This window comes from Piliocolobus tephrosceles, chromosome 14, assembly GCF_002776525.5.
Source record: "Piliocolobus tephrosceles isolate RC106 chromosome 14, ASM277652v3, whole genome shotgun sequence".
Lineage (NCBI taxonomy): Eukaryota > Metazoa > Chordata > Mammalia > Primates > Cercopithecidae > Piliocolobus > Piliocolobus tephrosceles.
This window is the reverse complement of record NC_045447.1, coordinates 31,689,163-31,833,341: the sequence shown is the minus strand read 5'-3', so window position 1 is coordinate 31,833,341 and position 144,179 is coordinate 31,689,163. Positions and strand designations below refer to the sequence as shown.

General features: G+C 40.3%; 1 protein-coding gene across 1 annotated transcript; it reads left to right on the top strand.

Annotated features, from left to right (window-relative positions):
* The first annotated feature begins 86,001 nt into the window (after positions 1 to 86,001).
* Positions 86,002 to 134,513, top strand: RAD23B (RAD23 homolog B, nucleotide excision repair protein). The gene is made up of 10 exons (XM_023202269.1): positions 86,002 to 86,544; positions 102,932 to 103,013; positions 104,816 to 104,895; positions 109,010 to 109,278; positions 113,944 to 113,999; positions 120,935 to 121,062; positions 123,837 to 123,972; positions 125,795 to 125,922; positions 126,728 to 126,898; positions 131,842 to 134,513. Exons 1-10 carry the CDS (start codon positions 86,479 to 86,481, stop codon positions 131,953 to 131,955), a joined length of 1,230 nt encoding a protein of 409 aa, XP_023058037.1. The 5' UTR covers positions 86,002 to 86,478; the 3' UTR covers positions 131,956 to 134,513.
* The last annotated feature ends 9,666 nt before the right edge of the window (positions 134,514 to 144,179 follow it).

Sequence of the window (144,179 nt, the reverse complement as noted above, 5' to 3'; positions counted from 1 at the left end):
CCAAATTTTAACTTTAGTCATTTACTGAAATTTATCTTAAAAATATTCTTGAAATCTTAAATAAATTTCAGAATATTCTGTTAAAGATAGGAATAATGTATAGCACTTCTCCCCTTCTATTAGAAGCAAAGAACACTTGCTAAGTGAGCAAATAATGGTATTTCTATTATCTATGATTTTGAGTACTTTCTGTCCCAGGAGTCTAATTTAAATTATCCTTTCAAAAGAAAATATCAGAATGGTAGGGAACCTGGAATTCACACCCAGTGGAAATGGCTCTATGAACCACAACAGGTTGATTTGCCCCCTGAGGAGGTGTCCTTGCAACCCCAATTATCCTTTAATTGATGCGAATCCTCTGATTTCTTCTTTTAGGCTTTTACTCAAATTATCAGGATCATTCATTCATTCATTCACTGAATAAATACATTTGAGCATCAACTATGTGCCAAGTGCTCACTATGGAGATACAGCAGTGAATCTTAAAAATTTGCTTCATGAAACTTCATGGAATTTTCAATACAGCAGGAACACAGGCATTCAACAAATAATTCAAAAACGAATATATCATTACAAACTCTGATGACTAGTTGTAAGGAAAAATGTAAGAGGAAGATAAAACCCTATGGTTATCATGGTTATTTTAACTATGGGGTGAAAATTGTGAGTTTGAACATTTTCTCTTTATTACTATTCCTACAAATATTGATCAGGAAGACATCTAGACTCCCAGAAAATGAGAAGGGCAAGTAGGAATGTGCCCAGGGGTAGGGAATCCACTCATCCCTTTCAGGGATTAAAAAACAGGTCAGCTGGTAATATGGTTTGCCTATGTTCCCAACCAAATCTCATCTTGAACTGTAATTGCCATTATCCCCACATGTCCAGGGAGGGACCCAGTGGGAGGTGAATAGATCATGGAGGCAGTTTTCCCCATGCTGTTCTTATGATAGTGAGTGAGTTCTCATGAGACCTGATGGTTTTATAAGTGTTTGGCAGTTCCACCTTCACATGCTCTTTCCTGCCACCTTCTGAAGAAGGCACTTCTTCTTCACCTTCCACCATGATTTTAAGTTTCCTGAGGCCTCCACTGCTATGTGGAACTGTGGGTCAACTAAATCTCTCTCCTTGATAAATTACCTAGTCTCAAGTATTTATAGCAGTGTGAAAATGGACTAATACAGCCGGTGATAATAACCTACCACTCACTTCACTGTAACTGGAACAAGTCCTACCACTCAAAGATCTCTACTTCCCAATATTACTTGCTGTATCAATTTTTGTTACAAAGTCAGCTAAAGGAGAAGTATTTTTTCTATCTATGGCCGTACCACCCAGAACATGTCTGATCTCAGAAGCTAAGCAGGGCCAGGCCTGGTTAGTACTTGAATGGGAGAAATACTTTTTCCCACTCTGAATAAAAAGGTAAAGAAATCTACTTTGGATATACTTAATGCCCATTAAAATTATATATGAAAATCAGGAGTAGCTCATGTTTAAATATTTACCAAACATGGATAAATCTTAGATCTTATATAGAACAGTATAGTGCATGTCAGTTTATTCATTCTAAAATAGGGATTCTCCATCATAATTACCCAGGTAAAGTCAGCTACTCTCTAAAACCTTCCTTAATTTCCCCAGGCACAGTTATTAATAGTGTTATGTCCTCCTCTCTACTCCCACAAGACTTATATTACAGCTCATTTTTGTATGATACCATCAATATCTTGAGGTCTTTAAAGTTATTTTTCTGCCTCTCTTACTCAACTGAGGCCCTTAAAGAGAGCAACTTGGTCTTACTCATTTGTGTGCCCTTAGCACCTAGCAGAGTGCCAAGTTTACAGTAATGAAATAGATAAAAGTTTGAGTGAAAAAAGAATAAAGTTTCTACAAACTAAGTCTCATTATGATGAATAGAGGAGGATGACTTGACTTTTGACTCGGGACCTGAATGAGGAGACAGACATGCAATATCTAGGCAGGAATAGCAGTCAAGGGAGAACTGCAAGTGCCAAGACATGAGGCAAGCAAAAATGATACAGAAAACAGGCACCTGGGGATAATAAAAGAGAGTGGAGAAGCTGAGATCAGAGTAGAGAGGTAGAGGCTAAATAATGTAAGTCAGGATAAGAAGTTTGGAGATCCAAAAATAAAAATAAAAAATAAAGAAGTTTGGTAAGTGTATTATATACAAAGGATTCATTTTCAGCAGAAGAATTACGTGATACAGTTTATATTCTGAGAAGATTACCCTGGGTATTGTCTGGCGGATTCATTTCAGAGGTGCGTGCTTGGGAGCAGGGAACCCCTAGGATACTGTGGCAGATGTCCAGGCAAGAGGTATCGATGACTGGTTCTAGAGCAGTAGCAGTTGAAATGGACAGAACTAGCTGGACTTGAGATATCTTTTAGAGGTAAAGGCAACCAGACTTGGTAAGTTAGACACGAACAGGGCTATTATTTAGCTGGTGAATCCCTAGAGAGCTCTCCCAGTTATCAACGTATTGAAATATTTTTATACCTTTTGGAAAACAGTCACAGCCAAGGGCCCCCAAGTGGGGCCTCAATTGCAACACCCCAATACTCCTAGGTTTCCCTACAAGCAAAAACAAAAATATTAATGCCTGGCATGGTAGAGACCCCTCTAGACAGCTCTATTCCCTGCCTCTGTTCCAATTGATGAATCTCATTCTGTACCATTAGCTAAAGATCACAACTGGCTTTAGAGGAAAAGAAAAAGGAGGAATGAGGAACACCCAGGGTTTTGGCTTTGAGCTGTTAGACGCATGGTGTTGCTATTTACTGACATGTGGAGGAATTGGAGAGTCACAAATTTGGTAGGGGGAAAATAATAATTCTGTTAAATTTGATACTTATTAGACATCCTAATGGAAAAGGACAGAAAGACTTCATAGGCCAAGTGAAGGTTTCCAGTCACTACCCACACCAGCAAACCTCAATGCAACAGAACTCTAAAACAATAAAACTGTCAAATGACCTTAAGAATCATTTTACTGCAAATAAATTTAGAATTTACTACAAATAAATTGGTAATGCTCTGGATTCTAAGAAAAACCATGAAGTACCTCCAAACCCTTTATAAATCCAGGTTCTAACAATCCATTTGGATAGGTGTAGTAGGCTGAATAATGGCCACCCGAAGATATTAAGTCCTAATTCTGGTACCTGTAAACATGACCTTATTTGGAAAAAGGGTCTCTGTAGATGAGATTAGGAATCTTGAGATGGGTCGATTGCCCCAAATTATACAGGTGGGCCCTAAATGCAATCACATGCATTGTTATAAGAAGGAGGCAGAAGGAGATTAGAGCAGACAGAAAAGGAGAAGGCCATGTGAAGACAGAGGCAGAGATTGAAGCGATGTGGCCACAAGCCAAGGAATGCTGGCAGCCATCAGAAGCTGGAAGAGGCAACAAACAAATTATCCCCTAGAGCCTCCAGAAAGCAGTCAGCACAGCTGACACTTTGATTTTCAGCTCAGTGATAACAGATTTCAGACTCCTGGCCTACAGAACTGTGGGATAATATGTTTCTTTTGTTTTAAGTTGCCACACTTGTGGTTATTTATTACAGCAGCCACAGGAAACAAATGCACCTACCAAAGTAATCAAGAAGAAAGGCAGTGTGGTATACCTCTTATAAATGAAAACCCAGAGATAGTGATGCTTATGACACTGTGGTATAAACTCACACTACTACTACTCCCCACAGCTAGATGTGGCTAGACGGCTTTCCCCAGAGCTCCTTTAAAGCCTTTATTTAAGAGAAGACTTTCCCTGACCAAATTTTAGTCAGGCTCCTCTGAGCCCTCCTTTCAACTAGGCCCCAACCTTGGCCCCTGTCCTACCTTCCAGCTGTCTAGCCAACTTTTAGAAAGAATCCTGCTGTTAACTGAGAGAGAATCTCTCACCCTTAATATCCAATCACCCTTAGTATAAAATCAAGTTTCTTACCCCTGACCTTTGATGTATATGTCCATAACCTGCCTTCAGCAAGAAAAAATTCCCCTACCCCCATCTTAGAAATTTTGCATTCATTGACCCCTTTACCCTTCTCCTTGGCAATAAATATCCACTTGTCCTTGTATTTGGAGATGAGCTTGATCTCTGTTTTCCACTGGAATAGAGTTAACCCCTATTGTGATAGTCTAAATAAAGTTTTCCCACTATTTTAGCAAGTGTCAGGATAACTCATTCTTTAATGGAGAAAGCATTGCTAGCTTATCAGTTATTGACTTTCAGACATTGGAAACTTCAAATGACTTTCCTTTCTAGATGTGATGTTTGGTGCTGCTGAAAATGTCACAGGTGAGCAAGAAAAGGAACTATCCCAGTTCTATTTGGATATACTTTGTCTTTAAGTTGAAACTCCTTGTAACTTTTGTATTCCAAAGAAGACATAAATGGGCCAACTCTTTCATTTAATGTCGTTTGCCTCCTTCCCTCATTTCCTTCCTTTTCTTCTTCTTTCCTTTCACCCAATTATTCATTCACTCATTCAGCAAACATTTGCTGAGGCATGACTGTGCACAACGCTACATGCTCTGGGCCATAGAGCTGGAAACCTGTAGATGTGATAGTCACCACCCCCAAAGGAGGAAGGGAACCACAGTAGAGCTCCGAGCCCGCACCTGGTATCTAGCTCTATTCTGGAAATTTTCACATGTATTGTCACATTTAATCCACCCACAGAACCAGAGAGATGATTGTTATTATTCTCTTTTCCCCCAGCAGATGATGAAAAACTGAGTCTTAAAAGAAATTGAGTATGAGGAGAGATGATTAGAGCACAGACTATTTTTAGGGCAGACAAAATATCCTGCACAATATCATAATGGTGGATACAGATTATTATACATTTGTCTAAACTCATAGAATGTGCAAGCCCAAGAGTAAACCTGATGTAAATTTTGAACCTTGGGTGATAATTATGTGTCAACATAGGTTCATCACTTGCAAGAAATGGGCCGCTGTGGTGGGGGATGTTATAATGGGAGAGGCTATGCCTGTGTGGTAGCAGGAGGTATAAGGGAATCTCTTTATCTTCCATTTTTCTGTGACCCTGAAACTGCTCTATAAGAATGAAGACATTTTTAAAAAGAAAAAGAAGAAAAATTGAGCAGCTTACTCAAGACCATACAGTTACTCTTTTTTTTCTCACTGTGCTGCAACAAGATATGCACACAAATAACTATGATACAAGGTAAAAGGGAACAACTTTGCTACTCTAGAAGAGAATAGGTAAAGCCTTTTAGAATTTGAATAACTTTTAAAACTCGGAAAGAACTAATTATTGTGTGTCTGGTATGTGCTAGGCATTTCACCTTGCATATCCACATGCATAATCTTTATGGAAGCAAGAACATGTAATATGAGCTCTACCCTCTTTATAAATTTTCAACTGTGCAATACAGTATTGTTGACTACAGGCACAATGTTGTACAGCAGGTCTCTAGAACTTATTCATGTTGCATCCCTGAAACTTTATACCTGTTGAACAGCAACTCCCCATTTCCCCTTCTTCCCCGCTCCTGGTAACCACCATTCTACTGTCTGCTCCTATGCATCATCTTGTTCAGTCCTTTCCACAATGCTATGATGAGTGACATCTCACGTTCAGCTGGAGAGACTGGGGAAATCATCAAGGAAAAGGCAATTCTAATTTTGGGCTTTGAAGGGTGAGGAAGGTAGAGCATACAGAATTGGAGAGAAGTCACATTCCAATGGAGGAGACAGAAAAGTTCTAGAAAAAGAAAAAACATTTTTACAAAGTGGTTGTTGGTGAAATTGGCTGGAGTGGTAAAAGCACAATAGGAAAGAAAAAAGGTAGAGAGCCTTGAAGGCCACGTTCAAGTATTTGGGCCTTGTTCAGTGAACCATGGGAGCTCTTGATAGGGAGGCCAGGGCTGAACTTGAGGTAAAGTGTGTCATGGAGGATGAATAGGAAGGATGAAGGGAGAAACTAGGGTCAAGGGAACCGGGTGGGAGGCTTTGGAAATAATATAAGGAGTGGTTGTAAGACTCTTCTGAGGCAAGGGACCGGCTGGGAGGGAGGGGGAATCACACAGTGAGATAAAAATCGACATCATTTTTCAAAAAACGTATTAAAGATAAGAAAAAACACAGCTTAAAATACCTAGTTCTCTTTTGTAAAAGAGGCAGCAATGGGCCAAGGATATTTTCTCTTAAACCTATGTTTGTTTGATGGCAAGGGCAGCAGCTGGCCAGTAGTAAATTGCTCCTTATCTCTAGACCTAGGCCATTTCACTCTTCTACCCAGAGTCTGAATAATAAATGTTCTGTTCTTCCAAGAAAAACAATGTCACTGAAAGAGGTGGAAATATCAGAAACAGGATGGTTTGTTTTTTATGGACAAAGTTTCATACACTGTGTCAGAAGTCATCTATTTCTTTCCCAGTTGACCCAACTGCCCAACCAGCTGACCTTGAAAAGTCATTTTCTCTTTTCGGTTCAGTTTTAAAAATCAAAGTGTTCTTAGAATTGGAGAGACAAACCTAGAAACAAGGTTTGAAGAAAAGTAAAAAAAGGATAATCGATCTATTCAAGAGTTCTCCTGATAAGACTGAACAGTGAAGGCTACGGATTATGCAGTGATGGGGAAGGAACTAATTTACTGGTGCCTGTTACTCCTCAGCTTGATGCTATGAATTTAACAATGAACAAGACAATCCCTACCCTCAGTGCACTCACAAACAGATAGAAGAATTACTTGAACAACTAGTTTGGAAGGGAAATGTCCAGAGGTATTCAATGGGATGAAAACTCGGGCAATCTTGTGATTTATGGATCACTTTCTGATCAAGTCTGATGGCCACCTATACCTGCAAACACAGTATACATTCAGTGATCAAAAAGTCAAATCTTGTGTAATAATACTCAAAGCTGCCAAATCATTTGAAATTATGACTCTCTTCTCTTCCTAAGAGGAAGGGGCAGAGACTGGAGAAAAGGGGAAATGTGGTCATTTTCTCCACCTACCAATGTTCCCCTCCCCAGCTGGTCAATGGCAGTTCCTGATCCCCTCAAGACTGGGTTAAGGGCATGGTTGGATAGGTGTCAGTGGTAGGAAAAAAAGGCAAGGTAACAGATAATGTCTTCCCTGACTGGGTGTATTGTAAGCAGTTTGGGCCATGGGGATGGGAAATGTTAAAGCTGCTTTCTAGGGTAGCTCACTGATAAGCTTCCACAGGCTATGCCCTTAATCGAAGTAAAAATCCACTGATCCAGCATTACTCACTCCCTCCTCTGCTCCTAGGAATCCAGAAGTGCAACTTACCCTCTGTTGAGGCCATTTCTCCCACTTAATAACCCTATTGGATAAGATAATAAGATGACCCCACCCAGCGTTGCAGATAAACTATTCTGTCTTCGTCCAGACAAAATCTGAGAGTGAAGACTAATCCCCAGCAGGAACAATTCTCATCCTCTGATATCCTGGGTGGAGTCGGGGAATGGGGGTCAGACAACAGGCCTGTGTGTTCCCCTAACGGCTCTCTGCATGGTCCCTTTGAACTCCTCTTCCTTGACAAGGTGAAGCGGGAAGCTCCCCCTTCAACCCTCCTCCTCAGATGGAGAAGGAGGACTCACAACACGGCCACAACTCTTTCCAAAGAAATCCCCATAAATTTTTCCTAAATCTGCACTCTCTCAACCCTATTATATCCTGGGTATGGTGGGGGTTTGGCAAGCTATGGTTTTCAGTTTATCTTCTCTAGAATTTCTGCATATGACCTAAAATCTACTATAGAATGTATGGTGTCACATAAACTGAAACCTCCAATATGATATCCTGTTTAATTTTCAGAGACAAAGTTGAGAATAAATTACAGAATTTATTAATAGCAGTAAATGCTTGATGCTCCTATGTAAAGCCCCTGTAAGAGAATAAAAAATACAGATGAGACCAAAGCCTCTTATTTCCCAATCATTGACTCTCTCCCTCTTCCATTCCCCAAACACAAAGTTGGGAGGCTATCACTGCAGTGCAAGGGAAGACGGACGTGAAGCAGCACCCCATGACTACCAGAGGAAGTGGAGCATGTCAAAACACTAAAAAAAGTACATCTGACCCCAAATCAAGTGCTTGCGTAATCCAGGCATCTTGGCGCAGAGTGAGAACAATGAACAGGGTCAAGTTGTCATCTGGGAGAAAAGAACACTGATTAGAGATGAGTAAGTGTCTTCCATCACAGTAAAGGACCCAAGACCTTTAACCAGTTCTTACAGCAGGAAGTAAAAGAAGAAGGGGCAGAAGAGTCTACCTTGCAAAACCTGAAGAAGTAACAGAGAAAGAGGTTGGCTTGGTTTCTGCCACTGGGTAATCGAAAGCCTTCTAACTGGCCAAGTTATATGTCATGAATAGGCTACAGTTGTGCCACAAGACCTTCAATCCATACATCTTTGGGGCTGCCGGAGACCCTGGATGGGTCACCTCTGACCATGAGCAGCCTTATTTGGGGCTCTTCAGAGGGTGGCTCAATATTAGTGGGATCAGTCTGCATACCCCACAGTCACTGTAGGCAGGAGCGTAATAAGCACCACTGTGCAACAATGGCTCAGCTTCAACATACTGAGCAGAGCCAAGGAGGAGCCTTTCCATCCAGATAGCCACCAGCAGCTAAATGTAGAGCCCGAACAGCTCATCATGGACAAGTGGCCCATGGGGCTTATAGACAAGTTTGTGTTCCTGATGTCCAAGGTCTATAGTACACAGACCAAGGTGCCACCTGTCTGCATTGAAAGAGAGGGACGTCAAGCTCCTGAGGTGGCCTGCCAACATATTTGGAATTTCTGGTCATTTGTCATTGATGTGCCCTTTAATAGCATTCAAGCCATCTGCATGGCAACTGCTCTAATGATATGTGAGAGTTCTGTAAATTACAGTCACGTAATTATTTTGAAGTACCAGATATGACAAAGTTAATTAGATTTGAAAAGCATTTGCAGTATCCTAAGAAATTTCAAAAGTAAATTCGTCAATAAAAGGATGGGCTATTATCATCCTAACTATAATTTCAACTATTATGAGTTTTGGAATTGTTGTAAAACAATGGTCTAAATACTATTTTATGACATCCTCATGCAAATTTTCTCACTGATGCTGAATATCCAAAATCTGAAGAGATCATTGTTAAAAAAGTTTTGATCAGGAATTCAGTGTAGCCATTTCAAGCATCAAACTTGATATTAAAAAGTTGGATTTCTAAAAGTAAACTCTCATTTTTTAAATTGACAATACCCTATTTAGATGTTTTATGCAAACATATCTAGTATCTTTCTCAATTTTTATTTTCTCATAAGAAATTGGCTTCAACATACATATTTTAAAGTTTTGATGTTTTATAAAGAATATATTCCTTGTGTATAGCATCCAAGGACTGTTCCATAAAAAGTTTGATCCTCAACTATGGCTCTCAGTCTTCAAGATTCTAGCATGAACCTCTTCTCCTTTTAAGAGGAGGGCTCACAGCTACCTCATTCTTGGGACCCTCCTTCCCATGAGAGGAAATAGAACAACCTGGGCCCTGTGTTTTCCCAGGTGTTTTATCTTATTAAGTCACATTTTCTTATCACTTTTTTAAATAAATATTTTTTTAAAAAATTTTTTAAAGACACATGGTGGAGATTCCTTAAAAATAGAACTACCATTTGATCCAACAATCCCACTACTGGGTATCAATCCAAAGGAAAAGAAGTCATCACACGAAAAAGATACTTTCACACACATGTTTATAGCAGCACAATTTGCAATTGCAAAAATGTGGAACCAACCCAAATGCCCATCAATCAATGAGTGGATAAAGAAACTGTGGGACATAAATACGATGGAATACTACTGAGCCATAGAAAGGAATGAATTAATGGCATTTGTGGCAACCTGGATGGGATTGGAGGCTATTATCGTAAGTGAAGTAACTCAGGAATGGAAAAGCAAACATTGTATGTTCTCACTCATAAGTGGGAACTAAGCTATGAGGATGCACAGGCATATGAATGACACAATGGACTTTGGAGACTGGGGGAAAGGGTGGGATGGGGGAGTGAAAGATAAAGACTACAAATTGGGTGCAGTGTATACTGCTCAGGTGATGGGTGCACCAAAATCTCACAAATCACCACTAAAGAACTGAGGTAACCAAACACCACCTGTTCCCCAATAACTAATGGAAACAAACAAAAAAAAATTTTTAAGACAATTCAGTCTACTTTTAGCGAATGCTTTGGCTAATTTCAATATTTTTGTTATTTTTTCTTTAAAAATATTTTCTCTACACTTCTAACTTATTTATAATATTTTATCTTTTTTCTCCTGGCCCTACACCATTGTAGAATGGGCAGATTGGAGAGGTGAAGGTCCTCAGGGACTATTTTTTTTTTTTTTTTTAAGGCGGGGTCTTGCTCTATTGTCAGGCTGGAGTGCAGTGGCGCGATCTCAGCTCACTGCAACCTCCACCTCCCCAGTTCAAGCGATTCTCCTGCCTCAGCCTCCCGAGTATCTGGGAATACAGGTGTGCACCATCACACCCAGCTAATTTTTGTATTTTTACTAGAGACAGGGTTTCACTACATTGGCCAGGATGGTCTCGATCTCTTGACCTCGTGATCCGCTTGCCTCCTCAGAGACTTTCCAGAAAAGGCATCATAGAAGGGAGCCAGGTCTGAGAAAAGGGTTATTCAGCCAGGCCCACTCCTCAGGAAGCCTTGCTGAATTTCTCCTATGTCATCATTCATTGTTCACCTACTACCTGGAGGCACATGCACATGCTTTTGCTAGTCATCACAGTGGCTCAGCAGCATAGGTATTAGTAGGTCCAATTTACAGAGAAGGACACTGAGGCTCAAAGCAATCGCTTAGCAATCACCCAAGGGCAGCAGACACATCTTTAGTGAGAAGGTGAGTGTGTCAGGAGTTACAAAATCTGTTTGATTTTGAACCTGTGCTCTTTCTGCTCCTCCAGTGCTTCTCAAACTTTAATGTGCTTACCAATCACCTGGGCATCTAAAAATGCCAATTCCAATTTAGCAGGTCTGAGGTGGAGCCAGAGATTCTGCATTTCAAATAAGCTTCTAGGTGAGGCTGAGGCTGCTCCCCTGAAGACCACACTGGAGCTGAAACGTGCACGTGGTCTTCACCAGACCCCTCTGGGTACACCAGCATCAAGGAGGCGGCCCAGATAGTGCTGTCGAGGTTATCATTTACAGCAGGTTTCTCCTTTCGCTGACTGGCTTTGATCAGGGTTCCAATGGATGGCTAGCAAGAGCTAATTACAATCCCAACTAATTCACTGTGTCAGTTGTTATTCATTAACAAATTATGTTCCTGACAAACTGCTCTAGTGTGGTACCCTAAGTACTGTAATTAAAATCTTAGAAAGTTGCATGTGGGCCTAATTGATTTCCTTAATGTATTACTCAGACTAAACATCCCATTATTTTGTGTCTTGATGTTTATGAAGGGGCGGAACTGCCGCTGCCACCCAGGCGGCAGATAGATCCATCTCTGAGTTAATGGGGGAGCTTTTCTGCTCCTGGGCCCCACTCAGTTCCCCAGCAGCACTGCCCAAGCATTCAAATGACAGTGGCGTTTCTCTCCTCCAGAAATGTTTACATAGAAAGGGATGACGGGCAATTGGATTTCTGTCTATAATTTGTATTTCCTTCTTGGGTTTCCAAGCTTTCGAAATGTATGATGACTTTTTAGTGTTGCATCCCGATGCTGTCATGATCCCATGTCCTATAGCTCCCCTTTTGCCACTGAGCACCATGGGGCAGAACAGGAGATGGAGCTGGGGACAGTATCTAAAAATGTCTGCGCTTCATCCAAAGCCGTGTGTGATGCAGGCAAATCCAAGTGTATCTGGTAAATGTGGAATGTTATGAACAGCCAATATATATACTGCAGTTCACTGAATTAGACTACATTTATTCATTCATTCATGTATTCAACAGCCTCTGAATAAGCACCTAGCATGGGCCAGGCCCAATGCTAGGTTTAAAAAACATATAAAAAAATAAAAATAAGCACAATCATAATAACGGCAAACAGTTCTATATTGTAAGCCAGGCACTGTTCTAAGTGCTTTAAATATGTTCACTCCTTTTATTTTTGCTTATTTCCTTTGAAGAAAGTACTCCTATTATCCCTATTTTACAAATGAGAAAACTGAAGCAAAGGAAATTTAAGGAACAGACAGCCAGGATTCAGGTCCAAACAGTCTGGCTCCAAGTCCTTGCTTGAACTACTATGCCATACTGCCTCCCTTCAGTATTATAATAATAACAGTGGGTGAGCACTTAGTATATCCTCATGAATAATTTTATACTCACAAACTCACAAAACCCTAATGAGGGCTAGGCATGGTGGTTCACACCTGTAATCCCAACACTTTGGGAGGCCAAGGCAGGAGGATCACTTGAGCCTAGCAGTTCAAGACCAGCCTGGGCAATATAGTGAGACTATGTCTCTACCAAAAAAAAAAAAAAAAAAATTAGCCAGGCATGGTGACATGGGTCTGTAGTCCAGTTACTTGGGAGTCTGAGGCAGGAGGATTGCTTGAGCCTGGGACATAGAGGTGGCAGTGAGCCGTGGTTGTGCCACTGCACTCTAGCTTGGGCAACAGAGTAAGATCCTGCCTCAAAGAAACAAACAAAGCCTAATGAGATAGGTCTTTATCCCCATCTCAGAAATGAGGAAACTGAGGCACAGAAGGGTTGCTTAACTGCCCCGAAGTCTTGGGTTGTAAGTGGCAGAGTCAGGATTTGAGCCCAGGCCTGGAACCTAACATTTCAATCTCCATGCATCCTATGTAGAACTAGCAGAGATCTGAGAAATCAAATAGGGATTTGGGGCCAGCACAGTCCAACCAATTTAAATAATCAAACTACAGGTATCCCTGCCCTAGATCTCCAGCAAATGAAGCTACAGCCCAGGTGGAAAAGTGTAGAGCTGGGATGTGAAGCCGTAGGCTGCCCTCTGCCTCTGCATTAGAATATCTCTTGCACAGCCCTAGTTCTCTGAAGCTCCTTCCTGTGCCCTCTGCCCTACTCACCTTCACTCAGCATCCAAGACAATGCAGGTGGATCACATGTGTCCAAGGATAAACTTAACAGGCTCACTATACATTGCATGATATGCTACCTACTGTATGTTAAACTAAAATGTGCTTAATTTGGGGGCATCCCTTTTTTTATGAGAGTGTACATCAAAAATGCAAATTATGAAAGACAAATATTTCTCATGGTTTCCTAATTCTTAAAAAAAAAAAAAAAAAAAAAAAATGCCAGCCGTGAGGTCTTTTGGAAGAATTGGACTATTTTGTTTGCTAGAGTAGGAAACAGGACTTCTTCAATAGGTTATTTCTCATGCTGCATGTGTGCATTAAGCGAGGGTTCTCACTTTCTATTGGCTGCCCCAAGAACGATGTGGTTCATTAGTGTGTTCAAGCCCTTTCCTTGGTTCTGGTACTTTACATGAGTCAACACCATTACCCTCTGAGTCATTTCCTGTAACCCTGGTTCACAGGCTTCCGCATCACAAGTTGTATTATTTCTGCTTCTCTTCAACAAGTGCCGTTGCCTACACCCAATCCAGCCTCTCCAAATCACTTTTCTCCTAGATTTCTGCCCCAGGCATCACAAATTCCTTTCCCTCTGGTTTCTGGGAATGATCTTATTATGCACCATCTTTGAGCTCCTTTCAGTAGTTCCCACTCATGGTTAAGCACTTTCTCCCCCTCAGCTAAACCAACTGTGTATCCTTCCATTGGGATGTCCCACTAGTAGAACAAACTGGTTTTTCATTCATCACTCTCAATGCATGGTGTTCTTAAACTTTTTTTTTAAATGCATGTGTGGCCAGGCGTGGTGGCCCACGCCTATAATCCCAGCACTTTGGGAGGCCGAGGTGGGCAGATCACCTGAGGTCAGGAGTTCGAAACCAGCCTGTCCAACATGGCGAAACCCGTCTCTACTAAAAATAAAAAATTTAGCCAGGCGTGGTGGTGGGCGCCTGTAGTCCCAGCCACTCAGGAGGCTGAGGTAGAAGAATCACTGGAACCTGGGAGGTGGAGGTTGCAGTGAGCCGAGATTGCACCATTGCACTCCAGCCTGAGCAACAGAGTGAGACTCTGTCTCAAAAATAAATAAATAAATAAAATTAAAATGCACGTGTGTGTGTTAGCAGTCAATACCACAAATTTGTATTCATATTACTAAGCAAAAGCTAGATTTAAGAAAACTAAATTTAAGTTGAAAATATCACGTAGATATATTCCTCCCAGCAAATTCCATTGTCAATTCTTACGTAGGACTTTGTAGCATTGATGACTTGGCTAATAAAAATGCTGTCGGAAGTTAAGAACCACTTCTGGGGTAGTGCTCCCTTTCAATAAGAGTTCTTAAAAACACTTGACCAAACTAGGGAACTTGGTTATGCATTACAGATTTTTCTCTCTATACAAGCCACCATTCTTAAGCAAAGGAGTCAGTGCAATTGTCAGAAAAGTGTCAACCATGCTCTCCAATTTATTTGATATTTTTTTAAAAATCTGGTTTAGGGTATATGTTCAGAATACAGAGTATTTGTGAGGCATGATGCTGGTACCTGGTATTTACAGGATTTCTCTTTTTTTTCTTTGTTTTTACTGAAATGGCCATTGGGATGTCACTCAGAGTTTTTAGTTTGGGGAGGCTGAGAGGCTCTCAGGTTCTTTGGAATGAATTTGTTTTGTTTTTGGAAAATTACCAAGATTGATCCCATAGTTACATAAGTATAAAGCGAGTACCCATTTCTTGTCCTTGGAGATAGCAGTGAAGTCACCATAAATCTGAATGCTGATGGTGCAGATTAAGATGCCAACTCTTTAGCCCAGTGATGTAAGTAAGTATCTTTAGCCAGGACCATGTCCTTGAAGAGGAAGAGAAATGTATTGTCCAAATGTGAATCTAGAGCATTGGTATCTAAGTGGTATTTGAAGAGTAAATGATACCAACCTTGTGGAATGTATTTTCAACAATTCGGGTGCTTTCAACTTTTTTTGAAGCATAGTTTTTAAAGACTTTTTAAAGGATATTTTACATTTTACATTGTATTCCAGTAAACACATGCAACAAATATCTAACAGTAACAAAATTTCATTAAGCAATACTTACCTTTATTATGAGTAATGCTTTCTGCTATGTCTATATATTCCTATTTCATTGATTTTAATGTTGGTCATGTCCCATTGAATTGGTATTACAACCTGTTAATGGTTCATAATTTGTAGTTTGTAAAACACTGAACTATTGTGATTGCTTTGTCTGGATCCAGTGGTCAACCACATCCTATGAAGGGGAGTGGTAGGAAATGAGTAAGCCTTCTACTGAGCAGAAGGAGCACCTTCTCCCGTCTGTGGAGTCCAGGAGGTTTGGGGCCTTAGGCTTTGAGGTTTGAGGACCTGTAGTGATGACAGCAATGTACTATAAAATACTTCAACGTGGACAGTGAGATACTACATATGTGCCAGTTAGTTGCAGCTTTAATTAGGAGCGGCCAGGGGTGGTCAGCTGGCACTTTCACCTGGAGTCCACCCACCAGTGCTTCTGTTATCTGCATCTCAATCAATAGTCAAAGCTTCATCACTGAACATCTTACACACTGAATATCAAAAATGGGTTTTTATTGGCCGGGTGCGGTGGCTCACGCCTGTAATCCCAGCACTTTGGGAGGCCGAGGTGAGTAGATCATGAGGTCAAGAGATCGAGACCACCCTGGCCAACATGGTGAAAACCTGTCTCTACTAAAAATACAAAAATTAGCTGGGTGTGGTGGCGCGCACCTGTAGTCCCAGCTACTCAGGGGGCTGAGGCAGTAGAATCGCTTGAACCCAGGAGGTGGAGGTTGCAGTGAGCTGAGATCACACCATTGCACTCCAGCCTGGTGACAGAGCAAGACTATGTCTCAAAAAAAAAAAGGGAGGGGGGTTATCATGCAAAATTATGCTCTATTGATTCACTTAACAAATTTCAGAAATGATCTTTTATTGGTAAAATTAGAAGAATTCTTAATGTGTGGACTGGCTAAAATATCTCTACCCTCATCTAATCAGAGTATTAGAATCCAGGGAAACTGGTAGCTTACTACCCTGGGAGACTTGATTGCTAAAGGGCTCTATGTGCAGCCATTGGTGTGTAGCCATCGATACGGAATATGCTTGCTATCTGATGTTGACTGTAAGGGTAACAGAATCCTGTCTCTAAAGTATTGACTTTTGCCTCCAGTGAACAGAAGTTCATGCGAGGTGCTCATCAGAGCATCTAAAAGGCCAGACAGGGGCTATGACTTCATCAATCCTCCAGAATAGGCCATGTGAGCCATTTTGTGCTCACTTGCTAGTGAATGTGTATTTAGCAAATGTCTGCTTGTGTAGCAGAATTTGGTCTGAGAATTGCTTTCATTGTAACCCAGTAGTGAGGTTGTATGGGAATGGCAAACTGTCACCCACCTCACACTTTGAGTGGTTTGTGTTATCTTAAAAATAATAAAACCTAAGAGCTGTGATTATCAAATTGATTATATTCAGTTAGCCTACAGGCCCCTTCCTCACTTGCAGATCTGTGTGGAGAGTGAAGGATGCTGGAGAAGCAGATAACTTGGGGAATGAATGGTTGATAAACATGCCCAATAGCAGAGGTGTGTGGAGCATGGGAATGATCCCTTGATTCCCAGAATTCAACTGTGGAGGAAAACTCAACAGAGGAAGGGTGTTCAAAGGATGGAGACTCAGGACCATATTACTCTAGATTGTAAAAGGAAATATGACCTTATTTGGTAGTCAGAGGCTGGTGAGGACTGGAAATCCACAGGTCATATTTGAAATCACAGTCTACAACAAGAAGACTTTTATTGGCATTCCACTCTATATAAACATTAACATTTTAGTTACGAAGTAGACTTTCTCAGGGTAATATTGTAGAGGGAAAGGTGAAGAGACTCCATGTGATCCTAAGATGCACACACTGCTGTGTTCCAGGCCTTTCTGACAAGTCAAACAAAGGGAAAAGCCCTAATGGAATAACCATTGAGGAAGGGGCTATCTGAATTTTGGGGCTATTTGGAAGGAAGGTAGTAGAGAAGGCTTAAGTAGCATCTGGGAAAGATGAAGATGGGAGGAAGAGCTTGAGATCTGCATTGCCTATCGCTCCCTGGCCCAGCTCCATGAACTAGGTCTGATCTGTCTGGGCCATAGGCAACATCAAAAGGAGACACTAGGATGTTTCTCACAGTGCACTGGGCCTCAGAAACTAAGTATAACTCCAAAGGGGAGAGGAAATTTTCTTTTATTGCTGTATGGATCCAACACAGAGAACATCCAAGAGATTGCAGCACCATTTATGAGCTTGAGAGTCAGGGTCTGCATCCTGGGTGTCACCTGGAGAGTGCAGACTCAGCACAGGCATCAGCATTGTCACCCAAGACATCAGTGACAGTACTGAGGCACGACTGCCATGGAGCGTTCAGTGGACATTAACCGTGTAAGCCAGAGAGGAAGAACTTCAGATTAGGGTCATGCAGTTTGGAGCAAGAGCCAAGAAATGTTTATCTTTACCCTCAATGTGCCTCCATTGTACCCAAAAATACAGATAAGACTTGAAATTTGAATTACATTGGAGAATCTTATTGGAATCATGATGATTTTGGATTTTTCCACAAAAGTAGAGCCCAAGATAAGGTTTGTGCCTGTAGTTTATCTGGAAAATAGTCCAGGAAAGAGAGGATAAGAGGGAACAGTACTGTAAGGGGACAGTATCACGTGGGTCACTGCTGTGTGACTAGGGCTTGACCCCACTAAGACCTTCTGAGGAGCCATATAGAATATGCCTCATTTATCCATCATTTATCTATCAGCTCTCAACCCCCATTAGAAAAGCGATGCCCTATCCGGCTTTAACTGCCTGCCCTTTCAAGGTGCACATGCCTGAGTGGGTTTCCACAGCCATCTCACAGCACAGCATTTGAGAAGTCCCAGGGCAGAAAAATGTGATGCAGATGAAGTGAGGCACTGTCAGAATATATTTGTGCAAAACTAGTTGCTGCAGCAGTGACTGGAGTTAAATGTAAACTGAGAAGCTGTGAAGATGTGAAGTGGTACACACAAGGTGTCTGACAGAGTACATCTCCTGCACCGCTCAACTCCACTCATGCCCTACATTATTAAATCCTGTTCACCAGAGAGCTCAAGGTGGCAGCCAACTACAGTCTCTACAAAGGATTTAATACAGAAATCTTCCTGAATAAAGCTGTAGTCCCTATTGCTGCAACTGGTGGAAGGGGATTGATGCAATCAAACTGTTATTAGGTGCCTGTTTGGTCTCTTCAAGTGATGGGGCCGTTTAGAGGATTAATATCAGTCTCTGTAGTTGCCAGGTTAGGCCCTCAGCTTTAATGAGATGGAACCCAATGCCACTGCAGTCATGTATAACTTCCATCCTTGTACCATAACCGGTCTACCGTAAGTCCATTGCACAGAACTGGAGTGGCTGACTCCATCTATTGCATAATTATTTGATGTCCTATGGTGAGATACTCATTCTCTATTAGGAGCCATAACATGCCAGGAGGTGCTCTTCAAATGGAGACAATTTCCCTGCTCCAGAAGGCATGTCCTTGCCCCAGAACCCTACTAATGTATATTACGATGCTCTTATTGGAGTTTGCAAGAATGTCCACACACCTTGTTTATCCACAGCAGACTCCTTTAGCATCATTAACCTTGTTGGTTTATATCCAACCTGGACCTGCTGCAAAGCTCTCTCTTGCTCTGGCAGTACTCCCAAGGGCTTCCCTCCAAATTCTAAGCAGCTTACCAAGCACCATGACTCTTTCTCAGTGGTAGGAGGATGCAAAGTACAACTATTTGTCACTTATCTCAAAGAGCATGTCCTGGTAAGTCCCAGACCATTGAACTTCTAAAATGTTCATTGACTTGGAAAGCCCCTTAATCTTCATGGGGTTGTCTCCTGCCCTCTAGCATGCATGTGTCTTATTAGAACATCCAGACTACTTGTCACTTCCTACTCACCAGGTCCAATTAGCATGATGTTACTAATGTAGATGATCCTCATGACATTCTGTGAAATGCCGTAATGATCAATGTTCTTGAAGACTATATTATGGCAGCAAAAAGTAAAATAACATATCTCTGTGTCAAGGTAGTGAATGTATACTTGCGTCCCTCCCACATAATGTAAACTTACTTTTGAGCCTCCTGAGTCATGGGTATTAAAAAGAATCCATTTGCCAGATTAATTACCACATACATTATACCAGAATAATGAAAGCTGTGCTGATCCTAAGATGTACCCACTGCTGTGTTCCAGGCCTTTCTGACAAGTCAGACAAAGGGAAAAGCCCTAATGGAATAACCATTGAAGAAGGGGCTATCTGCATTTTGGGCTTATTTGGAAGGAAGCTAGTAGAGAAGGCTTAAGAAGGGTCTGGGAGAGATGAAGATGGGAGGAAGAGCTTGAGATCTGCATTGCCTGTCGCTCCCTGGCCCAGCTCCATGAACTAGGTCTGGTCTGTCTGGGCCATAGGCAACATCAAAAGGAGACACTAGGATGTTTCTCACAGTGTACTGGGCCTCAGAAACTAAGTATAACACCAAAGGGGAGAGGAAATTTTCTTTTTTTGCTGTATGGATCCAGCACAGAGAAAATCCAAGAGATTGCAGAGCCATTTAGGAGCTACGGTTTTTCCCAGCGAAAAACTCCACATTTCTCCACAGCATCTGTAATTGGGGCCATCATCTGCCATAACCCTATGGCTTTTATAAAAGTCATAAAGTTAAATCAATCAAATAGGAATACGATAAGGACCACCATCCCTACAGCCTTTAAATCTTTAATGATGACATTAGATTCTGCTATTCCTCCCAGGGCATGGTATTGCTTCTGAGTTACTATCTCAGTCACAGAAAGACACATGAGGGTGTTCCCACAGCTTTAGGGCGTTCTACTTAGTCCTTTCTTCCCTGATGGCACAACACAGAATATGCCATAGTGTTTTCTGCCCAAGGAATGGATGGAGGTAGCCCTTGTCCACTGGCTCTTATCTCCCTATTCATCAGGATTGCCCCTGATCTTCAATCCCTCAACCCTTTCCAGATTTTGCATGCATGAGAGCTAAGTAGCCACCATATCAGTGATGTCCCAGGGCATAAGAACAGATGCAGCTGAAGGGAGGTACTATCAAAATACACCTGCACAAAGCTAGTTGTCACATCTGTGGTTAAAGCAAATGGTGGCCAAGAAAATGTGAGGTGGTGTAACAAGTTGTCCTATATAATGGTGCACTACCAATCTTTACTTCTTACAAATTAGTTATGACATCCCCCATCCCCATTCATTACTAATTAATTGCTACCTCTAGAATAGCACAACATTGGCTTGCCCAACTCCTAACTTCATAATGCCATTAAGTAAAAGACTAGGCCTTCCACCAATTGTCTTGGTCCTTAGAGTTTTCACATACCTCCCAAATAAAAAAGAAAGTGGGATGGGCATAGTGGCTCATGCCTGTAATCCCAGCACTTTGCAAGGTCAAGGCAGGAGGATCACTTGAGGTCAGGAGTTCAAGACCAGCCTGGCCAACAGGGTGAAACCCCATTTCTACTAAAAAATACAAAAATTAGCTGGGCATGGTGTCACGCACCTGTAATCCCAGCTACTAGGGAGGCTGAGGCAGGAGAATTGCTTGAACACAGGAGGCAGAGGTTGCAGTGAGCTGAGGTCAGACCACTGCACTCCAGCCTGGGCAACAGAGTGAGACTCTGTCTCAAAAAAAAGGAAAGAAAAAAAGAAAAAGACAGTGATTGACTATTCAATTTGCCAGTCTGCGTCTTTTAATTGGAGCATTTAGCCCATTTACATTTAAGGTTAATATTGTTATTGTGAATTTGATCCTGTCATTACAATGTTAGCTGGTTATTTTGCTCATTAGTTGATACAGTTTCTTCCTAGCATTGGTGGTCTTTACAATTTGGCATGTTTTTGCAGTGGTTGGTACCAATTGTTCCATTCCATGTATAGTGCTTCCTTCAGGAGCTCTCGTAGGGCAGGCCTGGTGGTGACAAAATCTCCCAGCATTTGCTTGTCTGTAAAGGATTTTATTTCTCCTTCACTTATGAAGCTTAGTTTGGCTGGATATGAAATTCTGGATTGAAAATTATTTTCTTTAAGAATGTTGGATATTGGCCCCCACTCTCTTCTGACTTGTAGAAATTCTGCCGAGAGATCTGCTGTTAGTCTGATGGGCTTCCCTTTGTGGGTAACCCGACCTTTCTGGCTGGCTGTCCTTAACATTTTTTACTTCATTTCAACTTTGGTGAATCTGACAATTATGTGTCTTGAAGTTGCTCTTCTCGAGGAGTATCTTTGTGGCGTTCTCTGTATTTTCTGAATTTGAATGTTGGCCTGCCTTGCTAGGTTGGGGAAGTTCTCCTGGATAATATCCTGCAGAGTGTTTTCCAACTTGGTTCTATCCTCCCCATCACTTTCAGATACACCAGTCAGAGACAGGTTTTGTCTTTTCACATAGTCCCATATTTCTTGGAGGCTTTGTTCATTTCTTTTTACTCTTTTTTTCTCTTAACTTCTCTTCTCACTTCATTTCATACATGTGATCTTCAATCACTGATACCCTTTCTTCTAGTTGATCGAATCAACTACTGAAGCTCGTGCATTCGTCATGTAGTTCTCGTGCCATGGTTTTCAGCTCCATCAGGTCATTTAAGGACTTCTCTACACTGGTTATTCTAGTTCGCCATTCGTCTAATCTTTTTTCAAGGTTTTTAGCTTCTTTGCGATGGGTTCGCACTTCCTCCTTTAGCTCAGAGAAGTCTGATCGTCTGAAGCCTTCTTCCCTCAACTCGTCAAAGTCATTCTCCATTCAGCTTTGTTCCGTTGCTGGCCAGAGCTGCGTTCCTTTGGATGGGGAGAGGTGCTCTGATTTTTCGAATTTTCAGCTTTTCCGCTCTGTTTTTTCCCCATCTTTGTGGTTTTGTCTACCTATGGTCTTTGATCATAGTGACATACAGATGGGTTTTGGTGTGAATGTCCTTTCTGTTTGTTAGTTTTCCTTCTAACAGTCAGGACCCTCAGCTGCAGGTCTATTGGACTTTGCTGGAGGTCCACTCCAAACCCTGTTTGCCTGGTATCAGCAGCGGAGGCTGCAGAAGAGCCAATGTTGCTGAACAGCAAATGTTGCTGCCTGATCATTCCTCTGGAAGCTTCATTTCAGAGGGGTACCTGGCCCTGTGAGGTGTCAGTCTGCCCCTACTGGGAGGTGCCTCCCAGTTAGGCTACTCAGGGGTCAGAGACCCACTTGAGGAGGCAGTCTATCCGTTAGATCTCAAACTCTGTGTGGGGAGAACCACTGCTCTCTTCAAAGCTGTCAGACAGGGACATTTAAGTCTGCAGAGGTTTCTACTGCCTTTTGTTTGGCTATGCCCTGCCCCTAGAGGTGGAGTCTACAGAGTCCCGCAGGCCTCCTTGAGCTGCAGTAGGCTTCACCCAGTTCCAGCTTCTCGGCCTCTTTGTTTACCTACTCAAGCCTCAGCAATGGCAGGGGCCCCTTCCCCAGCCTTGCTGCTGCCTTGCAGTTCGATCTCAGGCTGCTGTGCTAGTAATGAGCAAGGCTGCGTGGGTGAGGGACTCTCCAAGTCAGAGGCGGGATATAATCTCCTGGTGTGCCATTTGCTAAGACAGTTGGAAAAGTGCAGTATTCGGGTGGGAGTGACCCGATTTTCCAGGTGCCGTCTGTCACAGCTTCCCTTGGCTGGGAAAGGGAATTCCCTGACCCCTTGTGTTTTCTGGGTGAGGTGATGCCTTGCCCTGCTTCGGCTCATGCTTGGTGGGCTGCATCCACTGTCCTGCACCCACTGTCCGACATGCCCCAGTGAGATGAACCCAGTACCTCAGTTGGAAATGCAGAAATCACCCGTCTTCTGCGTCACTCATGCTGGGAGCTGTAGACTGGAGCTGCTCCTATTTGGCCATCTTGGAACCCCATCAAAAATTGGGCAAAGGATGTCAACAGACACTTTTCAAAAGAAGACATTTATGCAGCCAACAGACACATGAAAAGATGCTCATCATCACTGGCCATCAGAGAAATGCAAATCAAAACCACAATGAGATACCATCTCACACCAGTTAGAATGGCGATCATTAAAAATTCAAGAAACAACAGGTGCTGGAGAGGATGTGGAGAAATAGGAACACTTTTACACTGTTGGTGGGACTGCAAACTAGTTCAACCACTGTGGAAGACAGTGTGGCGATTCCTCAAGGATCTAGAACTAGAAATACCATTTGACCCAGCCATCTCATTACTGGGGATATACCCACAGGATTATAAGTCATGTTGCTGTAAAGACACATGCACACGTAAGTTTATTGCAGCACTATTCACAATAGCAAAGACTTGGAACCAACCCAAATGTCCATCAATGATAGACTGGATTAAGAAAATGTGGCAAATATACATCATGGAATACTGTGCAGCCATAAAAAGGATGAGTTCATGTCCTTTGTAGGGACATGGATACAGCTGGAAACCATCATTCTCAGCAAACTATCACAAGGACAAAAAACCAAACACTGCATGTTCTCACTCATAGGTGGGAACTGAACAATGAGATCACTTGGACACAGGAAGGGGAACATCACACACCAGGGCTGACGTGGGGTAGGGGGAGGGAGGAGGGATAACATTAGGAGATATTCCTAATGTAAATGACGAATTAATGGGTGCAGCACACCAACATGGCATATGTATACATATGTAACAAACCTGCAAGTTGTGCACATGTACCCTAGGACTTAAAGTACAATTAAAAAAAAAGAAAATAATTATAATAATTAACATTTTTTTAAAAATAGTGATTGAAACTTCTCTGGTGGAGCATTAGAATTCCTGGAACAGGTATATTCTTTCTAACTGGGTTAATCAAATCAAAAAAGAAACCTAGTCCATAGGCTCCCTTGAGAAGTGTTAGATGAGGCAGGGTCCTGAAAGATGTCATGAAGAAGCTAGCCTCTACATTCAATTATAAAATTTAAAAAGTAAAAACCTAGTTTTTCGTAAGCTAAAAGGGAATATATGGCCCACTTTATGAGAAGTCCCTTTCCTTCCCTAACTGCTTGGAAGAAATCCCTTGGCAACCGAGTGGAGGCCCTAGGATAGGCAATTAGGTGAGCAATGAAGCCTGTGACAGAAGTTTCTTGATTCCCAAAACAAAGACTGGGGAAGGAGTAGTGCCAGACCCTGAAAAGGAAGCTTAGGAATTGTCCCTGGATTGAGGTTCAGCAGGGCTGCGGTGCTGGTTCCCTGAACAACACAGAGAAGAGGAAGTTTAAAAATCCACAGGAAGAGCCTCAGTTAGGTACAAACGATAATCCTTATATTCAGAGGGATTAACAGTTCATGAAACTTTTGCCTCAAGGTTTTCTTCTTTTGGTTTGATCTTAACTACAAGGGAGCAGGGGGCCTACCCTGTAGCCTCTCCTTCTGATCCCCTTCTGATGTCTAAACCTTTAAATTTGATTTTCCTTTTTTGGCCCTGAACCCTTGAAGAAGTAGAAAATTAACACCGTGTTTCTAAATTTGTCCAGAACAAATAGTCACTGCTGCTGTAAGGATTCTCTTCCTACTCAGGTGTAAAGCTTTCAACCCCTGGATCAAAAGTTGATATGTTGTCCCTTTTGTGCGTATCTATTTTTTCTAAATTTTCTATAATCAACATGTTCAGGCAGTCCTTGCTTTGCACAAGTTCCTGTGTGCACAAATTTCAGTTACCGTGGTTTAAATAACACCAGTCCCCCAGCAACACGGTTCAAAATTCCAGTTTCCATGGTATATTAACTGTGAAACTTCCCTGCTTGCTCTTGAGTACACAAATCACTACATAAATAATGGATGTACATCATCATCAGTAGCCAACCACGTCCCTTCTTTCAGTTCGTCCAGGCTCGGTCACTGCACATCTGTTATTCAGTTCACTCACAGATGGCAAACCAAGGGGTTGTGCTGTCTCCTTGTCTCCCAGGGATAAACCCACATGACAGTTTACAAAAACAGGTAATAAGAGGCAATGGCCCAGATGAAACACAGCAAAGGAATGAGAAGTGTTAACACTGGGAGTGAAATTCGAACCAAATGTAAATGGAGTGATCATAGAAGTAGCTGACTGTATGTGGATACCGCCTGTATCCGCAGCCAGAGAAGCTTAAAGAAGGTGAACTTACTGACACCAGTTAGAAAGTGACCGTGATGAAACAATGAAGATGCTCTAGAGGAAGTGACACCAGCAATAGGAAGAAAAAAAAAAAAAACTCTCCCATTGAAGGAACTCTCGGAGATATTTCATGACATGAAAGGCACAAAGGATACAATACTGGCAGCTAATCAAAACTTAGGATACGACAGTTCACCAAGGCGTAGAAAAAGATGTTCGCACTATCATAAGTTACAGAATGAGAAGAAGGTAAGCACCATTCAAACTATTTTCGATGAGTTTTTTACACAGAAAAAAAAAAAAGTTAATTCTCTCAGTACTCCCAACATTCTAAATTACAGAGTACTAAATAAATGTGAGCTTTACTATTTTTTCATTCCTCTCCATATTTAGAATGAAGACTAAGAGAATATTTAATGTTACGACAAAATTTGTTAAAGCTACAGGACAATCATAATTTTTCCCATTGATTATGAAAATAACTGCACAGTTTCAGCTTGTGTGGTCATTTTTATTGTTCCATACTACTGGCTAAAGGGATTGCATGAGATGAAAAAGGTGCTTTTAATATGTGTTTTTGCTGGGCACAGTGGCTCATGCCTGTAATCCCAGCACTTTAGTAGGCCGAGGCGGGTGGATCACTTGACGTCAGGAGTTCAAGACTAGCCTGGCCAACATGGTTAAACCCCATCTCTACTAAAAATACAAAAATTAGCTGGGTATGGTGGCACATGCCTGTAATTCCAGCTACTCAAGAGGTTGAGGCAGGAGAATCACTTGAACCCGGGAGGCGGAGGTTGCAGTGAGCCAAGATTGCACCACTGCACTCCAGCCTGGGCGACAGAGTGAGATTCCACCTCAAAAAAAGAAAGAAAGAAAAAATATGTGTTTTTAAAAACTAACAAGGAACAAGAATGTTTTTCTGCTACCTAACTACTAGTGTGTCTCTAAGATGAACTATATTCTTAAATAGCAAACGTTTGAGAATTGATCGACTTCCGCATACACAAGAATCGTAAATATCCAACTGCATGTGTGGTACAGGTAAAATAATCTGTGGCATAATTTTTACCATTTTTGGTGTAACAGAGATGGAAAAGTAATAGCTTAGGAATTAGCATATTTAATCTATCATTCAAAAAACATATCATCTAAACTTTTTCAACTGAACTATTTTCGGTTCTCAAAAAAATATGGAAAAACATTTCCCTAAAATGTTCTCTAAACTTTCAGGTAGGTAGATTCTGTCTTTGACTTTGCAATTTATTTATTTATTTACAGACGGAGTCTCGTTCTGTTACCCAGGCTGGAGCACAGTAGCGTGATCTCGGCTCACTGCAACCTCCACCTCCCAGGTTCAAGCGGTTCTCCTGCCTCAGCCTCCTGAGTAGCTGGAATTACAGGTGCGTGCCATCACGCCCAGCTAATTTTTTGTATTTTTAGTAGAAACAGGATTTCACCATGTTAGCTAGGATGGTCTCAATCTCCTGACCTCATGAGCCACCTGCCTTGGCCTCCCAAAGTGCTGGGATTACCAGTGTGAGCCACCGCACCTGGCCTGCAATTTATTTTTTTAATAGATATCCATCCTAGTGTTTTCCAGGACCTGAAAGCTTTCATGAAAAAATACATGTATTAAATATCTTCTATGTTTGAGGAGCTGTAATAGATTTGGGGAATGTAGAAATGTTGCAAATGCTTAATTTTCAGTCTAGTATCCTGTAAAATGTGGTGCTTCTGGTAATGCTTGGGAGATTTTATCATTTTGGAAGTGCTTTTGCTTACTTAGATTTTTCTAGTGTTCTAGGAGCCAAGCATTCACAGACTGCACTTTTAAAGGGATGATATTTTCACATTTCCTTAGTACAGTTCTTTTAGTAACAATATTTATATAAAAATTATTATGACATGTCAGTCATAACATTTGTTTTAATTCTCAAATTACCTGGTAACCACTGTTAATAGTTTGGTATATAAACACTAAGATAGCCAGTAAGTAATCTGTTGTATTTACATTTGTACTTTTCTCTGTGCTATTACACACACACACATACACACACACACACACACACACACACACACACACACACCTCACATGTACATAAACAAGTTAAAATTTATATTCTTTCTTCCAAGGAAAATGGGACTATCCTATAGACAGGTGTCTGAAACTTGCTTATTCACCTGTGAGTACATCACAAGTATCTCTTCAAATTAATACATGGATATCTAAGTCACTATTTTTAATAGCTGCAAAATATTTCTCAGTATGGAAAGAATGTAATTTATTCAATGATCTCACTACTGATGGACATTCACATTTAAATTTTGTCTGGTTTTTTTTTAACCCCTATAAACAAAACTACAATAAACATTCATGTGTACACACACGCATGGTATATTTTTGTGGATAGGCTCTGTAGCTGACTCTTCAACATCCACTCCCAGATCGTCAAAGCCAAGGATAATTCTATCCCTTTGTTAATGATTGGTAATAAATGGACAAATGTCCATGATAAATGGACCCAGTTCTGGACAGTGAATGTGAGGGGAAGTTGATCATGGAAGCTCTGAGATGTGATTCATAAAACTGCTTCAAGGCTGATGCGGTGGCTCACGCCTGTAATCTCAGCACTTTGGGAGGCCAAGGTGGGTGAATCATGATGTCAGAAGATCAACACCATCTTGGCTAACATGGTGAAACCCAGTCTCTACTAAAAATATAAAAAATTAGCAGGGCTTGATGGTGCACGCCTGTTATCTCAGCTACTTGGGAGGCTGAGGCAGGAGAACAGCTTGAACCTGGGAGGTGGAGGTTGCAGTGAGCTGAGATCACACCACTGCACTCCAGTCTAGGCAACAGAGCAAGACTCTGTCTCAAAAAAAAAAAAAAAAAAAAAAAAAAAAAAACCTGCTTTCAAACACCCTGCTCCAACTGAAATATAAACATGACAATGAGGATCAAGAAAAGAGAGAAAGAGCCAGTACTCAATGACATTTTGGCACACTGAATTAACCAACTTTAGTGTCTACTCTGTTTTCTGGGCTTCCTTTCAGGTGAGAGATACATTTCTTACCATTTAAGCCAATTTAGTTTTTCTGTTTGTTATAGCAAAGAGCACATCCTATCAGACATGCCTCATGTATAGTTTTATTTCTGTGACAAAAAAATTCCAAAAGAGGGTTTGCTGTATTTTTATTGTATTTGAGTCTGACAGATTATAATCCAAAAACACTGTAACAATGCATACTTCTATCAGCAATGGTATATGGGAATGCTTATTTTCCCCATGCTTTCACAAGGAAAGGAAAGTATTAACTATATCAATTGTAATTCAGTTTCAAATAATAGGTAACTAACCCAAAGGGGCTTAAATTTAAAAGGGAGTTTATTTGGCTCACATAACTGAACAGTCCAAGAGTAGATGTGTATCCAGATAGGGCTTGGTTCACAATATATGTGAATCAATCCATAGAACAGAAGAATTAATGGAGGGCAAGAGAAAAGAAATATATATATTATATGTATTGTATATGCATATATTATATTTATTATATATGCGTATATATTATATATATATATGCATGTGACACAATATTTTAATTTTTTCCCAATATATGAAAAATATGGCATTTTACTAGCATTTTTCTAACCAAAGTTGGCCGAAGTGAGATTTGAATACAAATCAAATGACTCAGAAATTATTTTGCCAATACCCTGTACTATATCCTTCACATCCACTCCATTTGAAATCCTGAACTATAGAAAGCCATGAAAGAGATAAAATACTGTCTAGCAGTTCTACGAAGATAACAAAAGATTTAGAAATTCTGCCTGGGAAAACTTAGTGATGTGCTAAATTTTTACAGCCTATAAAATAATGTATCTTCTCAAGAACAATTAAGGGTTTAATTGTTGCCTTTTGTTGAGGAAGAATCATGGAAAGATACTGAGTAGCAGGCAGAAGAAAGGAATCAAATTAGAGTCAGAAGGAATCAGTTTAGTCACAAAAGTTATATTTCTCAACAGAAAAAGTCCCATAAAGGGCTGGGTATAGTCGGTCTGTGTTGCTTGTCTGCCCTGCACCCTCCTCCAGTTCACACAGTCCTGATGGAATTGTGAATATTACATCATCCTCCTCCCAAATCGAGAGCCATCGTGTGACCCAGGCCAGCCAATCAATATGCCCCATCCCTCTGGTCATGGTGAACGGTTCTAAGACGGGCATGTGACATAAGTGGAGCCCATTAGAATCCTCCTTAGGACTTTTCTGCCAGAGTAATTAGAAGAGAATATCTCTTTCCCATTGGGGTTGATAGCCTGTCATCTTCATGAAGCCAGCTGTAGCCCTGAATTTCCAACTCATGTGGTCAATACATTTCCTATTTTGCTTGGGCTGCTTTGTTCAGTTTTCTGTTTTCCAACAAAATGTTTTTAAGCAATATAGTGGGTCACTCACAAGTCTGTTGTAGCTCCTTCTTCTGAGGCTATTAGTATGAGAGAACTTATGTGCAGAAGGAGGATAGTCAATGACACCTCTACAGGTTGGTTGCATCTCATCAGGGATCTGTCTGATGGTGGATGTAATGGAAATAAAAGAGAATGCAAGGCTGGTGTGATTCTCATTTCAAATTCTGAGAAACGCATTCATTGATCCCACATTCTCTACATATGATTTCAGAACTCATAGGTGAGATACATTTAAGTGATTTATAATACATAATGAATAAAGCTATAATCTTTTTTCCTTTGTTGCATAAGAAAAGAAAAGTTGATTCCTATTTACAATTATTCACACAAACCAGATTCTAGACCAAGTGTCAACTGCTGTATGATTAGCCAAAACAGTACTTCTTAAACAGTCCTTTCTAAAACTCAGCTAGTAGAGCCAATTTGTCCATCATGATGTGAGTTGGAAGCCAGGCTATGATGGTTGGAATCATAGCCAAGTTAAAGCCTTTCTGAGAGCCTTTGTAGCTTGGGGTTTGAAGGGAACAGAAGGAGCTGAATTGAGCTCTAACCCGAAGGTGTTTAGATTCTATGGAGGAGAATAACGTCAGGCTATAATAAGAATGGCCACCATTTGTGGAGCTGCTTCTACAGGCTAGGTACACTGCACGTGTTATCCCATTTAATCCTCAAAAATATTTGGTAAAGGAGGCATATTTAACCCATGAGTATTCACATGGAGAAACTGAGGCTCACAGAAATCAAGGTTTGTCCAGAGTTACCTAACTGGTACATGCAGGATCTAGGAGTCATGACCAGTTCTAGCTTGTCCCAGATCTGTGCCTTGGGTCTCTTCCCTAAACTCCATGTTTTCTCACAGCGTTATGTGGCCATTTACAGCTAAGTATATTAAGTTTTGACTTAAGGCATTCCTTCCAGAACTAGACTTCTAGCCAAGACCTCTGAAGGAATCAAATTGCATCCACAGTTACTAGAGTATTTCTTGGTCTTCTCTTCCAGAAGGGTGTTCTTCTAGAGCAACTGTTTACTGCCTTGAAATGCACTTATAAAATCTCAGTTCAAGGGTTGTGTATCTCCCAGGAAACAAATGGCTTTTTTATTCCTTGCCACTAGCTTAACACTGCATTATAACTGCTCATAACAAGTCATGGTATGCTAATTTATGAGTCACGTGACACACTCAATTCATATTATAGACATTGCCCTGATTATATATGTCTCCTTAACTGAAATGTTTACATAGTTGTGATGGAATCAATTTTATTAATTTTGCAGCATTCACAGATTTCTCCTCTTCCCAAGACTGCCAGAGAGATCCTGTAATTACCTGCCCAGTTTTTCTTCTTAGGAAACATGAGAAAAGAATAGAATTCCTCTAATTATTTTCTGCGTGTTTGTGCCTCTGTAAATTTGACTCTTCTCAGAGATGAAACCACCTGGGACACAGCTTCTTTAGCGTTGCACAGTGACACCTGTGAATAGTTAGCAGCGCAGCAGGTACAGAAGCACACACACCTGGTGACAGGGCAAGATGGGGTGATTCCTGGAGCCAGATCATCCCTAATGTGTTCCTTGCAGTGTTATCAGGGGGATTACAGGAAATCACATACACAAAAAACTGTTTCTTAACTGCAAAGCGCTGTGCAAACGTGAGCTGTTAAGCCAGGTGGTGTGTGCAATGGAGATTACCTTTTGCCGGGGGGTAATCATTTCAGTTTATATAACACTTATCACTCCAGGAGCCCCAAGCCCTTGTGAATAGCATCCTGAGAAATATCACTTGAAATAAAATGCACATGCATAAACAGAGTCTAGCAAGTGGAGGCACCAATTATGATGACAATGACGAAGGTCTTAAATGAGAACATAAACATTTTGACATGTCAGTTCCCAAGGATGTTGCCACTGTAGTCACAACACCTACTGAGGGAAAAATCAATTCGCAACGTTAATGTTTCCCATGAGTGTTGACTGTTCGGGGGACGGGGGAGGAAGAGGGAAACAAAAGTGGAAAAACATTTTAAAATATGAATTTTATTTTCCATAGCAGTATATCAGAAAACTTAAATATAACTCCACAACTCTTTCAAGAGTTTCTTTTTGTTTTCCAATGGTAACGGGAGAGAAAATAAGCTGTCATTATCGGAATGATCAAACACAGAGAGAAAAGAGGCAGAGGTAAGTAAAACACCAATTACAGCATTGCCAATCTGTGTGAATTGGGCTTCTTCCAAACAACAGTGCAAATGGATTTGAGGACGTGGGGAAGGGGATATGGAGGGGGCAGGAAAGAGAGAGCTGCCAAAATACAAGACAGGGAGGCTTAGAGAAATTGCCCCTTGGCGCTCTGGCAGCAGTTTAATCAGCCAGAGCCCTGTCCATTCCCATGCACCAATTCCATTGTGTATGTTCACTTGCAGATTTGGCTTCTGGCTTGCTCTCTTTGTTTGGGTAGCTAGGCTTGAAAAAGAATCATCTGCAACCAGAGCTCAACTTAATTCCCAGTTCCTCTCTGGAAACTATCTGTTGGCATCATGAAATGTTCTTTGTAAAAGCCATGCTTTGACTGATCAAAAGTGGGATTTCAGACCCTCCACCAGAGTCTTTGTGGATGAAGCTAAGCCAATTCTCGGAAAGTGACAGAACAGCCCTGAACCTCTGGCATAATTTGCATCTCCCCAGCATCTCACTGTTCCTGCCAATGACAAACAGGAACCCCCGACAATTTTTCCTCTCTCTCCTGGCAATGCAATGATGGCCCAGCTGTTTTCTCACTATAAAAAGACAGTCACTTCTCTCTATCACTCCAGTCTATTGCAAAAGGTCTACTTACATTACTGATTGAATGACCATGTATCATGAGAAACCACAGAAGAAATTCACAGGAGAGGCTCTAAGATTTCTGACCATTTTATCCACATCCCAGCATCTACATCTGAGCATGATGCTCAGTAGACATTGAATGAATGAAAGATGAGAAATTTGGAAAAATACTGCATTGTCTACTGTTTTCAGAAATCTTTATGCAGGGTAATTTTAATGTCTGCCATTTTCCCTTGGGTCAGGGAAGCCACTGTATGATATAACTGCTTTGATTTGTATTGTGTACCTACTAGGTTCAAGACACATTCAGGAGTGTTCTGAAAAACATAATAGAAATTGACAGAAAAAAAATGACTGAATAGACTTCCAGTAAATATGAAAGATGTAATACAGAAGTTTGCTTTCCCTTTTCCAAGCTCCTCTAAAATGACAGGAAAAATAAAAATAACACATGGATCCTCAAAACAAAGGAAACAGAGAGGGAAATGACCACAGACGATAGACAGCCACCAAATTTTGGACATGGCAACCCAAGAGGGTAGAGGGATGGGGCTACGGGAGGAGGAGTCAACCAGAAGAAGCAAACCAATTTATGCCTCAGAATCCCCAGAAAGTGTCAGGAATTGAGGATGCCAGCTGCCTCTGAAGGCAAATTGAAAACAAGACAGTCGATTAAAAATCTTTGTAAGGAGTAGGCAAATTCCAAGGTCTCCTCATCAACCCTTTGTGGCCAGGTAGCCAACTCTTCCTACTCCAGCAGAACACAAAAGATGTCCTCCCTGGAGATGTGGATGAACAGGTATTCCAGACTTGGGAACACCAGACACAGCTAAGGTACCACAATTAAATGGAGCAACTAAGCAAAAAATTACATCATAAACAAAAAGTCTGACCCAACTTCACCCTCTTCTTTATGTCAATTCTCAGAAATACTGCATTGTCATTAAAGCTTAAATCCATAGACAGGAGAGAGAAAACTAGTCATAAACAAGTAGAAATTAGAATAGCATAATCTTCTCAGTAGCAACAACAGCAGCTTGATCTCAATTTACTCTGATTCAATCCCACCCTCACATACCTCCAAATACTTGGTTTTGTGGCTTTGACTTCATACATAGACTCCTATAAAATACTGGTGTTTGCCTCTTAAAGCATAGCATACCCATCCAGCCCCTGTGACCAAAGAAATGGCCTTGGCTCTCATCCTAAAGAGATATTAAGAAGCAGCCTTAACAAAGGAAAAGACCAGCATGATTGTACCCCTAGACCTTCTATTTGGATAGTACTTTACTCTTAATTCCCTGTTCTCCTCTTTTGATTATAAGCTAATTGGCAACTGTAGCAGCCAATCCCAGATATGTTCTTGATTCCTGCAATGTAGCCAAAGGCTGATTTCATCACATTCTCCTTTTTTTTTTTTTTTTTTTTTTTTTTTTTGCTGGTGATGGAAGGAGCAATTGGATCATGAGCTTGGTTTGATGATTAAATAAATGACTTGGTGACATTTGGAGTGGCAGCTTTCCAGATCTGCAATCACCACAAAACTGCAGACACAGAAAACGAACCTGGGGTGGAGTTGCTGGGTTCAGAAACCATAGATTGGATATTACCTCACCATTAGAACATCAGTCTTGATTTCCCTTTCTTGGCTGCGTTTAGGGGCTAGATGCCAGCTCCTCCACAACTATGTAATGGCGACAAGAAGGTGATAGAAAGAAAGTCCACCACAGTTTATGGAGCCTGCAGAAGCCAGAGTTCTTGACACATACTGTCATCCTGTTGTTACAAGTATTATTTTTATAGTGGAGGAGGAGGAAGAAGAGGAGGAGATCAAATTTTTTTAAAAATGATCTCATCTTTTTAGGTGAGAAGATGGAGAAGATGATTACATTTGCTTTCAGCAAACCAATGGAAAAGTCAATTCGCATGATCTGAGAAGGAAAATGAGAAGCTAATTATTCTATACCAGGCTGAATTTAAGAAATACAATTCCTAAGGACTCCAGTGGATACAGCTCTGGTTCCTGGACTTCATGTTTTGGCTTGGTCTTTCTGCTTTTTCAATTTTGTCACTGGTAAGACTGGTCCCACTTCACCCATGAGGAGGAAATTTACATACACATTTCCAAGGTTAAAATGCTGAGTTAATTAGAGAAAGTGGTGTTATTAACTGAATGGCAATAAAGAAGCAGCAAAATTGAGGGAAAGGAGATGATAAGTTTGTTTTGGTGCATGGTGAATTTGAGATTTCTTGCACAACATTCACATTGAGGTTCTGATGAGCTTTGAAGTTGTCACATGTTAACTAGAAAACAGATCTCCCAGGCGCGGTGGCTCACACCTGTAATCCCAGCACATTAGGAGGTCGAGGCGGGCAGATCACTTGAGGCCAGAAGTTCAAGACCAACCTGGCCAACATGGCAAAACCTTGTCTCTACTAAAAATGCAAAAAATTAGCCTGGTGTGGTGGCAGGCGCCTGTAATCCCAGCTACTTGGGAGGCTGAGGCACAACAATCCTTTGAACCTGGGAGGCAGAGGTTGCAGTGAGCCAAGATCACACCACTGCACTCCAGCCTGGGCAACAGAGTAAGACTCTGCCTCAAAAAAAAAAATAAAAGGAAAAGAAAACTGGGATCTAAGCTCAGGGCATCAATCAAGTTTAGTCTGGTAGATTTGACTGGAGGATAAAACTAAAGCCATAATCTTTGGTAAAACCATCGTTGGATAAGGTGAAGAGATTTAAAAAAAAAAAAAAAAGGCTGTTTCAGGGCACAGCTAGATTATGCTACATTAACAACCCCAAAATCTCAGTGACTTAATACATGACAGGTTAATTTCTCATCTATTCTTTATGTCAAGAGCTGACTATGAGTTCTGCTCAGCCTCATCTCACCCTGGGATTTGAGCTGATAAGCAAACCACCCACCTGGAACATTGCTAGTTTCTACAGCAGAAAAAAAGGGGGATCTCACGCTGGCAATTAAATGTTCTAGCCCAGATGTGACAGACATTATCTTGCTCATATATCACAGGCCAGAAGTCATCACATAGCCCCACTCAACCATCAAGGAGGCAGGAATTGTCATCCAACCATGAGTCTGGAAAGAGGCGTGCTGCTATCAGTGAGCCACGTTAATAACTACCTTAATGCCCAGGGCAGAATTCATATAAACATGCTGCTTCAGAGATGTAAGAACTAAGAGCATAGAAAGAAGTTAATGAAAGAACCATCAGACATAGGAGGAGGACCAAGAGAGCAAGAGTCATGGATGAGCAGGAGGAAGAAGAGGCAGTAAAGAAAGAGGCAAGTGATCAATGCAGTAGTTTCTGATAGGAAGGTGTACCCGGCCCAGTAAGACAGACAGATTTAAGAAGGCCAACCAGTTATCTCATAAGGAGAGCTTCAAGATGGCACTCATCTCCTTGATGGATTTCTCAGGAGCACAATTTCTTTGCCTCTGCCCAACCCTAACACCACATCTAACCTTAGTTATTATGATGCACACATGGGGTTGCCTGTTGCCACTGAGCATTCTAAATGTCTAATCCAAACCATCTTGCTCTGGTGGCATTCTTACTAAGCAGACTACTGCTTATGGTTTGGCTTCCCTTGACTATCTATCTTCTGTAAGAGAAAATGTTAGTCATACAGACTTAGAGCATTTCAGACCACATGACAACTCCACCGTTAATTGGGTAAGTTTAAAACCCAGTATTCTGATACTTCAGTGTGATGAACTTGGTATATATGAGTCTCCAGCCAAATGGTTCCACCCCTTATATGCAGGCAATTGTAAGGCCCATGAGCCTTATGTGTAATATTTGATTTTTCTGTGAGCACTTAGCAGTAAAGAAAAGGCCAGTAAAGGCAAATTTCCTACTGAAGAGAGACAGAGTGGGGAATAAAAAGAATTCAAGAAAGGGGAGAGCTGGATAACAAGGAATTAGGCAGTAAACGAAATAGGGAAAACAGAGACCATGGGTGGAGATGGCAATTTCAGACATTGAAAGAATTTGGTGGACTTTTTGTTTTTGCTGAATTTAAAATGGGACTGCAGGCCCAGCGTGGTTTCTCACGCCTGCAATCCCAGCACTTTGGGAGGCCAAGGCAGGCAGATCACTTGTGGTCAGAAGTTCGAAACCAGCCTGGCCAACATGGTGAATGGTGAAACCCCATCTCTACTAAAAATACAAACATTGGCTGGGCATGGTGGTGGACGCCTGTAATCCCAGTTATTTGGGAGGCTGAGGCAGGAGAATCACTTGAACCTGGGAGGCGGAGGTTGCAGTGAGCCAAGATTGCACCACTGCACTCCAGCCTGGGCAACACAGCAAGACTCCATCTCAAAAAATAATTAATTAAATAAAATAAACTGGGACTGCAGTTGTTTATAGACTATGAAGTGAGTATAATTTGGCAAAACATTAAGGTTATTGATGGTGGCATGAAAATACCAAACCTGATTATATGCCAGAAGCCAAATATATATCAGATTTTTCTATTTCTAAAAATAAGCATGCTGGGAATTGCTACATAAATTATATTAGGGCAAGATTATATACTACAATACTGTATACAATGTGCATTATAATAAATTATAACACATTATAAAATGATACAATACACTTCAGTCATCAAAACTAGATTGTTAGTGATTATTACATGACACAGGAAAAAAAGATGGCTGCTATATAATGTTCAGGGAGTAAAACAGCAGGATTTTTTCGAAGTATGCCCACTATTTTATCAGCTTTGAAAAGTAGAAAAGACTGGAAGATCTCAAGAATGAGTATGGAAGTGATAGTGTGATTATGACTGATTTTTATTTTATTCTTTATACTTTCCTGTGATATTCAAATTTTCTATAATGAACTTAGAGTTCTTTTATGATAATGTAAATTATATAGAGAAGCATGCTTCCATTAGCAATTCTGTTTTTCAATTATTTTTGCTAGTTATACTGGAATTAAAAACTCATTCGATACATTAAATGTAACATTCTTAAATGCTGAGGGTATATATACTCCCAACTGCTTTTAAAATGAAGTTGTAATTAGATGGAATAAGAGAATTGAGACTAGAAAAGCTCTCTGAAGGTAATAGCAAAGGCGTAAAATATCCTATTTCAAATATTGTGAAATACCATATGAATGGCAATCTTTGGGATGTATTTTACAAAATACCACACATATAAATTAAAACTTGACTTTAGATCCACTCATAGGTTTTAATACAAATAAGCAAACCAATAATGAAAATAAGATTATAGAGGCAACAGTGTACCTGCCAAGAAGAATATACTATTTTCTTTTCTTTTTTCAAGAAAGGGTCTCGCTCTGTCACCAGGCTGGAGTGCAGGGACACAATCACAGCTCACTGCAGCCTCGACCTCCAGAGCTCAAGTGATCCTCCTACCTCAGCCTCCCAAGTATCTGAGGCTGTAGGCACGTGCTGCCACACCTGGCTAATTTCTTATTTGTTTGTTTGTTTATTTTAAGGACAGTATTTTACTATGTTGCCCAGACTGCTCTCAAACTGCTGGACTCATATGATCCTCCCACCTTGGCCTCCTGAAGTGCTGGGATTACAGGCGTGAGCCACCACACTGGGCCTATACTATTTTCAAATAGTGGAGCCATGCATTACATACTTGTAACATATGTGTAAACTAACAATTAATGCTCTAAGTATAGTTCCAAGCTCCATTTGGCAACATAGAATAAATGGAGGGTTTGCTCACATCTGATGATATGACTTTCTCTGTGAAGACTGAAGTAAGATGATCGGAGTGTAAGGAACCAGTGTGAAGCTCAGAAATTAAGGAAGCTAGAGATGCTTAAGGTAGCTTTGCAGAGAATAGGAGAGCATGTCCACCAGACAAATGTTATAGGATTGCCAAGGCTTAAAGGTTGAGACCTAGCTGTGGATGATTGAGACGATTCAGGTATTTAATGATACTAATAGAATGATCCCCGTGAGCAAGCTGGACTCCTAGGATGCAAAAAGAAAATACATTTATTCTTCACCTCCAACTGCCCATTAGAATCTTCTTTTGGGCCAGTTCTTTTCCCCTCCCGGACTTCAAATGAAATAATAGAAAGGTCTTTGGACTCTCTGATCATCTCAGATTATAAAATGCCCTCTGATCACTTCAGCTCCAAACCACAACCTCGGTTTATAAGTGAATCTGCCCAGAAACTCCCAACTTTTATTGCAGGCTTGGCAATGCTTTAGACTAAGGGGCCTATAGTGGGGAATGAGATACCCATCTCTGTGTTGCCTTTAATGCTACTTCTCCCTGACCCTGACTTTGTTTCCCCAACACTTAGCTACCAATGGGTCTTCCAGGATGGGAAGCAGAGACAGCAGGAAGGGAAGAGGAAGAAAAGTCTTATTTGACCTTCCTTCTAAGATATGAGCTGGTGTAGCTGCCCTCTGGCTCTGGCTGATGTTTCAAGCTGACTTTTATGCTCTTATTTCGGTATCTGTGGCCTCCTTAGACACTCACCTTCTGGACCTGTCCAACTGGAATTCCTTCACTCAAGTAGTTCCTCTCCTTTAAGCATCTGTTTACAATCTCCCTCTACTTCTCTGTCCAGTGAGACCTTCATCCTCTTTTTGTCAAGGACACCTCCTCCATTCCAGGAAGCCCTCTGGGTTAAAATTCCTTTTAAAACAACTCAGACTCACATTCCTACTGTGGATTTTATTTGATCCCCAGAAAAATACAATTTTGGCCTGGCATAAGCCAAAAAGTGCTTACATCCTAAATGCAGTGCTCTGCTGTGCTGACAGAGTTCACTTCAGCCAGCCTCTCACTCAAAGACTTTCTCTTTTGGCATGAGTCAATGCCTGCCTGTGTCTCCAGGTTTCAAAAGATACCTATCAAGATCTCTTTGAAGTTCTCACATGGTGGAGGGTCTGGGGGCGGGGTGGTAAGGAGTGTCATATACGGAGAATTCACAGCTAAAGGTAAAGTACAGATCACAAAACCTGTTTTCAAACACGTTCTTTAGAAGTCATTGATAGATGGGCTAATACTTTGCCTTGGAATTTGACAGCATTTGGCATCTTTGGTTTTGGGGCCTCAGTGAAAACTAGAACAAAGAGTTCTATTTTAATTCTATCTTCCTTCTATGCAGTTTCTCCAGTGCTGCTCAGCCTCCTAGTAGAAGAGAAAGATGGTTGGGCTCAAGTTGTGTCAAATAGAAATGATAAAAAATAGAGCAACAAGGGTCTTTGAGCTCTGGCAAGAGTGACTGAATTGATGCATCATAGAATCAAACTGGAGAAGGAAGAAAGGAAGAAGATCAGTGGCCTAAAGGGCTCAGAAGGTTGGAGAATGTAGAAGAAATAGTTGAGTAAACATTCTGGAAAGATACCTTAACAGTGATTGGCTAAAGGAAAGGGAGACAAGATACAGTGGAATGGTCTTTGGGGTTCAGAGCCTTGTGGATGAGACAGATTATGGAATCATTCACAGGATTAGAGTACTGGGGAGGAGAACTGGTTTTCAGGGCATAAAGATGAACTTCATTTTGAACAAACTGAACAGGAGAGGATAATGAGACATCTAAGTGGCATGGTGGGCTGGAGTTCAGAAGAACCACAGGATTCAAGATAGACCTTTCAGAGTGAAGACCAGAAACATTACTGGGGGTCAGGATTCAGTGACACCTCCAAAGAAGAAAGTGAGAAGACTGAAATGCAGTCTTTGAGGACCATTTTGTTAAAGGAAAGGGTATAACAAGAACCTGTTAACACAGAAGAAATGGAGTTCTCTGTCATCCAAGACAAAGAGCTACATCTGAGTCAAGGTAATCTGCTCTGAATAGTGCTTCATCCAAAAATATCTCCCCTTTTTTCCCCAATCATCTTTATTGTCTGGTTATGCAAATAAACCTTCTACCTCTTAAGCCTCAGGTTCCACACCCATAAAATAAATACAATATTAGTATCTACCTTCCATGGCTGTGACGAGGATATAGTGAGGCAAGGAGTGATATGCCTGGCACAGAATACAAACCCAACCAACGTGAGCTACCCTTATCATTGTCGTTATTATTATTCATCAATTTGCCTCTGTTTAATCAATTCCTTTACAAGATAAGTATCCCAAACTTCCAAATACTTGGTCATTTTTTTCACTCATCACTTAGCCTTTCTGTCTGATGCAAATGGCATGGAGAAAGAGAGAATGACTCAAACATTCAAACATCACAGATTGCTGTTACCCTGGCATGGTTAAGATAAGTATGTTGCTGTCAGGATACTGGTTTGACTCTCAAGTCTGATGTTCAGTGGTTACTCTTTCCTCTTAAGGACTATGCTTAAGGTTTAGAGACATCGCCATCATCTAGATGATGGTTGTTCAATTGAAACATTTATTTGCTGTATTGGTTTTCTATTGCTGTGTAACAAACTTAATGGCTCTAAACAACACCCCATGTATTAGCTCACAGTTCTGTAGGTCTGAAATCTGGGCACTACATGGTCGAAATCAAAGTGTAAGTTGTGCTGTGGTTCCCTGAGATGCAAGGCCCTCCTACAAGCTCATAGTTGCTAGAATGCAGTTCTTTGTGGTTGTAGGACTAAGGTTCTGCTTTCTTAATAGCTGTTGACTGGGGACCTGTCTCAGTTCCTAGAGGCTGCTCCTCTCCATCAGCAGGTCACTACGTAGCTGTATGCTTTCTTCCAGGCCAGCAGTTACATTTCTTTCTGATTTATTCCTCTACTAACAGTCAGAGAAAAGGCTCTGCTCTTAAAGGACTCACCTGATTGGGGCAGCCCACCCAAGACAACCTCCCAATTGCCATATAGCATCATAATTAAGAGACCGATACCTCATCAGATTCCTGTCTTCCACCCACACTCAAAGAGGAGGGGATTACATAAAGGCAAGGGTCGTTGGAGGCCATCTTAGAATTCTGTCTACCACATTTACTTATGGAACAGTGTTTATGTCCTAGGCATTGCACAAAGCACTGTAGGGGCAAAGATACATTACAGTTGACTTTGAGATGTTCATGCTGTAGTCCTTTAACCACATGTGGCTAATGAGCATTTGAAATATGATTGATCTGAATTGTGCTGTGCTGTAAGTGTCAAATGCACAGAGGATTTCAAAGAATTAGTACCCAAACAGACTGTAAAATATCTCATTAATATTTGTGTAATGACTACATATTAAAGTGATAACATTTAGGATATGTTGATCTAAATAAAATATATTATTAAAATTAATTTCATCTGTTCTGTTTACTTTTGTAAAGTGTCTACCAGGGAACTTCCAATCACATAAGTGGCTTTCATTATGTTTCTGTTGGACAGTGCTGGTCTAGATCAAGAAAAGCAATAATCACTTCAGAGTGTACTATGTGCCATGACAGGAGAAGCCAGCAGTGTTTTGGGGTCATGAGAGGGAGTGGTCAGTTTAGCTGGGGAAGAGAGTGAAAATAGGAAAGACTTCAATTGTTTGGTTTCCTATTCAGCAGACAAGGTAGAGTATGATTTTCTATGCAAAAAAAAATCCTTTCCCAAGAGACAGAAATCCTTTATATAAAACTGCAGAATAATTACTAGAGACTTTTTATTTTAGAAGGCACAATTCAGAGCAAAATTTTAAAACAAATACAAATGCCCAAATGCACATTAGCACTTTTCTGACAAACCTTTAACTGCTCTGCCTCCACCTGCACCTTTCTTGTCTTTCTCTTGGACACCAGCACACACAGCTAATTCCCTCTCTCTGAGCTACTTTGTAGGGTCAAAAGCTTCCAGTTGCTCATCACCAAAAGCAGCCTATCTTCAAAATTCCTCATAAGCAGTGATTCTCTGGCTTTTGATCTCTCTAATAGAGGGCAGCTATTACCAGTTTAATTGGAGAGTAATTACCTTCTTGGCCCTCCCACTTAGTTCAAACAGCTCTCTTTGGCTTCCTAGCTTATGACAAATCAGAAAAAGAAAGAAATATTGAAATGTGTTCTATAAAACTTTTTTCTAGTGGCTTTTTGTCCCATTAGGAGTTTCTCTATCAATTATTGTTGTTGTTGTTTTGGACTTGGCCATGCTTCCCGGAAGGATCCATGTGAATATTTTGTACTCATTAGACAAATACTTTTTCATGCAAATGGTTAATACTTGTTAAGTACATGCTATGTATTAGATGCCTTGCTAAGTACATTTAATTTTTCAGCTCAAAAAAGTGACAATAATAATATAACACTAAAAGTTAGAGTGCTTGCTATATGCCAGCTACTTTTCTAATCTCCTTTTATTTGTGATGAAGTTAATTTAAGGAGTTAAGGCTCAAGTGAGTCAAGAGATGGGAAGTGGTAAGAATAGTGTCTAGCACTAAGTATTCAATAAATGTTAATTAATATTTAATCCTTACAAAGACCCTGTGTCATAAAAAATATTGCTATTATTCCTATTTTACAGATAAGTAAACTGAGGCTTAAAGAACTTAAGGTCCTTGCCCTAGATCAGTTGTTCTCTTTAATGTGCCCCAAATATCATCTGGAGGGTTTCTGAAAACACAGATTGCTGGGCCCCACCCTGAGATTCTCATGAAGTAGGTCTCCAGCAGGCCTTGGGGATTTGCATTTCTAACAAGTTCCCCAGTAATGCCCATGATGCTGCCCAGAGGATCTCACTGCTCTGGATCATTGAGTTAATAAAGATTTCACCCCTGGCCGGGCACGGTGACTCATGCCTGTAATCCCAGCACTTTGGGAGGGTGACGTGGATGGATCACCTGATGTCAGGAGTTTGAGACCAGCCTAATCAACATGGTGAAACCCCATCTCTACTAAAAATACAAAAATTAGCCAGGCATGGTGGCAGGTGCCTGTAATCCTAGCTACTTGGGAGGCTGAGGCATGAGAATCGCTTGAACCCTGGAGGCGGAGGTTGCAGTGAGCCAAGATTGCGCCACTGCACTCCAGCCTGGGCAACAAGAGCAAAACTCCCTCTGAAAACAAAACAAAAAAAAAACAAGATTTCACCCCAGCTCTTCATACTCTGCACCAGTATTCAACACTCTCTCTTTGTCATGTTATATTAATGGAACTTGAAATGTCTAACATTCAAGCTAATGTCAGAACTTAGACAACTTTAAGTAAAGCATAAAAGATTTTAAAGAGACAGTAGAAAATGGCTGGCTCGCATTAGATAGGAAAAGTCTGAACCAAACAGAGCATCAGCTCTCTTTCTAAGGAGCATACCATTCATAGATTCTCATGAATAAGGGTCTTTTGCTCACTTCCAGCATTGCTATTTTTTAAAGTTTTCTGTTTTAGCACCTCATAGATGAGTTTTAGCTACCCATGTATGCTGGCAAAGCTGAGTAATATCTGTCCTGGATAGGTATGTAGAGGGACCTTGCCACGCAACTTATGGCTTGTTTGTGTGGAAGAGTGATACACAACACCTTCATGAGAAGCGTTTTCTGCAGAAAGGAAAGGAGGGCTGTGGGATCGAGAGGAATTTACAATGCTTTTAATTAAAAACCAATGTTTGTGTTCTTAAAGAAGTTTTTGAAGCAATTCTAGCAAAAATTTTTGAAGCAATTCTAGCAAAATGTTGGGATTTGTTAAAACTGACCAGTAAGTACACAGGCATTTATTATACTCTTCTGGATATTTTTCTAAATCTTTGATATGTTTTCTAACTACATATTTTTCAAAGGCCCAATGCCTTCTATTTACTAAAAACAAAAACAAAACAAAACAAAACGAAACAAAAAACAGAGAGCACAAACAGATACAGCCCCATCTCCCACAGGAATTACTGCCCCCTAAAGCAAGTAGCCCATAATCAAATAATCATAGACAGGCATGTAGTTACAAACTGCGATCAGTTTTACAAAGCTAAGGGCTAGAGTGCTATGAAAGCTTCTAACCCTGGTACCTGACTAGGACTCTGAGTCAAGGAATGCTTCTCCGAAGAAGTGGAAATTCAGCTATGAGCCGAAGGCTACATAGGTGTTAACTAGGACACATGGGTTAGGGCACAAAAAGAACTATAAAAAGGCCAGGTAAGGCCAGGCACAGTGGCTCACACCTGTAATCCAGCACTTTGGGAGGCTGAGGCAGGGGTATCGTTTGAGGTCAGGAGTTCAAGACTAGCCTGGCCAACATGGTGAAAACCCGTTTCTGCTAAAAACATAAAAAAATTAGCTGGGCATGGTGGTGCACACCTGTAATCCCAGTTACTCAGGAGACTGAGGCAGGAGAATCGCTTGAACCCAGGAGTCAGGGAAATAAAAGAAAAAAGAAAAGAAAAGAGAAAGAAAGGAAGGAAGAGAGAGAGAGAAAGAGAGAAGGAGGGAGGGAGGGAGGGAGGGAGGGAGGGAGAAGAGAGAGAGAGAAGGGAGAAAGAGAAGGAAAGAAAGAAAACAGAGTGGAACTACAAATGTTAAACTTTGAGTATTAAGGATCTGTTCTATAGCCAGTGTCACAATGGCAAACTAGCTCTCCAAAATAGCTCTCCAAAACATGTAATTAAATCAGAAGAAAACTATGATTTCAATCTAACCTTGAGTTTATAAATCTCATTCATCCTTTGCTTCCTTATGCATAGAATGAGGAATCCCTTGAAGGGATAAAATGATCATTATTTTATGAAATGAGGTCTTTTTATGATCAAGATTTAACTTATGCTCATTAACGGTTATAGCTTTCTAGTTTCATTGTCAGGGTGTGGGGACACAAAACATCTGCCATCTGCTTGCTAGTGGTTGCTGACTCGTAAAATGGCATTTTCCCTCTTTTTACATAATCATCACTGACACTGGTTAAGTGATTTGACGTTGCCTTTTTAACACCTAGACCTGAGCCCACTGTAAGGAGTCATCTAATAAGTCAAATATCTGTATAACTACCGTAAGCATTTTTTATATTCCAAGTTTTTTCCTCCAGGACCTAAGATTAATTCTACCATTAAAATTTTAGGTACTTGATTTTCTAGAGCCACTCTAGGTACTGGCTTACTGTATGTAATTGTCTGAGGTCCTCAGGTATCCCTGGCTTTCTCAAGAAGTTTAAAAGAAAAATAATAATAATAATCAAGGCTGATGCTATCTCACGAATCCCAGTTTGGTATACCACAGCTGTTTTCAAGCTTTTATGCTTCAAGTTATACAGAAAGTAGAATTTCCCAATTACAAAGTTTTGTTTTGTTTTTAAGACTGCAATGCAAGATTGGTCCCTCTGACAAAGGGTGTTAGGCAGAATCTCCCAGCGTCATTGACAATGGGCCACAATAATTTCTCTTCTAAAATATTCCTATATGATTCGTTTATTGCACTAAATAAAAGTGAATGGTGGCACATGCTCACATGGAATATCATTTGAAATCTCTCCAAGGGCTTCTTATTACTTACACCCCATTACAGTAATTTACTGTTATATCTTATTCACTCGTGCTTGCTTCCAGAGCTGTAATTAGAACCTGGAGAGCCATCCAGGAGCACATGGCCATAGGTTGGCCATATTGCTCCAAGAGACTCTCTAAATTTTTATTATGGACATGAATTTTCAAACATACCCCAAATTAAAGAGAACAGCAGAATGAACCACCATGTACCCAACACTTAGCTTTGATAATTATCAATTCATAACTTTTCATGATCTCACCCCCTTTCCATTCACTCAGTCATGTTTTAGATTCCAGAGAGGCTTTCAAAGGAAGTCATGGAATCTTCTGTGGCAATAACAACCATTCACATTTACTCCTGGAGCTGTAGACTTTCTTGTGGCCTTACAGTTTGATCATAGCCATCAAAGGAGGAATGAACACATTCCCCGAGGCACTCTATTTACATACTCAGGGTTTTTCATCAATCATGTAAAAGAAGGTTACATTTTCAGGTCACACCAAAGTGACTCATCAAGCCAGAGGGGTGAGTCATGGAAGACATATGACGCTTTCCAGTTTAACCTGCTGTGCGACTGTGAACACCTGTAATAGTCATCTTACCATAAATCTCTCCCTGACCTTTCTGTGACCAGAGAAACTGCTTACCAAATCCTGAATCCTACCTGTATAGTAAGAAATGATTTCAGTGTTTATTGCAGAAATCCTCTATTTGGAGAATTTACATTTAAATCAAATTCAGAGGCAAATTCATATCTTACTTTAGAACTAAAGCAAATCACTGGGAAAAGCACTGGGGGAGAGAGACTGAGATATAGAAAGAGAGATTCTCTTTCAATCAGCAATTCTGTGTCTATTAGTTTTTCTTGAAGAAATAAGCAAGTCTTGAAAGATGTATATATTGGGTGTTTATTGCAGTAGATTGAATATTAGGAAAATATTGAAAACAATTATCCAAAAATTTAAGACTGTGAAACTAAATTATGAAATATTCATACAATGAAATACTATGAAGTCTTGAAGAATGATAGGAAAATGTGATATATTGTTTTAAAAGTTGTATCTTCAATAAATAGTGAAAAGAAGGAGATATCAGAAAAACCTACAGATTAAAAGAGACTTATAAAACATTTTTTTTTTTTTTTTTTGATGGGGGAGACAGGTTCTCATTCTGTTGCCCAGGCTGGAGTACATAGTGTGATTAGTGTGATCATGGCTTACTGCAGCCTCAACCTCCTGATCTCAAGTGATCCTCCTGTCTCAGCCTCCCAAGCAGCTGGGACTATAGGTGCACACCACCGTGACCAGCCAGGGAACATATTAACCAGGTGCAATGTGCTGCACTGCCCTCATAAGTCTAAGCATGTACACATACAGAATATTGAGGAAATGTAAACACTGACCAGTTACTGAATTATACTATGGAATTTTTATAATTATTTTTAAATGTGATAATGGTTTTTTTTTTTTTTTTTGAGTTCTATATTTAGAGAAAAAAAATGCTATGCTGATTGGGGAATGTAAGGATATAGATGAAACAAGATTGATGAAGTTTGAAAGTTTATTATACATTTCTGTCTACTTATATACATGTTGAAAATGATCCATTTGTTAAAAGGTTTTTTAAGCTATAAAACAGTATGTATACTGTGACCCTATTTGTTAATTTATTTTTGTATCTGTTTTCTTCTTCTCCTATATAAAACATGACAATATTTTGATGTAAACATACTTTTTACTTATTCATGTATTTATTTTTTGAGATAGGGTCTCACTCTGTCACCCAGGGCTGAACGCAGTGGCATGATCTTGGCTCACTGCAGCCTCTGCCTCCCAGGTTCAAGCGATTCTTCTGCCTCAGTCCCTGAGTAACTGAGATTACAGGCGTGTGCCACCATGCCTGGCTAATTTTTGTATTTTCAGTAGAGACAGGGCTTCACCATGTTGCCCAGGCTGCTCTTGAACTCCTGACCTCAAGTGATCCGCCCGCCTAGGGCCTCCCAAAGTGCTGGGATTACAGACATGAGCCACTGCGCCTGGCCCAAACATACTTTTTATAATAAATAAGTAATTTGACAACTTGAACTGATTTACACTAGATATTAATCTCTCAAAATTTGCTGTTTTCCCATTATATCTAATATACTACTGAGTTTACAGTTCGTAAACTATTAAAAATGACAGCGTGAGATGGACTCACATGTGATCTCAAATTAAGATCTATTATCACAAGGCCCGTCCATCAGTTATGAGGTGATTTTTATCCTGTGACCAGGGAGCCTGATAATTCGTGCCTGGGGCAAGCAAGCAGATCAGGACAACTCACGCGAAACCCCAGACTTTCCAGTTTTCATACAAAGCTGGACCTTCATAAACAAAACAAGGAAGGAAACTGAGCATCTTAACAGGTGAATCTAGGGGAAAAAACAAACTAACAAACGAACAAAAGAAACTCTTTTATATAAATGATTTGAATAATTTAGAAACATTTAAGGGCCATTTTGCCTAAATCAATAAGAAAATGTGATTGCCCCAGTTACCAATTTTACTCTTTCAAGATGGCTGGATTTACCTCAGCTCTCAGAAAAAAACCAAATCACCACACCATAACATTTTCACACTCCTAAAAGAAGCTTTAAATTTTATTTATTTATTTGTTTATTTTTGAGACAAGGTCTCTCTCTTTCACTCAAATTGAGTGTAGTGGCATGACCATGGCTCCCTGCAGCCTCCAACTCCTGGGCTCAAGGGATCCTCTCAACTCAGCCTCCCAACTAGCTAGGACTACAGGCACGCAATACCTAAATTTTTTTTATTTTTTGTAGAGATGGGGTCCCACTGTGTTGTCCAGGTTGGTCTCAAAGTCCTAGATGCAAGTGATCCTCCTGCCTCAGCCTCCCAAAGTGCTGGATTACAGGCATGAGCCACCACACTCGGCCAAGTTTTAAGTGGGCCTTCCTGAAAGTAAAAGTGACTGTGTGCGTATACAGTAGGACTGGAATAAATTAAATTGTAATGAACTTCTCACATCAGCCTCTGTTGATGGGTGGGCTGTACTATGTACTTACTCTTGCTTAAAGACCCAAACACACAGCCTGTGTGCAGGAAAGACAGCAGTTTGGAAATTGGAGGACTGTGATCCTGCTCGTGCCCTCCAAGGCTCTAAACTGTTTGACTAGAAAATTCTGCTTTGCTTCTGGTGTTCGTCTCCCCTTGCTAGGTCTCTCAACTGCAGGCCCCAAGCCCTATCTCAAGTAACTAAGTTCTGCCCCACTCAACTTCTGAATCCAACTTCATCATCTGTCCAGAGTGAGTCTTTGCCACACCAGAGTGGGGTAGAGCGGGCCTTGCTACCCTGCCCTGTAGCCAGATGGGTAGTAGGTCTGGAGGCTTCTCCCCTGACCCCTTGTCATTCACAATAGCACCTTGGGACTTCAATTTTGGTTTTCTGAATGTTCCCCTGGCCCATATCCAGGGAGAAGCCCAGAGTCTCAGCCCCCTAGAAGTAGCCCCTTTTCTTCCTGTAATAACCACAGGCTGAGGTCTGGCTCTCCTTGTAAGGGACCACCTGAAACCACACTGCCCCCTCCTGGATGCCATTCCTCTTGCTATGACATCCATGCAAGCAACTGGCCGCCCCTCTCCACATGAGACACCCAAAATTTTTCTTGGGATGGGATTGAACTCTAATTTGCTATACTTGTAAAACATAATTAGGACCGTAGGGTATGCCTCAGTGGTAATACAGAAGCAGGAGCCGACTGATAAATTTTCAGGATTTTTGCAAGTTGGACTGTTAAACACCCCAAGTATTAAAAATTTGAGTCATATAAATTTTAATTAATCTATACTAAAAATAAAGGTCATAATCAAAACTCATCACTTCTTCCTACATTTTACTACTGTCTATGCTCTAGGTTATTTACATTGACTGTAGTGTTACTTGTATGGTGGAAATTACTCCACTTATCAAATCATGGTTGAATTGCAACCATTGGTTGGCTATGGAGATAAGAGTTCAGTAAAAATCAATGAAAGCATTCTGTGAGAGTCAATTGGCCATATGGGACTTAAAGGGTACTGCATATTTTATTATTATTTATAAATGGCATGCTACTCCTCCTTTTTTGTATCAATAAAATTTATACGTTGATGTATTTCTTTTCCAGAGAACCCATTGTTAAGCATTTCCCAGAACCCCACTATATACCATCTACCAGACTGTGAGCCCAGTTCTATAGTCTCATCCACTCCTTTGGTTCTACTCACCTCCCACATTGACTTTGAGACTGTTGGAGAGCAGGAGGCTCATACCACTCTTGATTTATCTCATCCATGTGGCGGGCCATCCATTAGCATAACACACCTGGCTTCAGCTCCCCACCACACTCCTCTAGGCAAACTGACTTACCCGGTTGGTGAATTTGGAAGAAAAACTGTGTCATATATAGCTTAGCTCTTTTCCTTTTCTTAGAAGCTACCCACAGTAGGGGCATCTTTCTCCAGAGGCAAGCCTGCCCCGTTCTGGTGTTGCCTGAGGCTGATGCGCAAGTCGGTCAAATCCCAAAGTTTAGTTGATAAGAACTGCACTTGCTTGAAGATAGAAGTTATGCTTTCCTAAGTAGCATTAATCAATAAGGAGCTACCCGTGGGTAGTAGGTATGTTGGCCTCCATCTGCTGACTACTTTATTTCTCAGTTGGCTCAAAAATTGAATGAAGAAAAGGAGTGCTCTTTATTGGCCCCCTTAGAAACTCCACAGTGGTCCTCTCCCATCAGCCTTTGCTCCTGAGGTCCCAGAATGCCTTGTGGCCATGCCCATGTTTCTTGGCACACATAAGCTCTTCCTTCCCCCCCCGCCCCCCTTGAAACAGAGTCTCGCTCTGTTGCCAGGTTGGAGTGCAGTGGTACAATCTCAGCTCACTGCAACCTCCACCTCCCGGGCTCAAGCAATTCTCCTGCCTCAGCCTCCCGAGTAGCTGGGACTACAGCCGCGCGCCACCATGCCCAGCTAATTTTGGTATTTTTAGTAGAGACGGGGTTTCACCATGTTGGCCAGGATGGTCTCGATCTCTTGACTCGTGTCCATCCACCTCGACCTCCCAAAGTGCTGGGATTACAGGTGTGAGCCACTGTGCTTGGCCATTAGCCCTTTCTAAAAGAAGAAAAACTGACTAGCAATTTATTTTATTCTAATCCCTTTATTCTCAATATGTACATGTAATAATCATAATGTTTACATAATTGAGCCCCTTTTATATGTTAGATATTGTACATACAAATGGCAAATAGGCCTTGGAAAACAAGCATTATTATCACTTTACAGATGAGGAAATTATGTCCTAACGTGTTTAAGTAACTTGCTCAGGGTCACAAAGTGACTGAGCCAGTTGTTGGATGCCAAGGCCCTTGCTCTTTCCATTACAATTTCTCTCCCTTCCCTTTCTCTTTCCTCCACCCTCATTCCACCATCTTCCTTCCTCTTCTCTTCTCTCACCCTCTCGGCCTCCGAGCCATCTATGACTACCTTTCCTCATTGCCACATTTTCTAGCCCTTTAACACGTCAGAAAATTGAAGAAGTATTTGAAACCTCAGATATTTCAGTATATTTAAAAATATCTACAAAATCTTACCCCAGCAGCTGGGCCCCCAAGAAGCCTGGCAACAAGCAGTAGGAAAACTGTGGCTGTCTTTTTAATATCCTCCTCAGGTTTCTCAGGAGGAATGTCCAGCATCCCATTCGAGGTCCTCGGGGAGAAGGTCACAAAGAAACCAGTACATACAGAGAGAGAGGCCACAGGACTTCATCAAGCTGGGGTCCGCCCAGGCATGACCTGGGAGCTGGGCCCTGTGTGAAAAATGCAGCCTTTCCTCAGATGGAATGTGTGCCCGTTACTTCTGAATCAAGGTTTCTTTCCCTGGGGTCAACAGTTGTGTAAATAGCTCAGGGACTGAGCAAACAGTTTAGCAATTACTTGGGGGAATGACTGAGAGAAGAAGAAAATATGTACATATCATGCATTCTTAACCAGGTAGTACTGCCCCCAGTGGGGTGAAAATTGGTTCTTGGGAACTCAAAAAATCCAAAGCATATCTACGATACTAAAATTTCATAGAGGGGTTGATTAAGAAAAATATGTCTTAACAGGCTCCTTAGGAGAGCAATGATTTTTTTAATGGTTGAAAAATATAAATGTATATAAAGAACTTAACATAGCATGTGACACATAGTAGGTATTCAGTACATGAGAATAGTTTCTATTATAGTCATCAGTTGTTATTATGATTGTCCTACAACCTAATTAGAGAAATCATCCAGACCCATCATAGTTGGGGCAGAGAACGTTGTACTGTGCCAAGTTTACAGATGAAGTTAGCTTTTGGTGGATTTTGCCTGAGCTAGAGGTTAGAACTGCCCAGGGTTCTAGAAAATAGAAAGATTTTTGCACACTGCCGGGATGAGCAGAAACATTTGTGTACACAGTGTTAAGATAAAATTTTAAAAAGGGGTCATGGCATGAATGTTTAGGCTGTGTTCAGACTTTCACAATGCCTGCTATCATCCTCTGGGGAAAGGACATGATTAAGGAATGAATGTAGGGTTGGGGAAAATGCTGGGCAACTTCTCATACATGCTGCATGTGCTCTGTAGGTTTGTAAAAACCTAAATATCCAATGATTATTAGTTTTTTAGTTTTTTTTTTTTTTTTTTTTTTTTTGAGACTGAGTCTTGTTCTGTCACCAGGCTGGAGTGCAGTGGCATAATCTTGGCTGACTGCAACCTCTGCCTCCCAGGTTCAAGAGATTCTACTGCCTTAGCCTCCCAAGTAGCTGGGACTACAGGCTCCCACCACCATGCCTGGCTAATTTTTTGTATTTTAGTAGAGACAAGGTTTCACCATGTTGGCAAGGATGGTCTCCATCTCCTGATCTCATAATCCACCCGCCTCGGCCTCCCAAAGTGCTAGGATTACAGGCATGAGCCACCGCGTCTGGACCCCAGTGATTATTCTTAAAACCTATGTTTGTATGACTCTCAGTGTGCAAATATACACTTATTTAAGTGTAAATTAATTAAATATAATTAAATGCAAATTTAAAATGTAAATTAGTTCAAGAATTGTGGAAAGCAGTGTGGTGATTCCTCAAAGAACTAAAAACAGAACTACCACTCAACCCAACAATCCCACTACTGGGTATATACCCAAAGGACTATAAATTGTTTTACCATAAAGACACATACATGTGTATGTTCATTGCAGCACTGTTCACAATAGCAAAGAATCAACCTAAACGCCCATCAACCGTACTCTGGATAAAGAAAATGTGGTGCATACACACCATGGAATGCTATGCAGCCATAAAAAAGAACGAGATCATGTTCTTTGTGGGAACATAGATGAAACTGGAGGCCACTAGCCTTAGCAAAATAATGAAGGAACAGAAAACCAAATACCACATGTTCTCACTTATGAGTGGGAGCTAAATAATAGGAACACATGGACATGTAGAGGGGAACAACAGGTACTGGGGTTTACTTGAGGGTAGAGGAGGGGAGAAGGGAGAAGTTCAGGCAAAAAAAATGTTGGGTACTCGGCTTAGTACCTGATTGACAAAGTAATCTGTACACCAAACCCCCAACTCACAAGTTTACCTATGTAACAAACCTGCACATGTACCCCTAAACCTAAAATAAAAGTTAAAATATCTTTTAAAAAGTGGTTTCACATATGATATCTTATGAAATCATCACAATAAGCCTTCGAAGTCAGTATTAGATCCCTATCTGAGGGATGAGGAAGCAGAGGCTCAGAGTCCTCTCAGTTATTTGTTCTTTTCAGCTACCCAGTAGTAAGTATCAGAGCAAGCTTTATTTCTACTGTACTCCACCACATCTTTAAAATTCCTTTCCCACAGAGGAGGAGGACATAGGAAATGGTAAAGCTATGGAGCAAAAGTCACATATTGGGACTTGGGGACTCCCTGGTAAGAGATACGGTAGTGCCTGTAAATGGACACAACCAAACCATGTAAGAAGTGGCTATTATATTCACAGAGTATGAATCTAGCATATAGCAGAACCTGCTGAGGCTGGTCAAAGTCATCTACTGCCAAGTTATAGGGAAATGAAAACCCATTGAAATAGAATATGGAAGCATCATAAGATGCTGTGAAGCTCGGGACATAAAAGACTTAGGAGCCCAAACATTGAGAATAAAAATACAATATGAAAAATCAATGACTAGGTACACAGTTGGTGCTGGATTTTATTTTAAGGCCATAGCTTCAAATGTAGGAATGACGGCTATTTGGCTAAAAGTGGAGAGAATTTTTCAAAGACTGAAAAGAATGTGTTTAGTCAGAGACTAACTCATCTGGCCAGAAGGGCTGTAAATGGAAAACAGATGGGAAGGGAGAAAAAAACACCTAGATAAAACTGAAACAGGTTTCCATGGATGATATTAAGGAGGGCCTGGGAAGAATTTCAACAGTGAGGGAGGTGCCGCGTAGTTCAATGAGAAAACAGTTGGGAAGGACATCAGAAACGAAACATAGACAGCAGATGTCCAGATATCATGCACAGAACATGAGCAACGTGGTAACCTTGAGATTACAGCACAGGGTGACAAACAAGACCTCATAGATACCACTGAGAGTTAGCGAGCTGGAACAGATCCATGGGAACATAGCGATAGAAGGGTGTGCTGTGTACAAAAGACCTGTTGAGAGGAGGAGAAGCGGCACTGTAGGCTGTGATAACAATAGATTCAGAGGAATCCCTGAACACTTGGATGAAGATGAAAGGACAGAGGAACAGAAGTGATGTTTTTGTGGAAGCACTGCTGAGCCACAAGGAGGAAAGCCACAAAATTGGCACAATACCCACGATTAATGAGGATAAGATTCAGGGTACTTCATTCAGATAAAAGCAGAGGTTTTCACTTGCCTCTCTAATAATTTTATGTCCTAGAAGATAGAGGAAGAAATAAAAATAACTGTGCTCTGACTGATTCGAATACATAGGAAGAAGTCACGTAGCAGAGTGGAAAGGATGAGAACTAGAGAATGTGCCTGTCATCTTCAGGAGAGAGCCTGATGGAGCTAGAACAAAGGTGCATACAGGACTTCAGGAAGTTAGACTCCAAAATATTTTAAGAAAATATGGCATAATTCCACAAGTTTCTAGAAAAGAAAACAATAACAACAAGCACTCAAAAACATAGCTTTGGATAATTCCAATGAGAAGAAAAGAGAGAAGGGGAGACTCTCAAAGAAACTAGTGATGGCATAGAGCCCTTTAAGCAAGGATGTAGAATGGAAGTTCAAAAACATGGAGGTAGATGATCACTGCATGAGAGTGGCAAAGAACAACAGAAATAGTAGCAGGGATGTTAAAATCCTGGAAGGATCAAAGCATGCAAAAATGGGAAGGATGAGAGAGTGTTATGGGGCCAAGGGGATTATGATAATGGATGGTAGAAAGTATGAACTATTTCTCAAATGATGTCACATTATTTTAGGCCCTGTCAAGAACTGTGATTGTAGGACTAAAAAGGTTGTATAAAAGTGAGTAAGAGTATGTTGAAATCCAGGTTTGGGGAAATGTTACTGATACTCCTTGAAATCTAATCTAGGATCAAAGTTTCTGGTCCACAATCTAGGAATCAAAGAGTATACATTTGCTGATTTTCAAACTTTCTTATTCCTAAGTATTATGAATTGCATTTCAGCAAGTTGACCTTCAAATTCATCTTGCAGAAGCTTGGGAGTGAGCTTGGGAGTGTAATTCATTTGGGTGAGAAGAACGGATTCCATTTTTGGATCATCTGCATATTCTCTTTTATTATCAGAATTTTTCAATTGGATATGTCCAGCTTAAAGCTTAAAATTAGCTAACTAGCTGCAGAAGGACAGTTTCCGAGGTCCTCAGCAGGATGCTGTGTGTATCTTTAGGTAAAGAAATGTTACTTAATTAAGATATTCTATAAGAAAGCAAATTGCAATGTATCAGAGTTTCTTAAGAACTTTTAGAGTGGCTCTTCATGAAAGAACTAGTAAAAGTGCCTTTTATAATGGTTATGGAATTTTCCTCTAATTAGTACACTATTTCATAAAGTTCAGAACAGGCAAAACTAATCTGTGAGGATAGAAACCATAATAGTGGTTGCCAGGATAGTTGGGAGGGAGTGATAGAAAGAAAAGGAACACTAGTGAACTTCCTAGGATAATGGCATACTCTTATTTTTCTATTGGGGTATTGGTTACATGGGTATATGCATTGGTCAGATCTCATTATTGTATGTTAAATTGTCACTGTATGTCATTACACCTCTGTAAAAATACATACAAGTATGTAAATCTGGGCAGTGATATGAAAAGAAAAGAATGACTTTTCTCCCATGACTTGACGGTAAATAAATGAAGTTAGCATAAACAGTTAAGGAATCAGATAAAAGCAGAATCTCCAAGTTTGAAATCAGCAGTGTTCCCTAAGTAGATCTGGGAAAATGTAAGTCTTACCAACACCCTCAAGTTGTTAATTTTCTATTGGCAAGGTCTTCCATATGGAGAAGGTTGTGCATTGCTACTTTCTATCCTGGTTCCACTGGCACTAGGTACCAGTGATTTCCAAACTTCCATGCACATATATATCACCTTGGATACTTGTTAAAAATGCAGACTCTGGGTCCATACCTGGAGATTCCTGTACAGTAGGTTTGGCTGAGTGTCTAGGACTTGCATTTTAATGATCATCCTTGATGAGATTGATGTAGGTGGTCCATGGACCTACACTTGGAGAAACATTTCATTAGACAATCAAATCATAAAACTACCACCTACTTGCTCTAATTTCATGCTCTCCAGACAACCCTCCAATAATAAAGGCTTTTTCCATGGCTTCATGGAGAAAATATGTTGCTTATATCAACCTGTATTCCAGCCCGTGTGCTAGCATTCTTTCTCATTCTAAATAATAAACAGGCATTGGCTTTGTATCCCAGTCTGATGAGCTTGCTAAATACTGGTTTGTCCCAATAGATGGATGTGCTTACTATGTGATACTGAAAAATCATGCCTCTGGGCTTGCATGACTTGTGCTAAATTTACAGAGATAAAGAATATTTCCAAAATAGGATCTCTTTTTAAAAACTCTATGCCTATACTATAAAGACACATGCACACATATGTTTATTGTGGCACTATTCACAATAACAAAGACTCAGAACCAACCCAAATGTCCATCAATGATAGACTGGATTAAGAAAATGTGGCACATATACACCATGGAATACTATACAGCCATAAAAAAGGATGAGTTCATGTCCTTTGTAGGGACATGGATGAAGCTGGAAGCCATCATTCTTGGCAAACTATCACAAGGACAAAAAACCAAACACTGCATGTTCTCACTCATAAGTGGGAACTGAACAACGAGAACACTTGGACACCGGAAGGGGAACATCACACACCAGGGCCTGACGTGGGGTAGGGGGAGGAGGGAGGGATAACATTAGGAAATATATCTACTGTAAATGACGAGTTAATGGGTACAGCACACCAACATAGCACATGTATACATATGTAACAAACCTGCATGTTGTGCACATGTACCTTAGAACTTAGAGTATAATTAAAAAAAAAAAAAGAAAAAGAAAATTGAATGTTAATACTTAAAAAAAAACAAAACTCTATGCCTAACATCATAATGACTATTACATTCTTTTTAAAGTAATTGGACTTAACAATAAACATGTATATATAATATAATATTTTCATTTTAAACAAATCAAATGAATCTTTTAATAATGTATATTGTGGTTTATTTTTATGATTCAAAATAAATGTTCATTATTGAAATTTTGGGAAAATGGTAATGCATTTTTAAAAGATCACCTGTTCTACTACCCTGAGCTAACCATGGTTAACATTTTAACTTTTTTTCTTCAAGTTATTTTTCTATATCTTTATGTGCATGCATTTATTGTAGTAGTGGTGGCAGCGGTGGTTTATTACTTTACAAACCTGGGATTATGCTTAATAAGTATGTCCTAACATGATACAATTGTATCATGTCTTAACATGATTTGCTCTCCTATGATCTAATTTTATTTTTCTTCTTGGGGCACTTATCACAAAAGTGATATATTTGTTTGCTTATTTATTTTTTGTCCTTTCCTGCATGTGTGCTCTGGAGAACAGGCCTTTCACTATGAAAACCAGCACCTTCAAGGCCGGGCGCAGTGGCTCACGCCTATAATCCCAGCATTTTGGGAGGCTGAGGTGGGTGGATCACATGAGGTCAGGAGTTCAAGACCAACCCGACCATCATGGTCTACTAAAAATACAAAAATTAGCCCATCATGGTGGTGGGCACCTGTAATCCCAGGTACTCGGGAGGCTGAGACATGGGAATAGCTTGAACCAGTGAGGCAGAGGTTGCAGTGAGACGAGATTGCGCCATTGCACTCCAGCCTGGGCGACAAAGCGAGACTCCGTCTCAAAACAAACAAAGAAAAAAAAAAAAAGCACCACACAAAACCAGCACCTTCCACAGTGTCTAGCATATGTTAGTCACCAAAACAGGTTTGCTGAATGAGCAAATGAATGATTGGCATTTTACGTGTCAGTAAATATGCTTCAACATCATGATGTATGATGAGTAAGCAACTCTATCAAATGAATATAACATAATTTGCTGTGAACACATAATTTGCTGTATTCTAGTATTGAACAGCTGGACTATTTCCATATTTTAATTTTTAGTATTATGTTTGAGTATGATATATAAATCTTGTTTATAAAAAAGAGTTCATATTTCTGAATAGCTCCTTAGGATTAATTCCTAGAAGTAGAGTTATTATGTCAAAAACTGTAACAGTTCTAAAGACCTTTTACACATATTGCCAAATAACTTTCCAGGAATACTGCCTATTTATATGTCTATAAGCAGCACAAGAAAATCTCCATCTCTTTGTATCTTTACTTACATTGAGTATTGCCACTTTAATACAAATGCTGGCCAATTAAATAAGTCAAAACCTGTATCCCTTTGATATTTGAACTGATTAGCAAGATAACAACAAAGAGTATCATCTTACTATGTTATATATGAAAGATTATTGCAATTAAAGTAGTTTTTGCTTTTTTATTTTGTTTTTCAAATAGGCATATTATAGATGTTGATGTTATTAAGTCTTTTTTTTTTGAGACAGAGTCTCCCTCTTGTTGCCCAGGCCAGAGTGCAGTGGCTCAATCTCAGCTCACTGCAACCTCCGCCTCCCGAGTTCAAGTGATTCACCGGCTAATTTTTTATATTTTAGTAGAGACAGGGTTTCATCACCATGTTGGTCAGGTTGGTCTGGAACTCCTGACCTCAGGTGATCCTCCCACCTGGCTTCCCAAAGTACTGAGATTATAGGTGTGAGCCACTGCGCCCAGTTTAAGTCTTTTACTATATAATTTATTCCTTATTTTTGTGCTTAGAAAGCCATTCCTTATCTTGAGATAAGGTAAATATTCACCTCTACTTCTTGCTAGTTGTTTAAAGGTTGTCATTTTTCACACATAAATCCCTCATCCATTGGGAATGATTTTAGTCTATGGTATAGGATAGAAATCCAGCTGATTTTTTTTTTTTTTTCATTTAACTAATGGTCCCAATATAATTTAACCAAGTAATCTTCCTTTTCTTTATTTGGTTGTCACTTTTGTCACATAGTCTTTTTCAGTATTCAGATTTGTTCCATTTTGTCAAGGCATCACCTTGTTTGACATCCTTCAACTTCATATGAAGGTTAAATATTTAATTAGGCATATTGCCTCAAATTATTTCCTTGTAAGTTTCACATGTGATAACTAATATGTTGTTATCACTTCTGTTACGTTTGAATACTGGTGAAGTGGAATGCTTTTTTATTTTTTGTTTATTTATCTATTTGAGACAGGATCTCGCTCTGTCACCTAGGCTGAAGTACAATTGGACGATCATGGCTCACTGCAGCCTCGACCACCCCAACTTAAGCGATCTTCCAGTCTCAGCCTTGGAGTGCTTTTGTTTTTCTTTTCTTTTCTTTTTTTTTTTTTTTTTTTTTTTTTTTTTTTTTTTTTGGGGGGGGGGGGTGGATTCTCACTCTGCTGCCCAGGCTGCAGTGCATTGGCACGATCTCGGCTCACTGCAACCTCCACCTCCTGGAGTCAAGTGATTCTCCTGCCTCAGCCTCCTGAGTAGCTGGGACTACAGGTGTGTGCCACCACTCCTGACTAATTTTTGTGTTTTTAGTAGAGATGGGGTTTCACCATGTTGGCCAGCATGGTCTTGAACTCCTGACCTCAAGTGATCCGCCCGCCTCAGCCTCCCAAAGTGCTGAGATTACAGGCGTGAGCCACTGTGCCCAGAAAGAGTGCTTTTTCAAATGTGTATTTATTGACCACTTGTATTTCTTGTTTGTTCGTTGTCTGTCCATATAATTTGGCAGGTTTAGGGCACTCAATTTTTTTTTTTTTACTGATTTGTAATCACACTCTATTAACTGAACATAGCACGTGGTTTATCTTTGTCTTTATTTTAATTTTTCTTTACATTTTTATGCATAAAGGTAGCTGGAACATTTGACCCACCTATAACTGGCCGAATTTCTGCATTAGAAACTTGCTATCATTGCAGCAACCATTCTTTTCCCACCGATTTGAAATGTCACTTTTATCGCCTTGTGTTTATAACTCTTAAGATCAGGCTGCTGCCGTTCATACACCACAAACCTCTTTACCACAGTTTTCTGTAAGGTTGTGAGTGAATTGGAACAGTGGCCTTTAACACATGCTAAATGGCAAATAAGTGATAACTCTTATTATCACAGCTAAAAGATCTCTCCCATTGTGGTTTTGTTTGTTTCCTCTTCCTCCTTTATTTGTGAGAAAAACAAGCTCAGTAAGGCTCAACCTTTGCTCTTTGAATCGGTTCAGTTACTCAGCTCCCTAGAGGCAGTTTAGAAACTCCCTCAAGTAGAATAAATGAAGCTCTCCTAATTCTTTGTTTTGATGTTTCTGCTCACACCCACACTCCCGACACTGTCAAGTATTCCAGCCTCTGCCTTTGGGATCCTAAGAGATGCTGTGGGATGTTACTGTGTGTTTGGAGGAACGGAGGCAAGATGGTGCACTTCCGGGTTCTTCATCCCCACCCCCAACTCTTCCCGCGCGTGCGAAAATGCAGCCGGCGACCCGGGAAGGTGCAGACCAACTGGGCATGCGCCAGGTGACGTCAATCTGAAGAGACCAAGATTTACCTGGTCGCACCTGCGGAACGCCCCTGACACGCCCATGCCCCCCCTATTGCCCTCCCACTCCTAGAAAAGCCGCTCTCCGCCATTGAGCCACGCGGACTTCTCACAGCCCGGTGGACTTCCCAGCTTCCCAGTCCTGTCAGGATGTCGGAACTCCGTCTGAGAGCTTGGGGGAGGGGAACTCTGCCGGCCTTCTTTGCCGGAGGCCGACAGACTTCTTCTCCACACCTTAGGTTACTAAAATAAACTAGCAGTTTTGCGCCTGACCTTTGCCTACTTGCTGGTTCTTTTGTGCTCGCTCTGGTGATCTTAGAAAAACAAGACAGATGGTGCCGAAACCCGGGAGGAGACCCCTCCTCAGGGCCCCCAGGGTCCGGGGAGCCTCCTCCTCCTCGTTCCACGCTGCGGATGGACCAGGACCTGAGATCCGCTTCGCTCACTCTCACGGCCTCTCTGGGGTAAGTGCCCTTGTCTCCTCTTTACCTCCCTCGGCCAGAAACCCTGTGCAGGTCCGAGGTCCATTTTGAGCCACCAAGTGGCTTGGGAGAGCCTTGCAGGACGGAGACGTCTGCCTGAAGGTACTCTCCACTTTGGCTTCAAGAGCCTCCAGTCTGTCTCTGCTGGTTCCAAAGGACGCTTTGAAGCCAGGCAGAGATCCACTTCCATTTCCATTGTGTCCATTGTGTCCCTCGGCCAAAATCCTGCGCAGGTCCGAGGTCCCTTTGGAGCCACCAAGTGGCTCGGAGACCCGTTCAGGACGGAGACGTCCGCCTGAAGGTAATCTCCACCTTGGCTTCAAGAGCCTCCAGTCTGTCTCTGCTGGTTCCAAAGGACGCTTTGAATCCAGGCAGAGATCCACTTCCATTTCCATTGTGTCCATTGTGTGTCGGTAAAGAGGAAACAAATGGGAAACCCCCAGTCCAAATTTCCAAAGAGCACCCCCTTAGGGTGCCTCCTAGCCAATTTAAAAACCTTACAGCTTGAACAAGACCTTAGGAGGAAGCGGTTAATTTTCCTTTCCACTGTGGCGTGATCGACCTCAGCAATTTCTGCCAGCGGCTAGGCAAGTGGTCCGAAATTAATTTACATACAAGGCTTTTGGGCCTTAGGCTCTCGTCCCTATACTCCTTCTCTCCCTGCTCTCCCCACCCCCTCCCTTCCTGCCCAGACTCCTCCTCCTCCCCCCATCCAGACTCCTCCTTCCTCCTCCTTATCTACTAGTAATCCACTCGGTCCCGTGCCTCCTTCGGGGCCCCCAACTGGCTGTCTTGAGTCCCCTATCTCTGCCCACATCCTCCTACAGTGTTAGCACCTTTGCGAGAGGTGGCTGGGGCGGAGGTGGGTAGTCAGAGTACATGTCCCTTTTTCATTGGCCGATCTTTCCAAAATTGAGCGTCTTATTTCATTTCTCAATCAGCTCCTGACATTCGTAAAAAACTTCAAAAGGTAGAGGATGGTCCTCAGACACCAATACAAGACCTAGTTAAATTAGCCTTTAAGCTCTATAGCTCCAGAGAGGAGATGGCAGGCTTGCCTTGAACAGAAGTTACAGCTCCTAGCAGTGGCTTTACAGCCCAGTCGTAACCCCAGACCAGAGAGCACACACCCCGCAGACTCCAAAGCTACAAAAGGAGCCTGCCTGCTATAAGTGCGGCAAGGCAGGACACTATGCCAACAGGTGTCCGCAAGGTCCCTGAGTCCCAACGCAGCCTTGCTATAAGTGCAAGGCATCAGGACATTAGGCCAGTGAATGTCCTAACCCTCGTCCACCAGCAACCCCCCTGCCCTGCTTGCCAGCAGGGAGGAAACTGGAAGTCTGATTGCCCCACCCTGAGAACAGGTGCCGCACCTCTACGTGACCCCCTTTCCCAGGATCCTGGGAGCTCCTTCCAGCTCCTACATCTGGACGATGACAACTGAAGGTGCCGAGACTCGGGGACCCCCATCACCCTCGCCAAGCCGTGGGTAACTCTCCTGGTAGTGGGTAAGACAATTAATTTTTTAATCAACAGCGAGGCTACCTATTCTGTTTTGCCGTCCTTCTCTGGACCTAGCCTTCCATCCAATATCTCTGTAGTAGGAGTAAGTGGAAAGCCATCCACTCCACGAAAAACTCCAATCCTTAATTGCTGCCTGGCCAACAAGTACTTTGCGCACTCATTCCTCATTCCCAGCTAAAAAGGGCCCCTACCGAAAGCAATCAGTGGAAATCAGTTTGGCTTTCCCCCACTCGCCTCAAACTTACTAAATTTTCTTAACTATCTCATACTCCCCAACCTTGCCAGGACTATCCTTCTGGGTTTTGCCCATATTCCAACAAATGCTTCCATTCCTCATTCCTATACTAATACTGTGCCTTATTTTATTTTTCATCCGTGCGTCCAAATACCAACCATAGGCTCCGACTTTAACAACGCCCCTTAACAGCAGGAAGTAGCCAGACAGACCACGGCGCCCCTTTATCACTATTATCAATAAAAGGTTGGACTGTTTGGACGAACGGAGGCAAGATGGTGCACTTCCGGGTTCTTCATCCCCACCCCCAACTCTTCCCGCGCGTGCGAAAATGCAGCCGGCGACCCGGGAAGGTGCAGACCAACTGGGCATGCGCCAGGTGACGTCAATCTGAAGAGACCAAGATTTACCTGGTCGCACCTGCGGAACGCCCCTGACACGCCCATGCCCCCCCTATTGCCCTCCCACTCCTAGAAAAGCCGCTCTCCACCATTGAGCCACGCGGACTTCCCAGCTTCCCAGTCCTGTCGGGATGTGGGAACTCCGTCCGAGAGCTTGGGGGAGGGGCACTCTGCCGGCCTTCTTTGCCGGAGGCCGACAGACTTCTTCTCCACACCTTAGGTTACTAAAATAAACTAGCAGTTTTGCGCCTGACCTTTGCCTACTTGCTGGTTCTTTTGTGCTCGCTCTGGTGATCTTAGAAAAACAAGACACTGTGGAGGTGACACACTTAATGTATAACGGCCACCTGAAGGGGCACTGATCCCACTGAACTCCTTAGCGCCCAACTTAGGAACTGACTGTGGCAAATCTCTTAGTCAGCAAGTACATCTAGCACAGCGAAGGCTAGCAATTTCCGAAGTCCTTCAGTTCACTTCCCAGCCCCTAGTTCTGTGAATTGCCTCAGGGCTGGCTCTTGACAGTCTTGCCTGGGCTCTGAGCTTGGAATTTTCTTCTTTGAACGCAGAGAAAAATTTACGTGTTTTCTTTTTTTTGTCAATCTATTTCCAGATGCTTTACAGCTTTCAGAACTATAGCTGAGTACAATCTACCAAAGACGTAGTGGTTTAAAACAACAATTTATTATTATCTCATGAGCCTCTGTGTTGACTGAGTTTAGCTGAGCTGTTCTTCTGGTCTCACTTCCGGTCTCTCATGCAGTCATAGACAGCAGCTAGGACAGCAGTCCTCTGGAGGCTCTGCTGCATGGAGACATCCAAGATGACTTCTCTCACATGTCTAGCAACTTGATGCTTCCCCACATGGCCTCTCTCCTCATCCGTAGGTATATCTCATCCTCCAGGGTTTCTACACATGACCTCTTTCTACAGCATGATAGCTGGATTCATGCATGATGGCCTGATTTCATGAGTGCAAAAAAGAAAGGTGCCAGGCCTTTTAAAGGCTTAAATCCAAAATAGCACAGCATCACTGTCACTGCATTTTATTGATGAAAGTCCACCTGCAATATGGGAGGAGACTACACAGAGGAATAAGTACCAACAAGCGTGGTTCATTGGGACCATTTTTGTATAACTATCACATCACTTTGTTTTGATTTACAGAGCTGTTGTGTTTTGGGAGGTTTTTTAAAATTACTTCAAAAAGATTTAGAGGTGAAAAAAATGAACTCTAGTTTTAATTCACCATCTTAAATTGGGAATCCAGTATTTGTTTTGAAAATGGCTATAGAAATTATTTTTTGGTATTTGTGTTATTCTCTTTTTACTATGTGCATTGTAATACAACATATACAGTAATCTCATTTTCTAATCCTGTCAACATCACTTAATTGAAAAACTATGGTTTTCTTTGAAAACAATATCTCAGAATAAGAATATATTCAATTCTTTAATTCAATAAACATTTTTAAAATATCTCATATGCTGGGTCCTATAATCAAGGTGCAGAGTGACTAATATTTTCAATTTGATTCAATGATTAGTAATCATAAAGCATTCTTTTTTTAAAAAAGTATATTAAGCTCTTATTAAATGTATGGAACTATAGGGGTATAAAGGATTATAAGGCAGTGTTGTCCTCAGGGGGCCTTAAAATAGGAAAAGTTATTAAATGTAATAAAAATGAACATATGCACACACAAAAGGCATTCTTGGGCCCTTACCTAACACCACATATAAAAATTAATTCAATATGGATCAAAGACCTGAAGATCTAAAACTAAAAAACTTTTAGACAAAAACATAGCATAAAGATTCATGACATTGGCTTTGACAATGATTTCTCAGATATGAACAAAAACCACAGACAACAAAGAAAAAAAATAAATCAGACTTCAAAATTTTTGAAATTTGGACATCAAAGGACACTGTCACCAGAGTGAAAAAGCAACTCAAAGAATGGAATAAAGTATTTGAAAAATCACATATCTGATAAGGGAGTAATATTCAAAATTTAGAGAAGTTGTAAAACTCAACAACAAAATAAACAACTTAAAAATGAGCTAAGGACTTGAATAGACATTTCTCCAAAGAAAATGTACAAATAACCAATAAGCACATGAAAAGGTGCTCAATATCACTCATCATAGGGAAAATGCAACCCAAAGCTACAATAAGATACCACCTTACACCCATCAGAATGACTACTATTATTATTATTATTTTGAGACAGAGTATCCCTCTGTTGCACAAGTTGGAATGCAATGGCGCAATCTCAGCTCACTGCAACCTCTACCTCCCAGGTTCAAGTGATTCTCCTGTGTCAGCCTCCCTAGTAGCTGGGATTACAGGTGCCTGGCACCACGCCCAGCTAATTTTTGTATTTTTAGTAGAGACGAGGTTTCACCATGCTGGCCAAGCTAGTTCCGAACTCCTGACATCAGATGATCCACCGCCTTAGCCTCCCAAAGTGTTGGGATAAAATAGAAAACAAGTGTTGGTGAGCATGTGGAGAAATCAAGACCTTTATGCATTGACGGTGAGAATGTAAAATGGTATAGCCAGTATGGAAAACAGTATGGCAGTTGCTCAAAAAAGTAAACATAGAATTATTATTTGATCTAGCAATTCTACTTCTGGGTATATACACAAAAATATTAAACGTAAAGATTTAAATAGATATTTGTAGATCCATATTTACAGCATTGTTATCATCATCGTCGTCATCACCATTATTGCTACTTGTGAGACTAAAGAATCTGATGATTTAGGGATTTTTTTTTTTGTTTGGTTTTGTTTTTTTCTTCTAAATACAGGATCTCACTATGTTGCCCAGGTTGGATTCAAACTCCCAGGCTCAAGCAATCCTCCTGACTCAGCCACATGAGTAGCTGGGACTACAGGCACATCCTCACTGCTCCTGGCCACAACAGCATTATTCATAAGCTGAAAGGTGGAAATAACTCAAATGTTCATCAACAGATAAACAGATAAATAAAATCTGGCATATTCTCACAGTGGAATATCACTCAATTTTGAAGGAAATTCTGATACATGCTACAACATGGATGAAACTTGAAGACATGCTAAATGAAATAAGCCAGACATAAAAAGACAAATATTGTATGATTTCATTTCTATGAGGTACCTAGAACAGTCAAATTCATAGAAAGTAGTACAGTGTTTACCAGGGCTGGGGAGATGGAGAAATGGGGGGCTATTGTTTACCGGGTAAGTACATTCACACTTATGTGTAACCAACAACCATGTGACTCTCCAGAACTTTTCTTTCCGAAAAAGTTTGTTCCTTCTTCAGAAAAAATTCTGGAGATTCATATGGGTGTTGGTTGCATGTAAGTGTGAATATACTTAATTCCACTGAACTGTACATTTTTTAATGATTGAAACGGTAAATTTAATGTAATTTATATTTTGCTATAATAAAAATACATAAATGTATTCACACATAAGATCAATGTACTTAATTCCACTGAACTGTACATTTTTAATTGATTGAAATGGTAAATTTAATGTAATTTATATTTTACTACAATAAAAACATTTGTAATGAACACATAAAATAGAAAGTGATAAATGCTACAAAACAAGCACAAATAATCTTTTCCAGAGTTTTCTTCAGACAGCCTGTCTAAAATTTCAATTATATTCCCACCCTGATACTTCTTATCTTCTATATCAGCTTTATTTGTTCCTCATGGTTTATTACTATCTAATATTCTATAAATGTAACTTTATTTTTAGTGTTTGCTTTCCTCCTTAGAATGTAAGCTCCAAAAAGGTAGAAACTTTTGCCTGGTTTGTTAATTGCCTTATCTTAAGTGAATAGAACACATAGTAAATGCTCAATAAATATTTTTGATTGAGTGGATAAAACGCCAAGGGAAATGAGAGGAAGGAAAAATGACTTCCCGAGCAATTGAAGGAAATCTTTAATGACAATGTAGATTTAGCATTGCCATTTTGTTCATTGTGTTCTAGTTGTTTGGCAGAATCGTTGTTCCTTTCTTCCTCTCTTGCTGGCTTTTTAAAAATAATTTATAAGTTTTTGCCAGTTGCGGTGGCTCACACCTGTAATCCCAGCACTTTGGGAGTCTGAGGTGGGCGGATCACAAGGTCAGGAGATTGAGATCATCCTGGCTAACATGGTGAAAACCTGTCTCTACTAAAAATACAAAAACTTAGCCGGGCGTGGTGGCGGGCACCTGTAGTCCCAGCTACTTGGGAGCCTGAGGCAGGAGAATTGCTTGAACCCAGGAGGCAGAGGTTGAAGTGAACTGAGATCACGCCACTGCACTCCAGCCTGGCTACAGGGTAAGACTCTGTCTCAAATAATAATAATAATAATTTAATAATTTTTAAAATAATGGTATGCTTTGATTCCTTTCTCTTTACCTTTTGTGTATTCTCTTTATCTTTTGTGTATATCTACCATAGGTTTTTGGTTTATAGTTACCATGAAGCTACTATAATATTGAACAGTTATACTAGTCTATTTTAGGATGATAACAACTTAACTTTGATCGTGAATAAAAGTTCTGTACTTATATACCCCCCATTTTATGTTTTGATGTTTTACGTAATGTCTGTTTATATTGTGTATCTGTTAACAAGTTGGTGGAGTTATAGTTATTTTTAATACTTTTGTGTTTCAACCTTTATTCTAGAGTTGAAAGTGATTCACATACCATCATTACAATAGTTGAGTATTTTGAATTTGACTATTACTTGTCTTTACCAGTGAATTTTACATTTTCATATGATTTTTTGTTACTAATTTAGAGTTCTTTCATTTGAGCTTGAAGAACTATTTAACGTTTCAGATCTAGCAGTGATAAATTCTTCAGCTTGTTTGTCTTGGAAAGTATTTCACTCTCATTTTTGAAAGAAAGTTTTTTGGAATAAAGTATCCTTGGTTGGCAGCATTTTCTCTCAGCACTTTGAGTATAACATCCTACTCTTTCCTGGTCTGTAAAACTTCTGCTGTGAAATTCACTGATAGCTTTATTCAGATTGCCATGTATGTCATATGCTTCAAATAGAGATTGAATGTACTTTTAAGAATGTATAGAATTTGAATTATTGAGAGGCAAGAGTTATTTGCTCATCAGAGAGGCAAAAAAGAAAAGTATAGAACCTATTAAGTATTGGCCGGGGGTAGGGGAAACTGCTACTTTCAAATAGTTTTGCTAGAAGTGTACATTAATGCAGCAATTTGGATGGAATTTTAGTCAAATATATTAAGTTTAAAATATACATTCTCTATGACCTAGATAGCTCACTTTTTTGTGCCTGTCATGGAGAAATTTTTAGACATATGCAAAGAGGAAAAAAACTGAGGCATAAAAAGATTAACTTGATAAGGGTTATTTCATAATTGACACGAGGGTTAAAAGTTAATCTGTAAGACATTTAGAAGAGGCCTTGGCACATAATAAGTACTATGTAAGCATTTGCTCCCATTTTTATTTATTAGTTAATTGTACTTTATTAATAAATTTTCTGTGTAGTTTTTCTGCTTTGCTTAGTTGACTCTTAATGCTTTCATTTTCAAGCTGCAGGAATTTTGTATATTAAATATGTTAAATTTGTCATATGTCGAAAATAGTGTTCAGTTGCATGTTTTTTATTTTATAGAGTTTTTTTTGTTTTTGTTTTTGTTTTTGTTTGAGACAGAGTTTCGCTCTTGTTACCCAGGCTGGAGTGCAATCGTGAGATCTTTGCTCACTGCAACCTCCACCCCCCAGGTTCAAGTGATTCTCCTGCCTCAACCTCCTGAGTAGCTGGAATTACAGGCATGCGCCACCACACTTAGCTAATTTTTTGTATCTTTAGTAGAGACAGGGTTTCACCATGTTGGCCAGGCTGGTCTTGAACTCCTGATCTTGTGATCCACCCACCTCAGCCTCCCAAAGTGCTGGGATTACAGGCATAAACCACCATGCCCAGCCTCTTTATGTTTGATTACATAATGAGATATTAAACTTTAATGAAGTCAATTCCATTATATTTTTTAAACTAGAATATTTGCTGCCAATCAGAAATTTTGCAAATATGTACTTATTTCTTCTGTTTTCATAGTCTGACTTTTTACATTTACTAATTCATCTGGAATATTTATTTATTTATTTATTTATTTATTTATTTATTTATTTATTTTTAAAAGAGAGGGTCTCAGTCTGTTGCCCAGGAGAAAGTGGGAAAGTGGAGTGGTACAATCTTGACTCACTGTAGCCTTGACCTCCTGGGCTCAGGTGATCCTCCCACCTTAGCCTTCCGGGTAGCTGGGACTATAGGCACACACTACCACACCTGGCTAATTTTTTGTATTTTTTGTGGAGATGGAGTTTCACAATATTGCCCAGACTGGTCATCCATCTGGAATTTACGTAAGTGTACATGAATAGGTTTTTATTAGTTTCCTAAGGATGTCATACCAAATTACCACAAACTGGGTGGACTAAAACAAAAGAAATTTATTGAGTTCCAGTTCTGGAGATTAGAAGTCTGAATTCAATTGTCAGCAAGGCCATTGGTCTCTCTGAGGAACGATTCTTCCTTACCTCTTTCTAACTTCTGGTAGTTGCTAATAATTCTTAGTGTTCCTTGGGTTGTAGCAATGTTACTCCAATCTCTGCCTTCATCATCACATGGCATGCTTCTTTGTGTCTGTTTCCGAATTTCTCTTCTTATAAGGATACCAGTCATTGGATTCAGGCCCACCCTAATCCAATATGACAGCATCTTAATTTGATAATATCTTTAAGCCCCTATTTCCAAATAAAGTCATATTCACAGGTACCAAGGATTAGAATTTGAACACATCTTTTGCGGGGACACATTTCAACCCACAACAGTTTTTAAATACCCAACAAATTATTCTAGTCCTGATACTTTTCCCTATTAAAGATTGTTAGAAAATATTTTGTTGTGCCATTAGATCCCATATTAAATGAATATATACTAGTGTCTCTTTCAGGCTTTTGTTTTTGTCTTTGTGATCTATCTGTCCATTCTTATACCACTATGAGAGGGAGATATATCTTTAAGTGGCTTTTAATAATTTTGACAAGTAGTTGAATGTGAAGATTTTAAAATGTCATATGATGCAACAACACAACCAAATTATTTCCCTCTGCCAAAAATCCGTACTCTGACCAGCAGTCCTCTTTCTTTCTGACTTTCTTAGAGCCACTGGTTTTGTCATGAAATTTACGTAGAAGATTTAGAGAAACAATTTTTGCTATGATTAGGAGCATATCCCATTCACAGACCCCCTATGTTTTTGGTTTTTTTTTTTTTTTTGAGACGGAGTCTCGCTCTGTCGCCCAGGCTGGAGTGCAGTCGCGCCATCTCGGCTCACTACAAGCTCTGCCCCCCAGGTTCATGCCATTCTCCTGCCTCAGCCTCCCGAGTAGCTGGGACCACAGGCGCCCACCACCACGCCCGGCTAATTTTTTTGTATTTTTTTTTAATAGAGACGGGGTTTCACCGTGTTTGCCAGGATGGTCTCGATCTCCTGACCTCATGATCTGCCCGCCTCGGCCTCCCAAAGTGCTGGGATTATAGGCGTGAGCCACCGCACCTGGCCTTTGGTTTTACTTTTAACTAAGTTACCATGTGAGCTACATTGGAACTCCAGTGAGGAAACAAAGAAAGAATGAGACAGACTGGAAATACAATGGGAACAAGAAACTATAAAATCAATTTCACACACTATTCATATATGCAAGAAAAGATGTATCCAGGCCAGGCACGGTGGCTCACGCCTGTAATCCCAGCACTTTGGGAGGCCAAAGCGGGCAGATCACTCGAGGTTGGGAGTTCAAGACCAGCCTGACCAACATGGAGAAACCCTGTCTTTACTAAAAATACAAAATTAGCCGGGCGTGGTGGTACATGCCTGTAATCCCAGCTACTCAGGAAGTTGAGAAGGAGAATTGCTTGAATCCAGGAGGTGGAAGTTGCTGTGAGCTGAGATCACGCCATTGCACTCCAGCCTGGGCAACAAGAGTGAAATTCTGTCAAAAAAAAAAAAAAAAGAAAGAAAGAAAGAAAGAAAGAAAGAAAGAAAGAAAGAAAGAAAGAAAGAAAGAAAGAAAGAAAGAAAGAAAGAGAAAGAAAGAAAAGATGTATCTGTGGGATAACTGATATCTAAACATTGAACACTTCAGGTCCTGAGGCTCTCCTTAATTATGGTTGACCCTTGAACAACACGGGTTTGAACTGTGAGGGTCCACTTATACATGAATTTTCTTCCACCTCTGCCATCCTGAGACAGCAATACCAACTCCTCCTCTTTCCCCTCTTCCTCAGCCTGCTCAACATGAAGGTGATGAGGATGAAGACCTTTATAATGATCCACTTTCATTTAATGAATAGTAAATATGTTTTCTCTTCCTTGTAATTTTCTTAACATTTCTTGTCCTCTATTCTTTGTCGTAAGAATACAGTATATAATACATTTAACATATTAAATATGTGTTAACCTTTTATGTTATCCATAAGGTTTCCAATCAACAGTAGGCTGTTAGTAGTTAAGTTCTGGGGGATTCAAAAGTTATATGCATATTTTTAACAGTGTGGGAGTCAGCAACCTTAACCCCTGTGTTATTTAATAATACACAAGTGGTTTAATTATAAACCCGTGTTTATAATACATAGTGTAACAGCTCTGCAAAACACAGGCAAGCTTGTATTGCAAAATTACAAATAATAAACCCTGGTCCATAAGAAGGAACCCATTTAAGTTTTTAAAGTACATTTAAAGTTGGTTTTTTTTGTTTGTTTGTTTTGTTTTTGTTTTTGTTTTTTGAGACAGAGTCTCGCTCTGTCACCCAGACTGGAGTGCAGTGGCAGGATCTCGGCTCACTGCAACCTCTGCCTCCTGGATTCAAGCAATTCTCCTGCCTCAGCCTCCCAAGTAGCTGGGATTACAGACGCCCGCCATCACGCCCAGCTAATTTTTGTATTTTTAATAGAGACGGGGTTTAACCATGTTGGTCAGGTTGGTCACGAACCCGCCTGCCTTGGCCTCCCAAAGTGCTAGGATTACAGGCGTGAGCCACTGCTTCCAGTCATAAACTTGTTTTTGTTTGTTTGTTTGTTTAATGTAGTACTCTACATAAAGTTTCTTCCAACAAGAAACCCACATAATTGTATTGATTTACTCAGAATTTATGTTGTGAGAAGATAGTTTTTTTTTTTTTTTTTTTTTTTGAGACGGAGTCTCGCTCTGTCGCCCGGGCTGGAGTGCAGTGGCCAGATCTCAGCTCACTGCAAGCTCCGCCTCCTGGGTTTATGCCATTCTCCTGCCTCAGCCTCCCGAGTAGCTGGGACTACAGGCGCCCGCCACCTCGCCCGGCTAGTTTTTTTGTATTTTTTTAGTAGAGACGGGGTTTCACTGTGTTAGCCAGGATGGTCTCGATCTCCTGACCTCGTGATCCGCCCGCCTCGGCCTTCCAAAGTGCTGGGATTACAGGCTTGAGCCACCACGCCCGGCCGTGAGAAGATAGTATTCTAATGTTAATACAATTTTCAGAACATGTATCCAAAACATTTACTAGATAACCAGCTGTAAAAGTAGGTATAGGGAAAGCTGGAAAGACGATGAGTCCCCTGTCCATGTCCCACCCAGAGCCTATCAGGTCTCACAAGCTTTCTGGAACATTCCTTAGTCCCAGCACTTAAAACAGGTAATTTTTTAATTTATCTCTCTTGGTAGGGCTTCTCGTGTCAGAGGTTCAAAGACTCACCCAACATAGGGCCTGACATGTCACCACATCCCAAGAAACGTTGGAGAATACGTGATAACAAGTTAATTAACAAATAAATACAATTTCAACAAAAGGCCAGTCATGATTTTTAGCCCAAAAGATAAGCCGGGAATACTTTAAATAAATCATGTATTAAAATCAGCTTCAGCTAAAAATAAAAAACACAGAATGAGAAAAAGAATGTTGGGGAGAAAAAAAACTGTTTAAACATATTGAACTTTAGCAAAAGATCTATTTCACAATTTCTTGTGAACAACTTTTCTACTCTCTCTTGCAAAACTAATGAGAAAATCAGTTCAAATGAGAAAAAGGAATGTTGAGTTGCGTAAACGGTGCTGTTTAAACATAAAAAATGTGAATGCCAGACTTTTGCCCCAGTAGCTCGCTGACTGTACCATAAAACCAATTTTCCAAATCATGGTTAGGTAGCTAAGCTGAGAATTGCTTAGTTTTAGGGGTATTCATGTATAATTGGCAAGGCTTTGGTATGTACAAGAATTAAAATTCTAGAAGTTAAAAACCACCTGTATGGCTAAGTGGCTTTCCAAATGCTTGTAACAAGTGTAAACTCATCAGAAAACTATGAAAACACCATTTCCATCCACTTTTGATATTATTGCAGGTTATTAAGTCTTAATTGTTTTGTATATAACAATATCTTGTTTCAATTTGCTTTGTTTTGATGGCTGAGTTTTCCTTTCATTATTAATTGAGCTCATTCTCTGCTTCACTTCTGCACTTGACTAAGTATACTTCCTGGTGCTTAAAGAACGTGACAAAGATCTCTGTCTTCTAACAGGGGAGGTGATACTATACAATAAATGTAAATAAATGATATAGTGTATTAGAAGATAAGTTTAAAGGGAGGGAAAAGGAAAGCAGGCTAAGGGGCATTGGGGAAAGCCGCACTGGGAAGTGTTGGGCATTTTGTTGTATAAAATAAGGGGTCAGCCGGGCGCGGTGGCTCAAGCCTGTAATCCCAGCACTTTGGGAGGCCGAGACGGGCGGATCACGAGGTCAGGAGATCGAGACCATCCTGGCTAACATGGTGAAACCCCGTCTCTACTAAAAAATACAAAAAACTAGCCGGGCGAGGTGGCGGGCGCCTGTAGTCCCAGCTACTTGGGAGGCTGAGGCAGGAGAATGGCGTAAACCCAGGAGGCGGAGCTTGCAGTGAGCTGAGATCCCACCACTGCACTCCAGCCTGGGCGACAGAGCGAGACTCCGTCTCAAAAAAAAAAAAAGGGGGGGGGGTCAGGGTAGGGTTCATTGAGAGGGTTGGATGTGAATAAAGATTGGGGCAAGTTAAGGAGAGGACAGATAACTGCAGAGGGGGGTTTGCATGGTGCAAGTGGCATCCCCATGACAGCTAGGGAAGTGAACTGCTCAGACTGCACTTCCAAAGAAACAAAAAAGCAAAACTTAGCTGTGAGAAACACAATTAACTGGCAGCTCTTCTAGGGCATCCCCTAGACACTGAGCATGGTGACAGCACCAGAATCTGGCAATTTTGTCCACTGACTGCCGGGACGGCAATGTTGACTCCAGAGCTGCCCATTAGGTTGGTTGAAACTGTGTGATCTACATCACAGTCTGACTCTCTCTCTGCCCAATTCTGCTTCCTTTCCACTTTCCTTTCACAGGAAATATTATCACCATTGTGGTCTACAGGCTTTCCTTACCAAATCCTGCTTCCTCCCTTCTATTTTTCACAATTGATACCCACCATAAAAAAAGGCTAGTATTCCTAACTGTTTTGGTGTCTGCTTCCCAGATACCTGAATTTATACAGTGACTGGACAATGAATAAGAAATTTACAAGGATGAGAAACTTGAGCTGTAAGCAGCAGGATGGAGGTTGAAGAAGCCCGAAGTCTAAGATAGAAGACAAAAAGTTATTATTATTATCATTATTATTATTATTATTATTATTATTAAGACAGGGTCTCATTCTGTCACCCAAGCTGGAGTGCAATGGCGTGATCACAGTTCACTGCAGCCTCAACCTCCCAGGCTCAAGTGATATTCCCACCTCAGCCTCCTGAGTAGCTGGGATCACAGGCATGTGCCACCACAGCCAGCTAATTTTTTTTTTTTGTAGAGGTGGAGTCTCCCTATGTTGCTCATGCTGGTCTCAAACTCCTAGAGTCAAGTGATCCTCTCACCTCAGCCTCCCAAAGTGTTGGGATTACAGGCGTGAGCCATGATGCACAGTCTGACAAAAGAGATTTTTTAAGCTCAATTGTAGCAGGCTGAAACTGTTTTTAAGTGTTTAATTGTGGGATGCTAAAATGCTTCAATAATGAGTTGAAAATTTTTGTTACAATAAGGCACTGTTGTTGCACTTAACAAAATGTCACCACTCTACAAGCATCTAGAATTTGGAAAAAGGTTCTATGAGCATAAAATTTATGTCATAAATCACCAATCTACTTATTAACAATGGGAAAAGGAACAACAGCTCAATGACTAGGCATGTGCTGTGACTTCTATTACGGTTTCTTTCTAATTTGGTCTGAAGCTGTCTCTCTTGACAATGGCCACAAGCCAAGATAGCCACTCTCTAGAAGAGCCCTGACTCGGGCAAAGTTAGCTTTGGTGTGTTGGTTAGGGGAGACACAATGAGGAAGTGAGGCCAAAATGCACGAAACAGAATAAATTTATTACTTACAGATCCCAGAGGCATTGGGGTGCTGAGAAACTCTGGAGGTGGCAGAGAGCTCAACCAGTGGGTGGAGAGAGACAGAGAGGGAAAAGGGGAGAGCGGGAAAGAAGGAGATAGAAGGAGGGAGAAGGAGTGGAGTGGGAGAAAGAAGAGAGGGGGAGAGGAGGGGAGGGAGAGAGAGGACCTGTGAGGCTATGCCTTTATTAAGGTCCATGATCATTATCCCTCAGGCTTTCGTGAAGAGGGCTGGGGATTGGCTAGTTTAAAGAAAACAAATGCAGAGGGAGAAACTACTTACTTGCCCCTGGTGTTGACCATTAGGTTTTATCATGGCCAGCATCTGCGGAACCTGCTGGGTTTTGGGTTAGCAAGACGGGGAGAAAGGCTATATCTCAAACAACCACAAGGGGAAGTTTTTGAGTTTTGTTTTTGTTTGTTTGTTTTAGAGACAGAATCTCACTCTGTCACCCATGCTGGAGTGCAGTGACATGATCATAGATCACTGACATGATTATAGCCCTCCTGGGCTCAAGGAGCCCTCCTACCTCAGCCTCCTGAGTAGCTGCCACTACAGGAACACAGCACTACACTTGGCTGATATTTAAATTTTTTGTAGAGATGGGGTCTTGCTATGTTGTCCAAGATAGTCTCAAACTCAGGGTTTTAAGCAATCCTCCCACCTCAGCCTCCGAAAGCGCTGGGATTACAGCACTTGGTCAGGAGGGGAAGTTTTAATTAAGCCCAAAGTGATAGGGTACAACTGGGTTTCAAACAACTTATGTCAAGCCTAAAAATGGATGCCAAGACTGCAACAGTAAATAAATTTATGCAGTGTGTGTTCTGCCTACAGAAGGGGTTGAGTGAAACACTTATTTGCCTTAATAGGATCCAGCATCAAACTCTTCCTATTACTGTATTTCCAACACAATGCCTGGTACAGAATAGGTGCTCAGAGAACATTTGCTGGATAGATTGATGTCTTCAGAACACTGAGTCAGGGTAGACAGATGTGAGTGAGGAGGAACAGAAAATGCCTAGGAAGTTTCCTACCATGAACTTGCATTCCATACGCTGCTTTCTTTCACATACCACATCAACTCCATCAGCAAAGCCTGTCAGCTCTAGTTTCAATAAATCCAGAACCCAACCGCTTCTTACCACTTGTATGGCTTCCACCCTGATATGAGTTACCACTCTCTTCTGAAGTATTGCAATACCCTCCTAACTGGCTTCTTTCCATCAATCCTTCCCTTCCTCCAGGGAATTCTCCATACAGCAATCAGAGCAATTCTTTCAAAACATAAGTCAGATCATGCCACTTCTCTGTCTTAAAACCCTCCAATGACTTTCTATGTTACTCAGAACTAAAGTCGAAGTCTTTACAACGGCTCTCAGCCCACTGTCCCACCTCCCCTTGTCTCTCTCCTCCTTGCTTCCTTAGCTCCTTCACCTCACCTCCTTGCTATTCCTCCAATACGCCAAGAATGCTCCTACATCATGGCCTTGCATCTGCATGTAATAAGTGCTATATGAATATGAACATTTATGGCTATTATTGTTGTTCCCTTTATTCAGTTCTCTCTTTCTCTAGCATTGGCATGACTGGCTTCCTTGCTTCACACTACTCCAATATCACTCGATTAAGGAGGCTTTTCTTCATTAACTGGTACATCAATCTGGGCCTCAGCAGAAAAAGACATCACATTGCCATTTTATGGGTTGAATTATATTCTCTCAAAGATATGGAGAGAACTGAAACCCCAGCACCTCAGAATGTGACCTTATCTGGAAATGGGATCATTGCAGATACAATTAGTTAGACAAAGTCATACTGGAGTAGGGAGGAACCGTTAATCCAATATGACTGGTGTCCTCATAAGAAGAGACATAGGGATGTGGACACACAAAGGCAGATGATGATGGAGGCAGAGACCAAAGTGCTGCGGCTGCAAGCCACAGAACGCCAAGGATTGTTGGAAAAGCACCAGAAGCTAGAAGGAGATGAGGAAGAACTCTCCCAAATCTCAGAGGAAATACAGCCCTATCAACACCTTGATTTTGAACTTCAAGCCACCAGAAATGTGAAAAAAAAGTTTTGTTTTTTTTTTGAGACGAAGTTTTGTTCTTGTTGCCCAGGCTGGAGTGCAATGGTGTGATCTTGGCTCACTACAACCTCTACCTCCTGGGTTCAAGCGGTTTTCCTGCCTCAGCCTTCCGAGTAGCTGGGATTACAGGCATGTGCCACCAGGCCTGGCTAATTTTGTATTTTTAGTAGAGACGGAGTTTCTCCATGTTGTTCAGGCTGGTCTCGAACTCCCGACCTCAGGTGATCTGCCCACCTCAGCCTCCCAAAGTGCTGGGATTACAGGCATAAGCCACTACGCCTGGCCAAATTTTGGTTATTTTAAGCCACCCAATTTGTGGTACTTTGTTATGGCGGCCCTAAGAAACTAATATGGATATATATTCTGAAAACATTCATGAAACAGACACTTTGCAATGATGTGGGAGAGAGAACAAGGAAACTACAGGGAGAGTACATATCCCTGGAGTGAGAAATAAGGGCCCTCTAGGCTTGAGGGGGCAAAGTGAGGAGCAGTTACCAGAATCACCTGGAGAGGAGCCACGCTACAGAAGCAGTGACCTTGTATCAAGTGCACTGCCAATGTCAAAGAGGAATAAATTCCCTAACTTCACCCTCCTCCCTCAAACCTGTCTCCTGCAGAGATGCCCCAGGAAGCCAATTGCGGTAATCCTGCAGATTAGCCTTCTTGGGACTAATTTCTGGGTGAAGGAGGAGACAAAAAGAATACTGGGGGTGGGGTGGGAATGAAACATAAATGGAACAATCTGTAAAGCAGTATTCCTTTTCCAGAGCACTATTCATTCTCTTCATGCATTTTTTTAAAATGGTGCCTTTCATCTGATGTATAATTTTTTAATTTTTAGTGTATTATCCGTTTATTATCATACTAGAATATAAACTCCATGGGTGCAAGGACTTTGTTCTGTTTCCTACTGAATCCTTAAAAATTATTTGTTGGATGAATGAATTGTTTAGTCTGGCATTTTTACCCTGGATTTTTTAAGTCAGCAGCTGCTGTATCTCCTCTTGCTCAGCCTCTTCCCTAAAACCATTTGATGGATTTCCAAAAATGCAAGCAATGCTTGTTATGAAGCATTTGGAATTTAATCTTGGCCCAATAGCTCTAGAAGGGAGGCTCAAGGCCCATCCTACAATGCCTTGCTGACAAGAGCTTCATCTTGGTGGGATTTTTGTGTTCTGGAGTAGGGGTGGAAGTGTCATTATCTAGCATGTCTAGTGTGCAGTTTTTCTAGAAATTCAAAACAAAATTTTATCTTAACATTGTACTTCAGAAAAATGATATTGTGCAAACATTTTAATTAACTGACATCTAAAATCTGTTGCCACAACCACAGTCATGTGCCAATGACATTTTAGTCCATGCTGAACCACATTTATGTATGACATTTTAATGGAGCTGAAAAATTCCTATCACCTAGTGATATCTTGGGTGTCATAATGTTGAAGTGCTATGCATTACTTACAAGTTTGTGGTGATGCTGGTGTAAATATACCTATTGCACTGCAAGTCATATAAAAGTCTAACACATAAAATTATGTATTGTATATAGCACCTGATGATAAACAATTGTTATTGGTTTATGTATTAACATACTACACTTTTAAAATTTGGGACAAGGTCTCACTCTGTCTCCCAGGCTGGAGTGCAGTCGCACAATCACGGCTCACTGAAGCCTCAACCTCCTGGACTCTAGGGATCCTTCCACCTCAGCCTCCAGAGTAGCTGGGACTACAGGCGTGCATCACCATGCCTGGCTAATTAAAAAAACATTTTTTTTTGTAGAGACAAAGTCTTCCTATGTTGCCCACGCTGATCTTGAACTCCTGGGTTCAAGCGATCCTTCCATTTCAGCCTTCCTAAGTGTTGAAATTACAGGCGTGAGCCACAGTGCCCAGCTTGTACTATACTTTTTTTTTGAGATAGGATCTTGCTCTGTAGCCCAGACTGGAGTGCAGTGGTACAATCTTGGCTCACTGCAACCTCTGCCTCCTGTCCTCAGGTGATCCTCCCACCTCGGCCTCCCAAGTAGCAGAGACTATAGGTGCGTGCCACCACACTTGGCAATTTTTATTTTTTGTAGAGAAAGGGTCTCGCCGTGTTGCCCAGGCTGGTCTCAAACTCCTGAACTCATGCATTCTGCCTGTCTCGGCCTCCCAAAGTGCTGGGATTACAGGCATGAGCCACTGTGCCCAGCCTTGTAGTATACTTTTTATTGTTCTTTTAGAGTGTACTCCTTCCACCTATAAAACAAAAGTGAACTGTACACAGCCTCAGGCAGGTCCTTCAGGAGGTATTCCGGAAGAAGGCATTGTTATCATAGGAGATGACAGCACCATGGGTGTTATTGCCCTTGAGGCCCTTCAGTTTGACAAGATGTGGAGATACAGGATGGTGATATTGATGATCCTAACCTGGTGTATGCTTAGGCTAATGTGTGTTTCTTAGTTCTTAACAACGACAACAAAGTTTAAAAAGTAAAAAAACAAAAAAAGAAACGAAATAGGAAAAAAAATTAACCAGGGACAATGGCTCGTGCTTATAATCCTAGCATTTTGGGAGGCTAAAGTGGGAGTATCTCTTGAGGCCAGGAGTTCGAGACTGCAGTGAGCTATGATCATGCCACTGCCCTCTAGCCTAGGTGACAGAGCAAGATGCTGTCTCAAAAAAAAAAAAAAAAAAGCTTATAGAATAAGGATATAAACAAAATTTTTTTATTTTTTATAGCTGTACAGTGTTTGTATTATAAGCTGTTACCCAACAGTTAAAAAAATGAGAAGTTCATAAGTTACAGCAAGCTAATTTATTATTGAAAAAAGAAACACTTGAAATTTAGTGTAGCCTAGGTGTGCAGTGTTTATATATAAAGTCTATAGCAGTGTACAGTAACACCCTAGACCTTCACATTCACACACCAATCACTCATTGATTCACCCAGAGCATTTTCCAGTCCTGAAAGCTCCATTCATGATAAGCACCCTATACAGGTGTGCCATTTTAAATCTATTTACACCACTTTTTTAACCATACCTTTTCTATGTTTAGATACATGAGTACTTACTGTTGTGTTACAATTATCTACAGTACTCAGTACAGTAACACGCTGTGCAGGTTTGTAGCCCAGGAGCAATACACTATATCATGTAGCCTAGGTGTGTAGTAGGCTATACCATGTAGGGTGTATATATACATTCTATGATGTTTGCACAACGGAATCGCCTAATGACTCACTTCTCAGAATACATTTCTTCATTAAGTGATGCATGACTGTATTTGCGGAAACATATTCTTTTTTCTTTTTTTTGAGACGGAGTCTCGCTCTGTCGCCCAGGCTGGAGTGCAGTGGTGCTATCTCAGCTCACTGCAACCTCTGCCTCCCAGGTTCAAGAGATTATTGTGCCTCAGCCTCCCAAGTAGCTGGGACTACAGGCATGTGACACCACGACTGGCTAACTTTTGTATTTTTAGTAGAGATGGGGTTTCACTATATTGCCCAGGCTGGTCTCGAACTCCTGAGCTCGTGATCCGCCCATCTCGACCTCCCAAAATGCTGTGATTACAGGTGTGAGCCACCGCACCTGGCTGGGAAAATATATTCTTTTATATATCTAGAAAGTTTCTAAGAAGTCAAAGCAATGCTTACTTCTAGGGAGGTGGGAGGAGGACTTTTATTTTCAACCAATCCCTCCCTTTCTACATTGGTTTTCTTTTTCCTTTTGCCACAAGCAAAAAAAAAAACTTTTTTTTTTGCATTCACTAATATATGGAAAGGCATCTCTCTCCTTGTTTTTCTGCAGACAATAATAGTTGTAGCAGGAAGCTTTTAATATTATAATAACTGTACAGCATATTTCAGGTTTTTAAATATTTTCACATTTTCTTATAACTGTTGTAAATTATAACTAAAATGACCTTACCATGTTTTCAAACAACATATGCGGAACATCTACATTGTGCTAGTTACGTCAGATAACAAGATGCACAGGACTGACTCAGCCCCTGTCTCGTGGAGTCTACAACTGAGTTAGGAGTCAGTCAGCATCCACTACTGAGCACCTACTGTGTTCTAGGCACTGTTGTAGGTGAAAACAGTCGTGAATATAGGAGTGAGTGTCTCTCCCTAAAAAGCAAGTGGCTTGCCTAGAAAAAAGGTTTAGGCCAGGTGCGGACGCTCATGCCTGTAATCCCAGCACTTTGGGGGGCCAAGACAGGCAGATCACAAGGTCAGTAGTTTGAGACCAGCCTGGCCAATATGGTGAAACCCCATCTCTACTAAAAATACAAAATTAGCCAGGTGTGGTGGCACGCACCTGTAATCCCAACTACTCGGGAGGCTGAGGCTGGAGAATTGCTTGAACCTGGGAGGCAGAGGTTGCAGTGAGTCGAGATTGCGCCACTGCACTCCAGAGTGAGACTCCATCTCAAAAAAAAAAAGAGAGAGAAAGGTTTAACACATGTTTAATGTATATTATTAAATTTGTTGAAGAAGTCCTCTCTAAAAAAGTAAAATTTGAATTGGAACCTGAAGTTGGAAAGGAGTTAGCCATTCAAAGATCTGGGAAGACAGAGTTTCAAGCTGAAGGAACCTCAAGTGCAAAGGCCCTGAGGCTAGAAACAGCTTAGCCTGTTTGAGGGCTGAAAGGGAAATGGATGACAGTGAATGAGTGGGGTGAGAGAAGGAAAGAGATGAGGTCAGTGAAATTGGTAGGAGTCAGATCACATGGGCTCTCCAAGGCCATGTAAAGAGTTTGACTTTTGTTCTAAAATGTAGATATTAAGCATAGATACGACATGCTCTGATTCATGGGTTTAAAAGGCCACTCTGGCTGCTGGGGAGGCTGTTGGGGGTAGAGTGGAAGTGGAGAGACCAGGTGGGACACAGGTGAAGGATAATGATGGATTAGCTTAGGACTGTAGAAGTAGAAACGGTGAAAAAAGGTTGACTTGGGGATACACTTTGGAGAATAAGGTTGACAGGGCTTGATAATGAATTGCACGCGGTGGCTGGGAGTGGGTGAGGGAGCGAAGACAGTTATCACGGATGAAGACCAGATTTTTGGTCTGAGCACCTGGGTAGATTGTGAGGCCATAAACTAAGATGGGGGAAAACTGGGAGAGGAGCAGTTTGCAGGGGGGAAGGAGGTCCAAAGAGAAATCAATTGTTCTCTTTCACCATATTAAGTTTCAAAGGCTTGTTACATATTCAGGTGAAGATATTGCTTAGGCAATTGGCTAACTCTATAGCTAAGGGGAGAGGTCCAGGCTGAAAGTATTTCAAAACAAGGGCCAAGATGAAACCACCTGATGACTACAAGTAGCTATAGGAAGAGAGAAGGCAGAAGATAGCATGTTTAATTACTACGAAGCGAGTTATGTGCTGTGAAAGGGGAAATACCAGGTTACTGGAGGGAGAAGCTGGTCAAGGAAAGTTTCTTGGAAACATTAAACCCAAGCTCTTAGAAGCCACTGAAAACCAGGCAGTGACACTGTATTAGTGAGGATACTGTCCCGGAGAAGTAATTTGTAATTGGTCGTAGAGCTAGTGGCCTGACTAGAACTGTGTTTTATACTTGAACTAAATCAAATGTGCCACAGGCACATTTAAAACAGAGATTATTTATAATGTTATTATATTTATTATAATAAACTTCTGTTTATTATAAAACAGAGGAGAAGAGCTGGGCGTGATGGCTCACATGTAATCCCAGCACTGTGGGACACCGAAGCAGGAGGAACTACTTGAGCCCAGGAGTTCAAGACCAGCCCGGGCAACATAGGGAGAACATATCTGTACAAAAAAAAAAATAAAATATCAGCTGGGAAGCAGTGGTGTGTGTCTGTGGTCCCAGCTACTCAAGAGACTGTGGTGGAAGGATCTCTTGAGCTTGGGAGGTTGAGGCTGCAGTGAGCCCTGTTTGTGCTACTGCACTCCAGCCTGGATGACAGTGTATTCCCCTCCTTTAAAACAACAACAAAAAAAGAGGGGAATAGTGCCACACCCTGGGACACAGGCTCTGGAGTCATTCTGTCTGAGGTCACATTCTGGATTTGCCATTTACTACCGGCTGGGTGATTTCGGGTGCATTACTCAACATCTCTGTACTTCAGTTTTCTAACTGTAAACGCATTTTCTACTAATAGCTAACGGTTTACAGATTGTTTATCATGATCCTGGTACTAAGATTTTACATACAGGGCCGGGCGCGGTGGCTCACGCCTGTCATCCCAGCACTTTGGGAGGCTGAGGCGGGCGGATCACGAGGTCAGGAGATCGAGATCATCCTGGCTAACACGGTGAAACCCCGTCTCTACTAAAAATACAAAAAATTAGCCGGGCGTGGTGGCGGTCGCCTGTAGTCCCAGCTACTCGGGAGGCTGAGGCAGGAGAATGTTGTGAACCCGGGAGGCGGAGCTTGCAGTGAGCAGAGATTATGCCACAGCACTCCAGCCTGGGCGAGAGAGCGAGACTCCGCCTCAAACAAAATAAATAAAAAAGATTGTACATGCAATATTCAACTACCCCCTCCAATAATCAATGAGTGACATTATTATTTTCATTTTACTGCTGAGGATCCGGAAGCACATTCACCCATTCCACAAATATTTACTGTGCACCTGCAATGTGCCAGGCATGTTCATGGAGGAACACAGCAAAATCTTTGCCTCTGTGCAGCTTCAGTCTGGGGTTTACAGGAAAAGGAGAAAGACGATAAACAAGAGATATGTACATTACACGGTAATTAAAAGGGGATACCTGCTATACAAGAAAAACAGAGCAGGATAAGAGAGATAGGAAGTTGCGATTTTAAGTAAGGCAGCCAGAGCAGACCTCACCAAGAAGGCAACATCTGAGCAAGGATGTTAAGGAGGGGAGCCGGGACAAGTGCAAAGGAAGGCCCTGAGGTGGAGGCAGCCTAGAATCCACCAGTGGGGAGAGTAAGGCGACTCGGAGAAAGGCGAGGGGCTAATACATCCGTTCTAATAACTTTGACTTTAACTCGGGGCTAGATGGGGAAACACTGGACAGTTCTACCCCGAGGTGTGACAGAACTTGACATTCGTTTTAAATCGGTCCATCTGTTTAGGCCCAAGGTCCCAAGGCTAGTGAGAGAAAACAAAATTTGAAAGCGGGCAGTCCGGCTCACTAGTCCGTGCTGTCGGGATTAAACAATCAGTCGACACCCCCAGGGCTGAGCCCCGCAGCGAGCGCCCCACGGGTGCTGGCCCGTAACTGTGGTTACCGCCATCCTTTCACTTAAACTCCGCCCCGATTACTCCCCCGCTCCAGGGCTCCGCATCCACTCTGCTGGGTCTCCACGTAGCGCTTCCCGGGCTACATATTGCGTAACTTCGGCAGTCGGGGGGAGTCTGCAGACTCGGAGCGGCGGCGGGCGGAGAGAACGCCCCAGCAATAGTCGCTAGGAGGAAACCCCGAGAGTCCCTGCCGCCCACGGAACGCGCCTGCGCAATCCGGGTCCAGGCCGCCGACATTCCAGAGCCGCCTTCCGCCCCGCCCCCAATTCCGGGGCGGAAACGTCTGCCGCGCCTGCGCAAAGCGTCGCCGCACCCCCCCCCCCCACGCCTGCGCGCTCCGCCCGCCCGGCCCCATCCCCCAAGGTTTTTCGCGTGGGGGAGGGGGCACGTCTCGGCGAGTCACGATCATGGCGGCCACCATCCTGTGGTGAGCTAGCGGATTCCCTGCTTGTCTCGCCGAGCCCCTTGCGCCTCCTGCAGACTCAGTGGCTGGCGCTCGGCGCGTGAGGAAGCACGGCGGCCCGAGCTCGCGGGGAAGGCCGCAGTCGCGGAGGCAGCGGCGCGGTGCGGGGCACGGGCTGGGGGAGAGGCCGCTCCGCTGGGCGAATGTGACAAGCCCCCACCCCCACCGCCTTCCTCCCCAGAGCGCGAGGAGCGCGGGCGACCCCGGGGCCCCGCCAGGCCACAGACCCCGCCCAGCGGCCAGCACCCGGCGCAGGCCCGGCAGCAGAGCTGCGCGGCGGCACCATGCAGGTCACCCTGAAGACCCTCCAGCAGCAGACCTTCAAGATAGACATCGACCCCGAGGAGACGGTATGCGCGCGGGCCGGGGGCAGGGGCGGCCGCGTGCGGGCCGCGGGGAGCGCCAGGAGCTCGCGGGGCCGGGCGGCGCGCTCCAGCGGGGCAAGCCCCGGAGGGCGCGATGAGGGCCCTGAGTCCCGGTGCCGGCCCTGGCCCTGGCGGCGTACAGCGGAGCCAACTCTCCTGGCTTGGCCACGGGCTTTGTGGCAGGAGAAAGGGGAAGCAGTGGCCGGACGCCGAAGGCCTGGTGGCAGATGGCGTGGAGCGCACGCCCGCGGGCCTGGGCCTAGGAGCTCGTGCTAGCGGGGCCGGAGGGGGATGGGGAGGTCCAGGCCGTCTCGGCCGTGGGGCCTGGCTTTCTGGTGTGAGTGCACAGGTGGGGGAGGGAGACGTAGGCGTCGCCACTACCCATGTGTGGACCTGGTTAGGCGCTTAGGTCCCAGAGTTGGTAACCCGAGAAGATGAGCCTTAAAAAAAAAAAAGTATCAGGTTCCGTTTGCCGCCGAGTGAGTGGTGAGAGGTGAATAGTGGTGAAAATGAATTTGCCCCTTTCCCCTCAGAATTGTTAACCCTTTTATTTGCAAATGAATCGTTCTGCTGCCTTCCTCCCGCCACCAAACCCACACCCTTGCGTAGATTGCACTTTGAGGCCTCTTTAGTGGTGGTTTTAGCGTTAGAACCCTTCAAATCCATCCAGGCTCAAACTAAACTTAAGATTAACGGGTTTTCTGCATTAGAAATCTTGGAATTGTAGGAGTTGGAACCCTGCACCCACCCTCCCCCCATCCCCCAAACAGTAGCGGTTCAAGGGGGGAAAAAGAAAAAACTTTGAATCCCTTCTGCAGTTAAAGCCTTAAACATTTCAGAAGACCACATTATACATTTTTCTGTATTTGTGACTGCATAAAGAGACACTGTTGAGGTCAGTACAACTTTATGCCAAGAAGCTAAAAACGCCGTGTGAATTTATTGCTTATGTTCGGGAATACACCGCTAAGACTGTCATAATACTAAGTTTAAACCAGCAGCTTTCGGCCCAACTCTATTTTTAAAAGTAGTTGATTCTATTTTGGGTGGAGATCAGGGGCTCTGTTGTTAATTAAGTAGACCTGAGTTCCATTTGTGGTTTTTGTAACTTATTTGCTATGACCTTGGGCATATTACGCTGTCTTAGTTTCATCTTCTGTATAATAGGGATAATACCTGCCTTGCAGAGATGTGAAGATTAAATGGTATGTGTTTACTTGGTGGTCAGTAAGTGGAATCGATTAAACAATGGATTCCTTTGAGTGGAGATACAGTGTTACGTTTTACTTATCTCATTTAATCTTAAGTTTTGTACGTCTTTAATTTTTTAAAAAACAACCTTTTTGGGATTTTGGTACAAAATTATTTGATTTCAGAATATATGTAGGTGTATGCTGTGTGATTAACTTCTTAAAGGAACAGTAGATCTCAATTTTACATGAGAAACTTTTCAGTGTCCCCAGAAGTAATTGACAACACCCTGTGGACTGACAGCACTAATAGAATCAGATTCCTCTTGAGTATTTCTTTACTGCTTAATGTGCATTAATAAGTTGAAGGGTGAAAGTTAAAATGGAGTTGATGATTTCAGACAAACTACGTAAAATGCCTGTTTGACTTTGGTTCTCTGTGGTAACAGATGTTGATGCCACAGTAACTTAATTGGCTTATAATACTCAGTTAATTTCAGAATTATTGAAACCTAAAGAAATATTGTGGCTTTTTGGTAAATATTTGTGGATGTATTGAAGTTATGCAGTGACTCTTTCAACAGCTCCACTGAAGTATTTATGTTCTGTAGGATTTGTTTAGCGTTTTAGGCACTTTACACATGCAGTGTTAACTGAGAGTCAATGCTGTACCAGTGTTTATATAAATTCTTAACTATTTTTGCTGTGTTCCAGTTTATTTTCAAGGAAAAGTAGTATGTTATACTTTTGTATAGTACATTTTTGAAGTATATTTTTGAAAAGCCCATTGTTAGGGAGTGGCTTCTACAGCTTTTGCTGCTATTTACATAAATAAATATAATTTTGTTTCTATTAGTATAAAAAAACTAATACTGTTAGTCTGGGGCACGAAATTAAAGCATTTCCCCTGGGATATATGGAACATTTGCATTTAATGACTTGTCAGTTTTTATTTTAATGACTTTAGGAAATAGTTTTCATGACAACGCTTTCAATTCTATATTTGTAGTGTGTTTTATTTAATATTTGTTTTTGATACGACACTTTAGAGTTCCAGTAAGAAATATACAAAGCAAATTATATTTAATAGAGCAACAGTAAGTGTCCTGTTTGTAAGTTGTTGTGAGAACTAGGTAACCAAGGATATTAGAAATAGATCTAAAATAAAGACAAGATTGGATCTTATTGAGACCTGTTTTTGGTCGACTCAGAGATTTGTCCTTGTTTAAGAAGGAACCAAGGAAATTAAGTGACTTACATAGCCAGTATAGAAGCTCTTGTGAGCTTGAGATGAGCATGAGCAAAAATGGAAGAAAGGACTGTGCGATAAGGGGAATCATGGGAGTGATTCATTTGTTGAACAAGTAAATGTTTAGTGAGCTTTGCTGGCAGGACTGGAGGAATACAGGGACCTGTAGAATGTGACCTGGGGCTTCTGGGAGCCTTATTGACTTAGTCAAAGCTCAGTAGCTATAGAGTAGGGGATATACACACTGGAAAAAGCAAGATAATTTGTTTTAAGGTGTTTTTATTTGCTCTAGTTTTAACAAAACTTTCTTAGACTTATTAGGCATTTTGTACCATTTACTTGACTATTACCATGATACATTACATGACCACTGCCTTTAGTGTTAACCTTTGCAAAGGTCTTTGTTTTTACAATTGCAATGCAAACCGTCTTATAAAATATTCAAACAATACAGAAACAAAATGAGAAGGTGATATGTGTGGGGTAGGGAGACCATTGTTAGGAGATGTTCTTCATTGTGTGCTTTTTTTTTTTTTTTTTTTTTGACTGTAAAAATTGTGGGAGACATTTAAGTAGCCTACATATTAAAGCATTTTGAGATGTCTAGCAGACCACTGCTTCTCTGAAATTTTTTAAAATTCTGAAGTTTAGGCTGGGTGCGGTGGCTCATGCCTGTAATCCCAGCACTTTGGGAGGCCAAGGCGGGCAGATCACAAGGTCAGGAGATTGAGACCGTCCTGGCTAACACAGTGAAACCTCATCTCTACTAGAAAAATACAAAAAATTAGCCAGGTGTGGTGGCATGCTCCTCCCGAGTAGTCCCAGCTACTTGGGAGACTGAGGCAAGAGAATCGCTTGAACCCTGGAGGCAGAGGTTGCAGTGAGCTGAGATTGCGCCATTGCGCTGCAGCCTGGGCGACAGAGCGAGACTCTGTCTCAAAAAAAAAAAAAAATTTTTTTTTTTTAAGTTTAATGGTGTCATGGACATTTACAGAGAAATGGAATAGTTTTTAAGCTCAGTTTTATAGTCACTTAGTTTTTTATATTACTGTTGCTTGAAGCCTTTAAGAAAGGTAGATTTAAGAATAAACCTTTTGAGATAAAAAAAAATACAGTGCATTATTTTATTGCATCACTGAAATGGTGACAAGAAAGAGTATGTGGTATACAAATTAATCCTGCAGTCTAACTCTTGACACTGTTTGCTTTGAACAAGTAAAAACAGAACTCAGTAAATTTGAGATGAGCCTTTAAATGCAAAAGCTGAAATGTGATTGGATTACTATATAAGTGACATTAAAATTCTACATATACATTGGATGTGTTTGCTAAGAGAATTGTAAAGATATCATTGTTTTAATATCTGTAAATAGCATATTAGTATGCTGTGAAGAATTACCTAATTTTGTGGTTTATCTCTATAATGTGATTGTTATAAAATCCTGCTTTACCCAGCACTTTGGGAGGCCGAGGTGGGTGGATCACCTGAGGTCAGGAGTTCAAGACCAGCCTGACCAACAGTTACCTGGTCTCTACTAAAAATAGAAAATTAGCTGGGCGTGGTGATGCATGCCTGTAATCCCAGCCACTTGGGAGGCTGAGGCAGGAGAGTTGCTGGAACCCAGCAGGAAGAGGTTGCGGTGAGCTGAGATGGTGCCATTGCACTCCAGCCTGGACAACAAGAGCGAAACTCCATCTCAAAAAAAAGAAAAAAAAAGTGTGTGTGTATATTGCTTCAGTACTTGTTCTGTATTATAATACAGTATTTACTGGTCATCATTTATCAGTGAATTATTCCTGTGGTTTATTGTATTTTCAATATAGTCATGCTAGATACAATTTCATATTATAGAAGTTTCCTAGATTAAGGCAATAAGTAGTAAATGTATTAAAAATACTGCATCACAGAGGTGAAATTAAGAGTTCTTGGCATATTGGTAGAACAAGATACAGGAAGAAACTGAGAAATCTTGTACACTTTTTGCCAGACCTTTGCTGTTTTGATGCCAGGCACATAGTAGGCATTTAGTAAAGATCTTTGAATGAATTGAATATATTATTTTGATAAACTGGCAAGGCAGTGATCCCCCAATGTAGTGTGTTTGCATGTTGATTTATTTATTTAATAAATACTTTCTGTGTACTTACTAGATGTCAGACCCTGCTGTGATGGTATGTGCATTCTAGTGGGATAAAACTGTCAAAAAACAAATTTTAAAAACCAGGTAATGGTGTAAGTGCTATGCAGAAAGTTGAAATAGGATAAAGTATTTGATAATACTTCACTGGGTGGCTACTTTTTTTGTTGTTTTGTTTTGTTTTTGAGACGGAGTCTCATTCTGTAGCCTAAGCTGGAGTGCAGTGGCACCATCTCGGCTCACCTTTGGCTCTGGGACTCAAGCGATTCTCCTGCCTCAGCCTCCCAAGTAGCTGGGACTAGAGGTGTGCCCCATCACACCTGGTTAATTTCTTTGTATTTTTAGTAGAGATGGGGTTTCACCATGTTGCCCTGGGTGGTCTCGAACTCCTGAATTCAGGAAGTCTGGGTGGCTACTTTTAAATTTACTAGTCACTGAAGGCCTTTCTGAATAAGGTGACATTTAAGCTGAAAGCTGAGTAAAAATGAGCACTTGAGATGAGGAGAGTGTTTTCTGTAGGGAACTGCTAGGGCGAAGACCTTTAAGAATGTGTTTTGGGAACTAAAAAAGCCTGCATTGCTAAGGTGATGGATAAGAGATAAGAGAGTGAGTTAGGCAAGTGGCCAGAGCATTGTAGGCTAGGGGTTTTCAGGGTAAAATTGGAAACATTTACAAGCAGGACAGAAATCTTTGTTTATTTATCTCTGTCTCTCTTTTCTCTCTCTTTTTCCCTCCCTCCCTTCCTCCCTTCCCTCTCTTTTCCTGTCCTTCCCTCCTTCCTTTCTTTCCTCCCTTTCCCACTCCCTCCTTTCCCTCCCTCACTTCCCTTCCTTTTTCAACAACGTCTTGCCCTGTCACCCAGGCTGGAGTACAGTGGCATGATCATAGCTCACTGCAGCCCCAAACTCCTAGGTTCAAGTGATCCTCCACCCTAAGCCTCCCCAGTAGCTGGGACTATGGGGGCATGCCACCACTCCCAGCTAATTTTTATTTTTTGTAGAGATGGGGTCTTGATGTTTTGCCCAGGCTGGTCTCCAACTTCTAGCCTTAAGTGATCCTCCTGCCTCAACCTCCTAAAGTGTTGGGATGACAGGCACAAGCCCGCATACCCAGCCGGGAAATAATTTCTTTTAGGATTTTTAAAGGTTACTTTGATGCTGTGGAGTGGGCAGAGTGAAAAGCAGAGATGTCAGTTACGGGGCTTGTGCAGTAGTTTTAAGTAATTGAAGCTTGAACCAGGGCGGTAGCAGTGGAGATGTAGAGGATTTGGAGATGTAGAGCAGAGGAGATGGAATTAGGATATATTTTGAGAGGTGTAGTTGGCTGTACCACTTGCTGTGTGACCTCAGGCAAGTTACTCAGTATGTGCCTTTTTGGTCCTCTGCTGTAAAATGAGAATACTAGTATGAAATACTAAATTATTGGTATATGAATTTTGAAATAGTATTAACAGTGCTTGGTAATGTGGTCCCACTCTCCCTCCATTGTTCTTGCTTAGAAAGCCTCAAATGTGATTAAATTCAACTCAATGTTTGTACTTGCACCTGAGTGGCCAGAGATGCACCTGTAGCCACATTGACTTGTCTCGCTTAAATTTGTGAACATTAAGGAACTTAAATTCGTGAGCATTAAGGAACACTAAGACACACGAAGGAACCTTAGTTGGGTCCTTAGTGTGCAGCATCTGACAGTCTTCCAGTTTACTAGTCACTCTTCCACTGCCACAGGATGCTTTCATATCATCTACCTTCCTTATTTTCATTTGATGACCCTAGTCTTTATTTGATTGAGAATTTAGAAATAATCGAGACAGAATGTCTACAAGGTCCTACCATAGCTACCTACCTGCTAGCCTCCTCTTACTGTAGATAGTTCTGAATTGTAGATGGTGCTATCTAAGGCAGGTCCTTCCACTTTTCCGCTATACTTCATCCCCTGTCATGTGTGAAGGACATCACTCCATCAGATCTTCTTTTCTCTTCATCACTGATCTTTCCCATTTCTAGGGTATACAATTTTTCCCCATCTTAATGATACACTCCCTCATCTCCATATCCCTCTTTATCTGCTGCCCTATTTCCCTGCTTCTCAAGAAAATTCAGGAGTATCTCTTAATTCTGTTTACTTTTTTCCACATCTTGCTCTTTTCAGATCCACCATACTCTTCCTAAAAGGGAGTCCTCACAACTTTGTACTTGTGCTTCATCCTTAAGCACAATACTTTTAAAAAAATCTTTCTCCTCATTATTAAAATGGGAGTAATAATAATTGAACTGCTTTCCTAACGGTAGTGAAAATCAGGTGAGATCATGGGCATGGAAATATTTAGTGAATTGTGAAATTAGAAATAAGTTTTGCAGTTTTTAAACAACCTTCTTTCATCAGTTTTTATTTTGATCATTTCACTATCCTCTCTTTAAAAGGTTTGTATGAATGAGATATTCTCATTCTCTTAGACTGACATAATCAGAAATTTTGAACAGTGTGTAAAAGCAATGAACAAGGTCCTGCTGTGATAGATGCCATATAGGATTCCAGTTAATTTCGGAAAGAAATTTGCTGAATTTAACCCTACTGTGGCACAGTGAATCCTGCCAAAGGACACTACACCATCTGTTCCCTATAACGTTAGATAAATAAATGTCTTTTGTAGTGTCACGAATGCTAATCTTACAACTGAGTCAGCTTTATAAACCTTTTAAACATTATATAAACTTACTTCAGCAGAGCAGGTAGACCAGCTACAAATGACTGATACTGATAATACATGAGCAGATCCTAGAGGCTTAAAGGGGTAGATAAAATTGTTTTCACCCATTATTCCCCACACACTTCTGGTTGAATTAGGTAGGCACCTTGTTTTTGCTGGTGCACTGGAGAGATCCATTCTTTGCTTATTTAGAAACTTACAGGTATTTTGGGAATTCTGCTTACTCAAGTTTCAAATTCCTGTGTTTCTTTTGATCTTGTTGAAATCATACTGTTAGGAATATATTTTAGAATAGATTAAACTGGCATGTATTGGCTGACTTAAGAGCCTAAGTCCCGTTTTACATGGTATTTAGGCTCATTTCTGTAGGACAAATGGGTTTTGGATTTCAAATCATTTATTTAAAATAATAGCCTTTTGGATCATAACCCCAATTTGAGGATTGCTTTTGTTATAGTGCCTGCCTCTTGTCATATAAGTCATGTTATGTTATCAGTTATTGTTTCTGTTGTAAAAATCTCCTTGGGTCCAGTGAGGAGATTTTTCCTGTTTGTACTGAAGTCAGCTGACTTTTTTAAAATCAAATTTGTGTTTGTAGAATTATCAGGAACCTACCTTGGTACAGAAATTCCCCAGGAAGTATACTCTGGTCCCTGTACCAGTTTCTTAAGTGAAGGAGATCAACCAAAGAACCAAAAAAGAAAAAGCATTGCCTGTAGTGTAAACGTAAGAAATCCTTTAGTAAACATATTTGGCTTTGGGAATCTCCTTTATTTTGCTAATTGTTGATTGCCAAAATTTAATTGCTGTTACTGTTTTTTAATTAGGCCGTGTAGTATTAGAACTGCCTTAGACCTTTTTCTTTTAAATGAAGTCTCTTTTTTTCTGTTTGAAAGTCCAGTTTTCCCTAAATTGCTCAAATAATTCAGGCTCGTTGTAGTAAATATAGTAAAATGTGAATGGCTTCTAGTCTTTTTTAAAAATATATTTACACATAATACATGAACACAACTACACTGTTTAAAAAAATTAATTGCTTAGCAACTAGCTTTTTTTCCTCAAAGATAGTTATAAATATTTCATTCGTTTATATTGCATAGTGTTCAAATGAATGTATGTACGTTAATTTATTTTACCACTTCTCCTTTGTGGATGTTTGGGGGTTGTTTTCAGTTTTTAGTATTGCAAACAGCAATGTAGTGCACATACTTTGTACCTTTGTCTTTGAAGTAGTTACATGAGCACCTCTAGCATTGATTTCTAGATGTGGAATTATTTGGTCAAAGTGTGTCAGATTGCCTTAAAAAATTCCTGGTTAGGCCAGGCGCAGTGGCTCACGCCTGTAATCCCAGCACTTTGGGAGGCTGAGGCAGGCGGATCATGAGGTCAGGAGTTCGAGACCATCCCGACCAACATGGTGAAACCCTGTCTCTACTAAAAATACAAAAAATTAGCCGGGCTTGGTGGTGCGCACCTGTAGTCCCAGCTACTTGGGAGGCTGAGGCAGGAGAGTCACTTGAACCCGGGAGGTGGAGGTTGCAGTGAGCTGATAGCGTACCACTGCACTCCAGCCTAGTGACAGAGCGAGACTCTGTCTCAAAAAAAAAAAATGCCTGGTCAGTGCTTACAAACATTATTTGTTATTTACAAATACCATCTTCCATATGAGTAGCCAGGATTCAAATTTAGGGACTCTGCCTCTAGAACCTATGTGTTTAACCTTTCTATTTCATCTGCCTTAGTGTACCCATCAGAAAAAGGATAATAGTATCTACCTGTGTACTAGTTAACCTATTACTGCATAACAAATTACCCTAAAATGTAATTAAAACAGTAAACACTTATTATTTCATAGTTTCTGTGAGTCAGGAATTCAGGGGTATTTTAGCTCTGTGGTTCTTATTCGGAGTCTCAGGAAGTTGCATTTAAGGGCTTCATTCTGTACATTAAAGGCTTGACTGGCTGGAGGATTCCCACTGAAAGTGACTTCCTCACATGGCTAACAACTTGGTGATGGTTATTGACTAGAGGCCTCAGATCCTCCCCATATGGGCCTCTCCTCAGGATGCCTGAGTGTCCTCATGACATTGTGGCTGGCTTCTCCCAGTGTGAGTAATCCAAGAGAGCAAAATACAAACAATGGCTTTTATGTATAAACCAGCCTCAGAAGTCACACTTTTACTTTAGCAGTATCTTACTGTTCTTGTGGACTAGCCATAATTCAGTGTGTGAAGGGTATGTACGAAGGCTTGAATACCAATAGATGGGAGTCATTGGGGGCCATCTTGGATGTTGGCTACTGCAACCTCATAGAGATGTAGTACAGATTAAAAGAGTTAATTATTGTGAGGCTCTTAGTACACTGCCTGGCATATGGCAGGTACATAGCCTACATTAGCTTTTATTCAGATGTTATATTTCAGGGCTACCTATTAAAACTTGACACCATTATTTTTACTCTATGTAGTTATAACAGTAATAAGGAGCAACATAGTTACAGAAGTAAGAAGGAAAAATAATACTGTAACATTGAGCAAGCTGTTATATGGAATATGCAATTGCTGACCTAATTAACAAGCAGTAGCCTAGAAATCTTATGCAAAGTGCTGTGTAAGAAGATTGACATGGCAGCTCATTATACTATCATAGAAACATGATTTACGAGATATTATTTTGATGGCTCATGCATGACCTAAATTTGTCAAATGAAAATGACTACTTTTTTTAAGAGACAGAGTCTTGCTCTGTTGCTCAGGCTGGAGTACACTGACAAGATTATATCTCACTCCAACCTTGAACTCCTGGGTTCAGTCAGTCCTTTATCTCAGCCTCCTGAGGTAGCTGGGACTACAAGCAGGCACCACAGCACCCGTCTAATTAAAAAAAATTTTTTTGAGATGGTGGCTCACTATGTTGACCAGGCTGACCTCGAACTATTGGGATAACAGGGGAAAGGACTACTTTTAATGGTTGGTGGCCTGAACTAAAATAGTGCCATTGCCACAGAGATGCACAGTAGTGCTCACATTAGGAAATAATTAAATGGTAAGTTTAGCTTTGTGGCTTTGTGGTGGCACTTTTTTTTGAGACCGTCTCGCTCTGTCGCCCATACTGGAGTGCAGTGGCGCGATCTCAGCTCACTGCAAGCTCCGCCTCCCAGGTTCACGCCATTCTCCTGCTTCAGCCTCCCGAGTAGCTGGGGACTACAGGCGCCCACCGTGTGGTGGCACTTTTAAATACACTATTATGATTGTCTTCCTTTGCATGAAAAAGGAAAAACCATGCCCGTCATGTTGAATATTATATTGAGTACGTTTTTATTTTTAAATGCACAATTTTATGAGAGATAATTAAGTAGCTAGAAAAAAAATGTTTGATTTCTTGAATGTTAACCATGGCTTTGTCTCTAGTGGAATTAATGATAAACTACCATTATTTATATAGCAGGATATGCGGCACAATGAAAGTTCTAGCCCTGGTTATGTACTGAGATTGTGGTGCTCACGTTTAAATTCACTCTGTCGAGATGGCTTACTGGAGTGGGAGCGTTGGCGTGGGGCTCAGCACAGTTAAAGGAGTCATAATTGCATCTATTGTGGGCCATATCCTTTCCAAGAGAAATCTGTGCTGAGTTCTACCTCTTCCTTTGAAGCATCCAGAAAGAAGGCAGTCTTTCTTGCTAATCTGTTTTAAAGTACGCCCAATTAGATTGGGTTAGGGATGATTAAAACAAAGTAACTTAGATACAGTTCTTCCACAGATACATTATGGTTTAAATGCCTCTAGGACATCGTGTGAAGGTGTTCAGTAGAGAGTTAAGTGTGTATAAATGAAGGTCAGGGAGAGACAACTGGACTAGAAATACAGATGACATCTGCATGGTTATTAAAAGTAGGAGTAGACACGATGGATTATCCTGGAAGTCTAAGTAACACTTAAAGGGCTGGCCAGGGAGGAAGATTTCGTGAAGCAGTGAACCGGGGAGATAGGAAAACCAAAAGTATGACATCCTGGAAGCCGAAGGATGGTAGTATATAAAGGAGGGACAAGTCAGTACTGTCACACGTGACAAGAGGAAGATAGGAGAGGGTTAAGAAGTGTCTTATTATGATGTTGCAGAATTCAGTGATATGGGTAAAGAGCAGTGTTAATGGAATGGCCAGTGCAGGCGTTGGGCAGGGGGAGGGGAGGCCACTACCAGAGAAAATAAGCAGCAGAATGAGAATAAATTTCATGTTTTTGTTTATCAGCACAGTATTGCCCTCATTTGAGTAGTTGGTTTTGGATTATGAATAAGTGAAGACAGTGGTGTGTATTTAAGTTTTTGAAGAATTAGATTAAGAGGGGAGAGAGAGTCTAGGAGGAGACGAGATTGTTAAATGTTTGTTTTTAAAATGATAAAGAATTAGGTCTAAGTGTGAATGGAAGTGAACTGAGTGAAGAGAGGCTGAAAAGGCTGGGGGAGATAGGCAATATAATGAATTTAGTAAGATACTGAAAAATACTTGGAGGCGAACCAGAGGACCGGTGGAAAGAATTAGGTTTGAAAGAAAGGGATTCTTCTTTCATTTAATAGGTGAGAAGGAGATGTAGGTGGGTCTGGATGCAACAAAGTTAAACAGAAAATTGAAAATAAGTTCCTCTACTCTTTTTAATAAGGTAGAAAGTGGTCACCTGCAGAGAGTATGAGAGGATGCTGGGAATCAGATTTAGAGTAGAATGCAGATTTAAGATATTCTTTTGGAGGATGGAGAATAGGGCTAACTAGGGGGAACAGAAGATTTAGTGTATCCTTTTCTCCACTAGCATTTAGAAAACTGGGTATAAATGTTGATAGGCAGTCTCTTAGGTAAAAGTTGAGATTTGTTAGCTAAGCAAGGTTAGGACAATGAGACACTACAGAGTGGTTGGAGTAAATTTTAGAGGTTGAGTACTGACAGAAACAGATGGTGTTGGTCCAAATACAGAATTTTGTGTGTCAGGAGCAGCAGAAAGACAAGGAAGTTTTTGATATTAGAAAGAAGGTGATAGGAGCAGTGACAGTGTTGTCTAAGCAAAATAGAGCTGATAGTGAAGATCAAAATGAAAGTAGAGACTCTAGGGATCAAGTCTTAATGGAGGTTCAAGAGCAAGTATAGTGAACAGTTACTAAGAGCTAGTAGGAACAGGAGATTGGTCACTTATAATTTTAAACATAGAGTGGTTTTTAGATGACAGAATTCAGCCTGTGTTCTGTGAGTATAGATTGGATTGTAAGTAAAGGTCACTGTTTTGTTCAAGGTAAGGAACAATGCCAGGATTTCAGACAGGTTAGTGAACTTGGTTCCAAAGTCTTGGTCAATTATTTTCTTTGACGTGGTACTGTTGGGTCAAATCCCCGTGACTTCACCCACTACCTTAAAAATGTTGAAGCATCTTGGCATGTTGCCCTCAAAAATTTTGATCATTTGATACTTTCTTATTCTGAGAATGTATTTCTTCACTTTCAATGCCAAGAATTATTCAAACCAATCTTTCCAGTGTGGTAGTCTATTGGATTAATAACATGAGGCATCATTTATGTGTTTGGTTACTAATGAAGTTGAGCTTTTCTGTGCTGTGACTGTAATTGTGAATTGCCTGCCCTGTCATTTGTCCAGTTTTTTTTTATTAATGCACGAACAGTTTTGTGCCTTGTTTCTCTTTTTTTTTTCTTTCTTGAGAGAGTCGTATTCTGTTACCTGGGCTCGAGTGCAGCGGCATGACCTTTACTCACTGCAGCCTCAGCCTCCCAAGTAGTTGGGATTACAGGCATGCGCCACCATGCCCAGTTAATTTTTGTATCTTTAATAGAGACGGGGTTTCGCTATGTTGGCCAGGCTAGTCTTGCGCTCCTGGCCTCAAATGAACCACCCACTTCGGCCTTCCAGAGTGTTGGGATTACAGGCATGAGCCATTGCACCCATCTGCCTTTTCTCTTTTTTAATTGCTTTTTTTTTTTTTTTTTTTGAGATGGAGTCTTGCTCTGTCGCCAGGCTGGAGTGCAGTGGCACAATTTCGTCTCACTGCAACCTCTGGCTCCCTGGTTCAATTGATACCCCTTTCTCAGCCTCCCGAGTATCTGGGACTACAAGTGCACGCCACCACACCCGATGATTTTTGTATTTTAGTAGAGACGGGGTTTCGCCGTGTTGGCCAGGATGATTTCGATCTCTTAACCTTGTGATCTGCCCACCTCGGCCTCCCAAAGTTCTGGAATTACAGGCATGAGCCACTGCGCCAGGCCTCTTAATTTCTTTTATTATTTTTTTTATTTTTGTTTGTCCTTTTTTTCTGTTTGAGTTGCATGTTTAGCCTGTTAATTTTTCTTCTTTGTTGAATAAACATTTTTAGTGTTTAGTCTACAGTTATTTATTTAGCCAAATCATATAGGTGTTTTGTATGGAGTCCCCATTGTTATGTTCTTAATATTCTGTGTTTGTTTTGTTTTGTTTTTGAGACTGAGTCTTGCTCCTGTCGTCCAGGCTGGAGTGCAGTGGTGTGATCTTGGCTCACTACAACCTCTGCCTCCTGGGATTCAAGCAATTCTCCTGCCTCAGACTCCCAAGTAGCTGGGATTACAGGTGCCAGCCACCATGCCTGGCTAATTTTTGTATTTTTAGTAGAGATGGGGTTTCACAGTGTTGGCCAGGCTGGTCTCGAATCCAACCTTAGGTGATCCGTCTGCCTTGGCCTCCCAAAGTATAGGATTACAAGCGTGAGCCACTGTGCGCAACCTTAATATTTTTAAATCAATTTTGATTTCTTTGAAGCAAAAGTTATTTAGTAGTAAATTATTAAAGGGCCTTTTTGTTTTGGTCCAGCTTTTCTTAATTTATGGTGCTGTTTTTTTTTTTTTTTTTTTGCCTTTGGCCTCTCCTCCCTCATTTTTGATACATAAAGCTAGAGAGTCCTGTTATTTAGGCTTTTAAAATATGAAATATTGAAGTCTTACTTCATTGAAACCTGTCAAGAATGAGATGTTCTTGCATGTTTATTTTCTTTTACTTGTTGCTTCATATGTGTCTTTTTTTCTTTACGTATGTCTATGCTCTGTTCATTTATTCATCGAGCACAGGATAATGGAGCACCCACTCCATGCCAAGCCACTATGTATTGTTCGGAGAACTGGGTTCATGCATAGAGCTACACTTGGTCTGTAATTTATTGTAGTTTTCGTAAATAATCACACTTGCAAATATTACATCTTGTCTCTAGAAACAAAATTTGAAAAGAAATTTACCATTCACCACTGAGTGCTCCACCCATGCTCTGCCATCAGTTAGTTGACTTGAGAAGTCTTTTAGCATGTAGGATAGCAGTCCTCAAATGACTTGGTTTCAAAACTTGTTTACATTTAAATAAGTTATTGAGGGCTGGGATTACAGGCATGTACCACCATGCTTGGCTAATTTTTTTTTTTTTTTTTTTTTTTGCATTTTAGTAGAGACAGAGTTTCATCATGTTGGCCAGGCTGATCTCGAACTCTTGGCCTCAGGTGATCCTCCCACCTCAGTCTCCCAAAGCTCTGGGATTACAGGCATGAGCCACTGTGCCTGACCCAATGTACTTACATTTATTAATGTTTACCATATTAGAAATTAAAACAAATGTTATTAATGTTCATTTAAAAACATATAAATTTATTATAATAATTTTTTTTTGCAAAAAAAAAAAACTATGTGCCAAAATAACAGTAACAGCAAAGCACTGAGAAGACTGACAATGTTTTACTTTTTTGCAAATCTGATGTTTGGCTTTAAAAAAATTTTACTTGTGTTTCACCTTTGAAATGAGGAACAGTGGAAAATAGTGGATTGGGGTTTTTGTGATGGATTTCTACTTTGGGGAACATCAGAATAGCAATAAATGCTACTGACCCGTTTCAGGAAGATCAGTACAGCAAGGATGGTTTATATGGTATTTACAAAATACTCTTTGGAGTCATATAAGGGATGGTAACCTCTTTATTTCCGTCTCCTCGTCTATAAAATTGGGTGACATATCCTTTTGTCCCAGAGTTTTGAGGATTGTGTGAAATTGTATGTTAACATTTGAAGCTAAATAAGCTTTTTTTTATCTTTGAAGTACACACTGTCACTTTTTAATTGTAGAAGAGAAACCTATATTTGTATCCCTTTCTGTTTAAAACTCAGAGAACTGTCAACTTAGATAATTTTCAAGAAGTATTCTGGGAAATTGAAGGAATTTGAATTTTTCTCCTTGGTTCTTGTGTCTTTAAAGTAATGAAAGTAGTTCTATAAAGGCAAATGAGAAAGCCATCTCTTTTTTTACTCCTCTGCCTCCCTACTTAACAGGTTAAGAAGTCCATTAGACTCGTTTTTCTAAATACTGTATAATGAGCCTGATTGTCACACAATTTTAGGAAATGAAGAGACTCTAAAGGTCATGGATTCCAGCTCCTCTTATAGATGAAACTGATTCTGAGAGAAGCTAAGTTGCTTGTTTAAGAGCATTGAAGTTGTCTGGTGGTTTTCAGCCTGTGCTGAACTTTGGAACCACCTGTAAAGCTTTTTAAAAATACTGATGTCAGGGTCCCACCCTCAGAGATTATGTTTTAATTGGGGTTTGTAAAGCACCCGTGGTGATTGTAATGAAGCATAAAACTTAAGATGAATTATTTGCCTTTTAGCATTCACAATTTAACCTTTAACATTGAAGTATTCTTCTTGTTGATGAGACTGTTTTATTTCTGAGATTTTTTTAGGTGATCGAGCTTTACTTTCTTGCTCCGTGGGAAATAAATCCGTAAACATTATATAAATCAAAACTTTGATTTTGAAAACTTTATTTTAAATTATCAAGTCAACTAGTAAACTTTTAAAAATCTGTGTGTATCAGATGGTGTTAAAGTTTATGCCTATCATAACTAATAATATGAGTTAATACTGAATCTTTTTTGATACAAATTGGAAAAACAATCTTTGAGGTTTTGGAAGCATTAATAATTATGTATATAATTTTTGTCTTCCATTATTTATTCAGATTCTGGATTGTCATTTTTTGTTTAGACTTTTTCCAAAACAGATCTTTATTTTTCCTATAGGTGAAAGCACTGAAAGAGAAGATTGAATCTGAAAAGGGAAAAGATGCCTTTCCGGTAGCAGGTCAAAAATTAATTTATGCAGGTATGAATTAAATATTAAAATTAACATGCCATGTCTTGATATTCTTTTAGTTTTAGAAATGTTATCTTACATATTGTAGTATATTCAAATTGTCAGAAAAATGATTGTACAAATAAAAGCAGTGAAAGAGCAGTCGTTTGAATCTAATGTTGATATTCAATCTTCTCTTTATTCACATTTGCCCTATGTATTTTTCCATCAAACGGTATTTTGTGTCATCTTTTGTAAGCATCATGTAACTGGCTTTTGTGTTTTTAATGAAACTGGGCTTTTTCAAAAAATTGAATAGAAACCATTTATGCTGATTGTGTTATTATTACTATGTTTGGAATCATTCTTGTAAAAATTAAGTTTAACCAAAACCGACTGAAGAATACCGAAAAAACACATCACACAGAAAGACATCGACAGGAAGAAAAAAATTAATATTCAGATTATGTAAAGAATTCTTAGAAATCAATAAGGAAAGGATGACCAATAAAGCAACAAAGGATAAGCGTAGGAATTATAGATTTAACTAGCCTCACTAATAACCAGGAAAATGTATTTAAAAATACACTTGATATCCAAATTTAGTAGAGAAAATGCTTTCATTGTAGATGTTAGTAAGGTGGGTGTTTGATCACCCATGGATTCTTCTATTTTTCTGAATAGTGTTTCCTAAAGTGAGACAGCCTGGAGGAAATGCTAACACGGTGATTCAGTCCCATTATTTTTATAGATCAGAGTTCAGAAGCCTAAAGAAGCAGACATAAAATTCCAATTTCCAGTTTCTCGTTTTGGCCTGTTTTCTCATTCCTATCCATATTCCTTTCTGTCTTAATGTTAGCAGGTTTTGATTCAATAGCTTTTTAAAGATGGAAAACTAAATTCATGGAGCAGGAAACATCAGGGAGTCCTACTTACCTAATACGTGACCTTCAGCGCGATCGCAGTCTTTTGTACTTCTTTGTACATTTCTGAGTTCTGTAGCATCTTGCTGTTTCTTGTGTATCATGTCATTTTCTGAAGTACTTTTAGTATCTTGCTTTGATAGTGTTAGAACATTTCTGATTTATCAGATATGTGTATTTTGGGGAACAGGAGATTTGTTTCTCTCACCTTCTTCGTATCAGAAAACAATATAGGTTATTTTCCAGAGGACCCCTGTGCAATCAGAGTATTGGATTTTCTTTATCGTCATGATCTCCTCCTTTTCAGGGTCTCTTTCATATTTTCTTGCCCAGTAAGTCCTTTATATAATGATTGTCATTCTATATACACAATATAAGTTTGACATCTTTCAGTTAAATGCTTATGCCTTTTAATTTTGTTTATTTTGAGAGAGGGTCTTGCTTTGTCACCCAGGCTGGAGTGCAGTGGTGTGATTATAGCTTGCTGTATCCTTGAACTCCTGGGCTCAAGTGATCCTCCTGCCTCAGCCTCCCAAGTAGCTACGACCATAGGCATGTGCCACAGTGCCTGGCTAATTTTGAATTATTTTTTTTTTTATAAACAGGGTTTTGCTATGTTGCCCAGGCTGATCTCAAACTCCTGGCCTCAAGCTGTATTCCCTCCTCAGCCTTCCAAAGGGTTGGGATTACAGGCATGAGCCACCATGCCCTGCCACTTAGGAATTGTTTTATTTTTATCTCGATTGATTGGTTTTTTCTTTGGGAAAAGTACTGACTGATAGAATTTATGTTGGTGATTCATATTTTAATATTTCTGAAATAATCATATTTCAAGTAGAAAGTTGTTTTAACTTATGTGTAAGAGAAAGATTATGCCTTAAATGATTTTTTTTTCTCTTAATGTATTAGGCAAAATCCTCAATGATGATACTGCTCTCAAAGAATACAAAATTGATGAGAAAAACTTTGTGGTGGTTATGGTGACTAAAGTAAGTTTCAACTTCATTCTGTATATGTTTGTGCATGTAAGTCTTTTTAAAAATGATGATCCCAAGTCCACACAACGGACACAGTTTATACACATCCATAGTGGTGTGCACTTTACTATGAAGCTTTTTAAGAATTTACCTTAAGTGAAACATAAAGTTATTAATGGTTTATGTTATTATACATTAAACTATAATTTAATATAGTTTTAAATAAAATTTTATGTAAATTAAAACAATTGAAACACCAATAGGAAGAAAAAAATTAATATTCAGATTATGTAAAGAATTCTTAGAAATCAGTAAGGAAAGGATGACCTATAAAGCAAAAAGGATAAGAGTAGGAATTATAGATTTAACTAGCCTCACTAATAACCAGGAAAATGTATATTAAAAATACACTTGATATCCAAATTTGAAATGTTGAAATTATTTCTGCTAGAGTAGTGAAATCATTTATTATATAATTCTTTTAAAATGTCTTTATAAATGGAATAAATGTTTATTCTGTAGTTTTCATAAGTTTGTCTTAAATAGACTTCCTAAATTATGTACTAGTCCTAACAAATTCCTCAAGGCAGAAAAGGCATGAAAGCTTATTATTACAGTGATATTTCTTAGTGAAAGAATATGTTTTTAGAAACTGAAAAAGGGAAAAGGCAACTAAAGAAATGATGGAATGATTTTTGTGAGGAAGTTTTAAAGAGATACTTTCTTGTGATTTAGTAGGTTGGAATGTATTTGGAACAATTTATGAAAGTAAATTTTTTTTAAAGCAGAGAATGAACATGGATTTTTTTAAGAGACTATATACTTGTTTATTTAAAGATATAATACAGTGTAGAATTAAGAGACAAATGGAGAAGTGGTACTCATGACATTCATTTTTAGGATTAGATTGTCATAATCTGAGAAAGAACAGTGTTACTTGTAGCAATGAAAGTAAGTTTAAATCACTAATTGAAACCACTTCATCAGAGGCCAAAAGTGGAATAAATGTGGGTTTTTTCTCAAAGTCACAAAATAATTAATAGTAATCGGAAATAGAGTTGAAATAAATTTTAATTACCACATCCTTTTATACCAGGAAACAAGCAGCTAAATAATTTACATGTGTTGAACTTGAACATTTTTTAATTGGTTAAGAACCATATTGATTTTGCTATACTTAAGAACTTAACTCACTATATGTTAAGCTTTAAAAACAGAGAAGCAGAATTGTAAGGAAACCTTGTATCATCCAGGTTTTTTATTCAACTGTGGTAAAATATAATAACAAACTTCCAGTTTAATCATTTTAAGTGTACAGTTCAATAACATTACAGTTACATTGTTTTGCTGCTATCACCATCATGTAAGTGGAATCCTATGGTATTTGTCTTTTTGTGACTGTCTTATTTCACTTAGCATAATGTTATCAAGGTTCATCTATCTGTGTTATAGCATGTGCCAGAATTTGCTGAATACTATCCTATTTTCCTATCTAGTTTTAGCATATATAGTACATAATGGAAAATGTGATAGCCACACAGTTTTAAATATGTTTTACTGGTCTTAGTTTCTTTTAATATTACAGTAATCCTGACTATTTAGAACACCAGAATTAAGCAGAAAAAGTCTCAAAGGGTGCGTGTATTTGAGAAATAGATACTTGAAGCCTGTCATTATATTACATACAATTTTTTTGTTTTTCCTTCAAGTCTTTTATTCCTAATATTACATAGGATTCTAATGATATTTATGACTTTTATTTTGAAGTTAATAGTAGAGGACAACTATAAGAAGGAAGGGAATGCTGCTATAGTAAGGCATTATGGAAGCACTGAGAAATGACCTTATTAATACAAAGAAGGGAAAGGAAAAAGCTATTAAGATCAAAAGCAAGAATAAAAACTAAAAAGCAGAGAGTGACTTGGTACTGTTTAGAATAAAGAATAAATAGCTGTTCTTGGCAGTAGGAACCTTGAAGACAAGTCATTTTGCAATATTATTTTGATAACAAATAATTAAGGAGAATATTAAATGAGTATACCACATTTAAAAGTACATTTTTGTCTACATTGGTTATTACAAAGTTTTGGTGCTTAAAACTCTGAATTTTCACCTTTGTGAAGCTCCAGTCTATCCAGAATAACTGAAGATCCAGAATGACCTGAGGATTTCAGCTCATTGACGTTTTAGAACGTTAATAGTCTGCGGAATATTATATTGGCTGTTAAGAAAATTAAGCTAAAAGGGAGTAATGCTAGTATTTTTTAAAAACCTATCACCTTTCACTAACCTTTTTTTTTTCCTAACGTCTTCTTTATTAACTCAAAAAGACACAAGGCAGCTCAGCTCACTGGTTTTAGAGTTTGTTTATGCTTGTGGCAGATTATGTTGAATTTAAGTCCTGTCTTCCACCAAAATATCTACCTTTGGTCCTTGGGAAAGTTATGAACTAAACAGGTAGTAAGCATTGACAGGCCTTAGGAGAAAACTAAAACTCATGTAGTATGATTTTTACGCATGTACAGTTGACCCTTGAACACCACTGAGCTTAGAAGTGCCAGCCTCTCCCCTACAGTCAGAAATCTGCATATACCTTTTGACTCGCCCAAAACTTACCTACTAGTAGCCTACTCTTGACCAGAAGCCTTACTGATAAACAGTGGATTAATACATGTTTTGTATATTACATATATAATATACTGTATTAAAGTAAGCTAGAGAAACTATTACTAAGAAAATCATGGCCAGGTATAGCGGCTGATGCCTGTAATCCCAGCACCTTGGGAGGCTGAGGTTGGCGAATCGCTTGAGCTCAGGAGTTGGAGATCAGTCTGGGTAACCTGGTGAAACCTTGTCTCTATTAAAAAAAAAAAAATACAAACATTTAGTGGGGAGTGGTAGTGTGAGCTTGTAGTCCCAGCTACCTGGTGGGGGGGGCAGGGCAGTGACTGAGGCAGGAGCCTTGAGAGGTTGAGGCTGCAAGGAGCTGTTATCACACCACTGTATTCCAGTGTGGGCTCCAGATCGAGTGAGACCCTCTCTCAAAACAAAACACAGAAAATCACAAGAGAGAATATTTCTAGTGTTCATTAAGTGTAAGTGGATCATCATGAAGGTCTTCATCCTTGTCTTCACACTGACTAGGCTGAGAAAGAGGAAAGGTTGGTCTTGCTGTCTCAAGGTGGTAGAGATGGAGGAGGTAGAAGGAGAGACAGGCACTCTCAGTGTAACTTATATTGAAAAAAATCATCATCATATAAGTGGACCCAGTGCAGTTCAAACCCTTGTTGTTCAAGGGTCAACTAATTGTTTTTTGCTCTGTGGAAAGCTTTATGGCTCTACTTCCAGTTCAGAAAGTGCTGAGCATGTGGAGGTAACTTAATTTGGCCTTCATTTTTCTGCTTATCTACATACGCGTCTCAAAGTATTGTGAACCTTTTTGTACTTGGACCTGTTGATTTGTAGTCAATTTTTAGATTTTCCTCCCTCTTCTAAAATACAGTACAACAGGATATTTGACATGTTTATAAACAAACATTTATACTGCCATTTCAAGAACATTATTTTGGGCTGGGTGTAGTAGTTTATGCCTGTAATCCTAGTGCTTTGGGAGGCCGTGGTGGGATGATTGCTTGAGGCCAGGAGTTCAAGACCAGCCTGGGCAATGTAGCAAGACCCTGTCTTTAAAGAAAATTATTTTGGTAATGCTTTTAAGTGGTTGTTAGGTACTTTAAAGTTACAACTCAGGTACATAAAGTTTTTTGGGAAAATGATATGGTTTTCTTTTTTGTTTTATATATATATATACACACACACACACACACATACTCTATATTTCAAATTTTTGACTTTTTGTATTAACTTGATATGAAGACTGAAATTGTTGGGTAAAATTAATTGTGGTTGATAATTAAGATTAACATATGCTCTCATGAGCTTTGCAAGAGTAACCATGAGTCAGACTGCTAATATTGATCATTTATTGTGTCATTTTACAAAATTATTTTCAAGTTACAGGTTGTTATTAGTGCTATGTTTGTGGCATCCTGTAACGGTATAGTGTAGTTAGAGTTCAGTCAATATGTAGTATTTTATCGTAATTTATTTTGCCTTTTAATGTGTTTAGCCCAAAGCAGTGTCCACACCAGCACCAGCTACAACTCAGCAGTCAGCTCCTGCCAGCACTACAGCCGTTACTTCCTCTACCGCAACAACTGTGGCTCAGGCTCCAACCCCTGTCCCTGCTTTGGCTCCCACTTCCACACCTGCATCCATCACTCCAGCATCAGCGACAGCATCTTCTGAACCTGCACCTGCTAGTGCAACTAAACAAGAGAAACCTGCAGAAAAGCCAGCAGAGACACCAGTGGCTACTAGCCCAACAGCAACTGACAGGTAGGAACTGGATTCTAGGAAATTCTATCTCAAAATCCGTGTTTAACAGGAACTTCATGCATTTATTTTGATGATTGTTTTGATTAAACTGACTGTATCTGCTATGTTAAGCCTTTTTTAAATGTTTGACTAAAACATATGCTGTGTCTATTTTGATAGTTTGCTAAGGAGAATATAAGTACAAATTTTCATAATCAGATTTCTGTACTCTGTTGATTTGGGCAGGGTGGGGTGCAGTGGGAAGGAGAGAGCAAGTGAAAATCATTTTTTAATAGAAACGTTAGGAAATACAAATAACCAAAATGAGTCAAGGATTATTATCATGACATTGCCACCCTAATCATCATTTGTACTTGATCTGTATGCTTTGTGGTCATTGTCATGTATATCATAAGCATCCTTCCATGTTAGTAAATCTTTCCAGTAGTTTATACATTGTGTTTGGTTCTGACATTTGTTAGCTCTTGTAACCTGAACCTGTGGATTATTTCAATTTTTCACTGTTGTATCTGTATCTTTGTGAACTTGTGTAGAAATTCAAGCCTCTGCCTGTGTAGATCTTTAGGGGAAAAAGGGAAAAAGAGTGTTGGGATATTTGAGGAGCAAGAAATAATTCCTTATGGGAAGTTGACAGCAGAGACACCTCAACTAAGTGGCTACTTAGGCAGTTAGGATTATTGAGCAGTTTAAAACAAGATTTTTTTTTTCTCCCCAGATGATCAGGTAAAATGACCAAATGCTTAAGTCAGAGAGGTCTCTTGGTTGGAAATCATTCAGCACAATTCCTTGATCTAAGAGCATGAGTTATATTATGACCAGCCTTCACTGGCACTACAGCTGTTTGTGCTTTGTGACTTAGAGCAACTCAGGACCTCAGAGGTAGTAGTTATATGATCCTTGCAGTCAGAGTCAGACAGTGGAAAACTGTGCAGTGACTGGAAGGGTTAACAGACATGGAAAGGGGTTAAGATATATATGACAATGATCAGAAAGATACAGTTGTGATCCTTCATTTTAGTGTTCTGCCTTTGAGTGTGGTTTCTGTGTCTGACTTAGTCAACCGTGTTTGGAGGAGTCTAAGCCACTCCTCCAAAGAATATATTCCCTAAGAATATAAGATGGGTTTAGGCAGTAAAATATTTGCGCTGTTACTTGCCTGGAACACTGCTTTAAGTATTCTGTGACACCATTGCCTAACTTGATCCATCTTTCCCATGTACAACTAGAAATGCATTCAACCGTCTTATCCTAGTGGATACCACGTAGAGTCAGGTTAAGCTGTTACATCACAGAGCTGTTGATCAGGTCTGTGTGTGAGAGGGAACTTAGAAATTTAAAAAATTGGTTCACCAAAGCACTTAAATATTGCAAACTTAATACGTCTTAAGTCAGTCGGCACAGTACATCTTATTCTCTTAATTGCTTTAAGCTCCTTTAAAAAAAACTTACAGTGTGAGAATTTTAAAGTTGATCAATACATTTTAATGTACTAATGCCATAGATTTAAATTTGTTTCTTCATTAACTCTTTTTTTTTGAGACAGAGTCTCACTCTGTCACCCAGGCTAGAGTGCAGTGGCATGATCGCGGCTCAGGTTCAGGCGATTCTCCTGTCTCAGCCTCCTGAGTAGCTGGGATTACAGGTGCATGGCACCACGCCCAGCTAATTTTTGTATTTTTAGTAGAGAAGGGGTTTCCGCCATGTTAGCCAGGCTGGTCTGGTACTCCTGACCTCAGGTGATCCACCCACCTTGACCTCCCGAAGTGCTGGGATTACAGGCATGAGCCACCACACCCGGCCCATTACTCTACTTTTATTTTCTTCCCGGAGTTGCAGTTTTACTTAACGTTATTCTAAAAAGAGCCAGGATTATCTTTTCAGACCTACAGAAGTTGCATAAGTAACTTGATGGTCAGTGATCCCCAAAAGCAGACACTAGAGTTTCTTAGTTGGACTTTGTATACCAACTGCTTATTCTTATTTCTGAAAATTTTACCTCAGAGAAATATAAGAAGAGAGGAACGAGAGAAACTCAGAAAACAAGCTGCTTAAATGCATCTTAGTTCCTTTATCTTTGCTGGAAAATATCTACTGTCCTGTGAAACACAAAACCTAGTGAATAATTATCAGGAGATAAGCTGATAAGAGTTTGTGGAGTGTCGGGAAGTCTGTTTATGACCACTGACCTGACGTTTGTTATTAGGGATTTGTTTCTTTAGGTCAGTTTTGTTCTTTTAAAAATTGTCTATTACAGTGCAAATTCCACTTGATACCTTCCTGAGAGGAACTGCACTTGTGCCCATGACCGTATTGTTTGTAATTAAAGGACAAATTGGAATCCTAAATTGACCTGTGGTTTATTCGTAGTAGAGAACAGGGCTACTCAAAGTGTAGTTGTCAGTAGGCTGCATCAGCATCACTGGGAGTGTGTTTGACATGAATTCTTGGGCCACCCTGGACCTGTAAATCAGAATTATCTGAGAGTGGATCCTGGAAATCAACAAGCCCTCCTGGTGAATACTTGGGATTCTTGAACTTTGTAAAATTTGAGAAACCCTGCTATCTGATACTACAAGACAGTTAAAGTATGTACTATATAAGCATGTTAAATGAGTGTGGTTTTGAGGCTTTGTTATTGAGTGAAAAAAGCAGGTTGCATAAGAGTATAGGCGATAACCATAAACCAGACAAAACCCATGAACAACAACATCGTACATTTTCTGTGGGTATGCATGTTAATGTGTAGAAGAGAAGTAGGCAAGCGTTGACATATAACTGATGAGTGGTTTCCTCTGTGGTTGGAGAGGGGAGAAGTAGTGAGACAGAATCAAGATTAAAGAATAGTGGTTAAAGTATAAGTACATCCAGTCTTATCTGTGGTGTTTAAAGAGAACTTTTTAAAGACAATGTGTGATAATAGTGTAAAAATTATTCTAAGGGAGACGAGTCTTACCGAATTTTAAAATGTATTATACAGTAGTGATTAAAACAGTTTGGAATGGCTCATATTACAAAGATTGGTCAGGGAAATCAACAGTAGCCTAGAAATAGACCCAAATAGATACAGGAACTTAATAGAAAATAAAGATACAATTTCAGAACAATGTGGGGAAAATGCTGTTGAGATCTCATCTGGAATGAAAAAAGAATGACCCCTCATACTATACACCTGCAAAAATAAATTATAGATGGATATGGATTTAATGCAAAAGAAAAGCCATAAACTAATGGAGAACAAGGGAACAAAAGAATAATCTTCACTTTGCGAAGTCATTCCTAAGCAAGACAACAACAAAAGTTGTAACAGGAAAGATTGATAAATTTGACTGTAGAAAGAATGTAAATGCAGGAAACCAAACTACACATTCCTTAGTAAGAGCTTAATTTGGTCTTTTAAATGGAATACTGTGCATCTGTGGGAAAAAATTGAAGTAGATTTGATTGTGCCGACATAGAATGATTGTTAAGTTAAAAAACACAAAAGCTTAAAAAACAAAACAACAAAAAAAAAGTAAGACGCAAATTGTTATTCTTTTAAATAGAAATTGGTGTCATAGTGGTGGTCTCTGGGTCAGGGGTGGGAAAAATTTAGTTTTTATATATTGTGCTTTTTGAAATTTTATTTTCTCTGTATTAGTTTTACAGTATATTTAATGAAGAACTTAAAAATTATACCAAAGGATTATATTAATCATAATATTCATATTGGGTGTTATGATGCCAGGCACTTTGCTAAGCAGTGTACTAGTGTAGCCCTACCCACAACACTCTGGAGTATATGATACTATCACTGACCATTGTACTGATGAAGAAACAGGCTTAGAAAGGTTCAGTAATTTATGAATCCAAACTTGGGTTTTCTGCTCTTACTATATACTACCAAAGGCTTTCTCAGAACTGAAATATAATGGGTGTTTTTTTTAATTGAGACACAGGTCTAAGTGTGTATGTGTGTCTGCTTTAAAGTTCCAACTACTACCTTTACCACTGTTGTAAACTGAAGTTTATTTTTCTTTGGCCTGCTCTTCATGGTCTTTCATAATTTTCTTTTATTGCAGACTTCTCTGTAGTTTCCCAACAGAAACTTAATCTTTTTACACTGATTTTCGTTACATTCAAACTTGGATTTAACCCATATCTACCTTTTTTGCATATGCTATATTTCTTTATTTGAATGTCTTCTTTCAGTGTCCTCGTTCAGAACTTATCTGTAAGATCTCATTATGTAAAGACTGTAACCTAATTTGGTTTCTCCATGTGCTATTTTACTATATACTGCTTTTGATATTTCTTCTGGTGTGACTTGATTTATAAATTATTTAACTTCTCATGTAAATTACTTCAGGTAAATAATTGTGCATTATCTTTTTTGTATTCAATAGACAGATGCTGTCTGTTAGGATATTATTTTATATATTTTGACATTTAAAATGATGGATTCTCAGAATAGAAAGAGTACCAAGATTGAAAATTTTTCCCAAACCACAAATGTTGTAGATAAAGCTTTTGGATTTAATCTACAAGAGACAGTTTAAATACTGTAGTCAGACTTTTATATTTAATTAAAATCAAAGAATCTGTTTACAAATTGGATAGTTACTAAACTAATGTAAATTAAATTGTATATACTTTTTAAAATGTGATTGTTCTAAAATCCTTTTACAGTACATCGGGAGATTCTTCTCGGTCAAACCTTTTTGAAGATGCAACGAGTGCACTTGGTAAGTATCTACTTTTCCTTGTAAACAACCTGTGAAGAGATAGGTAAGAGGCTTCACTTTTCTAGATCATGATAAAAGTGTTAATAATTTGCATGGTTATTTATAATCAAGCTGTAAAATGATTGAATTAAGTAATTATTCAATTAAGTGTTACTAAAGACTTTTAAATTAATATTTATGTATTGAGTTATTTAAAACTTGCTCTGAGTTGAGCATACTTGGTTAAAGCAAATAAATTTCCATTTTCCAGATGGAAATTTTAAATGTGATCCTAACATGGTTGATCTGTGTATGGGTTTATTACAAAGGATCTTTGAAATGGATATGACATTTTTCTAGATCTGTCTCACACTTCATGTGTATTCACCTTCAGACTTAATTCCAACTTGATGGCACTGTACATTCCCATCTATATCATGTTGCTTGCATTGGCTTGCAGCAAAAATGCTTTTTTATCCCAATTTTTACCTGCTGAATAATGCCTTTCCATCTCCCGTTCACCCCAGTCTGTCAAAATGAAGCACCTTTTTTTTTTCTCCCATTGTAGCATCTCTGATATAGTTCCTGCTAATTACTAGTTTATTGGCTGGCAACTCCATTCCTACTGTTTGGTGCTCTTAAATGGCAGGAAGGGAGAAAGCAAGGAATAGGTAGAAACAGCAGCTTTGGTGCAGTACAGGCTCTGGATTCCTGCTTAGCTTCTACAGCAGCAGAGTTCCAACAGCAGTACCACCTCCTAGCATCTGAGTTGGTTCTCTGACCTAGTTGGGCTGGAACTCCGTGGTGCCCTCGTTGCCATGGAAAATGGCATGTACATGTAGTAAAAAAAACAGTAGTTTAAATTATCTGAGATTGCCTGGGTGTGCCAACCCCAGATTTTCATCTTTGAGGAACAGTGTCCTAAAACACACTGCTATCAAATACAGTATGAGTTAGTCTCCAGCCAGGAAAACGGAAACCACTCTATTTCAAACAGGGAAAGGCTTAATCTCAGGAATTGTTAGGAATTGGAAGGGCTGGAGAATAGGATTACCCAGAGATCAGTAAACTGTCTGTGGCCTCAGGGCTGGAGCCAGCTGGCACTTGCGGCTAATGGTGCTGGAGGCTCTGGCTGTGGTCACTGCTGCTGCAACTGTAATGCATTGATGCTCCTGAGTGGGAGCCTGGGAGGCCATGCTGTAGCTGCTGCTGCTATACTCAAGCCTCTGTGACGATGTCTTACTTCCCATTCTCAACTTTATGATCTCGGGATCCCTCTACATTTTCATCTTTAATTTACTCAAGTCTCTATGTTGATTCTCTGCTTTTTTATTTTATTCTGATTTATCTTGTTGCTGCACAAATTAACCTTGCTTGTTTAAACTTTCCTTCTTTGGCTTCTGTGACACCACTCCTCCTGATCCATACCTCAGGCTCTTCTCAAGCTTTGCTTTGCTTTTCTTCTCTTTTCTTTCTTTCTTTCTTTTTTTTTTTTTTTTTTGAGATGTAGTCTCGCTCTCTCGCCCAGATTGGAGTGCAGTGGCGTGATCGTGGCTCACTGCAACCTCCACCTCCCGGGTTCAAGCAATTCTCCTGCCTCAGCCTCCTGTGTAGTTGGGATTATAGGCACGTGCCACCACGCCTAGCTAATTTTGTGTATTTTTAATAGCGACGGGGTTTCACTGTGTTAGTCAGGATGATCTCAATCTCCTGGCCTTGTGATCTGCCCGCCTAGGCCTCCCGAAGTGCTGGGATTACAGGCGTGAGCCACAACGTCTGGCCAGTTAATTCATTTTATTTTACCTGACCATTAAATGTATGAGTTTTCTATGGTTCCATTCTAGGCCATAGTTCAAAGTTTAAACTATGGGAATGACCAATACCATCCATATACTATATAGATTCCCCAAATTATAGCTGCAGTACAGATCTCCCTCTGAACTCCCAAACTCTTATCTTGACATTGTCAACTAGAAAACTTAGAACTTCCATGACTTTAGGTTTCAAACTGACTCATTTTTTAATCCCCAGTCTGAGTCTTTCCTTTTGTTCCCTTCTTACTTGTACCATCATTCATTCATCCACCCTCTGCCTCTTTTGGCCCAGTGAGTCTGTTTCTTTTCCTTTCTCTCCTCTCCCCTCTGACCTCTCTTTCTTCTTCCTTCCTCCTTCCTCCTTCCCCCTACCCCCTCCTCCCCTCATTCCACAGTTACTAATGACTCCCTTTCTTAAAGTCTCTGGAATATTTGTTTTCACTGTCATTTAGTTGCCTTAGTTCGGGTCCTTATTTCACTTACACTCTTGCATTATCCTTATCCACCTGGTCTACCTCTTCCTTACCAGAGTATATTTTCTCAAAAGCAACTCTGATGGGGTCTTTGTTAATTCCTTTAATAGTTCCTCATGACCTAGAAAGTAAGTCCAAAGCTTATTCTTTTTAATATTTAAAATTTGTATATATTTAGGGAGTACAAGTGCAGATTTCTTACATGCATAATATGTGGTGGTGAAGTTTGGGCTTTTAGTGTAGCCATCACCTGAATAATGAACATTTATTGTACCAAACAGGAAATTTTTGAACCCACACTCCACTCCCCACCTTTTGTCGTTTCCAGTGTGTCTTATTCCATTCTATATGATGTGTGCCTATGGTTCAGCTCCAACTTGTGAGGACATGTGGTATTTGACTGTTTCTGAGTTATTTCATTTAGGATAGTGGCCTCCATAGTTCTATCCATGTTGCTGTAAAAAAGACATGATTTTATTATTTTTGATGGGTGAGTACTTTTACACACACACACACCCCATTTTCTTTATCTCATCCTCCATTTAATGATTCCATATCTTTACTATTGTGAATAATGCCATGGTTAACATACAAGTGCAGGTATCTTTTTGATATAATGATTTGTTTCCCTTTGTGTATACACATAGTAGTGGAATTTCTGGATTAAATGATAGTTCTGTTTTTAAGTTCTTTGAGAAATTTCCATGCTGTTTTCCATAAAGGATGTACTAATTGACATTCCCGCCGGCAGTATGTAAGCATTCTATTTGCTTCGCATCCTTGCCTGGCATCTGGTGTGAGATGGGGCATCTCATTGTGGTTTTAATTTGCATTTCTCTGATGATTAGTGATGTTGAGCATTTTTTCATGTTTGTTGGCCACTTGTATGTCTTCTTTTGAAAAATGTCCAGTCATGGTTTTTGCCCACTTTTTAATGGGGTTATTTGGTTTTTTCTTGATGTTTAAGTTCTAGATAATAGCACTTTGTTAGATTTCCTATGCCAGTGTCCAGAAGAATTTTTCTAGGTTTTCTTCTCTGTTTTTTGTAGTTTCAGGTCTTAATATTTAGGCTTTAATCTGTTTTGAGTTAACTTTTGTGTTTGATGAGATGTCTGGGTCTAGTTTCATTCTTCTAAATATGGCTATCCAATTTCCCAGCACCATTTGTTGAATAGGGTGTCCTTTCCCCAGTGCATGTTTTTGTTGACTTTGTTGAAGATCAGTTTGGTTGTAGGGTATGCGGCTTTATTTCTGGGTTCTCTATTCTGTTCCATTGATCGATGAGTCTGTTTTTATACCAGTACCATGCTGTTTTGATTACAATAGCCTGGTAATAGTATTTGAAGTGAGGTAATATGATCAAAGCTTATTCTGAATGACATAAGGTTCTTCATCACCACCTCTTTGGCCTCATTACTCTGTTTCTTGTCCAGTCTCTCTCGTTTTGTTTGTTTGTTTGTTTGTTTTTTTGAGACTCACTCTCTGTCTTTGTCACCCAGGCTGGAGTGCAGTGGCGCAGGCTCAGCTCACTGCAACCTCTGCCTCCTGGTTTCAAGGAATTCTCCTGCCTCAGCCTTCCAAATAGCTGGGATTACAGGCACCTGCCACCATACCCAGCTAATTTTTGTGTTTTTAATAGATACGGGGTTTCACCACGTTGGCCAGGCTGGTCTTGAACTCCTGACCTTAGGTGATTAGCTCACCTCGGCCTCCCAAAGTGCTGGGATTACAGGTGTGAGCCACCATGCCGGCCTCTCTAGTTCTTTTTACAAGTCATTTGCCTTTCGACTTTTAAGATCTAAAAAGTATCACACTGCTTATGGGTATTTTTTGAGATTCTATAATTTAACTAGGAAACATGATTTTAGGAATCATAGTGTAATGATTAGGTGTGGAGACTCTTCACTATCAGCCTGTGTTTTTATCTCTGCACCATGACTTAATACTTTGACCATTTTTTTTTTTTTTTTTTTGTATTGGAGACAGAGTCTTGCTCTTTCACCAGGCTGAAGTGCAGTGGCATGATCTTGGGTTCACTGCAGTCTCTGCCTCCGGGGTTCAAGCAGTTCTCCTGCCTCAGCCTCCTGAGTAGGTGGGACTACAGGCACGTGCCACCATGCCCTGATAATTTTTTTTGTATTTTTAGTAGAGATGGGATTTCACCATGTTGACCAGGATGGTCTTGATCTCCTGATCTCGTGATCCACCCGCGTCGGCCTCCCAAATGCTGGGGTTACAGGTGTGAACCACCACGCCTGGCCTTTACCAAATTATTAATCTCTCCAAGCTGTAACCTCCTCATCTTTTAAAGGAGTTGAAATTAAACCTTTCTTATGAAGTAGAGAGAACTAAAAGAAAAACACTATGTTAAAATAACGCAGTTCTGATTTTCTGTAGCTCTTAATTTCAGTTGTATTGATACTGATTTCTGTATCTGGGAATTAGGTTACTGAAAGTGTATTGCTACTTGAGTTGCTTTGTGCTCGAATTATATCAGTAGATAAGAAAATAAATAATTAAAAATTATTGTTTTATGGGATGGGAAAAGGAAAGTCATTATTTTAAACAAGATATCAAATGATTAATCTTTTTGTGATATTTAGGGGTTTTTTAGCTGTTAAACACCTTTATTTGGAAAATTCTGCAGAAAAAATTTATTTATTCAACAGATACTAGGTGTCAGCTGTGTTATCAGGGAAATATGCAAAATGGCATGGTTTTCTGCACAAACTTGCATTCAGTTGGGGCCAGAAAAAAATAATGAAACATTAAAAGAAAAAAAGATAAATGATATTAAGAACACAAAGGGCGTCCCTAAAGAAAAAACAGAAGGCTACCTGGGATGGCTAGGCAATACCTTTTAAATATAGAACTGAAGCATGTTGAAGGAACTGGCCATCTAAAGATGGCTGGTGTTGTGTAAAGGCCCTGGGGCAGGAAAAGGTGTGGCCTGCTGAAGTAACACTGGGAAGATGAGTGTGGTGGGTGGAGCATTGTTGAGGGCTGGGAGCCAGAAATCAGATGAGGGGTTTTGTGTGTGTGTATGTGTGTATGTGTGTTGACTTTTGCAACTGGCTGAAGAATAGATTGTAGATATGGAGACAAGAGTTGGAAATGGTGTGATCCCATGTAGAGACTGTTGTGGGCTTGTCTTCAGTGATGACAGTAGAGAATGAAGAGATGGGTTTGGGGTGTAATTTAGAGATCTAACCTACCAGGTATGCTGGTAAATGAGATGTGGAAGGAAGAGGAAAAGGAACTGAAATCCCCAGGGTTTCTGTTCAAGCACTTAGGTGAATAGAGGTGTCATTCGTTTAAAGAGAGCAAACAGATAATGGCGGGACACATTTGAGAGGGAAATCTGAATTGCAGTTAGTTGAGGAATGAGTGGAATGTGAGAAAGTGGACACATGTTCAATAGCTGTGGCTGTCACGGGAAGAGAGCGGATGGTTCCTCAAAGAGGAATTAGGATGAAGTCAAAGGAGGGAGGTGTTTTTGTTTTAGGGTGAAATATAGGACATAGTTAACTACTGACCCAGGATAATTACACAGAGGGGGAAAGATGTTGGTGGAGAAGAGAGGATAACCAAATCCAGTTTGGTATAATGGTCCCCAGAACACAAGCGGAAGAGACGATAGTTTTAAGTAAGGTAAGTTTATGAGGAAAATAACTTTCGTTTATTCAGAGTGTTATCTGTGCTGAGGGGAGGGAGCATAGGAGTCTGTAAGAAGTGACTTGTTGGAATATTAGCGCTTAGGGCATTTTACCAACTTTGTATAGTGTACAAGATTTTAACTTTCTAGCTCCTAACCTCTCTTTCCCCACTGTTTTAGTTACATAAGGTATCAAAGGGAAACTGAACTTGTTGCGTCAGAGTTGATGGTTTGAAATGCCATCCCTTCCCCAGCATGTTTTCAGAATTTGGTGTCTCTTCTTATCAGTTGCCTTCTTTGACCTCCTGATTCTCCCTTACCTTTGTACCTCATTTTTCTATTATACTCTGAAACGTATTATATGAATTTCCTGTTGCTACTGTAGTAAGTTAACACAAACTTAATGGTGTAGAATAACACAGATTAACTATCTTCTAGTACTGTAGGTTAGAAGTGAAACACAGGGCTCACTACTAAAATTAGGGAGCCGGAGTTCCTTTTTGGAGACTCCAGGGAAGAATTTTTTTCCTGATCCTGTCCAGTTTCTAGAGACTGTTCACATACCTTGGCTGGTAGCCCCTTTCTCCATCTTCAAAGGCAACAGCATAACATCTCTTATCCTGGTTTTGTCTCCTCCTCCTCCTCACACCTGTTTCTCTGACCCTCTCATCTGCCTCCTCCTACTATTCTTAAGGATTCATGTCATTATGCTGGACCCACTTAGATAATCCAGCATGAGGTCTCTATCTTAAAGTCAGCTGATTAGCAACCTTAATTTTATCTATAACCTCAATTTCCCTTTGCCGTGTAGCCTATTTATAGGTTCCAGGATGCAAACTGGAGGGCATCTTTGGGGGACCATTACCTACTACATATATGTTGTAATTTATACTGTTACTCATCTTTGTATTCCTAGCACAGTTGTGCCTGAAATGTATACATGAATCAAGAATGTATAGAGAATTCTTATTTATTAAATGTTCCTTTTCTTTCCCCTCCACCCTCCCTTTTTAGTGACGGGTCAGTCTTATGAGAATATGGTAACTGAGATCATGTCAATGGGCTATGAACGAGAGCAAGTAATTGCAGCCCTGAGAGCCAGTTTCAACAACCCTGACAGAGCAGTGGAGTATCTTTTAATGGTGAGAAACATGTTTTACTTTACTCCATCCTAGTTGTTTAAGATCAAAATCTCAAAGAAACAGATTTTAAAGGACCGGCTCACCTGTATGATATATGCTAGATGATATACAGTACTTTTTTTCTAGTATGTTTGTATTTTGTGTTAATAAAATGTAACCTTTTTTAATATAGTGGTCCAGCATTGTAGCAGCTTTTTAGGTGCCACTGTGCATGAATTATTAAGAACAAAAATTTTAAGCTTGAGAGTCTGGGCCAAATTCTTTTGCTTATACTATGTATATATCTGTAATAAGTTGCCAGCTTTTTAAAATCTGGGAAATTTCACCTATAAGTACAGATTTCTGGTTTATCTGGACAACTTTGGATCCCAGATTTTTGCAAGGGATTAAGGAAAATATTTTAGATCATAGAATCTAATTCATTATTCTCTGATTCACTGTTACCAATGTAACATCACGCATTTAACGAATGATGTTATTTACTTGGTTCCATTAGCATTTGAATTTGTTTTTATAGTCAGTAGGAGTTGAGGGACTTTTTGAATAAGGTTTTCTTTTTTTACTGGTAATGGGAGTTTTTGAGAAATAGATTGTTGTGGACATTGACTGAAACACTTGGTATTAAGATGAAAGTCTGCTACTTTTACAGATGTGACACAGGCTAAAGTAATTGAATTAACTTTTTAAAAATCTTCTATTCTATAATTGTCTGGTGTTTTGGAGTATTATCGAAGTCTGAATTGCCCTAAATACCATCTTAGAGTTGCTCTTTTAGTATCTTAGAGTTAACTCTTTTGGCAATTAATCCAGTTTAACCCATTCCTTTATGTCTAGGTTGTCCTTTGTGTCTAAGTTGTACTTCTGTTAAAATTTCCTTTCAGGTAGCTGCCTAGTTTCAGAAGAGTCAGTTATAAGCCTCATAACTGTACTCTGCCTCCACTATTTATTTGCCCATGCATTTGGATGTGAAGTTCACAAAACCTTTTCTTAGCATATTATTTTATCTTTTTAAATTCAGTTTTTCATTGTCTTCTTGAGTAGTGTCTTTAAATGCTGGCAGTTTATCCAGTTTGTTTGGAATTCTGGAATTAGTAATTGTTGTGAATTTGTTTGGTGAGGAGTGCATACCCTAAACAGATTGTATAAAAGTATTAGCTTTTATGGAGTGGCTTTCATTTACACCTGATTTAGAATTCTGCATAAGTTCAACAGTATCAGTTATTTTGATCTAATGAATGTGGAGTTTTGAGGTATAAAAAAAAAGAATCATTGTTACCAAAGTTGCTAAATGCTAAAACTGCTGTATAGCATCAAATGCAAATAAATAGATGAGTCATGAGTTCATCAAACAATTTATAACTAAAATGTTTTTTGTATGTTTGCTGTTTGTTTCATAGACTGGAGGGGAAAAGTTGCCTTTAACTGTTACTAGTTAACAGATAATAAGGTGGATGGATGGAAAGAAGAAATGTTGAGCACTTATCTAACAAGAGGCTATGTAACATGTGTGAGAATAGAGGTCAATCTGTAGCAATGAAGATTAACTTTTTAGTTTAATGAAACAGAATTTGATGGACCCTCTGGATCCTAAATGTAGTTTGTTAGCACTTAAATAACTGCCCATCTAAGTTAAGGGTTTGAAATGATGAACTCATTCAAAAACATTGATTTTAATGCCTGGAGTGACATCTAATGCATGCATCCATTTTCCGGCTGTGATGACCTTCATCCTTTATATGTTGTTGCTTTTGGCTTCTGGCTTATTAGGAAATGGAAGCATTTATCATCTTACTCAATTGTAATACTTGGTTCTTTATTCTCTTCTTTTCAAAATCTGTAAAAACTTAATAAAGACTTTTTAAAATTTTTAAATGACAAGTCTTATCAATCATGTGCATCAGAATAGGTGTCCCACAAGATTTTAGTACATGCAGTTTTAAGCTCTTAATAACTTTAAAAGATAAGTACTATAAACTTACAAAAGGCATCACCTAAAAACTAAATGGTTTCAGTTTATTTTAGATCGATTTTGTGCGTTTTGAAAAATTAAATTTTTGGAGATACTTGAGTAGCTCATATTTATGAGATACTTTGACACTTTATCAAAGAAACGCTTTACTCAAAAGTATGTCAAATTTATGAGATATTTTCTGAGCGACACTTACTCAGTACCATGGATCAGTGGAGGAGATCCTCCTGCCTGACCGCTGTGTACCTGGTCTGTATCCATTAGATATTTTTTTCCCCCAGGAGTCATTTCAGAACTGTGAAATTTGCATCAAAAACTCTTTTTGGATTATCTTAAGCTAAGATTGCAAATTCAGTCCTTTTTGTCAGTGAGTAACAGCTGATGAAGATTTCTAAGAAGTTAAAAAGTCAACTGAAGTAATAGGTAGCACAAAAACCTTTGGTTATGTTCAGTTTTAAGAAGGTACATGTATCAATATTTTTCAACTTTGACGCCAATTATGTGTGCCTGGTAGGCGTCTTACTGGACAACACAGGGAAAATTTCCATCATCATGGAAAGTTCTGCTGGACAGTGCTGCTTTGCATTATTACAGCAATGTGGGTTTTTCTATAATGCACCCAGGTCATTTCTAATCTAATTTTAACCCATGCAGCTTAATAATCCTTTACTTTTAATTGAAGCAGACATCTGTTTGATGCTTTTGAAAATCAGACAAGATGTTAAATAGACTATAAATCTTTTACTCTGTATAATATTTAATTTTGCCTGAAGGGATATCTTAAAGCTTGAAAATTCTGTTATAGGGAATCCCTGGAGATAGAGAAAGTCAGGCTGTGGTTGACCCCCCTCAAGCAGCTAGTACTGGGGCTCCTCAGTCTTCAGCAGTGGCTGCAGCTGCAGCAACTACGACAGCAACGACGACAACAACAAGTTCTGGAGGTAAAGTGGAATCTTTTGGATGGAGAAGGAATGGCCATGAATTTTTAGTGTAAAATGATTTAATCTGAAATACTTCAGAAATGAGGTTCATTCCCAGAGCAGTTGAATGATTAAGTTCTCTCTTCACTAATGTTTGAGAAGGGCCCAAAAGAAACTCTCCCAAGTGGATGTAAAAGGTATCCTTGCTGATATTAAACATCAGTGTTGCAGTTTTGTCAGAGGGCATATTCTGTTTTATTTGTTTTAAGGAAAAGATGCTTTCCAGTTTGTATTTAGTGTTACTTTCTGATGCTGTTCAGAATGGTTTGCTCACTTTGTCTCTTAACTCTCTCCATAAATGTTACAAAGTGTATGTAATTTCAAAGCCAGCAGGATTTCAGTAGTTATACAACCAAGGAAATGAGACCCTGAGAGGTTTCAAACCTTGTATCTAGAGGAGAAAGCAGAGCTTGAATTGAAGTCTCCTTACTGGGGTACTGACCATACCCACACATTGCTATAGGTCTGACTACAGAGCAGAGCCTGGAACCTGTGGTCGGCTTAGGAATGACGCGGTGTTCTCCTTCGTTCGTTCTTCTGTATATTAATAAAGTAATATAAACTGTTGATCTTGAAAAGGCCACTCTTCTATGCATTTCCTAGCTCTGATTATGATAGTCACCTCTGGTTGACAGAGGTCACTCAGTGCTTTGTGTACAGTCTCCAGAGGACAGGCCTTTTGTTTGTTGTGATTCAGCATGGGAGTGGAAAGAGATGGCCACAGCTCTGCTTTGGATTTGGGGTTCTGTTCCTTTCAGCACTTACTAGGTAACATAGTCTCTAAGTCTCATTGCCTTCACCTATAAAGCTAGTATTATATATGGAAGAATAAAAAACCCATGTGCTATGGTCATTTCAGTTTGAATGATTGTCTTCCTGAATAGGAAATTACAACATACATCTAAAAATTCTCTTTTCTTCATTAGTAATCTCAAAAACATAATTCCTTTATGTACGATTTTTGGTTTCCTATAGCATAACCAGAGAAGTACCAGCACCCTGAAAAAGCCACAAGTTCTGTATTTTATATTTTATTTTGGCATTATTAACATTTATTATTGTGAATGGATTTTAGACTGAAGAGTTTAGGTATATTAGTACTAGATTGCCATACAGCTTATTTATCTGAAGTTTTTGTAGTTTTTATTTATTTGAAGTTTTTATTTTATTTATTTATTTATTTACTTACTTATTTATATGAAGTTTTTGTAGTTCACAAATGTTTGAAATTTAATGGTAATAACCAGAAGTCTTCCTTAATGTAAGTTTGTATTAAAATTTCTCCTGATTTGCAAGTCCGACCTCAGACTTTAAATATCTTTCTCTACTTTGGTTTAGCATTTCCTAGGAATTCAAGCTCAGATTGTGTTCTTCTAGGGGTTTTCATTGTTTATAAAGTAGTGAGTTTTTGTTTTTGTTAGTTGTGGTGTATATTTTTCTTAGGAACTTTTAAGGAACAGGAACAATTTTTAGTACTTTTTATTTTGATAGAACAAGTTTCTAGGATTATTTTATAACATTGAGTGCCAAGGGCAATTATAGACAAGTTTGGTTCATGTTACAGTCAGTGTTCTGTACTCCCTGCATTTGCTAATAGGAGTAATTTTTGCTGTATAAAACTTGCAAGTTGATACGGTTGGAAGATTTAATCATTATTTACTTCATTTATTATATCTGAGAAATCATTTTTTACTTGATATGTTTGCTGTCTAAATGTATTGTTTAACCACTCTTTGTATATGTATTTACTGCTTTTGTTTAAAAACGTTTATGTGTATTTTAGGACATCCCCTTGAATTTTTACGGAATCAGCCTCAGTTTCAACAGATGAGACAAATTATTCAACAGAATCCTTCCCTGCTTCCAGCATTACTACAGCAGATAGGTCGAGAGAATCCTCAGTTACTTCAGGTGACTAATCAGTGTCAGTTTCACAAGTGGGTTAGAGTGTATCACATTTTGAAAAAGTCCATGAACGGTCCTTCCCCGCCTCAAATACAACGCTGCATTTGAGAATGGTGAATGTATTCTTCCAAGCTACACTTAGTAGAATGTTGTAATCTGGATAGGTGTACTAAAAAAACAGTTGGGATATAGAGGTTGGGTTAAATTAAGTTGACCAACTAATAATAAGTTTGGGAAACATTTTATATTTCCTTCTTGGAGATTCCCAGTAGACATTAATATATTAAAGAATTTGGGAAGCTGTTTAACAAAGAAACTGCCTAACTTTAAATCACTTTTTACAAGCCTATTACTTAGTTCCTTTTTCTTAGGAACTTCTAAGCAATAGGAACAACTTACTCTTAGAAAAAATAGGTGTGGGGCTTCTTTAATGCTCAGATCACCAAGTATTTTGAATTTTATACAGCATTTTAGTGCCCACTAGTGTGGAAGGTAAAAACATATGCAAGTATACAGAATAAGTTCTGTTCTTATAGTGCCACAGTAGTTTGCTTGCTTGTTTTTTAGCACAGGAGGCTCAGAGCACTTAAGAATTTGAATTTCTTCACTGTTTACTTTGCCCAGAAGTACTGCATTTCTTTACTAATGTACAAGAAATCACATCCTTCCAAAGACTGAATAATCCAGAATCACTAAAATACTACGTTTGCAAAAGTGTAGCCTTTTCTCTTAGTGATATTTAGAATTCCTCTGTTCCTGTAGATGCTTGATATCAATGTATTATTTTTCTCTGTCATTCACATCACCACAGCAAATTAGCCAACACCAGGAGCATTTTATTCAGATGTTAAATGAACCAGTTCAAGAAGCTGGTGGTCAAGGAGGAGGAGGTGGAGGTGGCAGTGGAGGAATTGCAGAAGCTGGAAGTGGCCATATGAACTACATTCAAGTAACGCCTCAGGAAAAAGAAGCTATAGAAAGGGTGAGTTTAAAACTTTAAAAAAGTTAGTTCTTGGCTGGGCTCACGCCTGTAATCCCAGCACTTTGGGAGGCCAAGGTGGGCGGATCACCTGAGGTCAGGAGTTCAAAACCAGCCTGGCCAACATGGTGAAACCCCATCTCTACTAAAAATACAAAAATTAGCTGAGAGTGGTGGCACGCACCTGTAATCTCAGCTACTTGGGAGGCTGAAGCAGGAGAATTGCTTGAACCTAGGAGGCAGAGGTTGCAGTGAGCCAAGATTGCGTCACTGCACTCCAGCCTGGGCAACAGAGTGAGACTGTCTCAAAAAAAAAGAAAAAAAATTCCTTAGTCACACTAGCCCCATTTCAAGTGCTCAGAAGTCACATGGGGTAAGTGGCTACTATTGGATAGAACCAATGTAGAACATTTTCGTTTACTGGAGATAGTTCTGATGGACAGAGCCAAAATAGAGCATTGTCCTATGGATTGCGGTAAAGATAGTCTCCTCTTAACCCTGTTCCCCCATCTTGTCTTCTGTGAAGCCAAAGGACAAGCAGTAAAGGTATAATTTTATTGCTGTGTTAAAATTCAAGAAGAAAATGTCTTAGAAATATATACCCAATTCTAGATTTTTTCGAGTTTTTACTTGTGTTTATTTTTTATTTATATTAAACATCAGAACTCTGCTATCCTGATTCCAGTAACCTAGTTTTTATATCGTGATTAGTCATTCTTTTTCTCCCTCATTTTTACTATAAACAGGGAATCGTAGTAATCATAACACTTGCCCTGTCTTGTCTTACAAAGTGTTTTGACGTGGAAATCACATAAAGTGCATATTAGTGTGGCTTTCTAAGTAAGTTTTGAAATTGGGAAGTGTTAATTGTTCCCATTTTATTATTGTTTCTCAAGATTGTTTTGGCTGTTCTGGATCTTTTGCATTCTTGCACAAATTTTAGCATCAGCTTGTCTGATTCCTGCAAAAAAAAAAAAATGCGGTTGGGATCTTGATAGGGATTGTTTTATTCTATAGATGAAATTTGTGGAGTATTGCCATATTAATAATAAGGTTTTTCTATAATTTCTTTCAGTAGTGTTCTGTAGTTTTCAGTGTCGAAGTTGTGCACTACTTTTTAAAAGATTATTCCTAGGTATTTTTATTCTTCTTGATGCTGTTATAAATGGATTTTTCTCGGCCGGGCGCGGTGGCTCAAGCCTGTAATCCCAGCACTTTGGGAGGCCGAGACGGGTGGATCACGAGGTCAGGAGATCGAGACCATCCTGGCTAACCCGGTGAAACCCTGTCTCTACTAAAAATACAAAAAACTAGCCGGACGAGGTGGCGAGGGCCTGTAGTCCAAGCTACTCCGGAGGCTGAGGCAGGAGAATGGCGGCGTGAACCCGGGAGGTGGAGCTTGCAGTGAGCTGAGATCTGGCCACTGCACTCCAGCTTGGGCGACAGAGCAAGACTCCATCTCAAAACATAAATAAATAAATAAATAAATAAATAAATAAATAAATAAATAAATAAATAAATAAATAAATGGATTTTTCTCTTAATTTCATTTTCAGATTGTTCATTGCTAACTATATAAAAATACAATTTAATTGTGTATATTGATCTTTTATCTTAAAACCTTCTTGAACTCTTATTTATTCATTAAGTAGTTTGTGCATGTGTTCATTAGGATTTTCCATATACAAGGTCATGTCATCTGCAGATAGAGACAGTTTTACTTCTTTTCCAATATGGATACCTTTTATTTCTTTGTCTTGTCTAATTGCCCTATCTGGAGCCTCCAGTATATTATTAGACTAGCAAGAACCAACAATATCCTTGTTTGGTTCTTGATCTTAGGGGAAAGCATTCAGTCTTTCATCACTAAGTATGATGTTATCTGTGGGTTTTTTGTGGATGCCCTTTATCAGATTGAAAAAATTCCCTTCTGTTCCTAGTTTGTTCATCAGAAAAAGGTGTTGGATTTTGTCAAATGTTTTTTTCTTTTTTTATTAAGATAATCGTGATTTTTGTCCTTTAGTATGCTTTTATTACATTGATTGATTTTTGTATGTTGAACCAACCTTGCATTTCTGAGATAAATTTTACTGGTCACAGCGTATGATCCTTTTTATACGTTGCTGGATTTAGCCTGTTTATATTTTGTTGAGGATTTTTGCATCTGTTCATAAGTCATAATGGTCTGTAGTTTTTTTGTGATGTCTTTGAATTTGGTGTCTGGGTAATACTGGCCTCTTAGAGTGAGTTGGGAATTACTCTCTCCTCTTCTGTTTTCTGGAAGTATTTATTAAGAATTGGTGTTAATTCTTTGAACAGTTGATAGAATTGACCAGTAGTCTGGGCCTGGGCTTTTCTTTTTGGGATGTTTAGTGATTACTGATTCAGTCTCTTGTTAGTTGTCTGTTCTACTTTTCTATTTCTTTTAGAGTCAGTTTTGATGGTTTTTGACTTGAAATTTTTGTATTTTATCTGAGTAGTCTAATTTGTTGGCATGCAGTTGTACATATTTCCTTATAATCATTTTATTCTTTTGTTAAAGTAGTAATGTTCCTGCATTTATTCCTGATTTTAGTAATTTGAGTCCTAAGATTTTTGTGTTTTCCCTTCAGTTTAGCTAAAGGTTTTAATTTTGTTGATTTTTTTTTTTTTTTAATGACAAAAATAACTTTGGGTTTTATTGATTCTCCCTATTGTTTTTCTAGTCTTTTTTTTTTTTTTTTTAATGTCTCTGTAATGTTTATTTCCTTCTTGCTTGCTTTAAGTTTGTTCTTCCTTTTTTAGATTAGGTTTAGTTTAGATCTTCTTTGTTTAGTTTTAGTTTAAGATTAGATTATTATCTACCTTTGTTAGCATAGATGTTTATAGCTATAATATTCCTTCTGTGTTTATTCTGTAAGAGCATTCCATAGGTTTTAGTATGTTGTGTTTTTACTTTCTGTAATCTCAAAATGTTTTTCAGTTTCCCTTTTGGTTTCTAATTTAATTCATTCGTTATTTAGGATTGTGTTAATTTCTACAAGTTTATGAATTTCCCACATTTTCTCCTTTTCTAAATTCATTCCATTATAATCAGAGAACATACTTTCAATACTTTTCAACTTATTGAGGTTCGTTTTGTGGCTTAACATGGTATTTCTGAAGAATGTTCTATGTATACTGAAGAAGAATATAATGTAGTTCTTATTGTGGTCTATAAATACCTGATAGATCTAGTTTGTAATCAAGTCTCCTTCCTTAGCTGTTTTATCTGTTATTGAAGGTGGGGCTATAGATTTCTCTTACTATTATTGTTAATTACCAATTTCTCCCTTTAATTCTCAGTTTTTATTTTATGTATTTTGTGGCTCTGATATATATGTTTATAATTGTTGTGTCTTCCTGATCCTTTTTTATCATAAAATGTCTTTTGTTTATAGTAACAATTTTTATCTTAAATCTCTTTCATCTGATACAGCCATTCTAGCTCTTTTTTGGTTACCATTTGCATGGTATATACCTTTTTTGATCATTGTGTCTTTGAATCTTTAAATTGTGTGTTTTGTAGAAGCAGGCAGTTGGATTGTACCCTTTACTTCACCTATCCTAGCACTGATCTGGATAAAACCCAGATAACAAACGGATTTTTAAATTTCTTCTCCTTTCATAGATCAGTAGTTATTCGTGATGAATTGGGATTTTTGCCCAAATTTTAAGGGTCATTTCCGAATATAATCTTAACAGCAGTCCTCAACCTTTTTGGCACCAGGGACTAGTTTTGTAGAAGACCTTTTTTTCTACCAACAGAGGTGGAGTGGGCGCAGTGGTTTTGGGATTAAACTGTTCCGCCTCCGATTATCAGGCATTAGTTAGGTTAGGAAGTGGGGCGAGGTGATGGTTTTGGGCTGAAACTGTTCACCTCACATCATCAGGCATTTGTTAGGCTATCATACGGAGCACAGAACCTAGATCCCTCACATGCACAGTTCATGCTCTTATGAGAACCTAATGCCGCCACTGATACAAAAGGAGATGGAGCTCAGGTGGTAATTCAAGTGATGGGAAGCGGCTGTAAATACAGATGAAACTTCACACTTGCTCACCCACTGCTCACCTCCTCTTGGGCGGTCCAGTTCCTAACAGGCCAATGGGTGGTGCCAGTTCACCATCTGGGGGTTTGGGACAGGTGATCTAACTCAAGGTGATTGAAACAATTGAGGAGGCTGACATTTGGCTGAGTTTTTAAAGGCTTTTAAAAGCAGTGAGTATTGTTACAAGTGATTTTTAATAGACTAGGAAAATGAAATTAAGTAGCTAGTATTACCATTTAAAATGCTGTGACTGTTAAGCAGATAAAAATAGAACACTGTCTTTACTTCAAAATGTACCATGTGTTATTACTACTAATTGGTCACCTGGTTTTCTAGTATGGAGTGTTGAATAAAGCAAGGAGATTGAGAGTGATGTTTGATCCAAATGAAAGACATGAGTTGGCATTAATTAATAAAACATTTGCTTTTAATTTACAAATAATTAGATGAGGTGGTTAAACTCTACTCCAGGTACTCTCATCCTTATCTTCACTCTTAATATACTAAAAACCATTTGATTTACACATTTCTGTAGAGTCATTTATTTTTAAACCATAGCAATTAGCAACTAATGTTTAATGAGGCCAAAGAGTATTTGCATAATATCTCTTAAGCTTTAACTAGAAAACAAAGACTTTTTTAGGTGATTAGTAAAGGAAAGGGTCTAGATTCCATCTAATCCCTTGGGTTGGGCAGTAAATCCGTATTCAGATAGAGATGAATTCATGTAAAATTCTCAAGAGCTTTTTTGGGTTGCAGTATGTTTTTGAGTAATGATCTGTCTTTAGTGCTATGCTGGAATCTGTAATATGTAAGTAAAATTAAATGTGCCATAATTGGTGTGTTGGATTTATATTTTTTTCCTTTTTCTTCCAGTTAAAGGCATTAGGATTTCCTGAAGGACTTGTGATACAAGCATATTTTGCTTGTGAGAAGAATGAGAATTTGGCTGCCAATTTTCTTCTACAGCAGAACTTTGATGAAGATTGAAAGGGACTTTTTTATATCTCACACTTCACACCAGTGCATTACACTAACTTGTTCACTGGATTGTCTGGGATGACTTGGGCTCATATCCACAATACTTGGTATAAGGTAGTAGATTGTTGGGGGTGGGGAGGGAGGGATCTAGGATATAGGGCAGGGATAAATACAGTGCATGTCTGCTTCAATTAGCAGATGCCGCAACTCCACACAGTGTGTAAAATATATACAACCAAAAAATCAGCTTTTGCAGGTCTTTATTTCTTCTGTAAAACAGTAGGTAACTTTTCTTAGGTTTCACTCTTTTTAGTGTACTAGATCCAGAAACTTAGTGTAATGCCCTGCTTTATATTTCTTTGACTTAACATTGGTTTCAGAAAGAATCTTAGCTACCTAGAATTTACAGTCTCTGTTTCATGGCAACACTGGATAATGGCTTTGTGAAATTAAAAGAATTTTTGTAGCGACTGTAAACAGAAATGCCAAATTATCAAAGGTTAATTGTTGCTGCTTCAAAAATAAGTATAAAATTAATGTGTAAGGAAGCCCATTCTTTCATGTTAAATACTTGGGGTGGGGGGGAGAAAGGGAACCTTTTCTTAAAATGAAAATAATTACTGCTATTTTAAAATTTCTTGATCATTGAATGTGAGACCCTTCTAACATGATTTGAGAAGCTGTACAAGTATAGGCAGAGTTATTTTCCTGTTTACATTTTTTTGTTTGTTTGTTTTGGGGAAAAATTGGTAGGTGTCTAATTACTGTTTACTTCATTGTTATATTGCAGTAAAAGTTTTAAAACAACCATTGCATGTTTGCTTTTGATGTATCCCTTTGTGAAATTAGCACTTTTGGGGCCAATGGAGAAATGCAGCATTCACTCTCCCTGTCTTTTCCCCTTCCCTCAGCAGAAATGTGTTTATCAGCAAGTCGTGAGTCAAACTGCTGCCTTTTTAAAAACCCACAAAATGCTGATTCAGTTCAAAATTAATGCAAATGTTGCAAAACTGGGTTTCTGATATTTGTAAATGTGTTTCTTTATTAGATAAGAGTGTATTACCATTAAAGTCATTAGTATAATATTGCTTTCAAAAAGAGATGGTAGAGAAAACTATAATCCAGCATCTTTTATTGCATTGGAAAGACTGGCAAAATCTTTTGGAAGGGTTGGGAGATGTGGCTGGAAAGGACTTTGGAAAATATACAATCAAGATATCTCATGGCATATTAAAAGAAAAATCTTAATAGCAGTGTTGGCTTTTATTTGGATTTTTTCATCTCAGTTTTTCCTTTGGAATCTCCTTCATTGGCATTGTTATTTGATCATAAACGGGGCAGATGTGTACTTGTTCAGTTTTTCAAATCTGTTTTCCTGAGTATAAATAAGAGTATTTAAAGAAATAATTTGGGTTGTTTTTGTTTTTTGTTTCCTTTTTTTTATTAACCATCTGATACTAAGATGATGAATTTGCACAGATTTCTCTCTGCATAATTTCTCAATATCTTTAGCACAGTATGGTGATGACTTTCAAGCATTTACATCACGTACTCATAACCTATTTCTTATGAAAATAAATGAAACTGGCTGGGTATGGTGGCTAACGTCTGTAATCCCAGCACTTTGGGAGGCCGAGGCAGGCAGATCACTTAAGGCCAGGAGTTCGAGACCAGCCTGACCATCATGGCGAAACCCCATCTATACTAAAAATACAAAAATTAGCCAGGCATGGTGGCGCACGCCTGTGGTCCCAGCTACTTGGGAGGCTGAGGCATGAGAATTGCTTGAACCCGGGAAGTGAAGGTTGCGGTGAGCTGAGATCACACCACTGCCATAAACATGACAGGCTTTTTGGACTTTGTATTACCTGTATGTTTTATAATGGATCATGCATAATTTCTCAGGAGAATAAAATGAGAGTTCGTATATACGTTCATCATTCAAGTCAGAGCAATGAGTTGGGAAAAGAGGTGGCATTTCTGGTCGGATAATGGAATACTGTCATTTATTTTATGACATTCTCTATCTGCTCAGAGCATAGTGAAAACTGGAAACAGAAAACAAAAAAAACAGCAGCCTCTTCCTTGGAAAGTGACAGCAGAAGGTGGCATGGAGCTTTTGTTCTTGGACAACAAATCTGGATATACTAAGATTAATAATTATCGGAAGACAGCTCAGGCCAAGTTTTGATCGTTCCTTACAGTACCTTGTTTATCTGCTTCTTAAAGAATCAGCCAAGACACCATAAAAGAAATAGGCTTTTTGTGCCTTTTGCTGTTATTGTTTAATTTACAGACTGTTCTGGTAAATCTCTTAATGTAAGTAGCTATTTGACTTTGGAATTTCGCATTTGAGGTGTATTGTCATTTCTTGAAATCTTTTTCTTGTTTAGTTGCTCTGTGGGAAATGTGAGGAAGCCTAAGTTTGTATATGTAAATTTCTTATGCCATCCTCTAGTCAAATTTTTTTTTCATTGTTTAAAAATACTGAAGTGTTCCAATATAATTTTTTCCTGTACTGGATGGCTAGGATTCTAGAGAATTGATTATAAAATATTTTCAATACATTCAACATTGCACTTCTCATTTTTTAAATGATTCTGTCACATAGAATCAGATTGAAAGTTGACAATGCTTCTGTCACTGATATTTCTTTTTACTTCAGTAATTGGTGAGTGTATCACATAGGAGGCCCAGGCACTAGATTGACTTTATTGGGTCTCCTGGTGCTTTTCTCAGTCAACACAGAGATGGGATATTTGCTGGGATGTTAAGGTTAGTGAGGTCTTTTAGGGAATGCATAAAATTTCCATTGTTCCATACTACTTGTCTGAAGCAGCCAGCCAAAGGCTGCTACAAGATGTTCTGCTGAAAGTAAGCAGTTGCAGGCAATGAGTGTTCCTGACCCAGTCAGTTCTGGTGGATTCTCCAGCCATAAAGTTCAGTTGGCCTCCCCCGTCCATTTTCCCCATTTTTCCTCCTAAGCCAAGGGCTGGCAAACTACAGCTTTGTGAGCCAAATCTGGCTTATACCTGTTGTGTGGTCCATGAACTAAGAGTGATCTTTACATTTTTAAATGGTTTCAGTTGTATATGTTTTTTTTTTAGCACATCAGCGTTTCAATTTACATTTCAGTGTCCTTAAAAGTTTTATTGAAACACAGCCATGCTCATTTGTTTACATATTGTCTGTAGCTACTTCTGTGCTACAGAGGTTTGCTGTTGGATAGCTGCAGCAGACTCTGTGGCCTGCAAAGCCTAAATAATCACTGGCCCTTTACAGCAAAAGTTTGGTGTCCCTGTTCAAAACCGACTAGTCTACGTAGACCTAAGTTATGTGATGCCTTTTATTCCTCTCCTGACATTCCTGGACTCTTGACTTCAGGTCTCAGCTGTAGTTCGGCTTCCATGTGACCGTCACAGATCTTTACAGAGGAGTGGTATAACCCCCATTGTCCACTCACAAAGAAACATTGTGAGCCGGATATACTGGCCTAGTGGTATCTAAGTGACTCTTGGATGTTGCTACACTGTTTCTTATTTTTATAGTAGGATAATGAAGTCCATCACGACATTGTCAAAAGCACCTGGCATAGTGTGACAAGTCAACCAGAAAAGAAAAGCCAGATGAAAGCATCTGGAAATTCTTATGGCCTGGGATTGGAGTTGGGGCAACAGGAGGAAGCGTCTTAACTGCAGCTGGAAGAAGAGTGGTGGAACCCTGGAGGGAGAAGTTACAGTAATTGGACCTGTTGTGGTGGGTAGGTGGGTAGCTTCCAGAACTGTGTACTTTGTGGATGGGAGGATGGAAGGGGGAGTGATGAGGCTGAGTGAAGGCTTAGATTTGCTAGGAAAAAGATACTGCACTGTCAGTAACATTTGGGGAACTGCAAGAACAGTTGCAAGTTGGTTGTAAAGAGCCTTCACTGTGGTGAAGTTAGATTTAGAAAGCAGTGGTCCCTCATGTAGGGTTTTCACTGTGGAGAGGAGGCTGGGAGGACCAAAGAAATGGATGACAAGTTTGCTTCCTGTGTGGTATGGTGCTGCAGATACCAACATGGCCTCTGCCGTTGAGCTTGATGTACTGTAACAATGGCCATTTTAATAGTAATGGATCCTTTACAGATGTAACCTAACTTGTCTTCCACGAGTACTAAATAGAAAATAGTATCCCAGACTTCTGTCTCATGTCTTAGTCGTACTTTTTTCCATTCTTGTTGACTTTGGTGTATGCACTCATCTTCCTATTCCAGAGCTTCCTAACTCGGCTTGCAGTAGGTATAGATGTTTAGAGATGGTGATTTTCCTCAGCCCATGAGGTCGTCTTCAAGGCAGCTGGGGAACCTGGGCTCTAACCCCAGGCAACCTCATCTGTTTTCCCAGTGTGTTATACAAGTATCGTGTTTGCCATGTTGAAAATATCAGAAAGTTCTGTCCTACACGTCTAACTAGCTTTCTAAATGAGCTTTGCATAAGTCAGGGTTCTCCAGAAAAAAAACAGGAAAGGAGATTTATTATGGAAATAGATTCATCTGATTATGGAGACCTAGCAGTCCTACAGTATGCTGTCTGCAAGCTGGAGAACCAGGAAAGGAATTGGCGTAGTTCAGTCCAAGATCAAAGGCCTGAGAATGCCGAGGGAGGGGTCAGGTGCACTGGTGTAAGGCCCATGGTACCCAGAACAGGAGAAAGGGGATGTTCAACTCGAGCAAATTGGCCCTTCCTCTGCGTTTTTGTTTGGGCCTTCAACAGAATGGATGACACCCACCTGCAATGGTGAAGGTGGGCATCATCCAGTAGATGTACTCTGGTCTATTGATTGAAATGCTAAACTCCTCTGGAAACACCCTCACCTACACACCAGAAATACCGTTTTACCAGCTATCTGGGCATCCCTTCACCCAGTCAGGTTGACACAAAACCATCACAGACTTCTCAGCTGTAAATGGCCCCAGTGTGCTGACCAGGACTGGAACTGCCAGTTGGGTTGCCACCTGAGGTTCCTGGGATGTTTGATACGGATAACTGGATTTGGATGTTGACAGCTTCCCCCTCTGTAAGTTTCAAAACTGTTTCAAAATTGTTTCAACATTGCTTTTGTTTGGCTGCACAATCATACAAACCATTATCGGTTTTGTTTGCACACAATAGCAGATTTGAGCACAATATATTGCTTCAAAATTCATTGAAAATTTGTCGAGAATATTTGGTGGTGGGACTATGTCTTAGAACAGCTTGGGGGTTCGGTTTTTTGTGTACTGAATCATTTTATGGACCCTGGAGTGATTTTTGCAGCTTAACATTTTAGTTCATTGTAGGCGTCTTTTTTTTGTTGTTGTTATTTTTTGCATAGGGAGTTGTCAGGCCTGCTTCTGCTTAACAGCATTTTGACCATAATTTTTATATTGTCTTCGGTTCTAAGGAAATTGCAAAGTTAAACTGTTTTTTAACCAATTCGTTACTTCTTAATTGTAAAATATTTTCAGTCATATCTTTAACTGTTGTAATTCAAGATGGTTTTATAATTTTTATACCATATTTGCATTTTTGCAAAGAGCATTGGCAGTTTTTTCATACACAGTTTCACACTTGCAGAAAAGTTGCAGGAACAGCACAAGAGCTCCCATATACCCCCCCACCACCACCTTAGAAAACCTTAGAAAATTTTACACTTGCACCAACATTGTCCTCCAAGCAAAAGGGCCCGATCCAGGTTAACACGCTGCATTTAATGAATCTCCAGTTCACTTTCCCAGTCCCTCTCCCTCCTTGATCTTTATGATCTTAACATTTTTTGAAGACTGTAAGACAGTTGTCTTATAAAATGTCCCCCAATGTATGTTTGGTGTTTCCTCATTACTACCCTTGGTATGTGTGTTTGGAGGAAACAGAAGTGCTGTTGTGCCCCTCTCGCTGCACCCCATAAGGTGACACAGGGGGTCAATTTGTCCCATCATTGGTGGTGGTCACTTGGACCCTGAGGCAGATGGCGTCTGCCAGTCTTCCCTGGAAAGTTACTCTTTGTCCCTTTGTATTGGATAAATATTTTATAGGGAGATGTTTTGAGCCTTTGTAAATATCCCATTTCTCATCAAAATATGGCACATTCGTTTTAGTATTGTTTCTTGCCTGAATTATTACTGTAATGGTTTCCAAGTGGTGATTTTCAAATTCCTTCTACATTTATTAGTTAACATTGTCCTGTATTCTTACTCTCTTTCCCCTCGTTTATTATTTGTACCTGTATAGACTTTGATTCCTATTTTATTCGATGGTGTATAATCCCTTACTGTCATTACTTTGATGTTGGAATTGTCCCGGGTTCTGTGATTGTGTGTTTTCTTTCTTTTTTTTTTTTTTTTGAGACGGAGTCTCGCTCTGCCGCCCAGGCTGGAGTGTAGTGGCCGAATCCTGGCTCACTGCAAGCTCCGCCTCCTGGGTTTACGCCATTCTCCTGCCTCAGCCTCCCGAGTAGCTGGGACCACAGGCGCCCGCCACCTCGCCTGGCTAGTTTTTTGTATTTTTTTAGTAGAGACGGGGTTTCACCATGTTAGCCAGGATGGTCTCGATCTCCTGACCTTGTGATCTGCCCGTCTCGGCCTCCCAAAGTGCTGGGATTACAGGCTTGAGCCACCGCGCCTGGCCTTTTTTTTTTTTTTATAGCAGAGACAGGGTGTCACCATATTGGCCAGGCTGGTCTTGAACTCCTGAGCTCAAATGATCCGCCTGCCTCAGCCTCACAAAGTGCTGGGATTACAGGCCTGAGCCACTGCACCTGGCTGATTGTGTGTTTTCTTAAAGCTGGCTTCTGTGTTTCAACATGCCATTACCCTCTGAGTACTTCCTTACTTTCTGGCACAGTAATGTGTTCCAGGCTCTTGTACTTCGTGTGCCCTAGTGCTGGAATCAGCCATTTATCAAAGAGCTCTAGCTCCCCTTAATGTAGATTGTATTTCGAAAACAAACCCTTGTTCTAGGCATGCTCACTGCTATTAAAGGGTCTCACTGCTCCCAAGCCGTCTAAGTGGACACACAGTAAATACATACTTATATTTACATTTGATACATAGATACTGAAAAGGGAGTTCACTCTGGTACCATTAATTCTGATCCAATGCCATAAGGTTCAGGCTGGGCATGGTGGCTGATGCCTGTAATCCCAGCACTTTGGGAAACCAAGGTGGGCGGATCGCTGGAGTCCAGGAGTTCAAGGCTAGCCTGGGCAACATGGTGAAACCCTGTCTCTACGAAAAATACAAAAATTAGCCAGGCATGGTGGCGCGTTCCTGTGGTCCCAACTACTTGGGGGGCTGAGGTGGGAGGATCGCTTGAGCCTAGGAGGTTGAGGCTCCAGTGAGCTGAGATCATGGCACTACACTCCAGCCTGGGTGACAGAGGGAGACCCTGTTTCAAATAATATAATAATAATGCCCTAAGGTTCATTCTGTCTTCTCCCTTCCCATATTTCTAATCCTTCCAGGGCAGTGAGAAACTTGGCTCCCGTTATCCTCAAAATAATTTCACCTTCCCTGAAGGTAACCAGCTCGTGCAGCACTCTGCTCCCTTTCTTGTGCTTAGCTGCCACTAGGCCACTTTCCTGCACAGGTGGGGCATTTGTATTTGACGTGGACTTGGAAGTGAAATGTGTTTGGATTTGCTAGTGTGGCGCTCCTATGATGGAGCTTCTAGGAAAGCACAGCTACATGGGAAAGGAAGGGCCTTATTTGTTCTGCTCCAGTTGCTGTTCCACCAGAAGGTTACCTCCTACTTGGAGTTTAGGACCAGTGTGTTTTAGGTGCTTCTTGTGAGAGACAGGGTTGGGGGTTAGGGGAAAATGCAGCCTCACAGGCTAGGCTGGTAGTACACCCGCCCCCCACCCTGGCATTGTGCCCTCCTCTCTGTCCTGGCACATGTTGCTGCTCTGATTCATGCATCCCATGAACAAGGAGCAGTTGCCATGTGGTTTGGAATTTTTCCCACCTCCTTTATGTTGCTAATTTTTTTGTATACAAAATATGGCCCCTCTTACAGGAAGCCTTCCCATGACCCCCTTTCCCCCTCTAATTTGGGCCAGGAACTCCTCTGGGTTCCCTCAGCTGCTTTTGAGTGTCTACCATCAAAACCCTGAACTGGGATTGTCTGCATTTGGTGTATCACTGAAAGCACTGAACGAGAGAAAACTGGTGGGCTCTTTCAAATTCTGGACTGTGCCTTTCATCTCTGTGTCCCCAGAACCTGGTGAAGGGTTGGACCAAAGGAGATGCTGAGGCATCATTGGATAGATAAACAGACAATGAACAATAGTTGAAATGCCTTTTGTCATCTTTCTTGCGGCCCTTAGCTCCCTCTTTACCTTTTCCAGAACGCTTTGGTTCTGAAAGTGGCCGGAGAAGATAGTCAATGAACAGTGCCTGAAAGGCAGCTCTGTTTTTCCTTCCTCAGCTCCAAGGACCTTTCCACCAGGTTCTGAAAGACTTGACACATAATGCAGTGAGCTGGCTGGTGGTGGAGACTGCAGGGTTCTACTGACCAGTTCCAGATGGGCGTGCATCTGAGACTTAGTTGGAGAGCACACTGACAGCTGCACTCCCAGAAAGCCTGTGCTGAGGCCAGGTCTGTGTGCCTGGGTTTGAACTTGGAGTCCATCGGGCCCCGATTGTTATCTTCACAGCCACATCAGCTGGGTGACCTCGGCCAAGTCAGTCTACCTCTGCTCTTGTTTTCTCATCTGCAAAATAGAGCTGCGGATGCCTGCCCCAGGTCGCTGGTGGAGATCAAGTGAGAGAGTGGATTGAGAACATCTTTACAAAGGCCAGGATTGTTTTTTGATGTGGGTGCCAACTGCCTACCCTGTAGTCAAAGACCGTCTGGGAAGAGAAGTTCTCTTTGCCTTTCTCCCATGACGAGCGTGTTGCCGAGTTATTTCCAGGAGCGTGGGGTGAGCCTCTTTGATCTCAGGGTGCCATTGCCTTCCCTGCTTCACTGTGATCGGCTCAGCGTTCCCAAGCGGCCAGTGGGCTTCCCACTCAGCTGGCCAGCACTGCCCAAGCATTCGGCGTTTGGAGAACAGAAAGTTTTTATTTTTGTGAGCTGTTTCTGAGCAATGCCTTGTTTCCTTCTGTCTGTTTCTAGGCCACAGGTTTGGCAGCTACATCCAACCTCCAGGTCAAATTTGGCAGAGAACCAAGCAAACCTGCCAAACAGAATGCCCACTGCGCCTTCCCATCTCGAGGAACTGTCTCTTCTCAATGTTTTCTTTTGATTTCTTCTGACAGTCTTGCTGCTCTTCCAGAGGCATAGGAACTCAAAATTGGGAAGGGCTTGAGGGTGACCCCCATGATCCAGTGCAGTGCCCCCACACGTGTGACTTCAGCCTCCACATGCACACTTCCGACAACTGCACACACTCCCTCCAGCTCAGACCTTTTGGATTTCAGACACTCCAGTGGTGGAAGGGTCGCTATGTTAGGATCCCTGATCTTCCTCTCTAACCAGGCTATCCTCAGGTTCTAGTTCACTTCTGGGGGTCACCCTGAGCCAATTTAACCCCTCTTTCCTATGCCAGTCCTTTAGGTCTTTGAGAAGAGTGGTTGCATTCTCTCTGACCACATCCTACCCTCTGGCCAAGTCTTCAACTGAAAAAAGTCCCTCAGTTGGAATGAGTGTATTGAGCCCTCCTCCATTCAGATGAACCCAATACTTCAGGAGGGGCTGAGCAATAGGCACTACAGGGGAGCCTTCACCTCCCTTGTTCTGTGCATAATACCTCTATTAATGCAGCCTAAATTTGGTCTTGCTGGTTTGGCAGCCACATCACACTGTGCCCTTAGATTAAGTGACTGTGCTAATAATACGCCAGACCTTTCAAGGTGTCTATGCATTTGGGGGTCATAAATAGCCTACTAAACAAATACTGCTGTTTTCATAAAGTTCTATTCTGGACCAAGAAAATGGAGCTATCATTTACAAGTCCAGTGTCTCACCCTGTGCTAAGTGCTTGTATGAGACACTTTTGCTCTTTACAAATGGGATAACTGAGGTCAGTCAGGGTAGAGCTACACAGCTTCCAAGTGGCAGAGCCAAGGGGCAAACCTAAGCTGATTGGTTCCGAAGTCACCCTAAGTGACACTATCTCCCTGTAGCTCCTGCCCCTTCACATTCCCTGAGCCAGTCTCTATCCCGCCTGTGATTTCTTTTTTTCTCTGCCATTTTGACAGTTATTTGTTCCTCTGGTGATTTGCCTGGTTATTGCTAGATTAGCAGTTCTTAACATGCACTATGAGGACTATTTTCAGGGGGTGATTCTATGAAATCAAAACTTTTTTTTTTTGAGTCTTGCTCTGTCACCGAGGCTAGAGTGTAGTGACGTGATCTTGGCTCATGGCAACCTCTGCCTCCTGGGTTCAAGTGATTTTCCTGCCTCAATAGCCCAAGTAGCTGCAATTATAGATGCTTGCCACCACACCTGGCTAATTTTTATTTTTTATTTATTTATTTTTTTTTTTTTAGTAGAGATGGTGCTTCATCGTATTGAGCAGGCTGGTCTTGAACTCCTGACCTCAAGTGATCTCCCTGCCTTGGCCTCCCAAAACTGCTGGGATTACAAGCGTCACAATTATTTTCATAAAAACACTAGGCCAGGCACGGTGGCTCACGCCTGTAATCCCAGCACTTTGGGAGGCTGAGGCCGGCAGATCTGAGGTCTGGAGTTCAAGACCAGCCTGACCAACATTGAGAAACCCCATCTGTACTAAAAATACAAAATTAGCCGGGCATGGTGGCGCATGCCGGTAATCCCAGCTACTTGGGAGGCTGAGGCAGGAGACTCGCTTGAACCTGGGAGGCAGAGGTTCCAGTTAACCGAGATCGTGCCACTGCACTCCACCCTGGGCAAAAGAGTGAGACTCCATCTCAAAAAAACAAACTCTTCTGAGTTTCTCAATAATTTTTAAGAGGGAAAAGGACATAAGACCAAAAAACTTGAGAACTGCCATGTTAGGTGATGGTTCCCTGTTAGATATGTCAGATGACTCAGAAAAGAGTACCTGGGAAGGCCACTGGGGCACTGGTGAAGTGTCCCCTCTTGTCTCCTGGAAACACGGTTGGAAACTCAGATACCTGGTGCTGTGTGAATCTTCTCTGCCATTCTGCTCTCCATTCCTGCTTTCAGGAAAACAAACTCTAAACTCCCTGCTTGGCTTTCAGCGTTCCGTATAAACTTGCTCCAATTTACACCTTCAGCGTGGTCTCCCTCCCTCCCCACCACATTCAATAGGGCCTCCTTATACTGGCCTTTTCCGCCCCTCTGGTGTGCTCTGCCTAGAAACTTTCCCCTACTCCTCTCTCCTCAGTAGGCCAACGTTTAAAACCCGCTTCAACGTGGTGAGGCGCGGTGCCTCACGCCTGTAATTCCAGCACTTTGGGAGGCCGAGGCGGGCAGATCACGAGGTCAGGAGTTCAAGACCAGCCTGGCCAACACGGTGAAACCCTGTCTATACTATTAGCCAGGCATGGTGGCGGCGCCTGTAGTCCCAGCTACTCGGGAGGCTGGGGCAGGAGAATCACTTGAAACCGAACGACGTTACAGGCTCTGTGAAGGCTTTCCTGCCCCAGAGCCAGCAGAGGATTGTTCCCTTGTTCCACTCCCTGAACATGTGGTACACAAACTGCGTATCTGACCATAGCTATTGATTTGCACATTTGTTTTATCGACACTGGCCTCAAAACCAAAAGCAAAACTGGCCTTATCGGCAGTAGTGGGAGTTCAGCACCTATAGCTGACAAGGGAACTGGAAGGAAGTTTGCTTGAAGTCTTTGAAGGATAAAGGGTGGGAGAGGAAGGAGAGTCTGTCTCACATTGTAGGGAGGAAGTAAAACGAAGTTTAAGTAAGTGATGGAAAAAGCCAGGACCTGACATGCCACAGGCCGAACACCTGGAGGGCAAATGCTGGATGCCCTGTGCCGGCACGCCCCCTTGTGGTAAGGGAGAGCCGTGTAGTTTCAGGGGAGGAGCACCAAGTGGCGAAGTCCCAGCATCCCCTGAGTCGCTGAACAGCTGTGGGAAATCAGGTCGCTGGAGGAAGGGAAGACGCTGGTCTAGAGACCCAGCTCATGCTTGCCTCTATTGCCCAAACTACAGGGGAAGGAGGAAGAGAACAAAACCTCTATATCTTAAGGTACCGAGGGTTCTATCTGCATTGACTCATGCAATTCTAAGAAGGGTCGGGCCGGGCG

Coding starts and splice junctions, on each gene's coding strand:
- RAD23B (XM_023202269.1), top strand. CDS start 86,479: ATGCAGGTCACCCTGAAGACCCTCCAGCAGCAGACCTTCAAGATAGAC. Junction 86,545..102,931: donor ACATCGACCCCGAGGAGACG/GTATGCGCGCGG, acceptor TTTTTCCTATAG/GTGAAAGCACTGAAAGAGAA. Junction 104,896..109,009: donor TGGTGGTTATGGTGACTAAA/GTAAGTTTCAAC, acceptor TAATGTGTTTAG/CCCAAAGCAGTGTCCACACC.